Here is a 117,470-nt window from a genome sequence, read left to right as displayed (position 1 = left end):
TTTTTTGGAATTTTGCTTATCATTAACAATACTTACCTGAGACAAGAACACATATGTTTGTCTTTTTTTTAATCCATTCTGACTCATAAATAAATGCAAGCAAAAGTTAGCTAAAAATGGAGGTAATGGGATTTGCGCTATTCCGCCTATAAATCGCTCTAAAAACCTCCAAAAAACCTCCAACATTTTACATATACCTTGTACGTTTATATGTAACAGGCATATTCATAATAACATGTAATATTTACATATTTTGCTCATTTTGAGCAAATTAATTTTAATTTAATTTTTATTAATTTCACAGACGCATCACAACGTTTGCTTTTTCCTTTAAGAACAGTTCGTGAGAGACAACAAAGACTACTTCAGGACAAATGAAGATCTAGAATCTTATATTTTTGAGCCTGAATATAAAGAGGATGATCTACAAGTTTTAGAAAAGGTGTGCTGAACAGATCCAGGTTTAGTGAAACACTAAGCATCATGCAAAAGTAAAGCTAAGTTCTGAACAGGAAATACAAACTACGAACATAATAAAACAACCACTTACTGTACAATGTCTGCTCTCACTGGCATGCCGACTGATGAGATGTTGACATCTTCCTGTTTAGATGAAGAATTAATTATAATCTTCACGCGGGTTAAAAAAAAAAAAAAAAGGCAGCTGCAAACAAGCGTCTTAGTGTCTTTCTCGCCATCTCCGGGTCCAAGTTGGATGTCACATTTGACCAACTTGTCCGTTTATGGCCACAAACTTCTACTATACAAGCCAGAGGCATGATTTATAATCTAGAAATAACATTTCCCAACTCAAGGGCGATGCAGCAGCTTACCGGCTCAGTATGTCAATACAACAGCATAATGGGCTTTTAGCTCTCTGTGATCACGGCACCGCTAAAAATAGTTTGTCCGCGTTAGCATTGATAATAAGAATATCACTAATACTTGGTTAATATTCAGGTCACGAGGTGTAAATGGAGTATTGTTGGCAGTTTTTGGATGTTTTTTAGTGGGCTTCATACAATACCCGCTTATAGTGTCATATTGTTAGGCGGCCACCTTGTAGTTGTCGTATATTACAAATTAGTATAAAACAAAAAAACATACAGTATGTGTTCTTGACTTAGATAGGGATTGTAAATAATAGGTGAAATTTAAAAAAAGTTCAGGTTAAAAAGTGCAGTTTCCTTTTAAAAGTGTTTTGAGATAAGAGCTGTCTTGACTAATTGTTGTGCGTCTAAGGGGTCATATTATGATTTTTTTCTACATTAAAAACGCTTCCTTGTGGTCATGTAATGGTGGTTCTTTGGTCAAAATTTTGCATAGATTATATTTTACACATCATCTTCAAGCCGCTTTCTGACCGTCCCTTGCAAGATGCGCCGTTTTGTGAGTGGTCTTATTCACGTGCCTCCCCTTCGAATGCGTCTTCTCCCGATCTGCCATGTTGTAGTTTTTAGGCAAGGCAACTTTATTTGTATAGTGCTTTTCATACACAAGGCAGAATCAAAGTGCTTCACAGACAAGAAAGTGAAATGAAAGAAAATAAAAGCAAAATTAAAATGCAGACAATAAAAAAAAAAAAAATGCGGACGTTAAAAGTTAAAAGATTAAAAGATTTAGCTGAAAGCTGAGGTGAACATAAAAGTCTTCAGTCTAGTTTTAAAAGTAGTCAGAGTTGGGGAGAGTCTGACATCTTCAGGAAGTTTATTCCAGCTATTTTAGCACTTCCATAGAGAGTCTACTGACAGATATAAACTAGCTAATTCGCTATTTTATATTAGAAATGGCAACAGCGGAGGATGCATGTGCATGTACGAGCCAGTCCGCCTCACAACAAGAGGAACGAGAAAAAGAAGGACTTATTGACTACAATGGTGGACTACAATGGTGAACTTGTGTAAAGTTCTTCAGGTAAATCTCTACCATAAATGGAGATATCTGCTGATGTCACACTTGGGAAAATTTTCACAAATTGGGATGATTCCAAACGGCTCATTTGGAGGGAGTTTATAGGAAGGCAATATCAATCAATCAATCAATCAATGTTTATTTATATAGCCCTAAATCACAAGTGTCTCAAAGGGCTGTTGTTTTATAACTATCTCCACCATGCCTGTATGGTTTGATTTAAAATGTTCAGGACTTATGCAGATCCCAAATACAGAAAAACAGGTACCAATTAGTAGGAAAAGTTAATTTTGCATAGTAGGTCCCCTTTAAGTTACGAGCAAAAATTTGAGTTACAAGCATCCTTGTCATCCGTTGGCGTAGATGATTTTCTACCGTGCCATTGTAGAGAGCATCATTAGATACGGGATCACCTCATGGTTTGGCAACCTAACCGTTAAGCTAAAAAGCAAACTGGCCGGCATGCTTAAAACGGCAATGAAAATCATAGGGAGGAAAGAATATGAGCCTATACAGAGCATCTATGAGCAGGCAGTTAGGAAAAAAGCTAAGAAAATTATTTCCAACTCACAACACCCACTCTTCCCTGAATATAGAACCCTGCCATCAGGGAGAAGACTCTGGGTCCCATTATGCAAATCTAACCGCCTTAAATTATCATTTGTCCCAGCCTCCATTAAGCTGACCAACAAGGTGCAATAGAATGTTAATACATAGGTTAGCACTTTTTTTTAGCACATAGCACTTTAGAACTAAGCACTTTAGCACATAGAACTTTATCCATGAGCTCTAGTGCAATGCACACTGGCACTTTATCTTTATCTCCATACTGTAGATTTTATGCGTACATCAAAGTGCCACCTATGTCTATCAAGCTCCATGTTCTGATGTTTAAATGTTAGTTGTCTGGTTGTGGTTGTGTCTGTGCTTGTGTTTTTGTTCTGTTGTTTTTGTGTATGTTAAGAAAGCAATGATGCACTATGCCCAAGACAAATTTCCCCGCGGGGACAATAAAGTTGAACCTTGAACCTTGAACCTTGAAATGTCTCAGTAAAACCCGTAAGATGCGACCTAACTCACTAGCATTAGCTCACAGCTAGAAATTAACATACCTTTGTATTTTCAAACATGGGAAGAAAGAAAGTGAGTGTGAAGGACAGTGTTGAGAAGAAGGAGTGGATGATATTCATTGAAGTAAAGAAATAAATCATCAAAAAACATGACAGAGTACGTACCAGTCTTGGCCAAGCAGTTGGAGCGTATCACAGCAAGTCTGCACCACACTGAAGCAGCCAAAGACGGTAAAATAATATCTAAACGGCGGAAGTTTATTCATGAAAATATGGAAAAAGCTGCTGATGGTGTCTTTGACTGAAAGCAACTGAAAGGCGATACCATAGAAGATCATTCTTCAAAGTAAATGTTGTACATTATTATTACATTATGTCAAAAAAGGACTGTAGTTGTTTGTAATACATTTTATTGTTCTGTTTTTATACACAGTTTTTTATCTAAAAGTGTTTTATTGTGGTGTTTTGTGTGGGCCAAGCCTCACTTAAATTGATTTAAATTAATTTCAATGGGAGACGTTGATTTGAGATACAAGTGTTTTAAGTTAAGAGCTTCATCACAGAACCAAAAAAGCTTGTAAATTGAGGCATTACTGTTTAAAAATAAAATAAATCCAAGCACCCCTAAAATATGTCTAACAACACTAAGCCCCAGCTCGTATGTTCATTTATTCATTCATTCATTCATTCATTCATTCATTCATTCATTCACTCATTTATTCACAGGAAATCACAATTCTCCAAATAAAACTGCATATACATATATATAGCGTTGTTGCTTCTGCAGCCTTTTGAGACACTTGTGATTAAGGGCAATATAAATAAACGTTGATTGATTGATTGATTGATTGATTGATTGATTGATTGATTGATTGATTGATTGATTGATTGATTGATTGTTTGATTGATTGATTGATTGATTGATTGATTGATTGATTGACGAATCCAAGCATTTCTTAAGGGTTGATTTTTGTGTTTTGTTTTGTTTTCTTATGCAAAACGTTTGAAAAGTGGTTGCATTAGTGAAGACCACTCTTTAGTTTGAAAATATGTAACAGGACACATTCAAATAGGGGTAGGAATATTAAATTTGTCTTTGTAAGAAATAATGTAACAATACATTGATCCATTAGAGACACTCAAAAAATATTACCACATTTTATGGTGAATAGTTATAGTTTTACATGCAGAAAACAATGCAAAAAAATAATGAACATTTAATATCACTTTTACCTTTCATGACGTCATGATCCCTCGTGGCAGGTTGAAACTTGTTTTGGTTTTTAGTTTCCTGTCTATACTCTTATTTTCCGAGTTAATCTTCACGTTTCCTGTCTATACTCTTATTTTCCTAGTTCCTCTTCATGTTGTAATGCTTGTTAACTTTACCTCCTGTCAGAGCACTGGTCTTCTCCCCTGTTACCAAATGGTAATCACCTGTCAATTACTGTCAGAAGTTTCTTAACCTGACAATGCTGCTTCATTGTTTTATTAGGCCTGTTGCGTTGCCTGCATGCTTTGTGGGTTGCTTTACCGTCAACTACACGTTTTTGTGTCCCACCTATGTTTGCTTTGTATTTGCCCCTAATATAAGGACCATGTTACCTGCACATCGCCTTCCATCTCTGCATCTTGGGGTCACGCCAACAGCTGCCGTGCGGTTCCATTACAAATGAAGTTTTTGTTGGCGAAGACGGCGATGAGCCGAGACGTTAGGAGTGGAGAGCCACCTACAGTGTGTACTTTGCTTCAAGTTCTTTCTTGAATTCAACAGTGTTTCTCACCTTCTTTATTAAAGTGCTGGAAGTTGCAACTGTCTTTGGCCCCACGGTGGCTTATTTTGCAGTCGAGAGACTAAATTAGCCTATTTATTTTGTTAGCAAAAGGCAAAGCGCAGCATAAAGTTTTGAAAGGATGTTATGAGTAAGTATACTTACAGTACCAGTCAAAAGGAGACGCTGTCTCCTTTAATAGCATGAGAAAGTGTGTTCAAACTTTTGACAAAGTGGTGATTTATGGCACGCTGTTAACGATAAGTAGAGAGTACTAAATGTCTCTTTGAAATTATAGGGTGGTCCGTAGATGTTTGTGAACACAAATTGACCCTCACCAGTTAACAAATGTGGTAAATGATGCCAAGCGAAGATGTACCATTTCATAAAATGCCTTCTTAAATAAATTTCAATCTTTTACTGAGAGGTGATTAACAAAATTATCATTGGCAGCTTCCAAACATGTAACCTATTTCAGGGGTCTGTGCACATGAGGGTGGGTACATGTGTGCATACACGGGTGGAGCTTAACCAACAAAGTAGCAGTGGTGACAACTTTATGGGATGTCGGGTCTGCTTGGAAGGGCTGGACAGGTTGCAAAATAGCATCCTATTCATTATGAGCGGTTAGTGGTGGTGAGAAAGCAGAGCGATGTTTGTGTTTTATTGTAGCTGAAGCTTGGAAATGAGTCTATACATTTGTTAAATTAATGCACAAAACAACACTGAAATTCATTCGTATCCATAATAACTCCCATAATGACACTTGCATATATTCCAATGCAATGATTTGTTTATAAAGACCAGAAAACGGACTTGTACACTGCACAAATTGAAATTAAACAAGATTAAATAACTTAATTTTTTAACTGACTCACCAGTGACTATCAGTGTTACAGTAAGCTGTATTTTGAAGTGTCATGTTCATTTTAAAATACCATATAATTTACTGTACTCGGATAAGAAAAAAGACAGTATGGGGAAAAAAAGACCTTAATTATTTTTTCAACATGTAAAACATTTCCTCGTGGCCTTTTTATTAGTAGTGTCAACAGCGGAGGATGCATGTGCATGTACGAGCCAGTCCGCCTCACAACAAGAGGATAGTAAAAAAGGAGCTTGTTGCTTTGGCAGACTTGCGCAAAGCACTTAAATTCCTACTATGTATGGATATGTCCGCTGATGTCACACCTGAGAAAATGTCACAAATTGGGCAAATTCCAAACGGCTTGCTTGGAAGAAGTAGGAAGGAAAGCAAGATTGTTTTATAAGTACACTATTTTGCTAAAAGTATTTGGCCACCCATCCAAATGATCAGAATCAGGTGTCCTAATCACTTGGCCCGGCCACAGGTGTATACAATCAAGCACTTAGGCATGGAGACTGTTTCTACAAACATTTGTGAAAGAATGGGCCGCTCTCAGGAGTTCAGTGATTTCCAGCGTGGAACTGTCATAGGATGCCACCTGTGCAACAAATCCAGTCGGGAAATTTTCTCGCTCCTAAATATTTCAAAGTCAACTGTTGGCTTTATTATAAGAAAATGGAAGAGTTTGGGAACAACAGCAACTCAGCCACCAAGTGGTAGGCCACGTAAACTGACAGAAGGGTCAGCGGATGCTGAAGCGCATAGTGCAAAGAGGTCGCTGACTTTCTGCACAGTCAGTTGCTACTAAACTCCAAACTTCATGTGACCTTCCAATCAGCCCACTTACAGTACGCAGAGAGCTTCATGGAATGTGTTTCCATGGCCGAACAGCTGCATCTAAGCCATACATCACCAAGTCCAATGCAAAGCGTCGGATGCAGTGGTGTAAAGCACGTCACCACTGGACTCTAGAGCAGTGGAGACGCATTCTCTGGATTGATGAATCACGCTTTTCCATCTGGCAATCTGATGGACAAGTCTGGGTTTGGAGGTAGCCAGGAGAACGATACATTTCGGACTGCATTGTGCTGAGTGTGAAATTTGGTGGAGGAGGAATTACGGTGTGGGGTTGGTTTTTCAGGAGCTGGGTTAGGCCCCTTAGTTCCAGTGAGAGGAACTTTGAATGCTCCAGAATACCAAAACATTTTGGACAATTCCAGGCCTGGCCTGCACAGATTCCTGACCTGAACCCGATAGAACACCTTTGGGATGAATTAGAACGGAGACTGAGAGCCAGGCCTTCTCGACCAACATCAGTGTGTGAACTCACCAATGCACTTTTGGAAGAATGGTCGAAAATTCCTACAAACACACTCCGCAACCTTGTGGACAGCCTTCCCAAAAGAGTTGAAGCTGTAATAAATGCAAAAGGTGGACCAACATCAAAATGAACCCTATGGGTTAGGAATGGGATGGCACTTCAAGTTCATATGTGAGTCAAGGCAGGTGGCCAAATACTTTTGGCAATATAGTGTATGTCCGCAATGCCTACATGGTTTGATTTCAGATTTTTGGGACTTATGCAGATCAATAGTTAAGAAAACTAGGTCCCCTTTAAATGAAATTATTTTTTAATATATACCGTTTTTTTCGGAGTATAAGTCGCACCTGCCGAAAATGCATGATAAAGATGGAAAAAACATGCATAAGTTGCGCTGGAGTATAAGTCGCATTTTTTGGGGAAATTTATTTGATAAAACCCAACACCAAGAATAGACATTTGAAAGGCAATTTAAAATAAAGAAAGAATAGTGAACAACAGGCTGAATAAGTGTACGTTATATGACGCATAAATAACCAACTGAGAACGTGCCTGGTATGTTAACGTAACCTATTATGGTAAGAGTCATTCAAATAACTATAACATGTAGAACATGCTATACGTTTACCAAACAATCTGTCACTCCTAATCGCTAAATCCCATGAAATCTTATACGTCAAGTCTCTTACGTGAATGAGCTAAATAATATTATTTGATATTTTACGGTAATGTGTTAATAATTTCACACATAAGTCGCTCCTGAGTATAAGTCGCACCCCTGGCCAAACTATGAAAAAAACTGCGACTTATAGTCCAAAAAATACGGTAGCTTACTCAAATGTGCTATTAGGGGATTTTTTATTTATTTCAAAGATAATGGAATTATTAAAATGGAATTTAATTAAATGTAATGTAATTATCCATCCATCCATCCATCCATCCATTTTCTACCGCTTGTCCCTTTTGGGGTCGCGGGGTGTGCTGGAGCCTAGTCAGATTACTTCTAGACCTCCACCCCAGATCACACCTCACTCCTACCCACTTCTCCAAAGTGGGCTGGCTCACGGTGGAGGACAGAGTAAAACAACTTGCACTGAGCCTAGTCTATAAAATCCGCTACTCCTCCCTGATACCGAAGTACATGTCAAACTACTTCCTTAACGTAAATGACCGCCATAACCACAACACCAGGGGGAGCTCCACTAACCACGTTAAACCCAGATTCCGAACTAAACTCTTAACTCATTCTCTTTCTATGCCACATCTATATGGAATGCACTCCCAACAGGTGTAAAAGAAAGGGCATCTCTATCCTCCTTCAAAACCGCACTAAAAAAACACCTCCAGGCAACTACAACCCTAAACTAACACCCTCCCTTCCACATAATACCTCTTCGGATTGTAAATAATCAAATGTAGACACTTTGTCTTATACTTTCTGATCTCTCTCTCTATGTCCACTACTTGCTGTATATATCCTACCAAGTCAGTCCTACACTGTTCCAATGTCCATTTCTCTGATGATTCAATTGTTGATGCTGATTGTTGATGACTAAAGTGTTGATACCAACCAAACCTACCCCCCACCCCCATATCCCACACCCCGGATTGTAAATAATGTAAATAATTCAATGTATATACTCTGATGATTATCTTGTGTGATGACTGTATTATGATGTTAGTATATATTTGATAGTATTTATCTGTATCATGAATCAATTTAAGTGGACCCCGACTTAAACAAGTTGAAAAACTTATTCGGGTGTTACCATTTAGTGGTCAATTGTACGGAATATGTACTTCACTGTGCAATCTACTATTAAAAGTTTCAATCAATCAAACCTATCTCAGCTGCATTCGGGCGGAAGGCGGGGTACACCCTGGACAAGTCGCCACCTCATCACAGGGCCAACACAGATAGACAGACAACATTCACACTCACTTTCACACACTAGGGCCAATTTAGTGTTGCCAATCAACCTATCCCCAGGTGCATGTCTTTGGAGGTGGGAGGAAGCCGGAGTACCCGGAGGGAACCCACGCAGTCACAGGGAGAACATGCAAACTCCACACAGAAAGATCCCGAGCACAGGATCGAACCCAGGACTACTATGTAATGTAATGTAATTAAATTACATTAAATTCAATGTAATTAAATTTAATGACATGTAATTAAATTCAATGAAATTTGATTACATTAAATTTGATTTAATTTAATAGAACCCACTCAAGCAGTACAGAATGACCTCAAAAAAACTTGAAATGTGAAAATATTGATTTGAGTGGTAATGGTAAAAAAAATAGAAATTCAATGCCATATTTTTACAACACACCCAGCATGTTTACGCCCCTGACCTGCGCCCAGACCCCACTCCTATGCAGGGATCTCATCCCCAATCCACCGGGACAAAGGGAAAGAGCTGAGTGCAGAATATAAGGCTGCCACTGGCTGCCAGAGTGTGTCCAGCACAGTGCTTTCTGCAGATTGCAGCAGTTTGAGCTAAACCCCCCTCTGTCTGCTCTCTAAAGACTGGACCTGGAAGGGCGGGGTCATCGTTTGTGCGTGCAGCAACAAGGGTGGAGTCCGGGTGGGCAGGCATGCGTTTGGCAAAGTTGGTGTGACTGTGTTTTACACATGGTTGGACATGAGCTCTATTCTTATTTTCCACCATGTAGTCAGTGTGGGACTGATATTGGCAACCTTAAAGCTGAATCATATGACTCCAGTCAAGGCGGGGTAAAGGAGGGGGGCCGCCCTTTCATAAGGTTGGCTAGATGAATAATGTTAGGAGGAAATGATTACAGTCAGAAATGCCTAAAAGTTACACAATCTAGAATTAAATTGTCATGAGAATGAAAAATGCTTTAATAGTTAAATCAATGTTAAAGTTCAAACCATTATCAAGGGGAAAAGTGATGATAACCATAGAACCAGACATTCTACTTTCTTCACTTGTTTTTTTGCTTGTTGTTTGTTTTATTTTTTTGTCCATGGTCTGTGCTCATGGTATGCTTGTAATGTGTAATGTCTTGTGAGTCATGTATTATTTTGTATCATGACCTGTTTAATGTTTACTGTATTAACCTGCCTTAGGACAACGAATGAGAATGAGCTATTGTTCTAACTCCGGCATATTTACATTGTTACTCTATGTTGATAAATATGCATTGTCGTAATTCAAATTAATAAATAATAAATAAAAAGCTGCTGCTTGTTTTCCGTTTTTTTATTTAGGGGTTAGTGCGTCTGCCTCACAATACGAAAGTCCTGGGTTCGATCCTGCGCTCTGGATATTTCTGTGTGGAGTTTGCATGTTCTCCCCACCTCCAAAGACAAGCACCTGGGGGATAGGTTGATTGGCAACACTAAATTGGCCCTATTGTGTGAACGTGAGTGTGAATGTTGGCGACTTGTCCAGGGTGTACCCCACTTTCCGCCCGAATGCAGCTGAGATAGGCTCCAGCACCCCCCACGACTCCGAACGGGACAAGTGGTAGAAAATGGATGGATGGAGGGCTCACAATCATTATGAGAGACAAGAACACATAAAAGATCAAAGATTACAGTTGGTACAAAATTTGGCTGCTAGACTTTTGACAAGAACAAGACAGTTTGATCATCCATCCATCCATTTTCTACCGCGTGTCCCTTTTGGGGTGGCGGGGGGTACTGGAGCCTCTCAGCTGCATTCGGGCGTATAAGGCGGGGTACACCCTGGACAAGTTGCCACCTCATCGCAGGGCCAACACAGACAACATTCACACTCACATTCACACACTAGGGCCAATTTAGTGTTGATCATCCATCCATCCATTTTCTACCGCTTATTCCCATATTACGTCTATACTGGCTCACCTGCACTGGCTGTCTGTGCACTTAAGATGCGACTTTAAGGTTTTACTACTTACGTATAAAATACTATACGGTCTAGCTCCATCCTATCTTGCTGATTGTACTGTAGCATATGTCCCGGCAAGAAATCTGCGTTCAAAAAACTCAGGCTAATTAGAATAGAATAATATAGAAAGTACTTTATTGATCCCTGGGGGAAATTCAGCACCACAGTTCGCCCACAATAAACAATAAACACTTAGGTATTTTTTACATGTGAATAATATAAATACAGTTTATTATACAGCATTATTCACATGTGAATAATATAAATACAGTCTATTATACAGCATTATTCACATGTGAATAATATAAATACAGTCTATTATACAGCATTATTCACATGTGAATAATATAAATAAAGTCTATTCACATGTGAATAATATAAATACAGTCTATTATACATTCAAATACAGTCAAAAAGGAACATATGCATTATACAGTCTGATGGCTGTCGGTATGAAGGACTTCCTGTGTCGTTCTGTGTTGCATTTTGGGAGTCTGAGCCTTCCACTGAATGTGCTCATTCTCCCCGCAAGGTCCGAGTGTAGTGGGTGGGAGGTGTTGTCCATAATGGCTAGGAGTTTTGCTAGACTTCTCCTCTCTGACACCACCGCCAGAGATTCTAGCTCCACTCCCACCACGTTACTGGCCTTCCTTACCGGCTTGTCCAGCCTGTTTGCGTCCCTCGCTCTCAGCCCGCTGCCCCAGCAGGCCACGGCGTACAAGAAGGCGCCCGCCACCACCGACTCGTAGAACATCTTCAACATCTTTGTACAGACGTTGAAGGATCCTAGCCTCCTGAGGAAGTAGAGGCGGCTCTGTCCCTTCTTGTAGAGTGCCTCAGTGTGTTTTGACCCATTCAGCTTGTTGTCGATGTGTACTCCCAAGTATTTATAATCCTCAACCATGTCCACATCGACCCCCCTGATGGAAACAGGGGTCACCGGAGTACTCCTCCTCCTTCCCAGGTCCACAACCAGCTCCTTGGTCTTTGTCACATTAAGCTGGATGTGGTTCTTTCCAAACCATGTGACAAAGTCCTCCACCAGTGCCCTGTATTCCTCATCGTCACCATCTTTAATACACCCGACCATCGCAGAGTCATCAGAAAACTTCTGATGACTTATTAGTGATTCCCAGAGCCCCAAAAAAGTCTGCGGGCTATAGAGCGTTTTGTATTCTGGTTCCAGTACTCTGGAATGCCCTCCCGGTAACAGTTAGAGATGCTACCTCAGTAGAAGCATTTAAGTCCCATCTTAAAAGTCATTTGTATACGCTAGCCTTTAAATAGACCCCCCTTTTAGACCAGTTGATCTGCCGTTTCTTTTGTGCTCTGCCCCCCTCTCCTGTGTGGAGAGGTTAGTAGGTGACCATTGATGACGCGCTAGCTGTTCAAAGTCGGGACCCGGGGTGGAACCACTCATCTTTGCATCAGTTGGGGACGTCTCTGCACTGCTGACTTGTCTCCACTCATGATGATCCTCTGCTGGCCCCACTATGGACTGGACCCTCACACTATTAACAAGATCCACTCGACGTCCATTGCACCGGTCGCCCAGGGGGGGGGCCCCCACATCTGTGGTCCCCTCCAATGTTTCTCATTGTATCCCATTGGGTTGAGTTTTTTCTTGCCCTGATGTGGGATCTGAGCTGAGGATGTCGTTGTGGCTTGTGCAGCCCTTTGAGACACTCCTGATTTAGGGCTATATAAGTATACTTTGATTGATCGATTTTTATTTTTATATTTTTTTTACGATTTTCAAGGTGATAAAAAACGCTTGAAAGATGTGGCTAATGGGAGTCACCGTTGTAGCCTTCAAAGCCCTCTAAAACAACTTCAAAACCCTCCATCAACGTTTTGTATACATACTGCAAGTCTACATATATTGTAGTAACAGACACCTTCATAACAATATGTTATATGTTTAATATTTACCATATTTTGTTCATTTTAAATCATTTCCGTGACTGATTTATTCCGCACATTGATTTCGGTTTCCATAGCAGCACTTCTGGCAACATGTGTTCCTACTTCCGGAATCAAACACGAGTGTGTATTCTAATTATGGCAGACTTGGTAACAGACAACATAGATGACAATTTTTGGACAAATGAGGATTTACAACTTTATACTTTTAAAACTAAATATACTGCTGCTTGTAGAAGCGATCACAAAGGAAGAGTGAGACGTTGGAGCAGACTGAAGCTGGGAGAGGGGAATGAAAGCGAATTTGACGCTAAAAATATGGAACTTGGAGACAAGCTATTTCAACATAAATGGATTGCTTACCCAAAATCAACAGGAAACGTCCTCGGCCAGCTGGACCAGACAAACTGTCCATCGAGTGAGTCACTTTAATGTTGATCATGATACGCGCAGTACGTCATGTGTGTTAGTGCAACTACAGTAAATATGCTGTCTGGCTAGCTGTGAACAAACAAAACATGAAATATGGGCTAATACTTTACAGATACTGTAATATGATTGTTTATGTTTTTCAGTCAGTACAAAGTGGTGTTCTATCGCAGTGTTGTGTATTACAAACTCAAACACATTTAGTGTTGTTGTAGAAGCTAGCTTATCGCTTGCCATAGTTAGCTTTTATGGCTACTACGAAGTACGTCGATGTGTTACTACGATAGAAAAAGAGTTCCTCAGTGTTTGCTCTTACAATAACAATGTGGGAAGGTTATTATTACCTTCCCACGTAATAACAGCTTGGTTATTATACAGGTTACGGAACGTAAACGAAGTATTGATGATGGTTTTTGAATGCATTTGTAAAGTGATTTAGAGGTAGAATTGATTGCTTTAATAGCTGCATTGTTAGCCACCTAGAACGGGACGATTTTTACATGTTAGAAAGCAAAAAAAAAAAGAAGACGAAACTTTTGTCTTCTTGTCTCTGATAATGATTGCGAACGATAGGTGAAATTCCCCCCAAAAAGTACAGTTCCCCTTTAAGGTTGCAAAGAACATAAAAAAAAATCAGAACTAATTCATAAAATCAGAAGATGATTCAATGTTTAAAAAAAAAGGAAAAACAAAGACTCAAAACATTGCAACTTTTGCAGAAACTTGCAGAAAAAGATGCATAGAATTCAGGCAATTACAAAAAAAGCTAGCAGAATCCAAAAGAGGCTGACGACCTATGATTTTTACACTGCTACCCAGCAGATGCTAACCAAAATAAAAAATAGCAGAGCGTTTTTATTATAAAATATTTCACTGCCATGTTTGTTTATATTAATTGGGAGCCAAATTCAACACCTTTCAAATGTAATTCCTAACTACCGGTACACGTTTTTTCGAAATAGGCTTTTAGGAATAAATGACTTCTGCCTTCAACAGCACATGGATGCATTTGCAAAAGTGCAATATATTTATCTGTACAGTAATCTATTTATATCTGCACCTTCTTTTGTAAATGCAAACACTCTGCACCTTATTGCTCCTTTATCCTGCACTACCACAAGCTAATGCAACAAAATGTCGTTCTTATCTGTACTGTAAAGTTCAAATTTGAACGACAATAAAGGTAGTCTAAGTCTAAAAATAAGTTTGTGCTTTACCCACAAGACGGAGAGAAAGAGGAGTCATTTTGCAATGTCATGTTTGTCCCCCTCGCTTCCACAAAATCTGCAGAACACTGACCTAAGTTGAGCAGATGCAGAATGGAGGTTACTCTCCGGGCAGCGTGACCCACTAAAATGTATTTATAGCCTCTCAGCACCTTTGGAGTCATCTCAAAAGGCCACCTATCTGCTATTTCCGTTGTAATTGTTGCTCAACCATTTTTTTCTCTCTCACGCTGTCTTTCTTATCTACCTAAACTGGTTGCCCAAAGTCACCCTTCCGCGCTAGATCTAAATGACATCATGCTTAGACAGAATGAAAGCAGGACATGGAGGGGCTACGGCGCCACAGTGACTCTCTGCGCTCACAGGATGAGGAACATCTTCATGTGTGGGCAGTAAACATGTCAAGTATGGATCGCAACTGGACTGTTTGCTTTGTCTTAGAAGACGTTTCGCCTCTCATCCGAGTAGGCGTCATCAGTTCATGCTCATAGACTTAGATTGCTCAGATCTAGTCTCGCGGCTGGTGCCAGAACCCCAAATATTTATACTACAAAAGTCAGAAGCCATCAACCGGGCATTGTATTAACGATTACACCCACAAGAAACCCATCCATCCATTTTCTACCGCTTGTCCCTTTCGGGGTCACGGGGGGAGCTGGAGCCTATCTCAGCTGCATTCGGGCGGTAGGCGGGGTACACCCGGGACAACAGCAGGGCCAACACAGATAGACAACATTCACACTCACATTCACACACTACGGCCAATTCAGTGTTGCCAATCAACCTATCCCCACCATCCCTGGCATTTATGGCCTTCCAAAATTACACAAAGATGGGGCTCCCCTCAGACCCATTGTCAGCAGCATTAACTCTGTGACATACAATATTGTTATATATTGTGGCCAACATCTTAGCACCTTTGGGTGGCAAAACTCCACATCATGTCCAGAACTCAATTGACTTTGTAGCAAAGATCAGAGATCTAAAACTGGACAAAAATGTATCTAATTTTTACCTTATTTATTCATTTATTTATCGTTAATATATTTTGTTAGATTGAATCTATGTTTGCATATATTCATGTGTGTCTACATCTATTATGGACACTAGGGGACAATTACCTTGGGAACTGAGTGGGTGGGTACTGTAAGGGTTGGGTTTATTATGTTACATATTGTAAAATGTGCAGATGCCTTAACTTGTTGTTGCCATGATTCACCTTGCTGTATTGTCTGCAAAATTCAATAAAAATATTTTGAAAAAAAAAAAAAGTTTTGTTTGACGTCACCTCCAGTTCACATGTATTCAAACCCACGATGCAGTAGAGAGAGTGAGGCAACGTCTACGAGGTGATCACACCTTACAGCAGGGGTCACCAACGTGGTGCCCGCGGGCACCAGGTAGCCCGTAAGGACCAGATGAGTAGCCCGCTGGCCTGTTCTAAAAATAGCTCAAATAGCAGCACTCAGTGAGTTGCCTCTATTTTTTAAATTTGATTTATTTACTAGCAAGCTGGTCTCGCTTTGCCCGACACTTTAATTCTAAGAGAGACAAAACTCAAATAGAATTTGAAAATCCAAGAAAATATTTTAAAGACTTGGTCTTCACTTGTTTAAATAATTTCATAAATTTTTTTACTTTGCTTCTTATAACTTTCAGAAAGATAATTTTAGAAAAAAAATACAACCTTAAAAATGATTTTAGGATTTTTAAACACATATACCTTTTAAATTCCTTCCTCTTCTTTCCTGACAATTTAAATCAATGTTGAAGTAAATGTATTTGTTTTATTGTAAAGAATAATAAATACATTTTAATTTAATTCTTCATTTTAGCTTCTGTTTTTTCGACGAAGAATATTTGTGAAATATTTCTTCAAACTTATTATGATTAAAATTCAAAAAAAATATTCTGGCAAATCTAGAAAATCTGTAGAATCAAATTTAAATCTTATTTCAAAGTCTTTTGAATTTCTTTTAAAATTTATGTTCTGGAAAATCTAGAAGAAATAATGATTTGTCTTTGTTAGAAATATAGCTTGGTCCAATTTGTTATATATTCTAACAAAGTGCAGATTGGATTTTAACCTATTTAAAACATGTCATCAAAATTCTAAAATTAATCTTAATCAGGAAAAATTACTAATGATGTTCCATGAATTATTTTTTTAATTTTTTCAAAAACATTCGAATTAGCTAGTTTTTCTCTTCTTTTTTTCGGTTGAATTTTGAATTTTAAAGAGTCGAAATTGAAGATAAACTATGCTTCAAAATGTAATTGTCATTTTTTTCGTGTTTTCTCCTCTTTTAAACCGTTCAATTAAGTGTAAATATCATTAATTATTAATAATTACATAGAGTTAAAGGTACATTGAGCAAATTGGCTATTTCTGGCAATTTATTTAAGTGTGTATCAAACTGGTAGCCCTTCGCATTAATCAGTACCCAAGAAGTAGCTCTTGGTTTCAAAAAGGTTGGTGACCCCTGCGTTATAGGATGGATCCACACTAAACCCAATACAGACTTGCCTTTTGCTGGAACTTTGCTTTAACACTACATACTTTCAATTCATGGGAACGTTTCCCCACAAAAACGCCAGAAATTGCAAGATATATATATATATATATATATATATATATATATATATATATATATATATATATATATATATATATATATATATATATACACAGTACAGGCCAAAAATTTGGACACACCTTTTCCTCATTCAATGCGTTTTCTTTATTTTCATGACTATTTACATTGTAGATTGTCACTGAAGGCATCAAAACTATGAATGAACACATGTGGAGTTATGTACTTAACAAAAAAAGGTGAAATAACTGAAAACATGTTTTATATTCTAGTTTCTTCAAAATATGCTCTGATTACTGCGTTGCACACTGTTGGCATTATCTCGATGAGCTTCAAGCACACCTGTGAAGTGAAAATCATTTCAGGTGACTACCTCTTGAAGCTCATCGAGAGAATGCCAAGAGTGTGCAAAAAAGTAATCAGAGCAAAAGGTGGCTATTTTGAAGACCCAAGAATATAAAATATGTTCAGTTATTTCACCTTTTTTTGTTAAGTACACAACTCCACATGTGTTCATTCATATTTTGATGCCTTCAGTGACAATCTACAATGTAAAAAGTCATGAAAATAAAGAAAACGCATTGAATGAGAAGGTGTGTCCAAACTTTTGGCCTGTACTGTATATATACTTGTATGTATAACATAATTTCTGGACTTCCATCTCCTCTTTCATAGACGCCGTAGCCTGTTTCCTCATGCTCTTTCAGCATTTCCTCAAGAATCTTGAGGAAAACATCAGTAGAAGAGGACGCAAAATAGAATACTAGTGTCTTGCCTTTTTTCTCTCTAGTTTTTGAGCGCCGGAGTCTCCCCTTGAGTCCTCCTGATTTTTTGGCATGGCATTTGACTTGTTCCATCCAAACTTCAATGAAAACCCTTCTTCTTTGAAGTCAGAACCATTAAAATGATCGCTGAAAATTACACTCCTCTCAATTGGTCCGTCCCATTTTGTGTGAGTCAATTAGACTGGAGAGGTCCATACTGTCCTCATATTCCCATTATTTGGAAATGTATGCAGGTTTCTTTAGTTGTATTGTTGCAACCTGAAACAATCAATCTGGCAGACATATGATCATTACTTCAAGTTCTGTGTGAAAATAACAAGTTCGGATGAAGATGCTACTCAAACACATTCTACAAAATATGAAATTGCCTCCAGTCTTCTGTGGGTGACATCAGCAGGCAATTTTATCATTTTAGGTCCAGAACTATAAAACAAGAGTCAATGTTGTCAACATTAGAGGGGGCCTTTAATCACATGGTTGCGGTGGATTATTTGTGATTAATCATGACTAAATATCATAATTTTTTTATCTATATTTATGTTTTTTTGCAAGAGCAAAATGACTGTATAGATAGATTAATAATGATGGTCAATCCACATTAACACGTTAATTTTGACAGCCCAAGTTATTTCAAGATTCTCCAAACTATAATTTTTTTTTAAGGAAAATCCATCTTTTAAACTTGGTACTTAAAAAAGAGGCAGACTCTGTTCAAGTCTCATAAGATTGATGAAAAAGTTGCCAGCAGACTGCAGTTTTAATAAATACATCAGTGATCTAAATGCCCAAGCATATCCTCAAATTTAAACACATACTGTACAAAGTAAATACACAAACAGGTTGAAATGTTTTTTATTATTAAAATTCTTATCCTAACAAGTTGTCAAAATGGTCTGATGCAGCAAAACATTCTTGGCGTACCAAAGTCGGCTATAGTTGGCAAACATTCCCATTCATGGCTAAGTGCATGGTCTTTTTTTTTTTCTAGGTGCACATGTCAAATTATACACAAACTTCAGGTCTCTCATATTTTACATAAACAAAAAAAATGGACAGCAACTCTCAATCCACAAACTGTACAATAACACAAAATCAACAATCTGCGTTTGAATAACACAATTCAAAAGAGGGCAATTTAGACTTAAATATAATGAATGTGGACGAAGATTTAAAGAAGCGTTTGGCCTCCTTACAATGTACAAATCTCAAATGGGCTAAGCAAAAATGAGCAAGTTTGAAATAATTACTTACAAAAACATTTAATTTACATTTATCATTAAACAAAAAGTAAAATAAGGCACAGGGGAGGAGCTTACATCTTGTTTGCTATGACATGGCTCCTCCCAAGTTGACTGTGGGTACACAGTTCTGCGTTGTCATTTCAAAGACAGGCGTATGTACAGCATGTGCACAGTTCTTGAGTGTGTGTTGCATACAAATGGATAAATAAGAGAAACGTGCCAAGGGTTATTGGGTTCTGCGGCGGACACATATGTTTGGCCTGCGCGTGGCCACAAAGCCGTGTTTGCAAGAGCACTTGTATGAGCCCACGGTGTTCACACAGCGAGCGTTCTTGCATGGATTCATGCGAATTCCTTGTTCTGTACACTCGTCAACGTCTGGAGGGGAGAAAACACAGAAACAAACATTGAAGCTCTGTTGTAATTAAATGAAAAGTTTCAAAGCATGATTGACATTTAGAGCGACTGATGTTAGCATAGAAGGTGAGACAACTGACCAAGTAATGGCACGTTTGCAATATGTAATCACTACTGCAGCACGTTGTGACCAATGTTCCCTCTAATCTTTCATGTGTGTGAGCAAATGCAAAAACTCCCTGAGCATTCAGTGGAACCCATGTGAGCAACATCAGACGTGCACACTGTGGCTACACCAGCAGCACACCTGTCCCAAACCTGACTAAATAACAAGATACATCTCCATCCATCCATCCATTTTCTACCGCTTGTCCCTTTCGGGGTCGCGGGGGGTGCTGGAGCCTATCCCAGCTACATTCGGGCGGAAGGCGGGGTACACCCTGGACAAGTCCCCACCTCATCGCAGGGCCAACACAGATAGACAGACAACATTCTCTTATTATTATAATCAAATGACAGCAGTCATTTCCATTTCTAATATAAGTGTTTAGGCCCACTTACAATGACAATAACAAAAAATATTGTTTTTCATGAACTGTGTACTTGTATTGTTTGTCTGGGTGGAGGTCCTGCTTTGGACATAATTTGTACCCCTTTCAGACATTGCATTTAGTTCCCATTAAAACATTCACATGTTGCACAATGAGATGTAAGCAGGGGATCATGTGTACATTCCTGCAACTTCCCGTTTGTAAAAAATATTTTTTTATTAGTATTTATTTAATATACTAACAGCATTTATAAATTAAGATTCCTATTAAATGACACTAGAATAAGCACACATTTGATTGGTAAATCATAGTGTAACGACCTGTAATGACACTTTATGTGTGGTGTTGGAGTTATCCGACTTTTTGTGTGTCTGTAAACGCATCACTGGCTAAGTGCCATATGTGCATGTGTTGGTGCAAGTGAGAAAGAGCGAGCGGCTGCTGTTGATATGACAAAGTTGCTTTTGGTCTGGTTTGTACTGCAGAAAATGACCACTTTTGCTAGATATCATTTTTTTTACTAATGTTTTGGTGATGTGTTTATGGCCGACAATAAAGAGTTTTGCTCAGTAAAGTGATCGATGGAATTCATGTCCTCAAAGCGTCTCGACAGACGTTACAATATCTGAACAATGATGACGAAAACTGTTTTCTCTGTCGTGTCCGTGTGTCGAAAATTGTTATGCGCTTATTTTTTAATTAGATTTTGTGCGTGGCATAGATTTGCCGTGCGTAGAGGACGCTTGAGCAGTGCGCAATTGCACAGGCGCGCACCATAGAGGGAACGTAAAAGTGACGTAATATGACTGACCACACAATGGTGCTGCATATATGACTAATAAATACACTGACCAATAGACACATTACAATAACATTACATGACTGAACAAATCACAGGTGTTGCTATAGGTAAGGAATGACATAAAGACCGACTGATGTTCGCAATATAAAATAGATCAGGGGTGTCAAACTCGTTTTCAGTGAGGGCCACATCGCAATTACTTACTACTTCCACTTTAACAACATCCCCCCACCAGACCGTGACGACAATGCAATATGAAGTATAAACGATAAAACATTGAATATGAGGAGTATGTGAAAGTTCGAATCCTACCTTATTAATTCTCTGATGACTTCTTTAAAGTTTTGTAATCAGAAATATCAGGCAGCTAAAATGCTCCAAACATGGGGAAGTGTGGAGACAGTGTTTTGCATAAATTACCCATCATGCACGGTAATGGATATATATATATATATATATATATATATATATATATATATATATATATATATATATATATATATATATATATATATATATATATGCGTAATTTTAAATCATATATACGTGTTTTATAATGTCCACAAAGTCCAATGAGCAGGATGTGTGTAATGTGTTATGTGTTATGTGTGTTGACTTTATTTGTTGGTTATAGTTCATTTATACCATGAGTGGGGAAAGTTGTTTGGATTGGGTCATACAGTTTATATTGATGCTGTGCTGGAGGTTCTTGAAAACAAACTTCTGGTAGTTAACTAGTGATTCCATCGACGTCTACATGACTGTGTGTGCAGAAAAACATCGCACAGGGCGATGTGATGCGTCTAGTGCAGTAGCCTTGGAGTAGTAGTACCTGTAGTTAGTGCATGCTGCATGCCGCTTTTGCTTGCTATGCTGCATGCTGCTTCTGCCTGATACTCATTGCTTTCAGCTAGTGCCGCCGGCTAGCCCTCTGTCTCAGAGGGCGAAAAGAGGAGCCGAGTGCATAAGCCTCCTCAGCCGGTACATAGCCTCTCCATTGTCAAGACTCGTACATGCCTCCTCGTGGCCACACACGGTAACTGGAACCTCGCGGTTCCAGGCTAAGTTGTACGGGATCTCGGAGCAGCAGGGGGCCCCAGAGACGGGGCATGCAGGCCCACCGGTGTGTGGACATGCCCTGGTGCCCAGTCAACCCCTGTCCCAGCTATGGGTAAATAACCCCAGCTATGGGCGAATAGTGAAAACCGCCTCAACGGTGGACCAGGCGGAAGATGGCGGCAGCGGAATGCACCACAACGGCTGGGAAGGCGGATGAAGGCTGCAGCAAAGACGGGTCCCCAGTCGTCTTGGTTTCCATGCCACTGGACCCTGGCCCGCTCAATGCCAAGGACTGTGTGGTGGCTGACCGTGCACCAGTCTCCCCACATTAAAAGATTCCACGCACAGGCGTCCTCCATATAGGGAATCCACCCTAACATCCCTTGGAGGACAGTCATACTCGTTTCGAGTGACCGCCGACGACGACGACATGAGTGCTGCCAAAACTTCCCAATTCAAACTAACTTGCAGAGGAAACAATTTTGGGTAAAATACACCGCGGGCCCATTTTCTTGTTTAACTTGTGACGCCTCACGGGCAGCCATGAAGACTTTGGCGGGTCGCACTTGGCCTGCGGGCCGTAGTTTGATAGAGCGACCGATGTTTCCATAGAAAGGGAAGCAATATGACTGACCAACCATTGGTACTGCATGCATCTATGTACTTTCTAAGTAAAAAACCCAAAACCGGCACGTTGTGTAAATCGTAAATAAAAACAGAATACAATGATTTGCAAATCCTTTTCAACCTATATTCAATTGAATAGACTGCAAAGACAAGGTACTTAACGTTCGAATTGGTAAACTTTGTTATTTTTTGCAAATATTAGCTCATTTGGAATTTGATGCCTGCAACATGTTTCAAAAAGCTGGCACAAGTGGCAAAAAAGACTGAGAAAGTTGAGGAATGCTCATCAAACACTTATTTGGAACATCCCACAGGTGAACAGGCTAATTGGGAACAGGTGGGTGCCATGATTGGGTATAAAAGCAGCTCCCATGAAATGCTCAGTCATTCACAAACAAGGATGGGGTGAGGGTCACCACTTTGCGAACAAATGCGTAAGCAAATTGTCGAACAGTTTAAGAACAACATTTCTCAACGAGCTATTGCAAGGAGTTTAGGGATTTCACCATCTAAGGTCTGTAATATCATCAAAAGGTTCAGAGAATTTGGAGAAATCACTGCACGACAAGGCCGAAAACCAACATTGAATGCCTGTGACCTTGGATCCCTCAGGCGGTACTGCATCAAAAAGCGACATAAGTGTGTAAAGGATATCACCACATGGGCTCAGGAACACTTCAGAAAACCACTGTCAGTAACAGTTTGTCGCTACATCTGTAAGTGCAAGTTAAAACTCTACTATGCAAAGCGAAAGCCATTTATCAACAACACCCAGAAAAGCCACCGGCTTCGCTGAGTCCGTGCTCATCTAAGATGGACTGATACAAAGTGGAAAAGTGTTCTGTGGTCTGATAAGTCCACATTTCAAATTGTTTTTCGAAACTGTGGATGTCGTGTCCTCCAGAACAAAGAGGAAAAGAACCATCATGACTGCTATAGTCGCAAAGTTCAAAAGCCAGCATTTGTGATGGTATGGGGGTGTATTAGTGCCCAAGTCATGGGTAATTTACACATCTATGAAGGCACCATTAATGCTGAAAGGTACATACAAGTTTTGGAGCAACATATGTTGCCATACAAGTAACGTCTTTTTCATGGACGCCCCTGCTTATTTCAGCAAGACAATGCCAAGCCACATTCTGCACGTGTTACAACAGAGTGGCTTCATGGTAAAAGAGTGCGGGTACTAGACTGGCCTGCCTGTAGTCCAGACCTGTCTCCCATTGAAAATGTGTGGCGCATTATGAAGCGTAAAATACGACAACAGAGACCCCGGACTGTTGAACAACTTAAGCTGTACATCAAGCAAGAATGGGAAAGAATTCCCCACCTGAAGAGCATCAAAAACTTGTTTGCAATGTATTGCTGCCATTAAATTGTAAGTTAATGATTATTTGCAAAAAATACGTTTCTCAGTTCGAACATTAAATATCTTGTCTTTGTGAATATAAGTTGAAAAGGATTTGCAAATCATTGTATTCTGTTTTTATTTACGATTTACACAACGTGCCAACTTCACTGGTTTTGTATAAATATAAGACAATAACAAATACAAACCTATACAGCGGGTGTGGGAGTGGTCCAACCTGAATCCTTGGTTACATTCACACATGGTGCTCAGATAGGAGCGCACACAGTGACCATTTGTACAGCTGCATTCTTCTGAGTCCTCCTCTGAACTGTCACCTATGAGAGATCGTTTTAACAAGGTGAGACAGAGAGGAGAAAAAAATACATGGGTGGCGAGTGTATGCTTCAACCTGGATTATAATTCGCGAAAGCTGCCAGGAAATCTTGCTCTCCATCAGACTCTGTCTCCAGGTGCATCTCACACAAATGGTTGAACATCTCTGCTTGGAAAAAGCAGTCGTCTTTAGGGAAACCGACGGGAGAAGCAGACTTGATTATTAATGCAGGGTCGCTCACCTGAATTTCTCGGTGGACAGGTGTTGCACTCGGGCCCCCAGCCGCGGCCGTAGTGGCAGCAGCACTCGGAGTAGGTCACCAACATGACGCTTCTGGGCTCGGTGCAGATCAAGCCCTCGTCCACCTGCAAAAAACACACATCCTTGTAGGCTGCCGTGCGATCTGGTGAAAACAAGGAGGAAAAGAAGAAACAGCGGTTCAATCAGAACTGTATCCTGGGAAGGAAAGAGAAAAATATAATAGAAACCTTTTCATTATTGCATCTGCCATTTCCTAATGTATTAACATTATGCATTTGACTTAAAATGACTTTTAATCGCAACAACTTACATACTGTCACATGCATCTTTACATAGACAGTCTTTGACCTTTCAATAAGACACTAACTGAAATAATTGATCACCATAACTGCATATAAAAAGTTAAAGTACCAATGATTGTCACACACACACGAGGTGTGGCGAAATTATTCTCTGCATTTGACCCATCACCCTTGATCACCCCCTGGGAGGTGAGGGGAGCAGTGGGCAGCAGCGGTGGCCGCGCCCAGGAATCATTTTTGGTGATTTAACCCCCAATTTGCAACCATTGATGCTGAGTGCCAAGCAGGGAGGTAATGGGTCCCATTTTTATAGTCTTTGGTATGACTCGGCTGGGGTTTGAACTCACAACCTACCGATCTCAGGGTGGACACTCTAACCACTAGGCCACTGAGTACACTCATTGGACACTTCATTAGGCACACTATTCACTCAAATAATGCCTTTACAAAAATAACAATGTTCAGGTTTGTAGGGTATTGCTTTAATAGTAGTTTATTATTGTGTACACAACACACTTCAAATATTGCAGCTTCAGCACATTTTCTATTAATATAATAATTATTTTTATGAATTATTATTTTTGTATAACTTATTTTTTTAAAGCATATTCTACAATTTGTTAGCCCTAAATTAAGAATAAATTAAATTAAGGCAAAAAATATTGATACTACATTATTATAGGCCACTAGAGGAGACCAAACCAATCAGTGCACGTTGTTAAGTATCGTGGCCACTGATTGGCTCAGCCTCAGACAGCATTACTAGATTAGATTAAAAGAGTGTGGAGGTAACTAAACTGTGTTTTTTCATGTCTAAAGGGCTCCCAAAACGTTGAAAAACTGATTAAAAGGTCGTAGACAGTTTTTTTTATACTCCAGGTTATGAAAATATTAGATTCCAATTAACATAAAAGAGGGACGAATGTACTGTTACCATTTATAAAATCCTCTAATCTTGCATATAAAAGAAATTGAATGAGTGCCAGTGACTATATAGCACAACTAAATATGATCTCTTATTTGTTCAATAAGAAGGTATTTAACAGTCCAGATAAATTAAGCAAATCCCGAATCTCACAAAGCCATCAAAATTGGGAGGAATTGGAACACAATTGGAAAGAAGCACCAGGTGTCTACGGGGACTTGAAACAGGCGGATGCTGAATTTACCCACCGTCATAGACGCACTGTTTCAGCTCCGCACTGAAGGTGCGAGGAGGGTCACAAAAACAGTGAAAGGAGCCGGGCGTGTTCTCACACCTCCCATTCCTACAGTAGGAGGGATCCTGGCACTCATTCACATCTGCAAAGGGCACCACAGACACTGGTTACAGTACGAACATCTGTTTGGGGCCCGCTTTTATTGGCAGGTGGATCACAAATGCTGATTCAGTAAAATCAACAAAAGCTTTCATGAAACATTCCTTGGACACTTCATTAGGTTCATTTCATATCATATCAATCCACTCACCTAAAACTTTGCAAAGGCATGATGTGTTTTTTAAAGTCACTTCTTTTATTGGATTTGATTTGGTTGTACTTGTGTGTCTAATTAAGTGTCCAGGGAGTGAATGTCCACCCCCTGCCTGCGTGTATACGCCATGCAAGTCATGCCCTGATTCTTGATTAGAAGACAGTTGCAACAACAATAAACAATAATGCCATGAAGATTGTGTAAGGTTTGGAAAGCAACAGCATGCCCCAAACATAGAAATAGTGTGTGAGCGTGCAGCCAATAAAACAACAGGGGTACTCCTTTAGCAGCACTTTGTCATCACCAACATGTCAGTCGTTACTGAATGATAGTCAATTCAAACGTTCCAGGTGTTCATGGGAAGCAGCACCATATTAAAATCAGTCACAGCTGGAATGTATTGTCACAAAGGCTTTTGGGTTATATGGCAGCGGACTCAAAATTAAACAAATTATAACCACAAAGCTTCACTTTCACAACTGTAAGTTTGAACTTTACAACTTATGCTCAGCTTTAGTCCACTTTCATTGTGCTAGACCACAGGTGTCAAACTCAACACACAGCATTTTATATGGCCTGCAAAAGCCTGGACATAATGTGCATCAATACAGCACTTAATTTTTCTTATTAAATGTACTAAATTACTAAGTAAAATGACTGTACTTCCGTATTTTCCTAATTTGTTGCACTGTATACCACTTTTTCTCCCTCAGTCCTTCTTTCGTAAATTAGATTTTAGATTTCATCTGGAATAAAAAGACTCACAGATTCCGTAAACAATATTTACAAAGACCCAAATCTTTGGGAGGATAAGCACTACCAAACTTTAGGTTTTACTACTCAGCCACCAACATTAGAATTCTTAAATATTGGCTGCAGTATGAAGCATTTCATCCCCCTTCGTTATGGCTGGTTATGATGGCTAACTCAACTAAACCCGTATCTCTTAGGGCTCTGGTTCACTCTCCCATCCACTCTTCTACTTCTGCTTTTACTTAAAACCCAATCATAAAAACCTCATTCAGAACTTGAGTTCAGTTCAAGCGCTATTTTGGTTTACAGACAATTTGTAGTCTTGTGCCCATCACTGCTAACCATGCTTTCCCTCCCTCTCTTGTCGATAGTGCCTTTTTAAGATTGTCAAGTCTGAGGATCAACAGCATTAAAGATGTATACATACATTGACACCATTTTTGCCTCTTTCCAGCAACTTTATGATACATTTTCACTCACTAAACACTTTTTTAGATATTTACAGATGCGCAGTTTTGTTCGTAATACTTTTCCCAAGTTCCCAAACTGCCTGACTGACACAGTTGCAGATGTTTTTTTGACACCACATCTGACTTTAAAAGGATCAATTACACATATTTACAATAACATTTTTCTTTTACGCCCTGAGTCTCTGAATTCCATTAGGTCACTTTGAGAGGGTGACGTAGGAGTGACCCTATCTGAGGAGAGCTGAATATAGATTTTAAGTAGAGTTCATGAGACTTTTTGTGCTAGACACAACTTTATTCAATGCAAGCTAATACATCGTAGCTATTATACCAAGGTCAGGTCAGTATGACGGAATATCCAACTATGTCAATACATATGTTTTGGCTTTGCCCCTCCCTGTGCAATTTTTGGACTGAAATTTTGAACACTCCGAGTGTACTATTTGGGTAACATCTCAGTCATCTGCCCTTTATTGGAAGGTAACAGCGCCTCCATGCCAAACCTGCTGGATTAAAGATTTTCTGGATTTTCTGGATTAGGCTGACATTCAATGGTTGTTCTGTGAAGTTTCAGGAAATATTGGGTGGTTTCTTAAAATATGTAAAAGAGACTGATCTCAAATTTAAGCTTACTTGAAAAGTAATTGAAAGGCAGATAATTGATGAGCCTTTTGTCTGCTTTTGTGTATTGTTGCACCATGTTGGAGACATTCAGGAGTGCCGTTGTCTGTCAATATTTGCCTGTACTTATTTGACAGATGCATGTGGTTTTTTCTTCTAGTTTATTTTTTTCATTATATTTTGTATGCAATTTTTGTGGGTTACGTGTTTGGGGGAGGGAAAAAAAGAACATTTTACATGTGTATAATTGTATTTCTGGACTGTATATGTCAAATATCTGATAAAAAATGTATTCGTTCTTTCAATTTTGACAGAAAAATTGCATATAGTGCATGTAACTGTATATCTTTAAAATGTTATTATTATACTGTTGTATATTCCAAAACATGCTTTTGTTAAAATAAAAACAGAAAAAATAAAAACACCCTTGATCTAAACGTTATAATTATCTGAAAATGCAAACAATATATTTCAAAAAATGTTTTGCTATCAAAAAATAAATACCGAATGCCTAGATTAGGGGTGTCCCGATTCAACTTTTTCACTTCCGATACAATACCAATTTTGGCCAATATTAATCTGATACAATATCAGCCGGAATCATTTTGTAATGTAGAAAGTTAGAATAGGTTTTATCAAGTAAAATTACTCAAACAGTGAACAATGGTAGGCATGAAATACATTAACCTATTTATCATAAGCCTTATGACGGACTTAAGCTGTCTTTAAGGTTCAGTGGTAATTATTTTTTTGGCAACACATGGTGGCCACAATAATTCATTAAATTAAGCTCATGATGCAGTAAGGTGAATGATGCAAACAAATTTGTTTTTGGTTACTTTCAAATACACTTCTGCCTTGGAGACATATGTGTAAATATTATACAACTAGAATTATATGATACCTGTTTGTATTGACGCCAATATTTTCAATTAAAGACAGTTATTCCGTATGTTTAGCTTGTGTGCTATAGCAGTGGTCCCCAACCACCGGTCCGTGACGCATTTGCTACCAGGCTGCACAGAAACACTAATTAATTTATAAACTACCCCATTTTCTCCACCTTAACTTTCACCTGTCCCACCAATAAGCTTGTTAATAGATGTATATTACAACTCCTTTGTTATAGTACATGGGATAATACACATTAATGGACATATAAAATGTTAATGTGCCAGATTGTAGCCTAATTTTTTGCTGTTTTTATCTGCCACACATAGAAAGCCGGTACGAGAAAATAATGCATACATTAAACCGGTCCTGAGTAGAAAAAAGTTGGGGAACCTGTCTTATAGTACGATTAGCTGTTGTGTAGCTGCTAGTTCCTATAGCCTACTATGTTTACCTTTTGTAAATGATTGACTAAAATACAAGAAAAGACCAATTTTTTTATTGATATTGGACCAATATCAATATCGAATCGGGGCACGCCTAACCTAAACATCTGCTTATCACCTCTACTTAAGGCTATCCATTAGTAAAGAATATGATAAATATAATGCGGTTATTTATTTACGTTCATATACAGTACATTTACTGTTACAAGCAGCCCTAAGGGCAGCCATAACTGTGACATGGCCCTCAATCAAAAATAGTTTGACACCTCTGTTAGAGGAAGGCACTTTGTAGCAACACAAAGTATGACGTGACGGCAATGCAACGTCACACAAAAAATATTTCAGCTAAAGAATTTGACAACAGAGCAATTGTTTTATTTGGCCATGTCAGGCTCCGGCTTTATTGTGGATGTATCAGCCAGGAGCAACTCTGCCAAACCAGATGGTGTTGTTGTCTTTCTAATATGTATTTTCTATCTATTATAAAGCTGCTACTTTAAATTAATGTGGAAGAACAAAATCCTTATACAGTGTAACCTCAGTGTTTGTACACACCACTTTTAGTAAAATATTTTTTTTGCCAAAAGCTTACCCCGATTATTGTTATCATACAGTGAAACATTGCACCTAAAAAACAGTCTGTTACAACTTATGCTCAGCCTTCCATGGAATTGAGTGCCTAAACAAAGAATCCCATGCAGGGGTCTGTAACAAATACCAAGTACACAGAACAACATAGCAGTAACAGAACCAATGTTGTAATAGAACTAAGGAGCAAATTGTTATCCAGCATTAACACTGCTGTTAAGTTTATTGTAAACACGAGTACAGCGAATGAAACATGCACAAGTATCACACCAACATTGTGTCCAGTGCTGCTGGACTAAATGCAGCAACTGCCATCAAGTGGAGTTCATTAAAAAACAACTTTGAGAGGTTGCCTACAGCCGCAGTTGTTCATGCTAATGTTTATTTTCAGAATTAGCGATATACTGTAGATGACTCTGCAGTTAATTTGAGAATAGGCTTTAACATTTATGATAACTCCATTGGTGTGTCACGTGGGGGGGTCGCAGCTGGCTGCGGGGTTGTTCTTCCAATGCAAAAACGGCTCCGGACGACAGCGTGAAGGTGAGCTTGGATTTATTCAACATAAATCACTCAAACTATCACAAACGCAAACAATAAACAAAAAAGGCAAGCGTGCCTAAAACACAAAAGAAGCTGCTAGTTAGCATAAGCTAGGACATGGACTATGAAAACTTACTTGGTCAACAAGGGACATGAACCGGTGTGACAAAGACAATGAACGCAGAACGAGTGAACAGAAAGAAAGACTTAAATAACACAGACATGATTAACAACAGGTGCGTGACTCAAAACGTGAAACAGGTGCGTGACATGACAGGTGCAAACTAATGGGTGACCATGGAAACCAAACCAAACAAGGAAGTGAAACCAGGAACTAAAAAAAGAGTCCAAAAAACAAACAGCACATGGCCAAACAAAAACATGATCAACAGACATGACATGGTGGACTTTAAAGCTGCAGCACCTTGTAGGGATGTTTTCTAATTAATTGTGAATATTGTTATTTACTGTAAAGGGAGAAAGTAGCTGAGACCAACACAGGCAGGAAGAATGCAAAATGACAATGTAAGGTGTACTATTAGGTATACTCCTTATACTAGAATGAAAAAATAAAAATATTGGGGATAGAAATGCATGCAATTTTAACCATCACACGTACATGGCTAAATTCTTTATTTAGTTTACTTGACTATAAACTCTCATGTAAGGGACAGATAAAGCAGTGTAAATGTGGCACATTGACTGAAGCGATTGTCAAGGGTATATAGTACCTGTTCTTAACAGGTTTTTTTACACATATTTCTTACCTCTTGCAGTGATTTTGAAGAATGCACCACACCAGAAAGCCAATACTGTATTATGTGATTTATATGTTGTGCGGTATTTTGGAGACAGATCTCTTTCTAACCACTGAGATGACGGTTTCTAAAATGAAGTTCTGGACTCACCGGCCTGCTCCTCGGGAGTCACACATCTGTTCCGGTCAATGGCGAGGGTCAGTGGCGGGGAACAGATGCAGTAGTAAGACCCCGGTGTGTCCACACAGAGACCGTTCTTACAATTGGCAGGGTCTTCACACTCATTCACATCTGCACAATAAAGATATTATGAAATAAACATTGCGGATTCGGGTAGATGAATGACTATAAGGTGCGAAAAGATTCTAGCTCACTCACCAATGACTGCTGCTAGCACACATTTCTTCTTGTTAGAGTCTGGAGTCCAGGGTTGCTTACAGTTGCAGTAGAAGGATCCTTCAGTGTTGATGCAACGACCATTTGTGCATAGAGACTCGTCGTGGCATTCGTTCACATCTGAGGCAGAAGAGGCGAGAACAGATTAATATGTTAGGGGTCCCAAACTTGCCACCCGCAGGCACATATTTTCCTGTAGGCAAGTTACACAGTAAAAAAATAAGATATTACGGTTACAAAATGGCTGGTCAATCGCCAGAATTACTGTTTGAATATAAAAAAATAAAAGTGCTACCGTTTTTCCATTCATAGTAACAATTACATTAATGACTAAATATTTTACAGTAAAAAAAGCAGGCAGCTCAGTTGCGATAATTTTACTGTAAAAATAATAGTGGTAGTGTTTTTCCATTTAAAGTTAAACAAACAAAAATAAAACAACAACACTGTAACTGTTACGATAAAATTCTGGCGACTGAGCTGCCCAATTTTTTAGCATAAAATCGACAGAGGCTTTTTTACAGATAATTCCATCCACCATTTTCTACTGCTTGTCCTCTTGAGGTGGAGGAGGTGCTGGAGCCTATCCCAGTTGCACTTAGGCGGAATGCGGGGTACACCCTGGACAAGTCACCACCTCATCACAGGGCCAACACAGATAGACAGACAACATTCACACTCACATTCACACACTAGGGCCAATTTAGTGTTGCCAATCAACCTATCCCAAGGTGCATGTCTTTGGAGGTGGGAGGAAGGCGGAGTACCCGGAGGGAACCCACGCAGTCACGGGGGAGAACACGCAAACTCCACACAGAAAGACCATATTGTGAGGCACACACACTAACCCCCTGTTTCACCGTGTTGCCCTACAGAGAATACAACAGTGTCAAAATATGTTTTTTTTTCTTTTTACATTTAATTTCACATTTGCAACAACCATAGCTCAAGGTCACTACAGTTGCTGGTAGAAGTAGTTAACAAATTTAGTCATGTGGTTAAAAATGTGATTTTGAAGGAAATACTTAGTGCGGCCCAGCCTCACCCAGACTACCTCCACCCAATTATACAAATATATATATAATTTATTTAAAGTTCCCACTTACTCGAACATACATTTTCTATTTATCATTAACAATTTATTATTACTTTGTTACACTTTTATTTAAGTTTTATAGTGTCGTTTTGTTAACTAAAAAAACATGTCATCTTACATTCAGGGTCTATTGTTTACACAAGCAAACCAGTATGTGGCGTCAAGTAAATAAACAACAGAGCAAAATTATGAACCCAATTTATTTTTTGTTGAATTCACTGTCATGTGTTATACTGATATGACACAAAGCTATGAACATAGAATAGTAGCACTGCAGCACTTCAGACACCTACCAATGCACTCCAGAAGGTTGCTGTCATAGTAGAAGCCCTGTTGACAGTAGCACTCATAACCTGGCTGCGTGTTCTGACAGCGGCCCTTCTTACAGATTTCATCAGCGAACAAGGAACACTCGTCAATATCTGTAAAAAGAAGAAGGCGATGACAACTGAAATAATTATGCAAGTGTCACAAACAGGGCATAAACACTATGGTTGTGTAAGGTGACAAACTAAATATTCTTTAGGGCACTGGTCTTCGGGGACAGTTTAAAACAGGCGAGGCAGAAAAGGTGCAACAGAGACGACACAAAACTTACCCTGGTACGCAGGCCGGCTATACATGAGTCCTTCGTCATAGTAGAGACCCTGCCCGTTTGGACACAGGAAGTGGAACTCCGCTGGACAACAAAACAGATTTAATAGAGACATTACATGATCATAAGCAATTTGTGTGAAACCTTTACCAAAAAGCAATATGGGGCTGGAAATTCATGGTCATGTGTATCCTACCACGCATTCTTTAAATATTCATTTAACGACCATGTATACGTACTGCAAACAAAACAATCAGTGTGGACTAATGAGGTCATCTCAGATTAAGTGACTTTTGAATGACAATAAATCTATAAAAAGAGAAAATACAGTAGCTGTCAAACATTCTTTGGTTGTACCTGAGTGAGAAACGGGGCATGGGTAGATCTCACAGTGGTCCCCCCACCCCACCCCAATGGAGCAGCAGCACTCCTGCTTGGTGACGTTGGTGGCCAGGACGCTGTCGCAGAACACGGTGTCATCTAAGTTCAGGTAGCACTCCTTCTTCTCATCCATTAGCATTTCAACTGCTGGAAGACCAAATATAGGCAATCACATGACTAGACTTCGAACAACACGGTTACACGTAATGTAATATATTGGTATGCTAGGCTGTGTTATAAACGCAAAGTTTAATTCCTTTCCTGCGTCAGCATTGACATTTCCTTGCATTTCACACTTGAGCTGAACATCTCAATTCACATTCAGGCATAATTTATTCATCATTATTATGCATCTATTGTTTTCCTCCTACTTGTTCTGTTATCTGTTTACGCTGTGTGCGGTGCTGCTATTCCCACTGTCCTGTAAACTGTATATCAGGGGTGTCAAATGTACAGCTGATCCGGTTTTACCCGGCCTGTGAGATGCGTTTGCTAAGTATAAAAATGAGCTGAACTTTTTGAATGAACGAAACTGTTGTCCTAAATGTGTCCACTGGATGTCATGTCTTGATTGTCAAAGATGTTGTTGGTAATGTAACCTGTGATATTTTACCCAAATAAATGGATTTGACAATGTGTAAATTTTGTGTTGTACTTATGAGTACTTGGGACACATTTTCTAGGCGCATATGAACATGCTAAGATAAAATGTATCCCCTTCTAACTTCATGTGTGATTAAGAGTCCAAACTCACAAGTTTTCTTTCGGCACTCGGACAAATTGTTTAAGCCCAAAGCCCCCCAGTCAAAAAGTTTGGACACCCCTGGTTTGACTTTGAGTCTGCGACTTAACAAATTTGGGTATTATTAAAAGCTCTATTGTCGGCCAAATGTATATAATTTATATCGTAAAAAATTGTGCGTGTGAAAAAAAAAATGGTCCAAAGAATCACATTCTGAATTCTAAGCTAAAGAAATAATGATTCACATTTTTTGCAGCCTTGATTCACACACAATTTCTTTGGGGAATTGCTATTTTCAGTGCTTTAAACGTATACAAGCCTACAGATTTGGTTTGATCCGAGTCTGGGATAGGGAGGAATCTGATGTCCCGGTCTGGTTAAAGCTCCGGGATGAACGCGGGCCTTAAGAAATGCTGTGGGGAATAAGCGGAAGCTTACCCTCGCAGCTGTGTTTGTCATCCGAGAGGACATAGCCGTGATTGCAGACACACACATACGAGCCCGGCCTGTTCTCACAGGAGCCATACGGCTGGCAAAGACCTCTGTCGGCGGCACATTCGTCTATGTCTGAAAGGGAAACAACACCAGATCTCAGTTTGTGATTCCTGTCCAAACACCATCTGAGTTGATAAAGAATGTTTTTTTTTGCAGATTACAGTAGGAAAACATTGGGTTATTGTTGTATTTGCTCAGACAATTTAAATATAGACCTCAATGACAAATAATAGTTATGCAACACAAGAGGAAATGCTCTTTCCTATAGAGAAACAAAGCTTTACACTGCATTACAATCCTAGGTTCTATTAATGAATAATCATTAGCAATAAACTGGGAAGCATCACGCAGGTCACTTAGGATTTAAGACGATCGACCTTGGCAGCGCCGGCCTCCAATCAGAGTGTGACCCTTCTGGCACTCGCAGCTGTACGAGCCCATATTGTTGATACATCGTCCCCTTTGACAGTTTGATGGCCTTTCGCATTCATTGATATCTGGAGGGACAACAATGGGACATAATGCAAGTTGCTAGAAATGGAGATGGCCGAAGTAAATGATTGACTTTTATGCGAACTATAAAGTAGAGGTGAATAATTCATGCCTTCACAGTGACTGCCTTCCTGCGTGCGCTGGTAACCCGGGTAGCACTGACACTGGAAGGATCCCTCAGTATTGATGCAGTGACCGTACGCACAGAGTCTGACATCCTCACACTCGTCGATGTCTGCGCACCGCAAAAGTCAGGTACAATTATTTTGATAGCATTATTAATGAAACAAAACTAGAACGTGTTCAAGAAAAAAAAAATGCTGTGCTGCAAAATATGAAGTAGACATATGTCACTATGGCAACCTGTGTGTGTTGCGTTCCACTCATCAATTTACTAACCACTGCAGCCCTTGCTGTCAACAGATGGTAGGAATCCCTCATTACATAAGCAGCGGTACGTTCCAGAAAGGTTCTCACATCTGCCGTTAGAACAGATACCAGGTTTTTGGCACTCGTTTATGTCTGGTGGAAAAACACATAAAGATTTGTTGTTAATTTATGTCTGGTTATTTTCTGAACTCCGAGTGGATGCGAGATCATCACATAGAAACGTAATGCCTCTATGCGGGTATTACAAGAATGTTTTGAATTGAATAATAAATCAAATATATAAATGAGTCTGTGGCTTGGCAGAGCACGTGCAATCAAACAACTCCTACCCAAGCGAGTCAGAGCTGTTCTTTCAGTCACTCACAACCATGTGTATGTACAAACGACCTTGACAGATGCATCCATGACAAAAATATCTGCTGGAAAAAAGTGTTTCTTTATCAAGGCTTTTTTCCAGTCGCGCATACACACATACACACGCACACACAGACATACACACGCACAGACACGCACAGTGACCTGGAGAGATAAACTAATTACACCAACACCCGCTTAAAAAAATAAAGAGATTTTCTTTCGTTCATTCACTCGCACACACACAAGTGACCTGGAGAAATTAATTAATTACGCAAGAGACCTTCTGGGGGAAAGAAATAATAATTTTAAAGCTTTTCTTCCATGTGCCAGTGACTTGGAAAGATGCATCCATGACACAGCGATTAGCTTGGGAAAAAAAAAACGTTTTTCAGAGCCTTTCTTACGGTCACTCACATACACAGACAGCAGTGACCTGGAGAGGTGCACCCATGGCACTAAGACCCACTGCAAAAAAGGAGCTTTTAATTTTTCAGAGATTTTCTTCCGTTCACTCACTTGCACACATACACAGTCGACCTGGAGAGATTAATCCATTACACAAAAAACATGTTGGGGGACGAAAGGGATTTTCTTTTTTAGAGCTTTTCCTTTATTTGCTCTCTTACAAACACATTAGCATGCACACACACAGACCCACAAGTGACCTGGAGAGATTAGTCTATTACACAAAAACCTGCTGGGGAACAAGATAGCTTTTCTTTTTCACAAAAACAGACATTAGTGACCTGGAGAGAGGCACTCATGACACTAAAACCTGCTTGAAAAATGAGCTCTTCTTCCGTTCACTCACTCACACTCACTCACTCAAGTGACTTGGAGACATTAAACCTTTACACAAAAGACCTACTGGGGGAAAAAAATTGCTTTTGTTTTTCATAGCTTTTTTTCAGTTCGCACGCACACATACACACACAAGTGACCTGGAGAGATTATTCCATTACACTAAAGACCTGCTGGGGAATTTTTTTTTTCTATTTTTCAAAGATTTTCTCCCAGTCACTCACACACACCAGTGACTTGGAAAGATGCATCCTTGACACAGAGTCCCGCTGGACAAAAGTATATCAAAGTTTGTGCAAGTTACCAAACAATCGCTGAGAAGTTACGATGCTAATATTAAGATAATGTTGATCTCTGAGCCATTAAATTGTCAAGCAGCTTAGAAATATGATATACTTTAATATTGTAATTTTGTACCACTTGCTAATTGTGTTAAAAAAAAATAGTTTTCTATAAATTGAAAAGTAGTCATCCTATTTTCAGGGTGTCTAATATTCCGGTTAACATGGTGTTTATTCAATGCAGTCTCTACTTACCGTAGCAGATTCCAGCGCGGACCTCATGACCAGGCAAACAGGGAACACACTCAAAGGAGCCCGGCGTGTTCTCACATTGCTCATTCGGACAAGTGTCTGGACTCAAACACTCATTTATATCTAAAAGAAGTCCATTCCCCAAAATGTTAAGACCGGCGTACATGTTGAATGTTTTGCTGTGTTTAGAGTGGTTTTACCTTCACAAACTGGGTGACGGTGTGACTTGCTCCTAAAGCCACTGTGACAGTCACATTTATAAGAACCTGGCAAGTTGACACACTGGCCTCCAGCGCCGCATATGTCGTGCTTGGAGCACTCATTCACATCTGCAAAACGGACAAGACACATCGTAAATGCATGATTTGACTCCCCCAAAAAATTGAGTCATCAGCCGGACTTACCGACGCACTTAAGCCTCCCATGCTGCACCATGTGTTTATAACCTTGGCGACAGTGACATTTGTAGCCGCCCTCGGTGTTCACGCAAAGGCCTCTGCCTTGACCGCAAGGCTCCGACTCACATTCATTATCATCTGGAAAGGAAATAAATCATCAAAACTTAAGACAGTATGTAAAATATATTGATCCTGTATCCTGTTTATTATTGTGATGCATTAATAATGTACAATTGTATTGCAGTTGCTGAAATAAGAAACATAGCACTGAGCATTATCTTTTTAGGCAACACTGTTGTTGTATTAGATCTGATGAGACTGTGCGGTGCATGTTATGTACAGTAGGAAAGGGATTCATGGGGCCCCATTTGTCGCGGTTTACCTTACACATGAAAGGTGACAAACCGGGAGGGTGAGAGGTGGATAAATAGAGTAGCCGAGTGATGAATATCTTCAAATGTGTTTCGTCACAGTTCCAACTTTGACTGCAGCGTCAGTTGTTATGTAGAGTGGCGCTTCCCATCATTTTCAGCAAACTGCATTGCAAAATGAGTAACCCCCCCACCTTCCTCTTACGTGAGTTCCACCTAGGAATGGAGCCATATGAATCCCTTCCCTACTGTAACACACATTAATCAGCTACCAAATGTGATGGGAAAATGCAGCTTGAATAAAACAGTAACAGGATGCAAAAGGCATGCATGCACGTGTCCTGGCACTACTATTCCACCCTAAAATATTTTTTAGGTGTGCACATCCTCGCTCTAGCAACCGGGGTCTCTTACCCTCACAGATGTTCCTCTGCGGGTTGAGACGGTAGCCGGGGTGACAGTGACAGATGTGGCCGTTCACGGTGTTCTCACATTCTCCATGACCACAAATGTTCCTGCTTAGCCTACATTCATCTGTCTCTGCTTCAGGGAGGGAACACAACATTCTACTAGCGTCTAATGGCAGATACACTTACAGTTAAGCCCAAAACTATTTATAGCCTGGACCAAATGTGTTGAGTTGAAGCAGTTGTTTTACTTGGTGAGTGAGTGTCTTTTAGCAGGAAAGTGGCAAAAGGCTAAGATTTTTTCACATTTATTTCACTTATCTTATTGAACCGTTTTAAAGGATTCTGGTGACTTATGGCCTTAAAGTGGAACTATACTTTTTGGGGAATTTTGCCAATCTTTTACAATCATTATGAGACAAGAACACACGTCTTTTTTTAACGATTTTAACGATGATAAAAAACGCTTGAAAGATGCGGCTAATGGTCGTCGTCGTCGTAGCCTTCAAAGCCCTCTAAAATAACTTTAAAACGCTCCAGCAAGGTTTATATACACACTGCAAGTCTATATATAATGTAGTAACAGACACCTTCATAACAATATGTAATATGTTCAATATTTATCGTATTTTGATCATTTTAATCATTTCCCGCATTGATTTCTGTTTCCATAGCAGCAAACGTCTGACTTCTGGCCACATGTGTGTTCCTACTTCCGGAATTACACACACGTGTGTGTTCTAATCATGGCAGACTTGGTAACAGACAACAAAAGACGACTATTTCTGGACAAATTAGGATTTACAACATTATACTTTTGAAGCTAAATATACTGCTACTTATAGAATGGTAAATGGGTTATACTTGTATAGCGCTTTTCTACCTTAAAGGTACTCAAAGCGCTTTGACACTATTTCCGCATTCACCCATTCACGCACTGATGGCGGGAGCTGCCATGCAAGGCGCTAACTGCGACCCATCAGGAGCAAGGGTGAAGTGACCCAAGGACACAACGGATGTGACAAGGTTGGTAGAAGGTGGGGATCGAACCAGGAACCCTCAGGTTGCTGGCATGGCCACTCTCCCAACCGCGCCAGGCCGTCCCCATAGAAGCGAGCACAAAGGAAGAGTGAGACGTTGGAGCAGACTGAAGCCAGGAGAGGGGGATGAAAGCGAATTTGACGCTATAAATATGGAACTCAGAGCAGGCTATTTTGACATAAATGGATTGCTTACCCAAAATCAACAGGAAACGTACCTGGCCAGCTGGACCAGACAAACTGTCCATCGAGTGAGTCACTTTAATATCGATAATGATACATGCAGCACGTCATGTGTGTTAGTACAACTATAGTACATACACTGTCTGGCTAGCTGTGTACAAACAAAACATGAAATGTGGGCTAATACTTTACAGATACAGTAATATGATTGTTCATGTTTTTCAGTCAGTACAAATTGGTGTCGTATCACAGTGTAGTGCATTACAAACTCAAACGTGTTTCGTGTTGACGTAGAAGCAAGCTTATCTCTTGCCGTAGCTAGCTTTTACGGCTAATACCAAAGCATGCCAATGTGTTACTACGATAGAGTTCCTCAGTGTTTGCTCTTACAATAACAGTGTCGCTACAGCTAGGTTATTATACATATTACGGAACGTAAATTAAGTATCGTTGACAGTTTTTGAATGCATTTTTAAAGTGATTTAGAGGTAGAATTGATTGCTCCCATTATCTACATTGCTGGCCACCTAAAACAAGCTGATTTTTATATGTTAGAAAACGCAAAAAACTAAAACCTTTTGTCTTCTTGTCTCTCACAATGATTGTGAACAATAGGCAAAATTCCCCAAAAAAGTCAATTTGCCCTTTAAGCCGAAAACGCTGTGCAATAGTGTGGATTCTGGCTGCGCGCCTTCAGCCAAGATGGTTGGAGCTACCTTTAAACGTGGGCGTTCCCTGTGATAATTCAATGACGACAACCTTCTTCTTTGTATAAGTATATTTTACTGAGTTTAAATTCAGGGAACACCATAACAAACTGGCCACTGCCGTTCACATAATAGACTGACTGCAGGAGCCCGCGCATAGAGCAATGCATGCAGGGAGGTACCGTAAATACACTAAAAGAGTGGCTGAACCGTAAGTACCATAATAATGCGCAATGCAAAAACAGAACATTTACACCCTGTTAAATCTGGCCTTCCGCGTATTCTCCCATCGACTTGAGTACTTTCGCTCCTCCTGCTTCTGAGGCCGCAATAAGTCCAGCACCCCTAAAAGGTGAAACATTATATTGCACTTGAAGTTTGGATGCAGTGTACACCACACATAGTAAAATGACTAAAGAAAACTTCCAGAAAACTATCAAATATTTTCTAATTGTTTCAACTGATACACATGGAAACAGGACAACAGGAACATAGTACCACTCTGAATTAACATTCAAAAGTGAAAATGCAGATCATTTACCTGCTTTGTTTCTGCGCAAGTGGAAGAAATGAAGGACGTACAGCGCAAGACAGCAGAGTATAGCATTTGGACATCCTGGGTCGTTCAATGCATACAACGATTTCGGCTGGACAGTGATTAGGAATACAACAATTACTGGTATTAATGATAAACCGCTGTAAAAACCCCGGCAGTTAGTATTACCGTTTAAAATGAAAATGATTGTGAAATCGTGATTAATAACCGCACTTAAATAAACTCAAAGACCGGTGATACTGCTGATCTCCTGCAGACGCAAGCTAATCGCTAAGTAGCTTACATGCTAACATGAATACACAACACACATGACAAAATACAAATATCTAAACACTTAAGTAACAATAATCCCAGCAGACACAAGGATGATACATATATGATTTTTAAAACGGACTTCTAAACAACGTTGCAAAATAGTTGTATTAGTAAATTGAGACAACGTTGATGTCTAACGTTGGACACACACAATATATAGCACGGCCTGCATGGATTCAGCCTTTTAAAATTTAAACTGTTACATTTTTCATGGATTTTAATGATATTCACAAATGTTAGTAAAATTCCATGTTCAATGATTTTCACACAACAAAGAAAAAAAGGTGTCATGCCAGAAGATCACCTCATTAGTAATGAGCTTGCCCTTAATTCAGGACTTAAGCACTTATTCGGAGTGGGAGAATAGGGATAAGAGAAACGTGCATAGCTTCAAGCGCATAAAAAAAACCACGTAAGCGCAAACTGTAGAATAGCGCCTTAATAGTGTAACCTAGAGAATACGTTTTCAAAATCTGAGGCAGTCCTCCCCTGGGAGAGACGCCAGAAGACTTCAGGGGAGGCGCAGCGGCATTAAAAAAAAAAAAAAAAATTTTTCCCTGTGAATATTGACATTCATCCAGAGAATTGAATCGATCAGATTATGGTAGAGCTTTTGCTTCTTGATCCATTTGCGCTCAAACCTAGATAGGACAACCCATTCATCACCAACAAATTCTCTTTACTCAACATCAAGCCAGGCTATATATAAATATAACTTTAGGTTTAACTGTAAACTCACTGGGCGCCTTATGGGGTACACTTTGTTAGTACTCTGGGAGGACAGTTTGATTAATGTGCAGCTTCATAATGACGATACACTTGCCATAAAACATATTTTTTACTGATCGTTATTGAGCTGTCATGCTCGTAGAAGCCATTAAAATCAACCAGTGAGTTTATACTGTATGTTCAATGTTTAAACTCCCTCTGTGAGTTTCCTACTATAGCAGCAACAAGAGCACACGTGGGACAAATAAAGCATAGAAAGCAAAAAAGACTAAAGAAGAATTTGTTTGGCAACATGCTGCACAAGTTTGCAATGATCAGGCAACACTTTTCTTCTATGAAACGTAACAATATGAAATGTATTTGAAAACGTGTTCAAATACCTTTAAACCTAGAGCAGACAAAATTACACATTTGCTTGCTAATACAAATTAAATGTATCATATTTCCTCATATAGTGGCCGGGGGTGCTGTTGCGCTGAGTCTGTTCCTGTTTCTGGTCGTTAGGGTCATTAGGGATAATATTTCATAAAAAGATCCACTTTGCTTTTGTTTTGATGCTTGAGTTTGAAAACAAGGTGTGCCAAAGAGAAATTGATTACATTTACACTTATTCATGTCATACAAATTTATTAAACACATTATTATTATTAGCATTATTAGTAGGGGTGTTGGAAAAAATCGATTTGAATTCGAATCGCGATTCTCACGGTGTGCGATTCAGAATCGATTCTCATTTTTAAAAAATCTATTTTTTTAATTTTTTTTTAAATTTATTTTAAAAAAAATAAAAAAAATATTTTTATTTTTTTTTAAATTAATCAAACCAACAAAACAATACACAGCAATACCATAACAATGCAATCCAATTCCAAAACCAAACCCGACCCAGCAACACTCAGAACTGCAATAAACAGAGCAATTGAGAGGAGACACAAACACGACACAGAACAAACCAAAAGTAGTGAAACAAAAATGAATATTTTTAACAACAGTATCAATATTAGTTACAATTTCAACATAGCAGTGATTAAACGTCCCTCATTGACATTATCATTAGACATTTATAAAAATAAAAAAAACAACAATAGTGTCACAGTGGCTTACACTTGCATCGCATCTCATAAGCTTGACAACACATTGTGTCCAATATTTTCACAAAGATAAAATAAGTCATATTTTTGGTTCATTTAATAGTTAAAACAAATTTACATTATTGCAATCAGTTGATAAAACATTGTCCTTTACAATTATAAAAGCTTTTTACAAAAATCTACTACTCTGCTTGCATGTCAGCAGACTCGGGTAGATCCTGCTGAAATTCTATGTATTAAATGAATAGAGAATCGTTCTGAATCGGGAAAAAAAATCGTTTTTGAATCGAGAATCGTGTTGAATTGAAAAAAAAAATCGATTTTGAATCGAATCCTGACCCCAAGAATCGATATTGAATCGAATCGTGGGACACCCAAAGATTCACAGCCCTAATTATTAGTATAGGTTAGTGTTTTGAAATAAAACCTATCTCTCGACTAATTGTTTTGCTGTATGTGTAGCGGCTCTGCGTTGTGTATTGATCTTCCCCTACTGCCACCACTGCGAGCAGGTCGCGAACCCACGTCGCCCGATTGAGAGGTACAGTAAGTGTGCTAGCCACTAGGCTAAAAGCCCGAGCGGCCAGCACACTCTTTTGAAGTTGTCAGGGAGTGAGGTTTACCAAGGTACACATGGTCCAGCCAGCCTGACTGGCACTTAGTTACATAAGCAAAAATTACAAGCATCCCCGCCGTTTTGGTGGGGTAGTAAACAAAGTGAACCCCTATAAGATCCGACCAAATCATCCGGTTTTACTTGCAAGCTTACAGCTAGAAAAGGACATAACTTTGTTTTCCAACCACGGGAAGGAAAAAAGTGAGTGTGAAGGACAGTGCTGAGAAGAAAAAGTGGATGACAATCCTTGAATTAAAGAAATAAATCATTAAAAACATGTAGCAGACATGACAAAGCAGTTGGAGTGTATCACTGCTAGTCTGCACCATGAGTCAGAATGAGTTTAACGCCAGCCAAGACTTTTAAAATATTATCTAAACTGCAGACATGTATTCATAAAAAAATGGAGAAGCTCTCTGTTGAATTGATGGTGTGTTTGACAGAGAAGCATCTGGAAGGAGATAACATACAAATCCGCTTTCTAAGGTAAATGCTGTACAGTATTATTAAATTACTTCATAAAACTACAGTAGTTGTTTGTAGTACATTCTATTGAGTTCTTTACGTACAATATTTCTTATGTAAAAGTTTTTTGTTTTTTTTAAAGCATTTTAAAGTTGTGCTGTTTTGGGGACCAAGCACCTATTAATTTGATTTTAATTCATTTCAATGAGCAATGCTGATTTGTGTGTTTTGAATCAAGAGCTATGTCACAGAACCAATCTTAATTGCTTACTCTTAAGTTGAGGTACTACTGTATTAGCATTTCAACTTTTCCCATTGCATTACACCGTTTTGCTGTAATTTCTAAACTCTTGCTGTTGTTTTTCTTAGTTTTCTTGTACTTTTAAAATGTAGGTTGATTAAAAAAACTGCGGGCCGCAAAAGTCCCGCCCGGTTGCACTTGGAGTATTTCCGGGCTATCCGTTAACTCCAACTAAAGTTACTAGTATTTTTTAAATAAAGGAAAATGGTCTTGGAATTATAATGCACCTGGCGACTAATAGCATCCAATCAAGTAGGGCCCACTATTAGAGGAAATAAGGTAATACATACTGTAAGAACAGTTAGCTTGACATTTATGAGGGCTTAACCCAATTCTATATTTTTACATTTAAAGACTACATTTAAGTCCCTTAAAGGATGGTGGAGAGGTTTGCAGGGAACTCACGTGAAACTTTCGTTTGGGTCTCTAAGGGGTCATTGCCATGGGTCATTCTGATGATGGTGGGAGGGGTGGGTTTGACAACTGCAGACCCCAAAAAAAGTAGAAATGTACTGTACTTTCATTGAAGTAACAACATTGAATACACTTTGATTTGTGCTGAGATTTGTCCAAGGCCATAGTGCAATTTACATACATACTGTATCTGCATGGAGACATTAGATGAATATGTTTTGAGTATGTAAAACTGAGCAATTTACCAGGAACACGAGGACTTTGGGAACTGGTTGGAGCCTGCTGCACAGCGGTTGTTGTCTCTGGTGGCCTCTGCTGGTTTAAAAAGACCATCAGAAATTGTAAATTTGCTCTAAGCCCAAGTCACATTATAAAAGCAGGAATAATCTTACCGGCCGCTTTGTTTCTGGAAGGAGAGGGAGGAAAAGTACATTTTATCATTGAGAGTTTGCAATGAGATTGCTGACAAAGTGCAGTGGGGTAGTCACCTTCTTTGTCTGGCTTCCAGGGGAAAGGCAAAGGAGGGATGGCCACAGTTTCTGTTATATTTTGGAGAACACAGCCTTTGCCCGCAGGGCAGATCTTACTAAAGGCAACTGTGTGTCACATAGAGAGAAATGTATTGGTGATTTATATGTTACAATCTTAACATTATGCAAATGAAATGCAGCAAGAAATGAACAAGATCCATTGATTCACAAAAAAATACAAACCAATAAGTCACAATTTCTGTATGATATTATGTAAAAAAAAAAAGCAACGTGTCAACATGCACTATTAATTATTAATCTGCTCTTAAAATAACTGAACTAACTGAATCATTAATTAGTTACAGCTTTCTGTTTCCACAATTGCCCACAACATATATATATATATATATGTGGGGCGGTATGGCGTAGTGGGTAGAGCAACCGTGCCAGAAACCTGAGGGTTGCAGGTTCGCTCCCCGCCTCTTACCATCCAAAATCGCTGCCGTTGTGTCCTTGGGCAGGACACTTCACCCTTGCCCCCGGTGCCGCTCACACCGGAGAATGAATGATGAATGAATGAGTTGTAAATATGAATGATGGGTTCTCACTTCTCTGTGAAGCGCTTTGAGTGTCTAGAAAAGCGCTATATAAATCTAATCCATTATTATTATTATTATAAAGAACATAATGAGAAAATATACAAAAAGTCTACACTATTGAGAATAGCTTTATTAGTTTGCAGTTGCACATGAAGAGGCGTTTACAATATGTTGCACCTCACATGTGGCTAAATGCGGTAAGGTAAATGTTCCGAGTATGATGCAGTACAGTTGTACCCTACAACAAAATGGCATCATAAACACGTTATGTGTACATATTCTGTATAATGTACTGTATATTACAGACCTGTACCCTCCTGTGGACACCGTTCGCAGTTACGCCCCCAAGCTTTGCCCACAGTGCAGCAGCACATCTCCTTGGTGAGGTGAGTGGGCAGGGCATGCTCGCACCCTCTGACATCGGACGCCATCAAGAAGCATTGGGCCGACTCGGCTGGAGACTCTGACAAAGAACACAACACTTTCACTCCCAGGACCAATTTCAGAATGTTCTATCAGTAATGTCCACTCACCGACGCATCGATTCCTCTCCAGGACAAAGCCAGCCTTGCAGGAACATTTGAAGCTTCCCAGTGTGTTCAAACAGTCTCCATTCTGACAGATACCCTGCATGGAGCACTCATTGATGTCTGTAGCGGGCGGGCAAAAACATGGAAAGGTTATTTTGAAACAATGTAGGGTGTGTTTTGTAGTCAGTCTATTGAAACTGTGGATTCAGTAGGCACAGTAGAGTGCAGTACAGTGAAACCTTTATGCCTCTGATTGGTTGGGATTTTCCATAGGAAATAATGAAATACAAATAATCAAATCATGTAATAATCACAGTATTTTCTCATTTTAAGCATTACCGGAACTTTCTTCCTGGGTGCATTGATTTCACAAAGCGGTCAAATGCATGTTTTTGGAATGTGGGAGGAAGCTTAACATGCAAACTCCACACCGGAATAACCCCCAAAAATATTTGAACCCTCGATCTCCTGACTGTGAGGCCAACATTCTAACCATTCATCCATCAAGCAGCCATCATATTCACTTTAAACAACCATTCAAGGACAGACACAATTATAAGAATTGCATAAACACGACAATTAAAAGAGATGTTGAACGAGGAAGTGCAGTACACCCATAGCTCCAGCTGTGGCCAGCTCAAAGTTGGTGGTCACGTGAGTGACTTTTGACCAATAATTTAGGAGATGGTCTGAAACCGAGTTGGCCCTATTCTCTTTATACACGACCCTGGACTATGGTGTGTTGCCTTAGTCAGGAAGTAATCTTTACCATCAAGTTTAATGTGCCAGTCTTTTATTTTGTTGAGTCCTACAAAGTGTTTACATTGTTAGTTTTATATGTATTACACACTAGCTGTTTGATTGTAATGTGCATTATCTTGTTTGTAGCATTGGTTACCGAATGATGATTTTTAGCATGTCTATGACAAATGCAATGTAAATTAGCATCAAACTAACGCATATTGAACACTGTGGAGCCTTACGATACTTTTGAGCGCCATCTTATTGCTTTTTTGGCATGGAAAATTGTAACATTACCCAGAGGCAGTCGGGCTGAGTCCGCACTGAATGCTGCTTGACAGCTTGTCTCCCGGCCAAGTGCTAGAGCCGATGCCTAGTTTGCAACCGAAGGTAACGTCACGTGCAACCAATGGCATCAAAACACAGCTCAGTTTTATTTTACGTGACTCGGTACCTGGTAATAGACTGACTTCGGTCGGTACCTTTCAAAGTATCGAATTCAGTACTCATCCCTATGCAGAAGACGGTGAGGTAGTGCATGACGGTGGTTTGAGTCTCGTGCAACTTTTTATTTGAATTCCACACAGTACAACCTCAGGGGTGTTCTACTTTAAAAGGTTCCACAGTTACAAATCATATAAATGAGCATGCAATGGAACTGACAGCAATGACTTGTCCATAAAATCATCTAAATCCAGCTTGTTACCTTGACAGTGCGTGCTGTTGAATCGTTTATAACCTTGTGGGCAGGTTGAGCCAAAATCTTCTACAATGGTCTGCTTGACTGAAGCATCTGTGGAAACAGCGAAGCACACAAGGATAAGTTAGCATCAACACCTCTAAACTGACTAATTAGCACCTTTCAGTTTAGTCTGTATACTTACAGAGCATAAAAAAACGTATTGCTTTGCACCAAGGAACCAAGTAAGTCTATTTCCCAAAATAATCAAATTGCAGCAATAAAAAGTTAGCTTCTGATTACATTTTAAGGCTCATTTTAGTGCCGAGGTGTATTTTTGGCAGTACTGTCTGAGAAATTGCAGCTGTTAAAGCTAGTGAGGGATTTTTGGGCAGATTTTACAGCTAAACAAATGACTTTTTTCCCCTTCTTAGATTTTTATGAGGCCTTCTGTGGAGTAAATCCAGTCTCACAATGCTGTGAACACATCTTTATTGTGAATAAAACAATGTAATTGTCTTGTTCTTATTCCAAATTGTTTGATTTGTTTCCAACACATAGCAGTAAAAACATAAAGAGTGGTTTTATAAAAGACCAAAATATTGATAATACAAATTGGGAGGAAAATAGCCGATATTGTCAATTTAAGTGTACATATAAAATCGAAATGGATATGGATGAAACAAAGCGTTCAGCAATCAGAATGGGAGTCTAAATTCCAACCAGACATACAGTATTGGGTTTTGTCAAAGGGGTGCATTGTGTGACTCAGAGCTGAGAGCTGGAATAATAGTCCAGTGGAAAAAATGTAAGGAGCCAAGAGTTTGTTGAAAATCAACCTCACTGGCGATGTGATGACAGTCCTGCATCGGGGCAGCCAATAGGAACATACTGATGCAGAAAAGGCATATTTTCCACATTCTCCTCCTCTGTCTCACTGTCTGAGTGTAATTCCTGTAATTGCTTCCGCTTTCTCTTCCCGTACTTTCATGTACAGACGTATCAAGTAGCTAGTTTTAATCTAGGTCCATATTTTTTAAGTTGTGGAAGGTGTAAATCGACCGGGGATGAATTTGTTGCAAGGAACACACAAGATGCAGATAAGTATGACTTTAGGTGATGGGGTTGATATAAATATTGCATAAGGGTATGAAAATAGTGCTCAACATCAAAAAACTCAATCATACACCGAGTATTTATTCATGTAGTTTACTGGACTCTTGGATGCTTTTATCATACCTTTTAAGCTGTTATCACACACATTAGTTTAACCATTAAGATTGACTTTCAGTGAGAAATGTTTATTATTATTACTGTACTGTACCCTATAGGTAGTGGTATACAACTACAATCCATGAGAGGTGCTTCTATTCTATAGTACTATAAAGAAGGGTAAACAATTACCACAATGAAAAATATAGAGTTAAATGCAGGTTTTGTGATACACAATGAATAGACTGTGCAGGTTAATGTCAGCGACTGTATATTCTAGTTTACCTTTAACGTCACTGACATTCATAGTCAAATGTGTGTTTTCATTAACTGCCAAAAATGAAAAATGTCTACCAAATTGACTCGTATATAAGACAACATTTTAAAAAAAGATTAACAAAGAAAAAATGTCTCATGTTCAGGGTTGAGAGATTTATTGCGTGCAAACCAGCAGGTGGCACCAAACAACTCTTCACCAAAATAGTGAGAGCTTTTCTTCCTCTCACTTCCACAAGTACTGGACTTCAATTAGTATCCTCCAAAAGGCTTGCGCTTAAAACCACACTTACTTTATATTTTCAAGACCTTTATTGAAAAACTGAATATAATCATTCATTCATTGTCAAGGATGAGCTGGAGCCTATCCCAGGCGGAGTATACTCTGAACTAGAGATGCGGCCATTAGTATTCGCCAATTTCCGCAAAAAAGGTGTTTGAACGGCCAATGCCAATGAATGTTTTTCAATGTTGATTACAAAAAAACGTTGTCCGGCTGATACTTAATTATATCTTGGTCCGTCAGCTGACATGAGGTGGTTAGCAGCTAACTGTGTATGTCCATACACAGTGTGGAGCCATCACTTCTTTTGTGGCAAATAAACTACATTTCTTATAAGTAGAAAAGTTGTTTTTTTAAAAAAAGGTGAATATCGGCCCAAGACCCTATCCCATAATGGAGACATCTCTAGTTAATCCATGTGATTGGTATCGGACCGATCTCACTAACTAATAATTGGTATCTGCATCATAAAACCAGACAGGCCCTACCTAGTCGCCAGTTAATTACAGAGGTATTCTTACCAATACTTACTTGGCAGTTTGGGGCACTGATAACACTTGTTTTGTCCCCACGAGTTCCCCACGCTGCCGCAGCAATCCTCTTGATTGGTCAGAACAGGAAGCGGGGTGCTGTTGCACTACAGTGATGAAACATAACATGAGGAAGCACTTGGAGGTGAGACGTGGCATCGTCAGCTCTGTGACTTATAAACTCACAGCTTGTTTGGGGGTGGTCTCCTGGAAGCATCGCCCCTTGGGCTTGTGTCGCGTGGGCGTGGGGCGCGGACTCGTCTTCTGAAGAGGCTTGTTGTCCGCTTGGCTGACAGGTTGGATGACCACAGATGTGTCTGGTGTGTGGTGAACACGTACGTTTATTTGCACTGTAAACACACATGGAGGGCATTAAAGGAGCTATAATTAACACTCATTGACCACAACATTAGGTACACCTGCAGCTCTAGTTTTAGATTGAACACAGGCACATGAGCGGTACCTTCAGAGGAGTGGTGGCCCGGCTGTGCCAACGGTATGGAGAAAACAGAGTGGGTCTGAGTCAACTGGGTGCGTCCCACGCTCGCTTGCTCCAGAAGTTTCTGGCTGTCGGGTTTTAAAGAAACAGGGTAGACAGGCTGCTTGTTGCCTCGCGCCGCCTGAACCCGCTGCGTGTGCCGCAGAGAAAATTGGCAAAGTCTGCCTGTGAAACCTGGCAGGCACAGGCAGTGTTTCCTGGAGCTGCACATGCCGCCATTCATGCAGGTGAGGGGACACACAACTGTGGAAACACAGAAAGAGGAGACGTTTTGGTCATGTGTAGTCACCATTTTCAGTAGACATTGAACAGGCATAAAGGAATCTAAAAAAACAGTAGACCCTTCCCTCAAGGCAGAGGAAACAGGTGATGTCATTGATGTGTTTAACAGTCATAATCTGGGAATCCTCTCCCAGTCTATGTATGGGAAAGAGAAACTTGGCCAGCATTTGCTATTATATAAAGTTAAATCTCGATTTTGTACAAATGCACCATTGTCTCAAGTGAGACAGAACATGGAATTTGTACTCAATGTGACCCAAACACACGTGTACTAAACTAATTGCATTTAAACAACAAAAAGACAAGAGAGAGAGAGAGCGTCCACATGGAAGCGATTAGGGGCGGATTGCCAGCGAGTCTGGGTTGGGGCAAAATTACCGGCCTGAATCACTTTAAACCCAGCAGGGACATCCTTACAGAGTAAAAGACAAAAGGCAAACGCGATAAAGGTCCTTAATAAAAACCGCAAGCAAGCACATTGAAAATGTTCATGCTCAGGCATACTGAATCACTGGTGACTTTGCATTAGTGGGTAGTACCCAAGTAGATCCAGCAGATGGCGTTGTTGTTTCTTTCTTTCGAAATTAATTGTGTGGGTTTATTTTCATTCGGGTAAAACAAATATAATAATAATAATAACAATATTTTTGTATTAAGTACAGATCAGTTAGACAGTTGTCAAATTAATTTACAAATGTCTGCCTGTCCATTCACATTCACACACAGTGTCAATATTCACTTCCATAACAGAAACATTGGTATGTTCATTCACAAATATGCCCAATGCAAACGAAGGTATGTCCATTCACAAAAAGAAATCATGTAAACCTCAATCTGTCCATTCACATACACACATACTACAAACAATAGTACCGGTATATCCATGCACATATGCCGTATACAGAATACAAACATCGGTATGTCTATTCACATGGAAACTATTATGTAAACCTCAGTCTGTCCATTCACATACACAATATACAAACAATTGTATGTCCTTGCACAAAGTGCACATATGTACATACTGTAATGCAAACGTCAGTATTTCCATTCACAGACAACTATCATGTGAAGCCCAGTCTGTACACTCACATACAAACATCACGTGAACCCCAGTCTGTCCATTCATATACAAACATCATGTGAACCCAGTCGGTCCATTCACAAACACCTTATACAAATAATAGTAAGGTCATACACATTTAAACACAACACAAGCGTTGGTATGTTCATTCACATAAAACTATAAGGCCAACCTCAGTCTGTCCATTTACATACAACGATCATGTGAAACCCAGTCGGTCCAGGCACATATTTACATATTTACTTAAAACAAATATCGGTACGTCCAGTCACAAAAATATATAATGTAAACCTCAGACTGTCCATTCACATAAACACACAATACAATCAATAGTATGCCCATGCACATACCTATATATATATATATATATATATATATATATATATATATATATATATATATATATATATATATATATATATATATATAAATAATCCAAATACCGCTGCCATTCACATACAAACATAAAGTAAGCCTCCGTGTGTCATTAGAAAAATCTCTATACCATATGTCCATTCACATTTACACAATTTAATGGTCAAACAAGTGGCCATGCAAAAGTGCAACGTGACTACAAAGTCGTATTTTCCCGTTGTCATAATGAATCCTAAAGGATTTGTGTAATCTGTACAGTTAAAATAAATACAACAATAAGTGAAAGTACTGCAGTTTTCCTTGGTACATTTTGTTGCCTACCAAATGTTTTCATTTAAAAACACCGTTGCACTGGATGTTTGACAAGCAACCTCGCTAACGCAATGTGACCGTGCTTAACCTCCATGCAGGCAACAACTTGCAGCATGGACGAGCTTGGCCCTGGCAGGAAGTAGGTAAGCAGAACACACGCAATAGTGTTTACCAGACCGCCCCTGACATTAGAGCTCCACAGTTGGACTGTGGCTTCACTTTCATCAGAATCGGGAATAGGAGGAAACTGGGAAAGATGCGGGGGATGAAAATGACGATAACAGGCGTAGCCGTGCAAGCCAAAGAGGCTCTCTTTTTTTCTGTCTTTCTGCAAACGTTACACAATGACACACAATCCCACACAAAGCCACAGAGGCTGGATCAGGAAGAGTGATGAATGACTGGGGAGCACAACAAGAAGGAGTATTCTAAAGTCGCACAGTCTGGGTCAACGCCACACTAATGCAACCCAAAGCGAGTTTGGGAGTTATATTGCAGTTTTGGGCTAGTATTTCTGAAGTCTAAGTAGGAGGGGGAGTGGTTTATGTGAATGGACCTACAGTATTTGATGTTGTCACCCGTGAAGAAGGGAAATTTCCATTTTTGTTTCGCTCACTCAGACTGAGCTCAATTCAACATCACACACATAATGTACGCCTGCAGCTGTCCATTCATGTATAGTACACACATCATATGAACTTCAGTCTGTCCATTCCCATACAAAATATCAACATAAATGTCACATTTGAGGACAGGCATATGTTTAAGTGTATACGTTTCAGGCACTGTCGATTAGAGGCCATTAATTAATTGAGTATGGTGAAACATCATATGGACCTACCATGATTCTCCTTTTCACCAACATCGGTATGTCCATTCAATTACAAACATCATGTGAACCTTAGTCTGTCCATTCAAACGCATGCATCCACGCACACACAAACACACAACTTTAGCATCATTCAGTACATTTATATACTGTACCCATATTATGTTCGCCTCCATCCGTGCATAACATTTAAACATCATACAAACGTCAGTCTGTCCATTCACATACCAAATGTATACATTAGTAAGTCAATTTGCAAACTACAACTTGAATGATACGCATATTTGAGGAGAGGCTGACTCAATTTCCCATGATTCTCCTTTTCATCATTATAGGTATGTCCATTCACATGTAAACATTATGTGAAACTCAGTCTGTCCATTCACATATTAAATATATACATTGGTCAGTCAATTTGGAAAATACAACAAAAATGATAATCATATTTGAGGAGAGACTTAACTCAATTTCCCATGATCCTACTTTTCATCAATATAGGTACAGTATGTCCACTCAGTCTGTCCATTTACAAATATACAATGTAAACATCGGGCAGTCCATTCACATTCACAATAGGCCAGCAACAATGAATCAATTAAATTAATTAATTAAAGTAGAATAAAGCTTAGATTTATACTCTGTTGCTTCAAAAAATCGTTTGGGTGTAACTAATAAAAATGTATAGTATATGGTAGGGATGATGTTTGATAAGAAATGATCGAGTTTGAGCCTATTATCGAATCCTCTTATCGAACCGATTCCTTATCGAGTCCAGATAGGTTGTTGTAAATGGAAAAAAACACACAATATTTGGTTTAACAAATCACTTCACATTCTCTACTGCTCGCTACTATAGTATTACCATATCTGAGTTATTGTGCAGAAATGTGGGGAAATAACTACAAATGTGCGCTACATTCGTTAACCGTGTTACAAAAAAAATTAATTAGACTGACACATAATGTTGGATATAGAGAACATACAAACACTTTATTTATTGAGTCAAAAATATTAAAGTTCGATAATTTGGTAAAATTGCAAACAGCTAAAATGATGTGGAATTAAATGATGGAATGGATTAAGTAAAGAAGTTAAACATTGTACTGATATGATCCAGTTTAAGAGGTTGTTCAAATGAATAGTGCTTACAAAGTACAAAGAAGAAGAATTATGAGAAATACTTTTAACCTTATTGAAAATAAGATATTCTTCATCTCAGTATATTAATGATAACTTAATTAATTAATTACATATTACAAAACTGTTGTATATACTAATTCACAGATATTTTATTATAAAAAGGTCAGTAAATGATGTATATATTTGTAAACGCTATGAAGTGGGAAAGGGGTAGGATTAAAAAAGCTTTACTTCTTCCTACTCCTGTAAAGTGAAATGATATGAAACTGTGATGTATTATACTGTAAGTGTGTTCATGTTCCAAATCAACTAAAGAAATAAAGATAGCACTAGTTTATTAGACAGACTTGCAAACTTTGTCGTGGTGTAGGCTACAAGATAACGTTAACGTTATCAGACACATATTAAAGGCTCACGTTACCGTTAGCCACTGACTATGCTTAGATAACGTTAGTCTAGCTAACATTACTGCAGTCCTGGTTGACATAAGAGGTAACGTTACTACAAGTGAGCAGATATGGAAATTAACCGGCAACAGTTAACGTTAGTTACTCACCGGCGTCACCGCCACTGTAGCTGGGACTTGGGCAGCTGGCAGAAGAAGAGGGGCGTTCTTCGTCGTCTCTGCTGCTGCTTCAACACGTGTTGAAGACACGACACGCTTGTTGTGCTTCCCCCCCTTAAACGAGAGCGAAGCCTGGCAATAATTGCATATTGCCGCTTCCTTGTTTTTTTTGGTGAAATGAAGCCATGCCTTAGAGCGCTTTTTCCGGTCCATTTTTTTCCTGCTTTCCCCATCTGCGCCTAATGACTGAGCTACAGTACGTGACGTCATTTCTTGTGATGTCCCACGGGGCATTTCTTGGGCGGGATTCGAATAAAGAACCAACTCTTTTTCTTTACGATAGTGGTCTCGATAACGGGTACCTTTCGAGTCCGAGGACTCGGTTCTTTTCTTATCGAACAACCGGGAAAACCGGTTTCGAGCATCATCCCTAGTATATGGACAGTATGGAGTGCCCGGGCCTTTAAATATTAGGGCTGTGAATCTTTGGGTACCACACGATTCAATTCCATTCCATTCGATTTTTGGGGGTAATGATTCGATTCAGAATCGATTCTTGATTCCAAAGGATACTCGATTCAAAATCAATACTTTTTTAATAACATTGGGTGCCAGTTCTATGGTTAACTACATCCCTCCATAAAATAGATAACAGCTCTGATAAATGTCTATATTACTTACAAGAAAACTGGTGTTGTTTGATAAAATCCTACCCAATCATTTACTATAGTGACAGGACAGATTTTTTGGGAAAAAAAACGTTTATTTCAACTATCTACCCAAATACGCACTGAGACTATAAAGTTTGTTTTATCCCAGTAGTCAACAAACTAATCAATACAATACTCTAAAATAATTGATAGCTGCCCCCCACTGTTTCTATTCGAGGTGAGATCACTATTTGGGAGAAAATGGTACAACAGTGCCTCAATTTCCCATGATCCTTTTTTTCATCAAAGCAGCCAATTTTTCTACAGTAGCAACCGCTTGAGGTTTTTAATGCAATAAATCTCTTGAATTCAGTTTAGTGTCGGCATCTTTATTAAAGAGAGAAGTTTCCAAGTTGCACATCTTGCTTGTATTACACTGATAATTGCATTCCGTCTTGTTTGTCCTCAGGGCTTCAGAAGTGAAGCATTTTTGATTTGTATCTTGTGAAAATCAAAGTGACGTTTCTCCTTACAAAGTGGTGATACAGAGCCCAAAACCTTTTTTTATATAGATGAATTGGCGTGTCAGTCAATGAAATAAAAGGTGGGAGCACCGAATTACCTACGAACAACCAACAACTAATCAAAGTTGGACGACTCTACACAGGACTCTTCATCACCACAGAATTCAAGATCCTCACATGCTCATTAACTCATAACTTGGGAGTCTGCAAAACAGGAGTCTTGTGTATGAACCACGCCTTTGTCTTTACCGATCCAACACATTCCTGAGACGGGGTGTTATTACAATTCAAATGTTGGAGGCGTGAACTTGAGGCATCAAGGGAGCTGTGTGCATGGCGTGATAGTGGGATGATGAAGCAATTATTTTAGTTTTCTTTCACCATGGAACTGGGAACTGTACTCCAAACGTTCTCTACTCTTATATACTGTATCTGTAGCGTTATGAAGCATGTGGTTTTAGCAAGCCAGCAGCTAATGTCCCTACACAGTACAGCTTGTAAATCACTATTCAATGTTGTCAAGTGAACCTAATTTCTTGCAAGTAGCGTTATCACTGGAGGACAAAAGGACAAGGAATAGCTAAACATGCTACACTACACACCGTAGGACCAGAGGTGGGTCGAGTACCCAAAAATTGTACTCAAGTAAGAGTGTCGTTACTTTAGAATAATATGATTCAAGTAAAAGTGAAAAGTAGTCATCAAAATAACTACTTGAGTAAGAATAAGTAAGTGTTCTGTGAAAAAAACTAACAATGTAACTATGTAACAAACTCAGTATTGAGTAACTCGCGAGTAACTTCTGATTTATTTAGTAGCTAATTTTTAATAGTTCTTGGACTACAGTTGTAGTTGGTGTGAGCGTGTGTGTGTGTGTGTGTGTGTGTGTGTGTGTGTGTGTGTGTGTGTGTGTGCGTGTGTGTGTGTTAAAACATATAATTAATTTACAATATACTTCAACATGTTTTCTCTAGCTGGAGGTACAATTCCTGTAAGCTGAAATGTGAACATTTCTACTGACACACATGACAGCACATGATATAATGTTATGTTTACTAGTTTTAAAAGTAATCATTGAGGATTTGTTTTACTTGTCTGACATCATGTCACTCTTTACAGTCAGTGCGTTTCTATGTACTAAATTAGTCTGATTTGTCAAATAATTCAGTTTCTTTTATTTTCACAGCTAAATGTGAAGTTCTAGTTTCCATGCTCTTATCTCTAATGTGACTGATGGCCACACGCAGGGTGCCTCTCGTACACTAGGGGGCGATTGTGGTCATTTCAGCTTGTTTAGCTATGCTAGACGTAAATACAGTAGAAGAAGATAATGCTACATGTTAATAAGCTAGCACTAGTACCTTTAAAGCTACGGATCTAACAGATAAGTACAACTTTCCACTGCTTTTTGATGTTGTTGGTAATGTTTTAATGTGTTTAAATGATATGTTTTAGAATCATCAGCGACATACAAAAAGATCGCCTTTTTAGTCAACTGTTTAAGGAGGTTTCTGTTCAGCAGTTCTCTCAAACCGGGATGTGCTTGGGTCATGTCATGTAATTAAAGTATCTTCTTTGGAAAAATTCTGATACTTATTGAACAAGTTAGTGGGTCTGTATTTTATCATATACTTAAAAATACTGACCTATTTCAGCTTATTATAGCTGTACTGTGTGCTTGTTTGATTGGTGAAATGGAATCAAACGTCACTACTGCTTGTGTTGGATTGGCGAAACAAAGTCACGTGACAGTGCCTGCCGGAAGCAGGATCGCTGACATAAGAATACGTCTATGCAAGCCTTAGTCGATAATTGTAAATAATCTTGATATAAATAAATGTACCGATCGGAATTAAACTCAATGTAACGGAGTAAAATTAGTGTTTCTTCTTCTCAAAAATACTCAAGTAAAAGTAAAAGGTATGTTAAATTAAAACTACTCCGACAAGTACAATTTATCCAAAAATTTACTTAAGTAAATGTAACGGAGTAAATGTAGCGCATTACTACCCACCACTGTGTAGGACAGGGGCCTCAAACTCAATTTACCTGGAGCCGCTGGAGGCAGAGTCTGGGTGAAGCTCGGCCGCAATAGATGTTCCACAAGAAAAGCTTTGTTAAAAAAATGTCAATCTTCTTAAATGTCTTTATTTGTATTTTTAACACAAACTAAGATGAAAAATAAACAAACAAATTAAGGATTAATAAGAAAATAAGTATATAGATGTTTGGGGCTGTGGAAAATATTTTATTTCTACTTGATGTTACTGTTGTGTTTTGCCGACGCACGGAGAACGACATTTACGCAATGTGCGTCATATGTCAATGTGCGGTTCTTTTTCCTGTAATAGCAGCACGGCGATCAGCAGATAATAGCTAGTCTTTTTGCGCTTGATGTTCATGTGATGTTCATGACATGACATGACATGAACACCATGGCATTTATAGATAGTACAAAGTACCGGGATGGTGAGTGCAAAAAGGTGACTGCTCCCGGACTGTTATCCGCCAGGCTGTTGTTACAGGAAAAAGAAGCGGCAATGACACTGTGCCGTTGTAAACGTAGTCATAGAAACAAAAAAAAACTAATGATATGAAATAGAAATATATGTAGTGTTCATTGTGTGAGACAATGTAATTATAGCAATGCAAATAAAAAATAATGACCGACAAATAAGGGTGTGGCCCTATGATTGGTCGGGGTTATCGGGACTGTTATTGCTGACGGACAGGTGTCGTCGCTATGTGACTGCAGACCTTATTAAGCTACATTGAGTTCCTTACTTTTCTTTTACCCCGCTGCGTATACATCACTTTGACAAAATATCATCTCGGTTGCCGTAATTGGCCCGTGAGTTTGAGACACCTGTTGTAGGAGGATTCAAAAAAGCATGGATCAGTGCTAATCGGATCGTAAACAGAGGTGGGCGGATCAATACAAATATTTACATTAACAATACCAAGAATAGTATCAATATATGATTGTTACTACCATGATTAGGTCAATGTTTTGTTTTTTTGTTATTGCTAACAAACTCAGAAAATAAAAGCCAATAGTAGTTTTTGCTTTTGTTTAATTTTTTTGTACTGTTGACTTTACTATAAAATGTATGTTTGTATTAGTGTTGTCCCGATACCAATATTTTGGTACCAGTATCAAAATGTATTGCGATACTTTTCTAAATAAAGGGGACCACAAAAAATTGCATTTTTGGCTTTATTTTAACAAAACATCTGACGATATATTAAACATATGTTTCTTATTGCAAGTTTGTCCTTAAATAAAATAGTGAACATACTAGACAACACCTAACATCCACTGTAATGATACCAAGTACAGGAGCGTATTTAGTCGATACTACTATGATTACATCGATATTTTTGGGCATCACAACATCTTCTCTCGTTTAAAAAAATGTTATATTATGTTTATAAACTCAGGAAATATGTCCCTGTACACATTAAGACTTTGAATATGACCAATGTATGATGCTGTAACTACTTGGTATCAGGTTAAAACCCAAATTTGTGGTATCATCCAAAACTAATGTAAAGTATCAAACAACAGAAGAATAAGTGATTATTACATTTTAACAGAGTGTAGATAGAACATGTTAAAAGAAAAAGTAAGCAGATATTAACAGTAAATGAACAAGTAGATTAATAATTAATTTTATACCACTTGTCCTTAATAATGTTGACAAAATAATAGAATGAAAATGACACAGTATGTTACCGCATACATCAGCAGACTAATTAGGAGCCTTTGTTTCCTTACTTACTACTAAATGACAAGTTGTCTAGTATGTTCAATATTTTATTTAAGGACACACTTGCAATAAGAAACATATGTTTAATGTACTCTTAAGATTTTTTGTTAAAATAAAGCCAATAATGCAATTTTGTATGTATCGAAAAGTATGGAAATAATTTTAGTACCGGTACCAAAATATTGGTATCGGGACAACACTAATATATACACACACCCATCCATACATTTTTTACCGCTTTTCCCTTCCGGGGTCGCGGGGGGTGCTGGAGCCTATCTCAGCAGCATTCGGGCAGAAGGTGGGGTACACCCTGGACAATTCGCCACCTCATCGCAGGGCCAATACAGATAGACAACATTGATACACTAGGGCCAATTTAGTGTTGCTAATCAACCTATCCCCAGGTGCATGTCATGCATGTCATACATACATACATAAATAAATACATGTATGTATGTGTATGCGTATATATATATATATATATATATATATATATATATATATATATATATATATATATATATATATATATATATATATATATATATATATATATATGTGATCCTGAAAATTGGAAGTTTGAACATTGGTGTGACCAATACTGCCCCTGTAACTACTTGGCATTGATTGGATCAATGCCAAATTTGTAGTATTGGCCAAAACTAATGTAAAGTATCCAAACAATGGAAAAATAAATGCCTAGTATTACATTTTAACAGAAGTGTAGATAGAACCATGCTGCAAAAGAATGTAACTACTACCGGTAGCTATTATTATGTAAGGAGCCTTTGAAACCTGTCATCCCATTATCATTTATATGCCAAATTATATCGTGATATATATCGTCATCGCAAGAGGTGACAATATATATCGTCAATTCTTAGTAAGAAGTATAAGCTGGAGCCTAGTCCAGCAGTCCATTACAGAACACGTGAACACAAACTAATAGGTTATGATGCATGTGTTGTATTTCCTTGAAAATAACAGTGGGGTGCATACTTAGAAAAAAAGTTAACTGAGTGTCAGCGCTAAAAGAGTTATCTGACTCATAAATATGTGGTGTCCTAATTTCTCTCCATGTATACAGAAAATGAAAAAAAATATTTCTTTACAACATGTTGATATTCTAAAAAGAAAAATGGCTCCACAGCAGATGACGTTGTCATGATCCTTTGTGACGGTTTTGGTTTTGTTGCATTTTACTTGGGTTTGGTGTTTGTTTCTGAGTCGGTGCTCCTTCCTCCCTTGTTGTTGACATCATGATTGGAATGAATGAAAAATAATAAAAGAAAGAATGAAAAAGAAGGGAGGCCAGGGATGGGCTAAAGAAAGAGCTTGAAGAAGGGATGTAGGGTAGAGAAGAAGTAAAGAAAGAGACCAAGGCAGTGAAAAACAACAAATAAAAGGAAAGCAAAGACAGAAAGAAAAAATGAAAAAATGAAGGGAAGAACAATAAGTTTGCCCTTACAGTGCCCTGTGACTCCATAGTGTCTATGGAGACAACGCGTCACCATAACAACCGCCTCCAGCCCTCCACAGCGTTGCTGCCACCACAGCCGCACCCTTCCCACACAAAAACAACACATTACAAGCCATAAAAACAAGGAGCGAGTGAAAAATCTGCACAAAATACACACACAACTGATGTGACCCCTGTGCACTGACTGTGCAACACATTAACCACACCTCCCCAGCCCCCCAATCAAGGGATTGAGACACTAGCAAAAATGACGACGCCAGTTGAGTCACATTCTCTGTGATTCACAGGCCTGTCTGAACCAACCCACACACAGATTAAATATAGAAGCTGTTTCTCTTTCTGGTCTACTACTCTGCACACTTCTACTCACACACACTTACTCTCACACACACACTTACTCTCTCACACACACACACACACACACACACACACACACACACACACACACACACACACACACACACACACACACACACACACACACACACACACACACACACACACACACACACACACACACACACACACTATGTCTCCAAGTTGAGTTGTGCAAGTTTCCAGTGGTGTTCTTTTGATATTGTTGTAACATTTAAGCACTGTGCCCATGCTGACTAAAACACACTGATTCAGCCAAACATCACACTACAAATACCGCAAAATGGCGTCAATGCATGTGTTGCGTTGAGAATTTAATCATGAACTAGAAGCACAACTATTACAACTATTAAATATCTGTCTGTCCATTTCTTTACACACCCGACATAAAGATCGGTATGTCCATTCACATACACTCACATTGCAAACTTCTCTACGACCATGCGCATATGTAAACACATGTTCGTTTACATGTAAACATGCACATTCACATACATAATGTAAACATCTGTCCATTCATATGTTGAATAACTTCAGCATTTGTTATTTAAGTCATTTAAATATCTGATCACATACAGCTGTCTTTCCGATAGCATACACTCCCAAGTTAAAAATATGTGTGGCCATTTATATACACAGACAATGTGAACATCTGTCTATTCAAAAGTGCAAAAATAGGGATGGGTAACTCTTACATTTGAGCTGATGCATTACCAATTCTAGGGAATAAATGCCGGTACTCAAGGCTTTTTGTGTGGTAATGTGGTAATAAATGTTTAACTGTTCTGTCAAGTTGTTATATCTTGTTTTATTACACTTCTCAGTCGTATTTGTGAGTATGCATTCAATTTAGTTTGTCCTCTATATGTTGCCGTACTGAGGAAGTAGTCTTTGCAATTAAGTTGAATGTGACGGTATTGCCTTTTGTTTAGAATGTTTGTTTATAATGTTCCAGTTTTGCACACATTTCCATTAATTTAATACATGTGGGAATTAATTTAACTGATTCTTGTTGCAAATGCTGTTTTTTAAAGTTGCAAGTGATCAAAGCTTATTTAGTGAAATGAAATGAAATGTAAAACTGCATCAGTATACATAAATTAAAGATTATTAAACGAATCGTAGCTCCTGTATCGTAATCGAATAGTGAGATGCCCAAACATTCCAACAACTACCCAGCTGTTTGATTGCAATGTGCACATTTGTTGTAGTTTTGATTGCCAAGTTTGGAGATGTTGAAATCACCATGTAAAATTGTTAATGCTAATCAGTAGCATGTATATGGCATATCTAAGGTAAATTAGCATCAAGCTAAAGCATTTTGAAAAAAGGATATTTTGCTTTCAATTGCTTTCTATCAGGCATAATGATCTGATGGCATTATCCATGATTGGCATGGATAATTGCAAAGCTACAAATACGCCTGTTTGCTCGACAAGTGTTTGAGCCTGTGCCAAGTCTGAAACCTGAGGTGACGTCACATGTAACAAAAGTATTGAAGTACAGTGAAACTTCGACTTACCTCATTGTACAAACTTTTTAATTTTCGAACCACAGAGGTATTAAATATATTCTTAGGTGTACAAACCTTGTCTTATCCACTCATTGTGTGCCTGCAGTGCAGCCTTTTTGTGCCCGGTAGCACATTCATTGTGGGTGGGCTGATCGATCTCCAGTGCTCATTCAGTCAGCAGAGTGCTGCTGTTAGCTACAGTGATACTTTGTGTGTTTTGTAAGGTTTTTTTTTTAACCTTTTTACATAAATTTTCTAGTTTTGCTAGCTCAATATGAGTCCAAATAAAGCAATGGACAAGCGATGTGTGGTTTGAAACATTCAGGAAGTATCCACAGCGTTGAATACGCTGCTTCCCCCCACCCTTTCGCTGCAAGCAAAGAAGATTACTGTAAATTCCGGACTTTAAACCGATACTTTTTTCCTCAGTAAATTCACCGAGACATCACCGTGGAGTAATTGAGTCTGTTCAGCTGATTGGAGAGCTAGCTTCCGCAACAAGTGGGTCCATGACGATGACATGTTTTATTTGATCAGCTGTTTAACTGCCGTGTTGCTGGCAGCGTTTGGAAACAATTAAGGCAAGTAAATAAAGATTTACCAAATATTTCCGTGTAAATAACTAATTTCGTAACACACACACATATATATATATATATATATATATATATATATATATATATATATATATAGCTACGACTTATAGTCCAGTGTGGCGAATACGTGGGGAAAAAAATGTTGTTCTAAAATTTTGTGGGATTCAGCACAGTTTGCAATGTACCTACAAAAGTACACAATTTGGTATCCATCTCTGTGTACAGGTGACAACGTTTTTCTAATCTGAAACTTTCAGAAGTACTGGATATAAATTGTTGCGCTTACAGAATTTTAAATCCTGCCATCACAGGCTCGGACAAACCCGGGAAAACATGATACTGATAACAGTTGTCTTAACTGTTCTTAGGGTCAAACAATGACAGTAGAAACAGCTGGCTATTTTTGCACACACACACACACACACACACACACACACACACACACACACACATGCGCACGCGCACACACATACAGTGGAATGTAACTGTCTCTTCGAAATAAATAGTTTGGCACAAACCCAACAAGAGCATGTAGAGTTGACTAATGAGCTTTTAAAGTCGGGGATTTTTCCACAGAACCAGGCAAAGCTAAGATAACTGTCCTTATTGGACATATATGAAACAGCAATCCGTACTCTCATAAGCCTCGAAGTCAGAGACACACGAGCATCTGTCCAAAGGCGTCAAACTATCATTTTTACTTTGGAAACACTTGTCAGCATCTCGTTGCTCCGCAGTCCTTAGTTGGCTTGCAGCCTCTTGTCGCGCTCTGTAATCGCTCTGCTTTATCTCCGCCTGGCTTTGGATGGGACTACTTTCAGATTACTGGGTGCATAAAAAGCACAAAACAATTTAGCTTCCTGTGTCTTTAGCTTACTAAGGTCTTTTGTATGCCTGCATGAAATGTATGAAGTAGGTGTCCCAATACTTTCATCCATATAGCACATGGTCTCCTTGCACAAAACCACTTGGTGTAAGTCAGACTGGCACAGCTCAGCCATGACATAATCACCGTCTAAAGAGCGTTCATATCCCTCCTCACACCGCAGGCCTCTCTGGGCTTCATCAAGTCCCAGAAACTCTGAGTGACCTCAGCCTACGCTATCCAAACACCAACACTTTTCCAGAGTGGACCACTGTCACCAGCAGCGTTCATTACTACGAATGCTCACCAAGTACGCAAATATTACTCAGTTGGCAGCTTCTCTTCCGGAACATGTGCCAGGAAGGGTTTGTAATTATCCAATTATACATGTCGCGTTCACATGTCACAGAAACATTTTGTTTTTGTAGCCCTCAGCTGGGTAAACTCCCAACAGTTCCTCTGACATGACTTTGACATTTTTAAGGATGTCCTAAAAATGCAGAGTAAGCATCAGAAGGCAGACAAACAAGTAGAGCAGTGTAATTATAAGATAAGTGAAAGCTCTCTAATGGCTGCATGGTCTAAAGGGCACGGGGGCCCAAATCCAGAATGGGAATGACCAAGTTCAGTTCAAAATGTGACAAACACATTTTTGCAGCAAATTCCTAAAAACACTAGAGTGCTCCTGTTGTACAGGTAAGGAGGAACTTGGACCACTGTAAACACATTAGCACATGGGTGTCAAACTCTGGCCAGCGGGCCAAATTTGGCCCGCCGTGTAATTTCACTTGGCCCTTGAGGCGATATCAAATCAACACTAGAGCTGGCCCGCCGATTATATACAGCGGCGGTGCCGCGGTACCACCGCATTCACCGCTAATTCTCATACTTGCCAACCCTCCGGGGAAACTCCCATATTTCAGTGCCCCTACCTACAATCGTCACGTCGGCATTTAACCTAGACCAACGAGTGCTGGCCCAGTCACATAATATGTGCGGCTTCTGCACGCACACACAAGTAAATGCAACGCATACTTGATCAACAGCGATACAGGTTACACTGATGGTGGCCATATAAATAACTTTAACACTGTTAGAAATATGCGCCACACTGTGAACCCACACCAAACAAGAATGACAAACACATTTCGGGAGAACATCTGCACTGTAACACAACAGAACAAATACCCAGAATCCCATGCAGCCCTAACTCTTCCGGGCTGCAATACATACCCCTGCTCCCACCAATCCCGCCCACCTCAACCGACGCACGGGGAATAGAGTTAGGGCTGCATGGGATTCTGGGTATTTGTTCTGTTGTGTTATGTTGTGTTACGGTGCAGATGTTCTCCCGAAATGTGTTTGACATTCTTGTTTGGTGTGGGTTCACAGTGTGGCGCATATTTCTAACAGTGTTAAAGTTATTTATATGGGGACCATCAGTGTAACGTGTATCGCTGTTGATCAAGTATGCGTTGCAATCACGTGTATGTGCCTACAGAAGCCGCACATATCTTGTGGCTGGGCCGGCACGTTGTTAGAATGGATGAAAAGCGGACGTGACGACAGCTCGTAGAGAACATTAAAGGCCTTTAAGGCACGCCCCCAAGACTGTGGTCCGGTTGGACTACGAGATATAATGACTGATGAACACCTTCGTTCGATAATGAAGGTTGCCTCAGCTCAAAGCCTGATCCCCGACATTAATGAACTAGCATCCAAGAAAAGATGCCAGGTATCTGACTTGAGCGCATCAGATTAGATCAGTGTGTTGCAAACTGAGCAATTTAAAGTCCTGAATGGTTGGTTTATTCATTGTTATTTTATTTTCAAATGTATTAGCCTGTGGAAAAAGTTAATGTTGATATTTACCTCCGAAGGCTGCAAATAGAAAAGAGGCATTGCATTTTTATTTAAATTGTATTTGATATGCCATTGATATTTTTTTATTATTATTATTATTATTTGAAACTCGATTTTGCATGTCACTATAAAGTTATATAAGCCTTGCTTGTTCAATATTCAATGCAAAACTTGTTTGGGTCCCTATTAAAAGGTTAATTTGTTCAACGTTGGCCCGCGGTTTGGTCAGTTTTAAATTTTGGCCCACTCTGTATTTGAGTTTGACAGCCCTGCATTAGCAGATCTTTGCATTCAATCAATCAATCAATGTTTATTTATATAGCCCTAAATCACAAGTGTCTCAAAGGGCTGTACAAGCCACAACGACATCCTCTGTACAGAGCCCACATACGGGCAAGGAAAACTCACCCCAGTGGGACGTCAATGTGAATGACTATGAGAAACCTTGGAGAGGACCGCATATGTGGGTAACCCCCCCTCTAGGGGAGACCGAAAGCAATGGATGTCGAGTGGGTCTAACATAATATTGTGAAAGTCCAACACATCAGCGAAAGTCCAGTCCATGGTGGGGCCAGCAGGAACCATCCCGAGCGGAGACGGGTCAGCAACGTAGAGATGTCCCCATCCGATGAACAGGCTAGCGGTCCACCCCGGAGCAGAGTAGAAAAGAAAAGAAAAGAAACGGCAGATCAACTGGTCTAAAAAGGGAGTCTATTTAAAGGCTAGACTATACAAATGAGTTTTAAGATGAGACTTAAATGCTTCTACTGAGGTAGCATCTTTAACTTTTACCGGGAGGGCATTCCATAGTATTGGAGCCCGAATAGAAAACGCTCTATAGCCCGTAGACTTTTTTGGGCTCTGGGAATCACTAATAAGCCGGAGTTCTTTGAACGCAGATTTCTTGTCGGGACATATGGTACAATACAATCGGCAAGATAGGCAGGAGCTTGACCGTGTAGTATTTTATACGTAAGTAGTAAAACCTTAAAGTCGCATCTTAGGTGCACAGGAAGCCAGTGCAAGTGAGCCAGTATAGGCGTAATATGATCAAACTTTCTTGTTTTTGTCAAAAGTCTAGCAGCCGCATTTTGTACCATCTGTAATCTTTTAATGCTAGACATAGGGAGGCCCGAAAATAAAACGTTACAGTAATCGAGACGAGATGTAACGAACGCATGGATAATGATCTCAGCATCGTTTGTGGACAAAATGGAACGAATTTTAGCGATATTACGGAGATGAAAGAAGGCCGTTTTAGTAACGCTCTTAATGTGTGACTCAAGAGTTCAAATCCCAGCCGAGTCATACCAAAGACTATAAAAATGGGACCCATAACCTCCCTGCTTGGCACTCAGCAACAAGGGGTTGGAGTTGGGGGTTAAATCACCAAAATGATTCCCGGGCGCGGCGCCGCTGCTGCCCACTGCTCCCCAAGGGGATGGGACAAATGCAGAGGACAAATTTCACCACATCTAGTGTGTGTGTGACAATCATTGGTACTTTAATCTTTAATCTTAAACGAGAGAGTTGGGTCGAAGATAATACCTAGATTCTTTACCGAGTCGCCTTGTATAATTGTTTGGTTGTCAAATGTTAAGGTGGTATTATTAAATAGATGTCGGTGTTGAGCAGGACCGATAATCAGCATTTCCGTTTTCTTAGCGTTGAGTTGCAAAAAGTTAGCGGACATCCATTGTTTAATTTCATTAAGACACGCCTCCAGCTGACTACAATCCGGCGTGTTGGTCAGCTTTAGGGGCATGTAGAGTTGGGTGTCATCCGCATAACAGTGAAAGCTAACACCGTATTTGCGTATGATGTCACCTAGCGGCAGCATGTAAATACTAAAGAGTGCAGGGCCAAGAACCGAACCCTGGGGAACTCCGCACGTTACCTTAACATAGTCCGAGGTCACATTGTTAAGGGAGACACACTGCATCCTGTCAGTAAGATAAGTGTTAAACCAAGACAAGGCTAAGTCTGACATCCCAATACGCGTTTTGATACGCTTTAATAAAATATTATGATCAACAGTATCGAAAGCGGCGCTAAGATCAAGAAGCAGCAACATAGATGACGCATCAGAATCCATCGTTAGCAATAGATCATTAGTCATTTTTGCGAGGGCTGTCTCCGTAGAGTGATTTGCCCTGAAACCGGATTGAAAAGGTTCACAGAGATTGTTAGACGCTAAGTGTTCATTTAGCTGCTGTGCGACAATTTTTTCGAGGATTTTCGAGATAAACGGAAGGTGGGACACCGGCCGGTAGTTCCCCATGAGGTCAGGATCGAGGTTAGGTCTTTTGAGCAGAGGATGAATAACCGCTTTTTTGAATGCAAGGGGAACAGTACCAGAGGAAAGTGATAAGTTTATAATATTTAACACCTATGGACCTAATAAAACAAAAAGCTCCTTGATAAGTTTCCCAGGAATTGGGTCAAGTAAACATGTTGTTTGTTTTGTCCCATTTACACATTTTAACAATTCCTCCAATGTTATTTCATCAAAGAGAGAGAAACTATTTTGGAGGGCAGTGTCCGTCATATATACAGTCGTATCTGTGTTAATAGAACCCAGTTGTAGCTGAGATGCATTGTCTTTAATCTCTTTTCTAATGACTTCAATTTTCTTATTAAAGAAATTCATAAAGTCATCTGCTGAGTGGGTGGAGCTACTGGGAGGAGTCCCTTGTTGGGTTAGCGATGCTACTGTACTAAACAAAAATTTAGAATCATTTTTGTTGAGGTGGATGAGATTTGAGTAATATTTAGCTTTAGCTGAGGTAAGCATGCGTTTATAAGTTATTAAACTATCCCTCCATGCTTGATGGAAAACCTCAAGTTTAGTCGCACGCCATTTGCGTTCCAGCTTTCTACATGATAATTTCTGGGCTTTAGTTTCTTCTGTAAACCATGGGGTATGCCTTTTAGGGGCCCTTTTTAGCTTTAGCGGTGCTACACTATCAATGGTGTCGCGCAGGGCGTCGTTAAAGTTGTTAGTGAGGTTATCAATAGAGCCCACATAATTTGGGAATGGTGCCATTACCGAAGGCAGTAGGTCAGTAAGAGTCGTCGTTGTGGCAGCATTAATGTTGCGGCTGCTATAGTAGTTATTATTATTATTATTGGTTTGTTGACAATGAGTCAGAACTTCGAATTTTATAAGGTAATGATTGGACATTACTTTAGTGTACGGGAGTATCGTAACTTTGGAGGTGGTGACACCCCTGACGAGCACTAGATCTATCGTATTACCGTTGCGATGCGTGGGTTCATTTATTATTTGTGTAAGACCACAGCTATCAATTATAGTCTGGAGCGCCACGCATGGAGGGTCCGATGGGGTATTCATATGGATGTTAAAGTCTCCCATTATGATTATATTGTCGGCGTGCGTCACTAGATCAGCAACGAACTCTGAAAATTCATTGATAAAGTCCGAATAGGGCCCTGGGGGGCGGTAGATGACAGCCAGGTGTAGAGGCAGCCGTGTGACAAACCTCACAGTAAGCACCTCAAACGAGTTATATTTATTATTTAGGTCCGAGGTAAGGCTAAAGTTTTTGTTGTATAATAGTGCAACACCCCCACCCCTTTTAATGGGACGGGCAATATGCGTTCCCGTATAGCCAGGAGGAGACGCCTCACCCAGCGCAAAAAATGTGTCTGGTTTGAGCCAGGTCTCGGCTAGACCAACTACATCAAGATTGTTGTCTCTAATGACTTCATTTACTAATAACGTTTTGGAAGACAATGACCTTATGTTTAAAAAGCCCATATTATAGGTAGTGGGCTGTTTTGAGGAGTTTTTGTTGAAAGTATCCGTAGTAGCAATATTAATAATGTTACGTTTATTATGCGTAGTGCACTTTAAATAATTTCGACCATATCTAGGAAATGATATGACAGGAATTTTTAGATTGTTTGCCACCTCAGTAAAATGCATGTCCACCTCTGACGCACAAAAAAACATTATGTGAGTTGTATATTATTCTAAGAGAATTGCTATGTGTGCAGGGATTATCCAGCCTGGCGCTGGCTAGTTCTAGCTTAACAGACTCCTTATTAGCGCTTCTTTGTGGATTAGCATTTAACTTTTTCGTTAGCCCTGCTAACAACAACGCCTTTAGCTTTGTTGTTAGCCCCGCCCGACACCCCCGCTTCTGCTTCCGAGCGCACCGCTTACGTCTCTTTCGTTGACGGTCTCCACTGGTAGTGGACGCCGCTGCTTCAAAGGCCACTGCTGGATGTAGCTCGCGAAGAATTCCCAAGCTAGCGAGTAGGTCCACCGTACACGCATCTTTCAGCCCAAAATGGCCCGATCTCTCCACATCCAGAATCGTAAGTCGGTCGTAAGTGATCACGGAGTGAACACGCTGTGAGCCAGCCATGAAATTGACTGAATTGAGGGGTATTTTTGCCAAATCGCTCTACACTTCCAAGAGCGCTCGCAAGAAGCTGCCGCCATGAAGCGCCGCCATCTTGGACATGTTAACCTTGCTAGCAAACATAGAACCTATACGGTCCAAAAATGTTCATTTACATAACAGAGGCGTTCCTCAAGGCACCCCCTTAAGTCTTCTCTTTTGTGGCAGTTACACATTTTTTTCTTAATGTGATTTGTGTACTGTAACTAAGGTGTTGTAGCTGGTTTACAGTTCGTAGTCATTTCTTCAACTTCTTTAGTTATACTAGTGGTGTTCCTCAAGGTTCCATTTTAGGTCCTCTCTTTTTCATCATTTGGGCTTTTCAACTGGTGGCCCATGAGTTCAGTTAAAAACATTTGTGAGAAACTCACTTTTTTGCAAGAGATTCTTAAAAAACACCAGACTGTTGTCATAGAGATGATCTTTGACAAACGTTTTTTGCAGAATGTTCTTAAAAACAGCAGCGCGCTCCTGTAACTCTGACAAAATAAAGAGACCAAAATCAAATGTCTACTGTAGAGGACACTGGCTCTCTGGGATGTATAAAATAAAACTAACAGTGAAGTGCGAAGTCCAGCCCCACAGTCCTTAGCTTTCAGGAAATATGGCCTCCAAAACAATATGGTTGAATATCTCTGGGCTAAGGCCATGGCAGCAGCTCAGGCACCAGCCGTGTTAGTCTGTTTACCCTGGCTAATCGCTACAGCTACAGGGTCCCGTGCGCTGTGGCAGCAGTCCCAGGAACACGCATTCCTCCGAGTGGCTTTAAATAACTCCTCCCAATACCCCCCACCCCCCACCTCTAAATGGGAGGAGAGTGTTAAAGATGGTAAAGAAGGCCGTTTGTTTGAGTTGCAAGTTGCTAAACTGCTCCTGAACACCAAGCACACACTCACACGTGCAAACATGCACACTGTTCACTTGTGACGTTCCCAAAAAACAAACCTAATTGCTGCTTTGTTTTCCAACCATTATTTTACTGCGATGCTTTTCCTTGCAGCTAGTGCAACTGACTGTTTTTTTTATTTTATTTTTTATTTTTTTGCAGAAAGCGATGACAAGGAGGAATTTGATTTGACTTGCAGTGGTGGCCTCACAACTTGATTATTACCTTGTGTGGACGCTTTTAACCTCTAATAGGCCGCCTCAGGGAACATTCTATTTACACCCTGATTAAATGTACGTACTGTACACTTAATTAGGGTGTAAATAGAATGAGATGTACAGTATGTAAACACATGGCCTACGGTACACATAGAGGGTGAATTGGGAAAAAGGAAGAGCATCTCTTCAAAAATCTGTCAGGACTCGGTTCTTGGGTTTTGTTTCTCCAGAAGGCAACGGAAAATTGGCGCGGGCAAGACGTGAATTTAAATACATGGTTTTAATTTTAACACTCAAAAGGGTATAAACAAAAAGCGCTCCCAACGGAGGTAAAAACTTGACTATGAAAACAAAACTTGCACAAAGGCAGAAACTATGAACAATGAAACAAAAACACTAACTGTGGCATTAATAAACAAAACTTACTTGACAAGGAACTGTGAACATGACATGAAGTAGAGGGATGAAAAAGTGTGAGGTCGCCAGGACGAACAACAGAAACACAGATTTAAATAGTGACATGATCCGTGAAAACAGGTGCGTGACTCAAACGTGAAACAGGTGCGTGACAGGACAGGTGAAAACTAATGAGTTGCTATGGAAACAAACAAACAAGGAAGTGCAACCAGGAACTAAAAAGAGTCCAAAAAACAAACACATGGCCAAAACAAAACATGATAAACAGACATGACAAAATCAGTCTAAACTTCTACAGTACATTTCCTGGCTTCTGTTATTTGCCCATACAGGGTCTTGAACATACCAAGCAACCAAAGCACTACAACTATTTATCAGCTGAAAAGTAGGTATGGGTATTAAAAACAAACATTAGGTTCTGTAGTCAGGCACAATGGCAGACACTATTTAATAAGAACCATCAGAGGAGACTGTTAATCAGACTAAAACTCTTTTTTGTAGATTGCATCAACGCCAGCACTATTACTAGAGTAGTATTCACATCTGCTCAGCATAAAAAGTAACCAAACAGCAACCAAAATACTAATTAGGAACATTTTTAAATTGAAACACACACTTGTGGAGAGGTCATTTATGTCTCAACAAAAATGAAATTATTCACAGCGCTTCACTTTTTCCACATATTGGTATGTTACAGCTTTATTCCAAATTGTATTAAAATCATTTTTGTCCTCAAAGTTCTGCACAGTTTTTTTTGACATTGTTGAATTTTTTATTTGTTTTTAAACTAAGAAATCACATGTACATACGTATTGGCAACCTTTGTTTAATACTTTGTTGATGCACCTTTGGAAGCAATTACATCCTCAAGTCTTTTTTAATACCACAAGCTTGGCACACCTATATTTAGGCAGTTTCGCTTATTCCTATTTTCCCATTCCTCTTTGCAGCACCTCTCAAGCTCCATCAAGTTGGATGAAAGCATCGGTGCGCAGCAGATTTGGCGGGCCACTCAAGGACAATTAGAGTTGTCGTGAAGCCATTTCTTTGACATCCTGGCTGTGAATTTAGGGTTGTTGTCCTGCGGAAAGATGAACTGTCGTCCCAGTCTGAGTTCAACAGCGCTCTGGAGCACGTTTTCATTCAGGATGTTTCTGTACATTGCTGCATTCATCTTTCCCTCTATCCTGACTCGTCTCCAAGTTCCTGCCTCTGAATAAAACATCCCCACAGATCACCCTGCTTCACTGTAGGGGTGGTATTGGCCTGGTGATGAGCGGTGCCTGGTTTCCTCCAAACACGACGCCTGGCACTCACGCCAAAAAGTTCAATCTTCGTCTAATCAGACCAGAGAATTTTGTTTCTCATTTGCATGTTCTCCCCGTGACTGCGTGGGTTCCCTCCGGGTACTCCGGCTTCCTCCCACCTCCAAAATCATGCACCTGGGGATAGGTTGATTGGCAATACTAAATTAGCCCTAGTGTGTGAATGAGAGTGTGAATGTTGTCTGTCTATCTGTGTTGGCCCTGTGATGAAGTGGCGACTTGTCCAGGGTGTGCCCCGCCTTCCGCCCGAATGCAGCTGAGATAGGCTCCAGCACCCCCCGCGACCCCAAAAGGGACAAGCGGTAGAAAATGGATGGATAATCCGAGGATTTTTCAGGTGCATTTTAGCAAACTTTTACAAAGTAAAGGCTTCCGTCTGGCCACTATACAATACAGACTTAATTTGTGGATTGTTGCAGGGATAGTTGTCCTTCTGGAAGGTTCTCCTCTCTCCACAGAGGAGTGCAGTAGCTCTGACAGAGTGACAATCGTGTTCTTGGTCAACTCCCTGACAAGGGCGCTTCTCCCCCGATCGCTCAGTTTAGATGGCTGGCCATCTTTAGGAAGATTCCTGGTGGCTCCAAACTTCTTCCATTAACGGATGATGGAGGCCACTGTGCTCATTGGGAACTTCAAGGTAGCAGATGTTTTTCTGTGTCCTTCCCCAGATTTGTGCCTCGAGACAATCCTGTCTCGGAGGTCAATTCCTACGACTTCATTTTTGGTTGGTGCTCTTGCCATATACTGTCAAGTGTGGCACCTTATATATAGACAAGTGTGTGCCTTTCCAAATCACATCCAACCAACTGAATTTTCTACAAGGGGACTCCAATTAAACTGTAGAAACATCTCAAGGATGATCGGTGGAAACAGGATGCACCTGAACTCACCTTTGAGCTTCATGGCAAATGCTGTGCATTCTTACAGTATGTACATGTGATTTCTTAGTTTTTAATTTTTAATAAAAATGCTGAAATTTCTAAAAAAAAAAACAAAAAAAAACTTTCTCACATTTTCATTTATTATGGTGTATTGTGTGTAGAATCTTGAGGACTAAAATGAATGTATTCCATTTTGGAATGAGGCTGTAACATAACAAAATGAGGAAAAAGTGAAGAGCTGTGAATACTTTCCGGATGCACTGTATTTTATGTAATTTGGCTTGATTTAATTATATCAAAATTAATCTATTTAAATACAACTTTAATTGGTTCTGTGGCAGAGCTTGTAACCTAAAATACTGAAAACATCACAATTCAACATACTTTTGAACAAGAACAACTAATTTTGGGATAGCAACTATTGTATCAAAAACAATACAATAGAATGTACTGCAAACTACTACACTAGTTTCATGAAGTAACATAATAATGTACTGCATCTACCTTGAAGAGTGGACATCTACAGTATCTCCTTCAAGCTGCTTCTCCGTCAAACAGCTTTTCCATATTTTCATGGATAAATGTCCACCATTTAGATATTCTTTTAACATTCTTATCTGGCATTATGGACTCTTTCTGCTTCAGTATATATGGCTCAGACGAGCAGTGATACACTCGAATTGCTACGCCAAGTCGGCTACACGCCCGGTCATGATTTTGATGATTTATTTCTTTAATTCAATGAATGTGATCCGCTTCTTCTTCTCAGCACTCTCCTTGAAAAAAGTTGTGTCAATGTTAGTGAGTCGAACCTGGATATTTCGGTCAAATTTTACGGTGTTCATTGCGGCATTCCCTACACCAAAAGGCGGTGGGGAGGTTTGTAACCCAAAACATAATTATCCGAGAGAGAGCTCGTATCCCAAAAAGCGCGCGAGTTGGGACATTCGTAAACTGAGGTACCATTGTACAAACCCCGTTTCCATATGAGTTTGGAAATTGTGTTAGATGTAAATATAAACGGAATACAATGATTTGTAAATCCTTGTCAACCCATATTCAATTGAATGCACTACAAAGACAAGATATTTGATGTTCAAACTCATAAACTTTATTTATTTTTTTCAAATAATAATTAACTTAGAATTTCATGGCTGCAACACGTGCCAAAGTAGTTGGGAAAGGGCATGTTCACCACTGTGTTACATGGCCTTTCCTCTTAACAACACTCAGTATATGTTTGGGAACTGAGGAGACACATTTTTTAAGCTTTTCAGGTGGAATTCTTTCCCATTCTTGCTTGATGTACAGCTTAAGTTGTGGTATTTTAGGCTTCATAATGCGCCACACATTTTCAATGGGAGACAGGTCTGGACTACAGGCAGGCCAGTCTAGTACCCGCACTCTTTCACTATGAAGCCACGTTGATGTAACACGTGGCTTGGCATTGTCTAGCTGAAATAAGCAGGGGCGTCCATGGTAACGTTGCTTGGATGGCAACATATGTTGCTCCAAAACCGGTATGTACCTTTCAGCATTAATGGCGCCTTCACAGATGTGTAAATTACCCATGTCTTGGGCACTAATACACCCCCATACCATCACAGATGCTGGCTTTTCAACTTTGCGCCTATAACAATCCGGATGGTTCTTTTCCTCTTTGGTCCGGAGGACACGACGTCCACAGTTTCCAAAAACAATTTGAAATGTGGACTCGTCAGACCACAGAACACTTTTCCACTTTGTATCAGTCCATCTTAGATGAGCTCAGGCCCAGCAAAGCCGACTGCGTTTCTGGGTGTTGTTGATAAACGGTTTTCGCCTTGCATAGGAGAGTTTTAACTTGCACTTACAGATGTAGCGACCAACTGTAGTTACTGACAGTGGGTTTCTGAAGTGTTCCTGAGCCCATGTGGTGATATCCTTTACACACTGATATCGCTTGTTGGTGCAGTACAGCCTGAGGGATCGAAGGTCACGGGCTTAGCTGCTTACAGTGATTTCTCCAGTTTCTCTGAACCCTTTGATGATATTATGGACCATAGATGGTGAAATCCCTAAATTCCTTGCAATAGCTTGTTGAGAAAGGTTTTTCTTAAACTGTTCAACAATTTGCTCACGCATTTGTTGACAAAGTGGTGACCCTCGCCCCATCCTTATTTGTGAATGACTGAGCATTTCATGGAATCTACTTTTATACCCAATCATGGCACCCACCTGATCCCAATTTGCCTGTTCACCTGTGGGATGTTCCAAATAAGTCTTTGATGAGCATTCCTCAACTTTATTAGTATTTATTGTCACCTTTCCCAACTTCTTTGTCACGTGTTGCTGGCATCAAATTCTAAAGTTAATGATTATTTGCAAAAAAAAATGTTTATCAGTTTGAACATCAAATATGTTGTCTTTGTAGCGTATTCAACTGAATATGGGTTGAAAATTATTTGCAAATCATTGTATTCCGTTTATATTTACATCTAACACAATTTCCCGACTCATATGGAAACGGGGTTTGTACATGCTAAACAAATGGCAACTGCTTCTTCCTACTCCTTTTCGAACAGAGAAACTGGAAATTTTGATGTATCATGTTGTATGCATGCATGTTCGAAATAAACTCAAACTTCTCAAGTGAGTCACAGCTTTTCTTCCTGTCATTCACAGACACACCAGTGGCCTGGGGAAATGCATTTATAATGCAAATGCTGTAATCGTAGAGAAGTTAAGAAATATTATATCCTGTTTTATTGTAATCTACAAGTTGGTATTTCAATGGTATTGAAAAAAATATTTTAAAAAGAGAGCTTGAGAGTGTTAGCGTCTTTTCCAAACCAAAAACACGAGTGGAGTATGTGTGTGGGGTGGCTTTAAGGTAAAATAAACAAATCCTCTAAATAGGCACGGCGCAAAACCAAACTGTATTTAACAGACTTGTCTTCGTTTTCAGACTCCCATGGACCTCTGACCTGTGCCGGGGGAAGGCAAAACAAACCGCATGGTTACTACTATCATTCACTCCAACTACTGGAGAGAACCACATGAGAAATCCCAGAATAGACCTATATGCTAATGATAATGAGGTCCATTTTCAGCGAGCCCAGACCTGACATATCAGGTCAACAGAAACACAGATTGCAGAGCAACAGGATATATATTTTAAAAAAAAGGTGTTGGAAAATGATGATGGATGGGATGCCTCTGGGGTAACAAAAACATTTGGGAACATTTGACAAAAATAACTGTTCAACTATGCGGGAAATGTATAAAATTCATCATATTAAAAAAGGTTTCTCTCAAATGTTCTAAATCCCACAGCTGACATTAGGGGATTTTTTTGTATTGCATCATAGCTGCTTGCAATCCAGTAGATCCCAAGTGAGTGAGTGGCCACTGTGTGAGTGGTTTACTCTTTCATTTTACAAATGAACATGACAGATTTTGCAACTGTATTACTAGATAAAATTTTAGCTATATAATTAAATGATTGCCACCCCCACTAGTTAGCTTTCTGACAGAATCTTAACGTTTTTAATAATAACATGCACTTGTAATCCACCTTTTTTAATTTGATCGTCATTTGATTGCGTATGTGAGTATTAAGACGCTATACATCCGGTTTAACTACATTTACAAAATAAAAATGTCTTACACTACGATCATGCTTTGTCAAAAAGGATTGACACCGGATCTGGTAGTTTTTTGGCACCAACCAAAACCAGCCCATCCTACTAGGCACCGATTCACGTAAGAACCAGCGGTGCCATGTTTCAGTGCCTGGGTTGCGCCTGACGTCACGTCTGTTTGAATCAGCACCAGCGAGTGGCGAGTACTTGCTGAGAGAAAAACAGGCGATTCCGAAGCGGACATGCTCTTAGTAATCTTGCAACTCATCAATGTTTCATGACAAAAACCCAACCATGCCAAATAGAAAACACTCTAAAGTGGGGCTCGTCTTTCCCAAATGCGATGGCGACGTAGATTATGCTTGTTGCTTTTTTGACGCCAAAATCACGGCAAGTGGCGGCCAATGTGAGGAAGCACCTGGTTAAACACAGGATTTTTCTCATGGCTGAAGAGTGCAACCAAATTAGATGTACAGCTGCAACTCCTGCATTTGGCACCTCTAGCGACTCTGCTGCAGCCAACAACACGGGGAAGAGATGGCGTTAATTTGGTGACGATAACAGCGACATCATCATCCTCCACATCTGCTCCAGGTAAAAAGTCTATTGTATTAGAATACGTTAGCTTTGCATTTTAACTTGCAATACTTATAATCAGTTCCGTTCCTTGTACTGTACTTTGTAATGTTAATGTAAAGTTTTTGCATCACTTTATTTGTAGTTTAATACTTTTGAAAAACGAAAAAAAATTGGTCTTTATTTTTCTCCATCCTATTTTGCTTATTTGTTTTTAACTTAATTGCCTTAATTGCCTCCATGGACCCCATCACATATTTTCCAGATGGAAAAAAAAAGGAGTACATAGATCCAGGTTTTATTTTGGGCAATACTAAGAAAATAACACTGCATTGTTGTAGTTAAGTGTTTTTATGTTGAAGAAATTTGCAAAACAATTGCAAACATGTTACTATACAAATAATTGGATATTTTTTTTGATATATTTGATGGTCAATCGATAAAGAAAAATAAATATGTTACATTTAAACATTTTAAGATTTAATAAATATTTTGAACATGAACATGAACACACACAAAAGTACCAAAAATTGGTACCGTTGAGTACCGGTATTGATTCCCAGGTACCGGGAGTACCGTAGGATTTAAATGTGATAAGGTACCCATCCCTATTTGTAAGATATGTTTTGTAATGTTATTCTGTGATATTTGCACCTGAAGAAATGCTACTACATTAGTTGAGGAATATGTGTAAATTATTGTATTACATGTTCTGGTCGAGTCCTCAATTACAGAATGATGAGCAGCCTGAATATGACATTTTATTACTTGATAGGGAAGGTTCTAACATTGCCATGCAGAAATATGAAGACCATTATCTTGTACAACATGTAATGTACAGAATATCAGAAGCATTTATTCAGGTAGAAATACCACAGGTTACAGCTGGGATAGGCTCCTTTGACTGTATTTGCTTTATATGTGCAATTTAGCCTAGAAAGTCACAGTTTAATAGGGTTCTACATTGAGGATTCTAAAAACACATTCAAAAACAACATGGATCCCAGCATTGGAAGTTCTGCACTAAATAAAATAATAAATAAAGCAAGGATGTTGACTCTTAAGACACATTTTATCAAATTTTGGCCATGAGGTGATATTTATCTGCTGGCAGAGCTCCAAAAAGGAAAGAAATTAACAAAATAATATTTTGGTCCTTCTCGGCATGAATTAGCCCAAATGGTCTTTGTACACGCTGCATGCTATTTCTGCACACTCAAGCAGGTCAGGCTCATCTCACGTCACAAATATGGAAAACTCTTCATATTGTTGCTTCTATAACCGCCACCGATTTAACACAAGGGAGAGAAATTTCCACTCGTCCACTCACGCACACATTCCAGCCCCTCGCACAAAACTACACACATCTCATGTGCCGAGTGACGACAAAACCTTCCTTCGGCTGTAGCCACAACTCAGCAAAGGAGACGTTTCTTTTTCTTTTGTTGGATGACAAAAGCAAGGCGGAGGTGCTTTCTACAGGAGCACTTTCCACCTTGCAATGACCAAGCGTATTCCAGGAATTTAAAATGTGACTCTCGAATTATTTGACACAGCAGCTGCAAAATGTGACACTAACACATCAACAGGAGTAGAGCCGGCAGGATATGAATGAAATAATAATTCTTGTCTGCGAGTTGAACGCCACGTCAGGCTAGTAAATCTTAGCTCCTTGGAATAACATTAAAAGGGACTGCAGTGTTTTATTTTCCTGAGCTGATGGTGAACCCTCTTTCTTCTATATTTATACTTGGAAACAACACCATGAACTCTGCACATGATGTCATTAAATACAGTACAGTGTGCCTGTAAAGCAGAATCCAAATTTACAACTACAGCATGCAACTTCTCACTTAAAGCAACTTAAAAAGGAGAATACACTGATACAATTATGCAAATCCTTAGATAATTGTCATTGGATTAATTGTTGAGGATTCATGGTGATAAGTTTTAACAGTCACCATTTTGTGGTGGTCAAGTGTTTAGTGTATCAGAACAAAAACATTTAGTGTTAAGGTTCGCGCCTCAGTTGAGGTAGATTTTTATTTATTTAAAGAATGTGTTCAATGATTTTTTACAATATTACATTGTAGGTATAACGTACAGTGGTACATCAACTTAAAAGTGTACTGAGATAAGAGTTGGCCTCTGATTATTGCTTAAAGGTGAAAGCAAAAATGTTATAATCGCTGTGAATTGGCGTAGGACATGTCACAGATCTGCAAAAAAAAACATCTGGTCCTTACTCGCTAGCATTAGCTTATAGCTAGAGATCAACTTAACTTTGTTTTTACAACCCTAGACAGGAGAAAGGACAGTGCTGAGGAGAAAAAGCGGAAAATATTGATTGATTTAGAGAAATAAGTCATCAAAAACATGACCCAGCGTGTTACTCAACTTGGCAAAGCAATTTGAGTGCATCACTGCTAGTCTGCATCATACTGAAGCAGAATGTTAAAATAATATCTGAACGGCATTTATCCATGACAATATAGAGAAGCTGCTGACGGAGAAACAGCTGGAAGGAGACACAGTAGAAGTCTACTCTCCAATGCTGTCCATTTTTTATTACATTACTTCATGAAACTACCGTACGTGTTAGTAATATATTCTGTTGTCTTGTTTTTAATAAATGTATTAATATTGATTTAAATTAATTTCAATGTGAGGCGTTCATTTGAGATTTAAATGTTTCGCAAGCTCTGTTACAGAACCACATTTATTCGTAAGTTGAGGAACTACTGTAGCAGCTTTTAGCTAACCTGAATATTTACAAGAGTCTTCTTGATACACTGACAACACACTGAATTACCCTCTTTGAAAAGCTCTATTTTGATGTGTTGTGAAAGCAGACATATATTATCCAATTTATTTAATTTCTTGAAAGTTTAATGAAAATGTACACATAACTTTTTGAGCGATCTACAGTGGAATAAAGGAAACTGAGTGAACCCTGTTGTCAGTCATCCACTATCTTTGTCTCTATGGGAGTAGGTGGGACCACACACAGAAGTTGAAGCTCGTAAAACATAAGGTAACAGAGCTAGAAATAATCCGGATCAACCCCGTAATGTAAAGACTTGTTCCCTATCCCATTTTTGACATTTCCTGAAAGTTTCATGAAAATCCACCAATAGTCTTTTGAGCTATTTTACTAATTATCTAAATAACTGACAAACCCAAGCAATCACATAAGATAAAAAGAATGAACATTAAGGACCTAATTTACTAAAGGTTTGTGTGTACTAAAGCACGTGCAAACTTGATAGCACACACAAAGCTGATCTACTAATCGTGGGCAAAGTGGATTGTGTCTGTTAAGTGAGCGGAAAATGGCGTGCAATCCATTTGGCTTCGCTGATCATCAAAATACCCACAACACTGGGAGGAGAAGATGCAAATATAATTATTTAGTGCACGCAATGTGATTTATCAACACTCATCACTGTTTGCATTTTATTTGACACATGTAAGAGGGATGTGCAAACTGACAGTTACACACATGGCTGCAGAATCAGTGCTCGCTCTGCAAAAGACAGACGATGGACAGACGAGAATCATCCGTCCTACTAGTGTGTCAGAAATAATATTTTTTTGACAAATCCATTTAGCAACACCATTTTATAATTGTATAGTTGCTAGAGGGTGCTAACTTTCCAATGTATTTTACACAGTATATCCTGCCTTCTTATTACGGCTTCTCGTATTTAATGACGTAATTACGTACGTACGCATGCACAATGGCGCTAGGTGTTGTTAGCTAATAATAGCAATTTGGATAACTAGCCCCTGTCATTGAATGTATATTCTATCATAACAACATGCCTGCAAATTGTTCTTTGCTTCACTTGGACTGCTTTTGTATGTGAGCATGCACTCCCTGCGCGTACATGTTGACAAGACCAGTTGAGTGACCGCCGTAACATCATTTGATTTGGGCTGGTAAAAAATGTCATTACATAAACTTTATAATTGTGAAAAATATAGACAATTGTCAAACAAATGTGTTCTGTTAAACCACTGATGGTAAAATAAGGTTTGAAAATTTAAACTGTGAGGAAGTTGCGAACAGCACATTTAAAGGGCTAATTAAAACAAATTCAATTGATGCATTTTGGTGTCCAATTGTATTTTTCACCATTTGTTTTTTTTCCACACAAAATAAATATTATTAAAATATGTATTTTATGAAAATACTTCTTTAAGTATTAATTTTTTTGCGTCTTGAGGAGTCAGTGCAGCCTCTCTCCGATGAGCGCACCTTCGGCGGAAAAAAAGAAAGAAAGAGTGGTTTCATTGTAAATGCACTGCAGGACTGCTTCTATAATACCCATAAAAAGTGGTACATGTCTCCTGCATTCTTGATAACATTGCAAAACGTCGAAGGTAGGAGCATGATAATATGAATGTGCAGTAAATGAGTGTTGCCGAGGTGATGCCCCATATAGCACATGCAAAATGCTCATTAAAATAAGGCAGTCTGCACCAGCTTCCAATTGCACACACAGTCTTAGTAAATCACACGCAACACGCCCACTAATAGTACACACTATTTCATAGATTGCACACGCCATTTACCGCGTGGTATTTAGATTTGGGGGGGGGGGGGGGGGGGGGGGGGTCAAAAATGTGAGCGGGGCATCATGTGTACATGCTGCTCCAGCAAGTTTTTTCTGTTATAATAAGTAGTAACATTGCCTTCTTCATATAATTTGGTTGTTAGCTTCAGTAAGTGCCTGATTCACTAAGATCCAAATACCACGCGCTAAACAGCGCGTGCAATCCATAAAATAGCATGTACTATTAGTGGATGTGTTGTGTGTGATTTACTAAGACTATGTGTGTAATTGAAAAGTGGTGCAGACTGCCTTATTTAAATGAGAATTTTGCCTGTACTACACGAGCCGTCACCACGGAGACACTCTCATTTACTGCACATTCATGTTATCATGCACCTACCTGTGACGTTTTGTTATGTTTTCAAACATGCAGGAGACATCTACCACTTTTTATGGGCATTTTAGAAGCAGTCGTGCGCTGCATCTGCACCATTTCTTTCTTCTTTCTTTTTTTTTTTACCGCTGAATGTGCATGGGAGAGGCTGAGTCTGCTCAATACGCATAAATGCATACTTCAAGAAGTTGTTTTTCATACAAACCCCGTTTCCTTATGAGTTGGGAAATTGTGTTAGATGTAAATATAAATGGAATACAATGATTTGCAAATCATTTTCAACCCATATTCAGTTGAACATATTTGATGTTCAAACTGATAAACATTTTTTTTTTGCAAATAATCATTAAAGGCCTACTGAAACTCACTACTACAGACCACGCAGTCTGATAGTTTATATATCAATGATGAAATCTTAACATTGCAACACATGCCAATACGGCCGGGTTAACTTATAAAGTGCAATTTTAAATTTCCCGCTAAACTTCCAGTTGAAAACGTCTATGTGTGATGACGTATGTGCGTGACGTCAATCGTTGAAACGGAAGTATTCGGACACATTGTATCCAATACAAAAAGCTCTGTTTTCATCTCAAAATTCCACAGTATTCTGGACATCTGTGTTGGTGAATCTTCTGCAATTTGTTTAATGAACAATGAAGACTGCAAAGAAGAAAGTTGTAGGTGGAATCGGTGTATTAGCGGCGGACTACAGCAACACAACCAGGAGGACTTTGAGATGGATAGCAGACGCGCAAGCCGCCGACCTCACCTTGACTTCCTCCGTCTCCGGGCCGCCGACCGCATCTATGATCGTCGCTCCGTCAATCGCTGGAACGCAGGTGAGCAAGGGTGGTGTTGAGCAGATGAGGGCTGGCGTAGGTGGATAGCTAATGTTTTTAGCATAGCTCTGTGAGGTCCCGTTGCTAAGTTAGCTTCAATGGCGTCGTTAGCAACAGCATTGTTAACCTTCGCCAGCCTGGAAAGCATTAACCGTGTAGTTACAGGTACATGGTTTAATAGTATTGTTGATTTGCTGTCTATCCTTCCAGTCAGGGGTTTATTTATTTTGTTTCTATCTGCATTTAAGCCCGATTTGCTATTACGTTAGTTCCGTAGCTAAAGAGCTTCGCCGATGTATTGTCGTGGAGATAAAAGTCACTGTGAATGTCCATTTCGCGTTCTCGACTCTCATTTTCAAGAGGATATAGTATCCAAGGTGGTTTAAAATACAAATCCGTGATCCACAATAGAAAAAGGAGAAAGTGTGGAATCCAATGAACCCTTGTACCTAAGTTACGGTCAGAGCGAAAAAAGATACGTCCTGCACTGCACTCTAGTCCTTCACTCTTACGTTCCTCATCCACGAATCTTTCATCCTCGTTTAAATTAATGGGGTAATCGTCGCTTTCTCTGTCCGAATCGCTCTCGCTGCTGGTGTAAACAATGGGAAAATGTGAGGAGCCTTTCAACCTGTGACGTCACGCTACTTCCGGTACAGGCAAGGCTTTTTTTAATCAGTGACCAAAAGTTGCGAACTTTATCGTCAATGTTCTCTACTAAATCCTTTCAGCAAAAATATGGCAATATCGCGGAATGATCAAGTATGACACATAGAATGGATCTGCTATCCCCGTTTAAATAAAAACAATTCATTTCAGTAGGCCTTTAACTTTAGAATTTGATGAAAGCAACACGTGACAAAGAAGTTGGGAAAGGTGGCAATAAATACTGATAAAGTTGAGGAATGCTCATCAAACACTTATTTGGAACATCCCACAGGTGAACAGGCAAATTGGAAACAGGTGGGTGCCATGATTGGGTATAAAAGTAGATTCCATGAAATGCTCAGTCATTCACAAACAAGGATGGGGCGAGGGTCACCACTTTGCCAACAAATGCGTGAGCAAATTGTTGAACAGTTTAAGAAAAACCTTTCTCAACAAGCTATTGCAAGGAATTTAGGGATTTCACCATCTACGGTCCGTAATATCATCAAAGGGTTCAGAGAATCTGGAGAAATCACTGCACGTAAGCAGCTAAGCCTGTGACCTTCGATCCCTCAGGCTGTACTGCATCAACAAGCGACATCAGTGTGTAAAAGATATCACCACATGGGCTCAGGAACACTTCAGAAACCCACTGTCAGTAACTACAGTTGGTCGCTACATTTGTAAGTGCAAGTTAAAACTCTCCTATGCAAGGCGAAAACCGTTTATCAACAACACCCAGAAACGCAGTCGGCTTCGCTGGGCCTGAACTCATCTAAGATGGACTGATACAAAGTAGAAAAGTGTTCTGTGGTCTGACGAGTCCACATTTCAAATTGTTTTTGGAAACTGTGGACGTCGTGTCCTCCGGACCAAAGAGGAAAAGAACCATCCGGATTGTTATAGGCGCAAAGTTGAAAAGCCAGCATCTGTGATGGTATGGGGGTGTATTAGTGCCCAAGACATGGGTAACTTACACATCTGTGAAGGCGCCATTAATGCTGAAAAGTACATACAACGTTACCATGGTTGCCCCTGCTTATTTCAGCAAGACAATGCCAAGCCACGTGTTACATCAACTTGGCTTCATAGTAAAATAGTGTGGGTACTAGACTGGCCTGCCTGTAGTCCAGACCTGTCTCCCATTGAAAATGTGTGGCGCATTATGAAGCCTAAAATACCACAACGGAGACCCCCGGACTGTTGAACAACTTAAGCTGTACATCAAGCAAGAATGGGAAAGAATTCCACCTGAGAAGCTTAAAAAATGTGTCTCCTCAGTTCCCAAAAGTTTACTGAGTGTTGTTAAAAGGAAAGGCCATGTAACACAGTGGTGAACATGCCCTTTCCCAACTACTTTGGCACGTGTTGCAGCCATGGAATTCTAAGTTAATTATAATTTGCAAAAAAAAATAAAGTTTATGAGTTTGAACATCAAATATCTTGTCTTTGTAGTGCATTCAATTGAATATGGGTTGAAAAGGATTTGCAAATCATTGTATTCCATTTATATTTACATCTAACACAATTTCCCAACTCATATGGAAAAGGGGTTTGTATAAGAAACATTTTGATGTTGAATGTTTTAATGGGGATTATGTGTCTGTGCAGCACAAGTACTGATCCTGCAGCTGTGTTTGCACATTTACCAAATAAAACTCAAAATAGTGCTTGCAAAATAGTGAGGAGGGTTGCGAAATCACATTGCTCGTGATAAATAATTAGATTTGAATTTTCTTCTCCCAGTATTGTGGGCGTTTTGATAATCAGCATATTTTTCATATTAATGAAGACAGGGATGCAAAATGGATTGGACGCCTGCTCCATTTAGCACACGTTTCGTAGATTAGCTTTTCGTGTGCTATCAAGTTTGCACGCGTTTTAGTACACGCAAACCTTTAGTAAATCATGACCTGTGTGTCCAACTCTAACCTGGGGAAGAGGATTGCCCTTTGTCAGGCCTCTACCATCACACCTGTACAACTTGGGCGTGCTACCTGAAGACTAGTTTAACCACAACAAAGTAGCAATCTCTCAGGAGGGACACTAAAAAATGAAAGTAAAATAAATCAAATAAAGTATTCTTCATCCACATTTTATCAACCACCGCAACATTATCTTAACATGATGGCCTACTTCTTAAAATGTATTTAACCTTTAGTAGGACTTCACACACAATAGTTAATATTTACAAAATTGAAAGGTACAGTAGTCTTATGAATAATACAAACCATTTCAAACTAGTTTATCATCAGGTCAGCTGCATCATGTCTCAAACTTTCTGCATTATTCTTATTTAGGCATGGAAACCTAACAACACTGCCACTGCCTACACTCTTGACATGGTAATGTTTTTTTTTTCCAAGATGTGTTTTACTGTACCAACTACAAAGGTGGGTAGTAACGCGCTACATTTACTCCGTTATCTACTTGAGTAACTTTTGGGATAAATTGTACTTCTAAGAGTGTTTTAATGCAACATACTTTTACTTTTACTTGAGTATATTTATAGAGAAGAAACGCTACTTTTACTCCGCTCCATTTATCTACATTCAGCTCGCTACTGGCTACTGATTTTTAGCGATCTGTTAATGCACGCTTTGTTTGTTTTGGTTTGTCAGACAGACCTTCAAAGTAGGATCTATGCATGCCTGCGTTTCACCAATCAGATGCAGTCACTGGTGACGTTTGACTCCGTTTCACCAATCACATGCAGTCACTGGTGACGTTAGACTCCGTTTTACCAATCAGATGCAGTCACTGGTGACGTTTGACTCCGTTTCACCAATCAGATGCAGTCACTGGTGACGTTGGACCAATCAAACAGAGCCAGGCGGTCACATGACCGTCACACGTGGACCCCGACTTAAACAAGTTGAAAAACTTATTCGGGTGTTACCATTTAGTGGTCAATTGTACGGAATATGTACTGTACTGTACAATCTACTAATAAAAGTTTCAATCAATCAATCAAAAGTGTGAAGGAAAAAAGACACTTTTTTATTTCAACCGTACTTCCCGTCAAAAGCCTAAAGACTGACCGCACAGTTCCTGTCTTCACAATAAAAGTGCCGCTCCATCGCACCTGCGCTAACAAAATAAGAGTCTCCGAAAGCCAGCGCAAACAAGCTAGCAAGCTACAGAGTTTGCCGCCAATGTATTTCTTGTAAAGTGTATTAAAACGAATATGGAAGCTGGACAAATAAGATGCCAAAAACCAACCACTTTCATGTGGTATTAGACAGCAAGGAGGAAATTTTTTTCTCCTCCATTTGAAAACGTGGACGTTATCAGCACTACTGTCTGATTCCAATCAATGCAAGTAATCAGAATCAGGTAATATAACAACTTATATTCTTGTCTTCATGAAAGAAAGGAATATATATGTTAAACATGCATGTATATTCATTAAAACACCTTTAACATGTGAACAAAAACGGCAAAATAAATAAATATAAATTATATACTGTATATATATATATATATATATATATATATATATATATATATATATATATATATATATATATATATATATATATATGTGTGTGTGTGTGTATGTATATGTATATATGAGGTAGATCACCTCGACTTGGTCATTTATTAAGTAATTGATTATTGTTGAAAAACTTATTGGGGTGTTACCATTTAGTGGTCAATTGTACGGAATATGTACTGTACTGTGCAATCTACTAATACAAGTTTCAATCAATCAATCAATGAATGCCTACTGAGCCTATGGTGCTGTTAAGTTATTGTGGCTCAATTTGCCTTCATTTTTTTATTTGTATATATTATTAAATATATATTATTGTTTTAGTTGCTTAAGAGGTATTCCTGGCTCTGAATTTGCTCATTGCTATTTTTATGTTTTTGTGCATTATTTGTTACCGTCATCAGTTACTCAGTACTTGAGTAGTTTTTTTCATAACATACTTTTTACTTTTTACAAAAGGGGCTACCTAAATCACTTAAAATGTTTTTAACAAGGATATCAATTCAAGGGCTTTCGTACTCTTAATCATTCTCCAAGATTTGATTGATAATTGTAACCCATTAAGCCAAATAGAAAATGTAGGCCTTACTTTCATAAATCGACATTTATGTAGAAATGTTTTTGCCTTGAGCATAATAATGACAAACATTTCTATGTTACAGTCGTTTACAAAAATACCAAATTTGATCTTTTCTACAGAGAATACAAAAATACAAAAATGGCGGCGCATGGGTTTGCTGCGGCTATGCTAACGCTCTTGGGAGTGTAGAGCGATTTGGCAAAAAACACCCGTCATTTCTGTCAATTTCATGGCTGGCTCAAAGCGTGAACACTCTGTGATCACATACGACCGACAGACAATTCTGGATGTGGATGGATCGGGTCGTTATAGACTGAAAGATGCATGTACGGTGGACCTCCTCGCTAGCATGGGAATACTTCGTGGGCTACATCGAGCGGCCTTTGTAGCAGCGGAGTCAAGTGCTAGCGGTGACCGCCAATGAAGACGACATAAGCGGTGCGAGCGGAAGCAGAAAATCTAACCAAAGAAGCGTGGAGTCTCCGGGTAAGAAGCCATTTAAACTAGAACTAGCCGGCGTCAGGCTGGATAATCCCTGCACACATAGCAATTCTCTTAGAATAAAACACAACTCACATAATGTTTTTTCTTTTGTGACCGTGTCAGAGGCAGACATACATTGTACTGAGGTAGCTAACTATAATGCGTTCAGTTTGTCGCAACATCAAGCAAACAATCTGAATATCCCCGTCGTATCAATTCCTAGATATGGTCGAAACTATTTAAAGTGCAAATACGCATAATAAACACAACATTATTAATATTGCTACTTCGGATAATTTCAACAAACAATCCTCAAAACAGCCCACTACCTAAAATATGGGCTTTTTAAACATAAGATCATTATCTTCCAAAACGTTATTAGTTAATGAAGTCATCAGAGATAACAAACTTGACGTCGTTGGTCTCGTCGAGACCTGGCTCAAACCAGACGATTTTTTTGCGCTAAATGAGACATCTCCTCCTGGCTATACCAATACACATGTTGCCCGACCTCTTAAAAGGGGAAGGGGTGTCGCACTAATATACAATGAAAACTATAATCTTACACCTAACCTAAATAATAAATATAACTCGTTTGAGGTGCTCACTTTGAGGTTTGTCACACCGCTGCCTCTCCACCTGGCTGTTATCTACCGCCCCCCTGGGCCTTATTCGGACTTCATCAGTGAATTCTCAGAGTTTGTTGCTGACCTAGTGACGCACGCCGACAATATAATCATAATGGGGGACTTTAATATCCATATGAATACCCCATCGGACCCTCCATGCGTGGCGCTCCAGACTATAATTGATAGCTGTGGTCTTACACAAATAATAAATGAACCCACGCATCGCAACGGCAATACGATAGATCTAGTGCTTGTCAGGGGTGTCACCATCTCTAAAGTTACGATACTCCCGTACACTAAAGTAATGTCCGATCATTACCTTATAAAATTCGAAGTTCTGACTCATTGTCAACAAACTAATAATAATAATAATAACTACTATAGCAGCCGCAACATTAATGCTGCCACAACGACGACTCCTACTGACCTACTGCCTTCGGTAATGGCACCATTCCCAAATTATGTGGGCTCTATTGATAACCTCACTAACAACTTTAATGACGCCCTGCGCGACACCATTGATATTGTAGCATCGCTAAAGCTAAAAAGGGCCCCTAAAAGGCGTACCCCATGGTTTACAGAAGGAACTAAAGCCCAGAAATTATCATGTAGAAAGCTGGATCGCAAATGGCGTGCGACTAAACTTGAGGTTTTCCATCAAGCGTGGTGTGATAGTTTAATAACTTATAAACGCATGCTTACCTCAGCTAAAGCTAAATATTACTCAAATCTCATCCACCTCAACAAAAATGATCCTAAATTTCTGTTTAGTACAGTAGCATCGCTAACCCAACAAGGGACTCCTCCCAGTAGCTCCACCCACTCAGCAGATGACTTTATGAATTTCTTTAATAAGAAAATTGAAGTCATTAGAAAAGAGATTAAAGACAATGCATCTCAGCTACAACTGGGTTCTATTAACACAGATACGACTGTATATACGACGGATACCGCCCTCCAAAATAGTTTCTCTCTCTTTGATGAAATAACATTGGAGGAATTGTCAAAATGTGTAAATGGGACAAAACAAACAACATGTTTACTTGACCCAATTCCTGGGAAACTTATCAAGGAGCTTTTTGTATTATTAGGTCCATCAGTGTTAAATATTATAAACGTATCACTTTCCTCTGGCACTGTTCCCCTAGCATTCAAAAAAGCGGTTATTCATCATCTACTCAAAAGACCTAACCTCGATCCTGATCTCCTGGTAAACTACCGGCCGGTGTCCCACCTTCCGTTTATCCCGAAAATCCTCGAAAAAATTGTAGCACAGCAGCTAAATGAACACTTAGTGACTAACAATCTCTGTGAACCTTTTCAGTCCGGTTTCAGGGCAAATCACTCTACGGAGACAGCCCTCGCAAAAATGACTAATGATCTATTGCTAACGATGGATTCTGATGCGTCATCTATGTTGCTGCTTCTTGATCTTAGCGCCGCTTTCGATACTGTTGATCATAATATTTTATTAGAGCGTATCAAAACGCGTATTGGGATGTCAGACTTAGCCTTGTCTTGGTTTAACTCTTATCTTACTGACAGGATGCAGTGTGTCTCCCATAACAATGTGACCTCGGACTATGTTAAGGTAACGTGCAGAGTTCCCCAGGGTTCGGTTCTTGGCCCTGCACTCTTTAGTCTTTAGTATTTACATGCTGCCGCTAGGTGACATCATACGCAAATACGGTGTTAGCTTTCACTGTTATGCTGATGACACCCAACTCTACATGCCCCTAAAGCTGACCAACACGCCGGATTGTAGTCAGCTGGAGGCGTGTCTTAATGAAATTAAACAATGGATGTCCGCTAACTTTTTTCAACTCAACGCTAAGAAAACGGAAATGCTGATTATCGGTCCTGCTCAACACCGACATCTATTTAATAATACCACCTTAACATTTGACAACCAAACAATTAAACAAGGCGACTCGGTAAAGAATCTGGGTATTATCTTCGACCCAACTCTCTCGTTTGAGTCGCACATTAAGAGTGTTACTAAAACGGCCTTCTTTCATCTCCGTAATATCGCTAAAATTCGTCCCATTTTGTCCACAAGCGATGCTGAGATCATTATCCATGCGTTCGTTACATCTCGTCTCGATTACTGTAACGTTTTATTTTCGGGCCTCCCTATGTCTAGCATTAAAAGATTACAGATGGTACAAAATGCGGCTGCTAGACTTTTGACAAAAACAAGAAAGTTTGATCATATTACGCCTATACTGGCTCACTTGCACTGGCTTCCTGTGCACCTAAGATGCGACTTTAAGGTTTTACTACTTACGTATAAAATACTACACGGTCAAGCTCCTGCCTATCTTGCCGATTGTATTGTACCATATGTCCCGGCAAGAAATCTGCGTTCAAAGAACTCCGGCTTATTAGTGATTCCCAGAGCCCAAAAAAAGTCTGCGGGCTATAGAGCGTTTTCTATTCGGGCTCCAATACTATGGAATGCCCTCCCGGTAAAAGTTAGAGATGCTACCTCAGTAGAAGCATTTAAGTCTCATCTTAAAACTCATTTGTATACTCTAGCCTTTAAATAGACTCCCTTTTCAGACCAGTTGATCTGCCGTTTCTTTTCTTTTCTTTTCTACTCTGCTCCCAACCCGGGGTGGACCGCTAGCCTGTCCATCAGATGGGGACATCTCTACGCTGCTGACCCGTCTCCACTCGGGATGGTTCCTGCTGGCCCCACTATGGACTGGACTTTCGCTGATGTGTTGGACTTTCACAATATTATGTCAGACCCACTCGACATCCATTGCTTTCGGTCTCCCCTAGAGGGAGGGGGGTTACCCACATATGCGGTCCTCTCCAAGGTTTCTCATAGTCATCCACATTGACGTCCCACTGGGGTGAGTTTTCCTTGCCCGTATGTGGGCTCTGTACCGAGGATGTCGTTGTGGCTTGTACAGCCCTTTGAGACACTTGTGATTTAGGGCTATATAAATAAACATTGATTGATTGATTGATTGAGAATGGGGACATCTCCACACCCTTGTTTCTCAGCCAATCTCTGATCTCCTCCCAAAACACATGTACAGTCTCAGCTCTGTGCCTTGTTCAGACAGTGGCAGCACTTCCGTGTTATTAGCGATGTCAACGATTATAAATATTATGTATCCCCTACTAACTTTTTTTGTGATTAATAACATGAGTCCAAATTCACAAGTTTTGTTGTTGATGATGCTAAGTATCTACAGAATAAAACACATGATGTTAGTACATCAATTTAGGAAAATAGAGGGGGGAAACATTTTATGGCGGCACAGAAATATGCTGGAATATTATGCATAAGCTACTAACTTTTTTGGTCATTAATACATTCACAAGTTTTGTACAATGCCAAGTCTGTACATATAATCCACATGATGTTAGTACATAGACTAGATTAGACTAGACAAGACTTCCTTTTTATTGTCATTCAAATTTGAACTTTACAGCACAGATAAGAACGAAATTTCGTTACATAAGCTCATGGTAGTGCAGGAGAAAAAAAGCAATAAGGTGCATATATAAATAAATAAATACATATAAATATATATATAAAATAAATAAATACACTACCGTTCAAAAGTTTGGGGTCACATTGAAATGTCCTTATTTTTTAAGGAAAAGCACTGTACTTTTCAATGAAGATAACTTTAAACTAGTCTTAACTTTAAAGAAATACACTCTATACATTGCTAATGTGGTAAATGACTATTCTAGCTGCAAATGTCTGGTTTTTGGTGCAATATCTACATAGGTGTATAGAGGCCCATTTCCAGCAACTATCACTCCAGTGTTCTAATGGTACAATGTGTTTGCTCATTGGCTCAGAAGGCTAATTGATGATTAGAAAACCCTTGTGCAATCATGTTCACACATCTGAAAACAGTTTAGCTCGTTACAGAAGCTACAAAACTGACCTTCCTTTGAGCAGATTGAGTTTCTGGAGCATCACATTTGTGGGGTCAATTAAATGCTCAAAATGGCCAGAAAAAGAGAACTTTCATCTGAAACTCGACAGTCTATTCTTGTTCTTAGAAATGAAGGCTATTCCACAAAATTGTTTGGGTGACCCCAAACTTTTGAACGGTAGTGTATATATAAATAAATGATAAATGGGTTATACTTGTATAGCGCTTTTCTACCTTCAAGGTACTCAAAGCGCTTTGACAGTATTTCCACATTCACCCATTCACACACACATTCACACACTGATGGCGGGAGCTGCCATGCAAGGCGCTAACCAGCAGCCATCAGGAGCAAGGGTGAAGTGTCTTGCCCAAGGACACAACGAACGTGACTAGGATGGTAGAAGGTGGGGATTGAACCCCAGTAACCAGCAACCCTCCGATTGATGGCACGGCCACTCTACCAACTTCGCCACGCCATATATATATATATATATATATATATATATATATATATATATATATATATATATATATATATATATATTTATAAATAAATAAATAGATTACTGTACAGATAAATATATTGCACTTTCTCACATGCGTCCACGTTTATGGATGTAGGTTATATTGTCTTTTTTATTCCAGCTAGTTAATCCATTTTGGGGGGAGTTGAGGGGATAATTTAATTATGATGCGTTCAAGAGTCTTACGGCCTGAGGGAAGAAGCTGTTACAGAACCTGGAGGTTCTGCTTCGGAGGCTGCGGAACCTCTTTCTAGAGTCCAGCAGTGAAAACAGTCCTTGGTGGGGGTGGGAGGAGTCTTTGCAGATTTTCTGAGCCCTGGTCAGGCAGCGGCTTTTTGCGATCTCCTGGATAGAAGGAAGAGGAGTCCTGATGATCTTTTCCGCCGTCCTCACCACTCTCTGGAGAGACTTCCAGTCTGAGGCATAGCAGGCTCCAGTCCAGACAGAGATGCTGTTGGTCAGCAGGCTCTCTATAGTGCCTCTGTAGAATGTGGTGAGAATGGGGGGAGGGAGCTGTGCTCTTTTCATCCGACGCAAAAAGTGCATGCGCTGCTGAGTTCTTTTTACAATAGCTCTGGTGTGTAGGGACCAGGTTATATTGTCAGTTATCTGCACCCCCATAGCTTGAGAGACATACGTGGGACACATTTTCTGGCATAAAATATGTGGGGTTTTATTGTTTTTGGGTTTTTTTTAACATGGAATTGAGTCTACTCTGTAGTAGGGTTGTACGGTATACCGCGATACTAATGAATCATATTCGGTACTATACGTCTCTGAAAAGTATACCTGTCCGCCCGAGCGTGGCCACCACTGCTGCTCACTGCTCCCCTCACCTCCCAGGGGGTGGAACAAGGGGATGGGTCAAATGCAGAGGGTAATTTCACCACACCTAGTGTGTGTATGACTATCAGTGGTACTTTAACTTTAAATTTGTATTCGGGTAGGAATGTCGCATGTTACGCCAAGAACATTTTTGACAATCAAAGCATGATCGTAATAATCCACATTTTGTATTATTGACATCGCTAACAACACGGAAGTGCTGCCGCTGTCTGAATAAGGCACAGCGTAAGGGGATACAAAATATTTCAGGGATACAGAATTTCGCACAACACCGTAAAAGAATCACCTCCCAGGCATGTGTAGTCATGCCTGACCTCCACATCAGTTAATGCTGGTTAGTACAGAGTTAGTTTCTTCTCTTTTATTCATTTGTGTGATAGCTATGAACGGTTAGATGCTACTTAAAACATGTCCTGTATAGTTATATAAAGGTGTTACGATGACCACAGCGTGACCCTGGAACAGACTCTTTTAGTTAACAATGTATGTTTTTGACATGTGAAGCATTCCACCGTCTAGAAACATTCTTGCTAAATGTAATAAACGTTTTGATGCTTATCTGAAAAAAAGCTTTGATATATTTCCAGTGTAAGCAGCATGTTATTGTTACAGCAGCTGCACAGAAATAAATACAAGGGCGAGTGACATGATTCTTCGGAAGGGGGGTAAAGGGAGAATGCAAAAATGGATAATTTTGGTCTTTTTCCCTGAAACTTCTGAAGGAAATGAAAGCGACTTGAAGAGGGGAAAATGATGTCTCAAATATCTGAAACACGACCCTGAACACACACTGCTTGTCAGAGATGCTAACAATCTTCATCATGGAAAAATTGTAGTAAGGTAGGTTCACTCCCTAATGGCTTCCACAGGCGGAGAGAGAGTATATGCATAGAGACATACACTCAGGGTCGTTTGTCATCCGATATGTCAGACTAGTATTTGTTTTACTACGATATTAGACTATATTTTATTACCATGACGGAATAAAGGAACACACTGACTAATGGTTAACAGCTGCTTACCTGGACCATGTTTATCATTTATGGCTCACTCTTCCACTATTAAGACTTTTTTTCCCTTTTTTGTGATCTAGTTGGGACATATAGTACATGTAGTATTTACAATAAGTGAGGAGTGCAGTCCCTTGAGGGCAGGGCAAGTACAAGTAGACAGCTAGGCTCCGTGCCCGGCCACAGTTGATTTGATAGAGTGGAGAAAGGCTCCACTCACGCCAAGCAGACGCTGCTCCCTCACTGGAGGGAAAAGTATAGATCTAAGAGTGCATTTATGTGCTATGTAATGAGCCCTGGCTGCGCAATTAAAGGGCGATACGGGAACATTTTGTCACAGTGCAGAGAACTCAAGCTTATTTTATCATTCATTGGGTGTTCATGGCTGTGTGTGTGAGCTTTCAACAAAATAAGCGAGTGGTTTCAGCTAAAATAAATACAGTTTGCTTTCGCCCCACTTGTGGTATGATTCGGTTTTTAATAAAAAATGTTTGCCCCGTTTTTGTTTTTTTGCCAAACACTGCGCCTAACAAACTATTCCGTTTTCATATGATTTCAAAAACATTACATTTAATTTTATTCCCTCTTGACACAAACATACTTAGTTGTGGTAACAATCTAGAAACATCAATAGATACAGTAGAACAAGAACTATTATTGTTAAAGAACATCCGGGTACTCCGGCTTCCTCCCACCTCCAAAGACATGCACCTGGGGATAGGTTGATTGGCAACACTAAATTGGCCCTAGTGTGTGAATGTGAGTGTGAATGTTGTCTGTCTATCTGTGTTGGCTCTGTGATGAGGTGGTGACTTGTCCAGGGTGTACCCCGCATTCCGCCCGAATGCAGCTGAGATAGGCTCCAGCACCCCCGCGACCCCAAACGGGACAAGCGGTAGAAAATGGATGGATGTTAAAGAAGTGGTTTGATACAAATAAGTTAACAAAACTAAATGTATAGTGTTTGGAAATTGTGCCATTGATGTATGTAGAAATGTAAAAATAAATGATGCTACGATAGAAAGAGTGATTGAAATAAAATTCATTCGAGTACTTTAATATAATAAGTTTAGTTGGAAGCGCCATTTCAACTATATCAAGGAAAAGCTATGTAAATCTCTTGCAATAATATCTAAAGTCAAATAACTGTTAAATGAAAAAACTATATATTGTATACTGTTCCCTGGATCTCCCTTAAATGACCTATGGCCTAAAAGTGTGGGGAAACACTTATAAAACCAATCTTAATCCAATTAGTATCATTCAAAAAAGAGTGATCCGCATTGTTAATAAAGTGGCTTACAGGGCAGAAACAAAAGAGCTTTTCATAAATTGAAAGCACTAAAATTAAAGGATTTGGTCGACTTTAAGACAGCACAATTTATGTATAACATAAACGATAACAAGTTACCAGTGTTTATTCAGGGATTGTTTCGAAAATGAGACTGTGTTTACAATTTCCAAAAGAAAGAAATGTTTTAAAAAAAAACATACGTGAGAACGAGTGCAAAGCAGCATTGTGTGTCTTTTGTTGGGATTCATGTATGGAATAAGTTGGACCAAGAGCAAAAAGACTGTAAAACTTTAGTTCAATTTACAAATATTTTGAAAAAATCCATTATTAAAAAGTATGTTGAGAATGGATGCTAAGGATATAAAATGAATATAATGGAGCTTTTTCCACAGCTTTTTTTGTGATGCCTATTCCATTCCAGACTTTATGTATAAAAAAATAAATGTATTCTTTTTATCTGTCAAATGTTTAAATGTCTGGAAAAATAAATAAATAAAGTTTATATTCAGCATCAAGGGTTGGAATTGGGGGTTAAATCACCCAAAATGATTCCCGGGCGCGGCCACCGCTGCTGCCCACTGCTCCTCTCACCTCCCAGGGGGTGAACAGGGGATGGGTCAACTAGCAGAGGACAAATTTCACCACACCTAGTGTGTGTGACAATCATTTGTACTTTAACTTTATACATTACAATCAGGGATCATATCATGATTTGTTCTACATTAAAAACACTTTCTTGTGTTCTACATAACATGTAATGGTGGTTCTTTGGTCAACATTTTGCACAGATTATGTTTTATAGACCGTTTTTAAAGCGCTTTCTGACCTTCTCTTCAAGATGCGCCGTTTTGTGGGTGGTCTTATTTACACTATGTGCCTCTACTTTGACTGTGTCTTCTGCCCGTCAGCCATGTTGTAGTTTTTAGCGCCTCCATAGCGATTCTACTGACAGATATAAGTTCAAACTATATGCTACTTTGTGTTAGAAATGGCAACAGCAAAGGATGCATGTGACTGTATGAGCCAGTCTGCCCCACAACAGGAGGATAGAGAAAAATAAGGAGCTTATTGATCAAAGCAAGGACTACAATGGCGATCGCACGCAAGGCACTCTGGGTTTATAACATATATTGATAATCCGGTGACGTTTTTTCCTAACCAGTGACATCAGAAGACGGGCAAATTAGGAAGGCAAGATTGTTTTATAAATATCTCCTCCATCCCTCCATGGTTTGAAATTAAATTTCCGGAACTTATGCAGATCTCAAAAACACAACAGCAGGTACCAATAGGTAAGAAAACCTGGTTTTGCATAGTAGGGCCCCTTTAATACAGCAGTAAGAGCCCAACCTTCCAAAAAATTTTAGCAACCCATCCGTCCATCTGCAATTTATTTTTGTTGTAAATTGCGATTAAAAATTACGAGTTAGTTACAGATTTCTCTCATCATTGTATGCCATAACGAATGCCACAGTGAAGCCTGTAAAATTCGAACAACATTCAGTGTCTCACTCGCTAGTATTAGCTAATAGCTGGACAAATCTTTGTTATTCCAAGCATGGGTCAGAAAAAAGTATGTGTGAAGGAGAGTGCTCTGCTTCTTCATGTTAAACAATGAATTGTAAATAATTTAGATTTTGATTTAACTTTGTCAGCATGTTCATAATAAGCTACTACTACTACTAAATGGTAAATGGGTTATACTTGTATAGCACTTTTCTACCTTCAAGGTACTCAAAGCGCTTTGACACTATTTCCACATTCACCCATTCACACACACATTCACACACTGATGGCGGGAGCTGCCATGCAAGGCCCTAAACACGACCCATCAGGAGCAAGGGTGAAGTGTCTTGCTGAAGGACACAACGGACGTGACGAGGTTGGTAGAAGGTGGGGATTGACCCAGGAACCCTCAGGTTGCTGCCACGGCTACTCTCCCAACCGCTGTCCCCATACTACTACTACTACTACTACTACAACTATTATTACTACTACTACTACTACTACTAATACTCCTACAGAAGGCATACAGTATATTTAATGATGTTAAATAATGTATGTATGTAGAAGGTTGTAAATAGTATTTATCCTCCAACTATGAAAATATTAAATTTATGAATAATATTTGTATTTCGCGGAAATGTGTTTACCCTGGTAAGGCCTGGAACCAAATGGCCGCAATAAACAAGACCCGACTGTAGTATATGTCTTAATATTTTCATATATTATGCAGCTACTTACAACTTAAAGGGTACATATAATGATTGAACTAGGGTTGTACGGTATACCGGTATTAGTATACTAGATAGTATATTAGATACTAATGAATCATTTTGGTATGATACCGTCTCTGAAACGTATCGGTCCCGCACCCCCCCCCCCTCCACCCCCACCCACCAATAATGCAATTTTTTTTGTGGTCCCCTTTATTTAGAAAAGTACCCAAATAGTTTTAGTACCGGTACTGGTACCAAAATATTGGTATCGTTACAACACGAGATTGTACTCTCCATTTTTGTGGTCTAAATCAGTGGTCCCCAACCTTTTTGTAGCTGCGGACCGGTCAACGCTTGAAAATTTGGGGGGGGGGGGGGTTAAAAAAAATTATATATTGTGTTTTTTATGTTGATTTCAAAAAATATATATATATATATATTTATTTTTTTTTAATTTCTTGTGCGGCCCGGTACCAATCGGTCCGCGGACCGGTACCGGGCCGCGGCCCGGTGGTTGGGGACCACTGGTCTAGATAATATGTTTTGGATATGCTTTGGTGTAGAGTTCGGGTAAACTTTACTCTACAGTTACATTTATAACCATTTTTTTTAATCTGTCTACAGTTTGTGTGTGGAGGCGTTCCTAGATTGCAAATAAAACCACGCCACACCTTCTCCAAAAGTATCAGAATTTATCTTTTGAAAATGTACACTTTTTAAGTATGTATCTTGAAGATGAACATCACAGCTATTTATTTTTCAATCACATCATAAGTCATCATATTCCCTGCAAGCTTTCACCATCCAAGTCATAGAGATGATCTGCTTCAGACTTAAAACACAGTATATCGGAGTGTGGGCTTTTATTCTGTAGAAGTTCTTTTGGTAATGATATACTGTACTGTATTAATTACGGTGGGCGACAGAGGCAAAAAGATCAAACATTTAAAAACACTGTTTAACACATGCAACGTGAAAATGCAGAAAATAAAATGTAATGCAATCTGCAATCACATAAACACTGCAGGATTAATGCTGCAGATGGCAAAAACACACGCCCACCCCCAAAACTGCATGAGTGAAATGCTGAGAGTTCACGAAAATAAAAGTGTTTTCTGCACGTTGGCCGCTGTCGCCCACCGTAGTTAATATATAATTATCAAAATAACTCCTACACAGTAAAAGACCACAAATTCAAACTAGGACAGTGGTTCTTAACTTGGGTTCGATCGAACCCTAGGGGTTCCGTGAGTCGGCCTCAGGGGTTCGGTGGAGCCTCTGCCGCGGAGGTCAAGACACACCCAACTCATCGTGAAAATAAAAACTTCTCTCTATCGGCATATTATGGATACCCCCAAACAATGTTCCCTCTAATTTCCATCTGATTTGCAGGTGTGTAATTTGTTGTGAGTTCATGCACCGTGTTGGTTTTGTTCTTTGAACAAGGTGATGCTCATGCACGGTTCATTTTGTGCACCAGTAAAAAAACATATAACTTTGTCTTGAATTTGAAAAAAAACAACTTTTATTTTTCACTAAAGAAGGGTTCGGTGAATGCGCATTTGAAACTGGTGGGGTTCGGTACCTCCAACAAGGTTAAGAACCACTGAAATAGGATATATTGTAGAAGTGTGTTAGTGAGTTTTATTGTGACTATGAAGCAGATATCCTCTTTGACTTGGCTAGAGAAGCGTGCAGGGAAATGTCCTGAGTTAAACTGTTGACTTAAAGGGGAACTGCACTTTTTTTTGGAATGTTGCCTATCGTTCACAATCATTATGAAAGACATGACGACGGATGGCATTTTTTCAGTGCATTTTAACGTAAACAAAAGTCCAATGGGAGCACCTCTATTCCTCCCATAAAATCAAATAAATAACCATTCAAAACCCGCCAACAATACCCCATTTACATTTTGTGATTGAGTATTATCAAATTACATAAATATTAAGTGTTGTGATAAATGTGCCTGTTACTACATTACATACTTACATAATGTATATAAAATCCTAATGGAGGTGTTTGGTTGTTTTTTAAGGGCTTTATAGGCGAAGTACAGCGGCTCCCATAGCCTCTCTTGTAAGCGGACTTTTGATCGGATTTATTTAATATTTACAATGCAAAAAAATTAAATAACATCCAACGTCATGTCTCTCATAATGATTGTGAACGATAGGCTAAATTCCAGTTCCCCTTTAAGCAGTCCCTATAAGGTTTCACTGGCTTTTTTGTGATTGTTGCGGCCTAACACGTATAGATTCGAGGCAGCTTTTTCTGAAAATTGTTCAATAACATTGAAACAACTTGTGATTTTATGAATTTGTAACCTCAACAAGCAAAGGATTTAAAAAAAAAATTGAAAAAAACTACTGTATTGATATTTTACTTGTTTTATACTACATAAACATAGACACTAGATGGCAGTAAAAGTACATACTCAAAACCTATTGTCCAATTACTGTACTTTCTTCATCTTAAACATGAATTTATGTTCCAACATATTTACCCCTGCCTGCTGCACGTTAAGAACATTTATGGACTGTTGAGAGAGAAATAGTAATTTTTGTTGATGAATGAGAGATAATGAGTAATTATAATCACACTTAAACATCTCTAACAGGCAAATGTTGCCTCTTTGCTAGGGCAGCATTGCAACTGAGAATATGTTCTTAGTTACCTCTCCCTGGATAAATAAAGATTAAATGAATATATAAATACATGTGAACTAGTAAGTGAGGATGGCGGTGTGTTGCTAAATGTTTCAATTTAATAATAATACAAATTGATTAGATTTATATAGCGCTTTTCTAGACACTGAGAAGCACTTCACAGAAAACTGAGAACCCATAATTCATAAATACTACATTACCCAGAAGAAACAGTAGTAGAGCTAAGCGATGCAGAGCTACGACTTTCGTGTCGATTGACCAATAAAGAGTAGATCAATTGTTACACGTTGATGTTCCTGCTTTGTCTACACAAGAAACAAACGTAAGTGTTGGTTAGACAGTTGACACATTTTGACGCTGATTGGCCAAAGTGGCTCATGAACCTGGAAAAAGTCCATAAATTATCTACAGCATTGTATAAAGTGCAAGATTCAAAGTGTTGGGGGAAAAGTAGCGGCTTATAGTCCTGAAATTACCATACTACAAACAACTACAGTAGTTTTATGAAGTAATGTAATAATAAAGTACAGTGTCTACATTGGAGAGTTGTAGAATATCTTCTTCATATTTTTTCATGGATACATTTCATTCATAAAATCATACTTGGCTGGCGTTTGACTCACTCTGCTTAAGTATGGTGCAGACTAGCAGTGACACGCTCATATTACTTTACCAAGTTGGCGACACGTTCGGTCATGTTATGATGTATTTCTTTAATTCAATGAGTATCATCCATTTCTTCTTCACACTCACTTTTTTCTTTCCCGAAGTTATGTCAATCTCTAGCTACAGTATAAACTAATGCTAGTAAGACCAGATGTTTTGGACTAATCTTACGGGTGTCACTGTCACATTCGCTATACCAACTAACGCTGGGGATGCTTGTAACTCTAGTTTTTGCTCACAACTTAGAGCAGTGTTTTTCAACCACTTTACCGCGGCACACTAGTGTGCCGTGAGATACAGTCTGGTGTGCCGTGGGAGATTATCTAATTTCACCTATTTGGGTTAAAAATATTTTTTCCAAACCAGTAATTATAGTCTGCAAATGATGTGTTGTTGTTGAGTGTTGGTGCTGTCTAGAGCTCGGCAGAGTAACCGTGTAATACTCTTCCATATCAGTCGGTAGCTAATTGCTGTGTAGATGTGGGAAACAGTGGGAGGCAGTGTGCAGGTAAAAAGGTGTCTAATGCTTAAACCAAAAATAAACAAAAGGTGAGTGCCCCTAAGAAAAGGCATTGAAGCTTAGGGAAGGCTATGCAGAACAAAACTAAAACTGAACTGGCTACAAAGTAAACAAAAACAGAATGCTGCACGACAGCAAAGACTTACTGTGGAGCAAAGACGGCGTCCACAAAGTACATCCGAACATGACATGACAATCAACAATGTCCACACAAAGAAGGATAAAAACAATGGAAATATTCTTAATCGCTAAAACAAAGTAGATGTGGGAAATATCCCTCAAAGGAAGACATGAAACTGCTACAGGAAAAAAACAAAAAAAGCGGAAAATCCACCAAAATAACAGCGCAAGACAAGAACTAAAACACTACACAGGAAAACAGCAAAAAAGTCCAAATAAGTCAGGGTGTGATGTGACAGGTGGTGACAGTACACCTACTTTGAGACAAGAGCTATAGTGATGCATGCTTGGTTATGCTTTAAAGTCATATCCAACAATTGCGATGACTTTTTTTACTGTCAACTGAGTTTCGTTTTTTATGATTTCTGTTGGTGGTGTGCCTCCGCATTTTTTCAACGCAAAAAATGTGCCTTGGCTCAAAAAAGGTTGAAAAACACTGACTTAGAGCATAACAATTAGCTGAGAGAGACAGCTCTCATCTTAAACATTCTTAAGTGGAGCTACCTCTGTATATTCTTATCACAACATGCTGCCATACATATTGCCATATACTGTAGATTTTAGGCCATATTGCCCATCCCTACTCTCAGTATGTTGAGCATTTCTCTCCAGCATTTGTTTTGGAGTTTGGAGCATTTTATTTTGCATTTTTTTATCTTGCAGCATTTATGTGATGGCAACATTTTTTCAAATAGGAAAGTTGCATAAGTTTTATGGTGTTTTTGGTTTCGGCTCTCTCACCATATATAACCGATAAATGCCCCTTCCTAAACACGGAACACGCGCTGTGAGTATAGGGCACCGTTTTGCGTGAATAAGCGCATGTAAATTGTCAGTTAATGAATGACAGGGCACTTCATATGAAAAGGGTATTCTTCAAATGTATTCCTAGCCCCTCCCTGCTCACTTATGAGTGTATAATGGCAAATTTCTCTCAACATTGCCACTGTGTCGCATAGTTAGTGCTTGTCTTGCACGGCAGCTCTACCAAGTTCAAGCCCCGGAAGGAGCTCAGTCAAGAAGGTTTACAAATTGATGTTTTAATTATGTTATATTGGCATTATTGTTTTAATTGTAGTGTAAGAAAGATCATTGTTAATACTTTATTATCACTGCTTACCAGTACTTGACTATTAATTTTTTTAATGAATACTGGTCAATATATTTGTATATATTGTATCTGCTGACGGCTTGTCCAGGGTGTACCCCGCCTTCCGCCTGAGTGCAGCTGGGATAGGCTACAGCACCCCCGTGACCCGGAAAGGGGCAAGCGGTAGAAAATGGATGGATGGATGTACTGTAGTTCTGTTGTTGTGTTTTTGTTGTTGTCTCTCCCTGACTTTTTTCTTCTTTCTATCCCCTCCTGATCCATTTAAACACACATAAGGCAACAAGACAAATATCCTACACTTCTCTTTTGTAAAGTACTGTACATCTGTACAGCGGATACATCTACTGTAGATTCCACAATATTGTTTGCCCATGTGGCTGGACAGGACAGGTTTAAAAATGTATTAATAAAAAATTGTTGAACAATTGAATTTCCATGTACAAAACATTAGGGGTGCTGCAAAAAAGTGCATCATATCTGAATTTATTATGACTCTTAATCGATTCATAATTTTAAATATAAAAATAAAACAAAAAATAAAAACAGATGCTATACATATTTAACAATACAAGTTGGTGTCAGCATATGATTATCGTATGGTTAGTAATTATTAGTAACACAATTTCGAAATTAGTGTTTTTTTTTCCGTACATTTTTATTTCTTTTTCCCCATTTTGCACCGGGCCAACAAAACAAAAAATTGCCCCAAAAAAGTGCATCATATCTGAATTTATTCTGACTCTTAATCGATTCATAATTTTCAAAAAATTATCTTTCACGAAAAAAATATACATATATTTTTTAAATAATCAATTCTTAAAAATTCGTATTCAGGCCATCTCCACACTTATTCACCGCGCGTACGTATAAGGCAGGGGTATCCAAACTTTTTCCACCAAGGGCCACGTACTGAAATGTTAAACATGCAGAGGCCATTATATATTTTGTAAAAATATATATAGAATATGCTATACATATTTAACAATAAAAAAATATTATTAATTATTAGTAACATCATTTCGGATTGTTTCAATACATCAGAATTTTTCCTTACATTTTTTTTTTTTCGACAATATGCAGCGGGCCAACAAAACAAAAAATGTTGTTTTTCAACCACTGTGCCGCGGCACACCAGTGTGCCGTGAGATACAGTCTGGTGTGCCGTTGGATATTATCTAATTTCACCTATTTGGATTAAAAATATTTTTTGCAAACCAGTAATTATAGTCTGCAAATTATGTGTTGTTGTTGAGTGTCGGTGCTGTCTTCAGCTCGGCAGAGTAACTATGTTATACTCTTTCATATCAATAGGTGGAAGCAGGTAGCTAATTGCTTTGTAGATGTCGTAACAGCGGGAGGCAGTGTGCAGGTAAAAAGGCCTCTAATGCTTAAACCAAAAATAAACAAAAGGTGAGTGCCCCTAAGAAAAGGCATTGATTGAAGTTTAGGGAAGGCTATGCAGAACGAAACAAAAACTGAACTGGCTACTAAGCAGTGTTGGGATTAACGCCATACAAAGTAACGCATTACTGTAACGCCGTTATTTTCGGCGGTAACTAGTAGTCTAACGCAGTGGTCCCCAACCACCGGGCCCGGTACCGGGCCGCGGACCGATTGGTACCGGGCCGCACAAGAAATTAAAAAATAAATAAATAAATAAAATAAAAAATTTTTTTATTTTTTTATTAAATCAACATAAAAAAACACAATATATATATATTATATATCAATATAGATCAATACAGTATGCAGGTATACAGTCCGTAAGCCCACATGATTGTATTTCTTTATGGGAAAAAAAGCTTATTTAGCGGAGTTCAGTGATGCAAATGCATGTCAAGTTGATCAACAGACTGTATTATTCTCCAGTGCAATAACAGTACTGAAATGAAGGCTAAAAGGGCATTAATGGGAGTCTTAAAAAAAAAGTAGTAACTAAATAGTTACTTTTCCTAGTAACGCGTTACTTTTTGGTGTAAGTAACTGAGTTAGTAACTGAGTTACTTTTGAAATAAGGTAACTAGTAACTGTAAGTAGTTACTGGTTTTCAGTAATTAACCCAACACTGCTACTAAGTAAACAAAAACAGAAAGCTGGACGACAGCAAAGACTTACTGTGGAGCAAAGACGGCGTCACAATGTACATCCGAACATGACATGACGATCAACAATGTCCCCACAAAGAATGATAAAAACAACTGACATATTCTTGATTGCTAAAACAAAGTAGATGTGGGACATATCGCTCAAAGGAAGACATGAAACTGCTACAGGAAAATACCAAAAAAAGAGAAAAAAACACCAAAATAGGAGCGCAAGACAAGAACTAAAACACTACACACAGGAAAACAGCAAAAAACTCAAAATAAGAGCTATAGTGATGCATGGTTGGTTATGGTTTAAAGTCATATCCAACAATTGTGACAAGGACGTTTTACTGTCAACTGAGTTTTGTTTTTTAATGATTTCTGTTGGTGCTGTGCCTCCGGATTTTTTCAACGGAAAAAATGCGCCTTGGCTCAAAAAAGGTTGAAAAACACATGCTTTAGACCAGTGTTTTTCAACCTTTTTTGAGCCAAGGCACATTTTTTGCGTTGAAAAAATCCGGAGGCACACCACCAGCAGAAATCGTTAAAAAACGAAACTCAGTTGACAGTAAAAAGTTGTTGTCGCAATCGTTGGATATGAATTCAAACCATAACCAAGCATGCATCAATATAGCTCTTGTCTCAAAGTAGGACCTTGACTTATATTGAGTTTTTCTGTGTTTTTCTGTGTGTGGTGTTTTAGTTTTTGTCTTGCGCTCCTATTTTGGTGTTGATTGTCATGTCATGTACGGCTGTATTTTGTGGACGCCATCTGCTCCACACGCTGTAAGTTTTTGCTGTCGTCCAGCATTCTGTTTTTGTTTACTTTGTAGCCAGTTCAGTTTTAGTTTCGTTCTGCATAGCCATCCCTAAGCTTCAATGCCTTTTCTTAGGGGCACTCACCTTTTGTTTACTTTTGGTTTAAGCATTTTTACCTGCACACTGCCTCCCGCTGTTTCCGACATCTACAAAGCAATTAGCTACCGGCTGCCACCTACTGATATGGAAGAGTATTACACGGCTAGGCAGCACCGACACTCAACAACAACACATCATTTGCAGATTATAATTACTGCTTTGCAAAAAATATTTTTAACCCAAATAGGTGAAATTAGATAATCTCCCACGGCACACCACTGTATCGTGGCACAGTGGTTGAAAAACACTGCTTTAGACACCCCTGGTATAAGGCAAGAGAAGCGTTTGTAACCTGTATTGTGTACGAAAAGGTTGTATTCATTACAAGTTTTATACATATCGCGAGAATCGTTTGAATCTAGTATCGTCCCCCATGAATCGCAGTCAGTTATTCAAAGATTCACATGCTACAAAATAAGTTTGATTAGAAAAGTGTGAAAATGGTCACAAATAGCCAATTGAAGTAGTAGCCTATGTTGACGGGGTGAAAGGGCAAGAAAGCCAACGTCCTATTTCTATACATACATCAAGAAGTGATCATAAAAGCTGGTGTTGTTCACTCACCGACCCTGAAGCCCGGCCCAATGAGCGTGTCCGCCCCCTGGCCGTTCTCCGCTATCAGCGTGGTGTTGTTGCCCTGCTCGCAGCGGTCCTGGCACTGACCCTTCAGGCAGATCCGCTTGCAGATGACCGGCGCGATGACCACCTTGAAGCGCTCGCGCGTGGACACGCGCTCCGTGCACCGCGCCAGCCTCTGCACGCTGAGCCACAGGAGAAGCACGCGGCAGATCAACGAGGGCATCGTGGCATCCTCCGGTGCCCCTCTCGGAGTCCCCTCACGCAGCCGGACGCATGAAACCCACCAGCCGAGGGGGGGCGATCCGCGTCAAAGCTCCGGGTGCGCCCGCTTCTACAGCCGAGTGGAACGTCACATACGACGGGGAGCGGGGGCGGGAAAACTTGGTGGAATTTCCTCAAGGTGGAATAAAAAATCACTCCTCAGGTGCGCTGGCGTGGTCCGTCCGTAAAAGAAGAACGTGTGGCATGTTTGGAAGTTCCCGAAAAGTCCCTTCTTCCTCGCCTGTTGCTTCCCGGGAGTGCGTCTAAGCGGCGAGGAGAGGAGAGGAGAGAGGGAGAGAAGAAGGGAGGAGAGGAGAAGCGAGCCAACCCTCTGTGGAGAAAGTCTGGCTGCAGGCCAGGCAGGCAGGCGGTGCAGCAGAAGTGCTTTTCTTCTTGCTTACTTCTTTCCCCACCTCCACTGCGAGCCTTGAACGCACCACTGGCCTCTGCCGCGTTCCAGCTGCGCACGTCACTCTGGAGCGAAATAAAAAGATAAACTGTATCCTGTACTGTACTACTTACTGTATGTACATCCCACGTCAACATGTGTCCTGCACCCTCATGATAAATCACATGTGACTACTTTTTGGTCATAAAACTGTTCAACTTACTGTGTTTGTACATCCCAGTGCTGCAAGGAACATATACTTTATTTTTTTTTTAAATAATTCGGTAACACTTTAGTATAGGGAGCATATTCTAAGTAACAAAGACTTAATTTAGAGTTATTTGGACACTAGGGGAACATATTGTAAGTAACAAAGACTTAAGGGTTAGGGTTACGGATGTCCGATAATGGCTTTTTGCCGATATCCCAATATTGTCCAACTCTTTAATGACCAATACCGATATCAACCGATACCAATATATACTGTCGTGTAATTAACACATTATTATGCCTAATTTGGACAACCAGGTATGGTGAAGGTAAGGTCCTTTTTTAAAAAAATTAATAAAATAAAATAAGATAAAAAAACATTTTAAAAAAATTTATTGAATAAAAAAGGAAGTAAAACAATATGAAAACAGTTACATAGAAACTAGTAATTAATGAAATTGAGTAAAATTAACTGTTAAAGTTTAGTACTATTAGTGGACCAGCAGCATGCACAATCATGTGTGCTTACGGACTGTATCCCTTGCAGACTGTATTGATATATATTGATATATAATGTAGGAACCAGAATATTAATAACAGAAAGAAACAACCCTTTTGTGTGAATGAGTGTGAATGAGGGAGGGAGTTTTTTTTGGGTTGGTGCACTAATTGTAAGTGTATCTTGTGTTTTTTATGTTGATTTAATAAAATAAAATAAAAACTTTTTTTTTAAACGATACCGATAATTTAAAAAAACGATACCGATAATTTCCGATATTACATTTTAAAGCATTTATCGGCCGATGTTATCGGACATCTCTAGTTAGGGTTGTTGTAGTTTTGTGTGTAATGTAAGAACAGACCATATTCATTAAGTGGTATTAAAGGGAGACTCATATACAACAACTTCCTTACTTAGTACTAATAGGCAATAATTCTGATGTTATTTAGGGAAGACTCTTAGTTAATGGCTTACTGATTGTATAATAAGGCCATGCAGAATAAGGCATTAATAAGTACTTAATAATGACTAATTAAGAGCCAATATGTTACTAGTTTGCATGTTAATAAGCAACTAATTAATTTTCAATATGTTCCCCATACTAAAGTGTTACCATTAATTCCTTTGTCAGTTCTCTTTAATAAGTGTCACATCGAAATCGCAATTCTTATTTATTCCCATTCTAATTCTATTCATACATTTTCAAAAGAGATAAAGAAACACATTTTAAGAATACATTCTAAAAAAAGGCGTTTTTTTAGGCCATCTCTGCGCTTACTGGCTGAATCAAGAGCTTTAGTAACTGGTTTTGAACATATATTTTTTTCATTTTTATACTATATTGCAACAATCGATTTGATTCAAAAATCGATTCTAAATCAAACTGTCACACCAAAAATCTGAATAAAATTATTGGTTGTTGTAAAATTCACCTCCCCATCCACATTATTAAAGGCCTACTGAAACCCACTACTACCGACCACAAAGTCTGATAGTTTATATATCAATGATGAAATCTTAACATTGCAACACATGCCAATACGGCCGGGTTAACTTATAAAGTGCAATTTTAAATTTGCCGCTAAACTTCCGGTTTGAAACGCCTCTGAGGATGACGTATGCGCGTGACGTAGCCCGGGGAACACGGGTACATTGAAGCCATAGCTGTTTTCATCTCATTCTGGATGTATTCTGGACATCTGTGTTGGTGAATCTGTTGCAATTATGTTCATTGCATTATGGAAAAAGAAGCTGAGCAAGCAAAGAAGAAAGTTCTCGGTGCAAAGCGGACATATTTTGCGAAGGAAGTCAGCAGCAACACAACACAGCCGGCGGTGTTTCTTTGTTTACATTCCCGAAATATGCAGTCAAGATCGAAGAACTTGGATAACAGAGACTCTAACCAGGAGGACTTTTGACTTCGATACACAGACGCCTGTAGAGAACTGGGACAACACAGACTCTTACCAGGATTACTTTGATTTGGATGACAAAGACGCAGACGTGCTACCATGAGTATGAAGCTTTGGCTTCCAAACATTTGATCGCTTGACCGTACGTGCGCGTCACGTACGTAACTTTGTTTAAATATATAACCTTTATGAACCTTGGGTTAGGTGAATGGTCTTTTGGACTGAGTGATTGTGTGTGTTGATCAGGTGTTTGAATTGTATTGGCGTGTTCTATGGAGCTAGGAGCTAGCAGAGGAGCTAGGAGCTAGCATAACAAAAACGTAGGTGTTTTTATGCAGGATTAATTTGTGGCATAATAAATATAAGTCTGGTTGTGTTGTGGCTAATAGAGTATATATATATGTCTTGTGTTTATTTACTGTTTTAGTCATTCCCAGCTGAATATCAGGTACCGTGAGTAGCAGCTGCGCTTCCAAACATTTGATCGCTTGCCAGTACGTGCGCATCACGCACGTAACTTTGTTTAAATATATAAGCTTTATGAACCTTGGGTTAGGGGAACGGTCTTTTGGGCTGAGTGATTGTTTGTGTTGTGCAGGTGTTTGAATTGGATTGGCGGCTTATATGGAGCTAGGAGCTAGCATAGGAGCTAGGAGCTAGCATAACAAACACTGAGGTGTTTTTATGCAGGATTAATTTGTGGCATATTAAATATAAGCCTGGTTGTGTTGTGGCTAATAGAGTATATATATGTCTTGTGTTTATTTACTGTTGTAGTCATTCGCAGCTAAATATCAGGTCACCCCCGGCTCTCACAGCATCTTCCCTATCTGAATCGCATCCACTCCCCACTAGTCCTTCACTTGCACTTTACTCATCCACAAATCTTTCATCCTCGCTCAAATTAATGGGGAAATTGTCGCTTTCTCGGTCCAAATCTCTCTCACTTCATGCGGCCATCATTGTAAACAATAGGGAACTTTGCGTATATGTTCAATTGACTACATCACGCTACTTCCGGTAGGGGCGAGCCTTTTTTTTATCAGATACCAAAAGTTGCGATCTTTATCGTCATTGTTCTATACTAAATCCTTTCAGCAAAATTATGGCAATATCGCGAAATGATCAAGTATGACACATAGAATAGATCTGCTATCCCCGTTTAAATTTAAAAAAAATTCATTTCAGTAGGCCTTTAAGTGTATACATGGACACTAAAACATAGTAAAATAAACAACAACTCTGTTAGTTATCAACAATAGCCTAACTAGTGCAACAAATCCCTATAAAACACCATAACATGTAAAAATATACTACTTACACTACTGGTGTTAATATCTAACACTATTCAAAGTGTGCATTGAACTCAAAGTCCATGAGAATCATATCAACTGAGAAAAAGTGTTTTAACAAGTTGAACTAAATCCAACAGTTTGTACTTTTCGATAATAATTAGGGCTGTCAAAATTAACCAGTTAACTGATGTGATTCATCACAAACAATATTGCATAATTATGAACACACTTAGATTATTCATGAAATGTATTTTGACCAAACATGCTCTTTTATCTTAACCGCCATACGGTCAGTAATCAGATCAATGCATGCTTACACTCCAAAGCAGTGGTTCTCAAATGGGGGTACGCGTACCCCTGGGGGTACTTGAAGGTATGCCAAGGGGTACGTGAGATTTTTTTTAAATGTCTGTCAAAAAGAACTGTGAAAAGAAATGCAACAATGCAATATTCAGTGTTGCCATGTTCCATAAATATTGATGTTAAAGATTTCTTTTTTGTGAAGAAATGTTTAGAATTAAGTTCATGAATCCAGATGGATTTCTATTACAATCCCCAAAGAGGGCACTTTAAGTTGATGATTACTTCTATGTGTAGAAATCTTTATTTATAATTGAATCACTTGTTTATTTTTCAACAAGTTTTTAGTTATTTGTATATCTTTTTTTCCAAATAGTTCAAGAAAGACCACAACAAATGAGCAATATTTTGCACTGTTATACAACTTGATAAATCAGAAACTGATGACATAGTGCTGTATTTTACTTCTTTATCTCCTTTTTTCAACCAAAAATGCTTTTCTCTGATTAGGGGGTACATGAATTAAAAACATTTTCACAGGGGGTACATCACTGAAAAAAGGTTGAGAACCACTGCTCCAAAGTACAGCTTAAAAAGAACTTTAGATAAAACGGTTACCAAGTTTTATTTAGATAAATGACAGTCATTTAAGTAAAATGTGTAAAATTGTTCCTGGATGACATTCTGACAATACAATTGCATATGTGTACAAATATTCGGGTCTTTTCTTAAGATAATTTTAATTCTGACAGCAAGTAATTATCTGTGATTAATCATGGTTAATCCAAATTCCAAAATGAGATTAATCTAAATTTAATTTTTTTTTATAATTTGACACCTCTAATAATAATAATACATTAATGCATTTGTAGTTTGCAGTTTTCTTTTGTTTCTTTATTTATTTAAAGGGACATTGATGAACACAATAACACATACAAATGTTGTGGATTATAGCAAGGAGGCTCATTTCCATCCGCATTCCGTCAACATATAAACAGATTGACACAACAGCACACTACAATAAAAATAGATTACACAAGCATAGAGCAAGTTTGGAAATAGATGTGGTTTGCTTGTAACCATGCTTTTACTTTTATGGTTTTGTGTCTCTTTAATGGCTAACTATGTGTTGAAATGGTGAAGTGCAAACATTACTAAATGCACTGCGGTAATTAATGATAGACGTACCGATTGTATGGTATACCTATGTAGCAGCAACTCTAACCTTACAATGAGCACACGTGGCCTGACAACAAGAGCTGCAGCTGTGCACTGCAAATAGAAAAGACCTCAAGAGAGTAAGTTAGTGCGATGATGTAACACCCAGTCTAGAGCCCCCCCCTGAAAGTGACATTATCTAATTGTGATTCTTGTGCCTGGGAAAAGTTAAGTGTGTCTGGTACAGCCGTCCACTGCCGTCCCCGGGGAGGAAGGCGGTATTTGGTGAGGGTCACGTTGTCAAGAGGGAAAGTCAGACAATGAGGAGAGTTAAGTGACAACCCCCCCACACCCCCCCACACCCCAAAAAAAGTGTTTACTTTCCAGGCGCTGAGGAAATGACTGCATGGAGTTCACAGGCTGCTCTCACATTTCTCTTTGTCGTCATTGACTGCCAACACACAGGGACACAAATCAAATATAATGTGGTAGACACAGAAAGCATACATTTGTCAAGTTTACAGTAGTTACATCTACCATAGTATTATTATACATGTTTCTCGCGTCATTAAGAAAGTTGTTTTGGACTATAGCAGGATATAAAACAGTACAGAAGCATTTTACTGAGGCTTGCATAAACCTTTTGTGCCACACACAGTACAGTAGTAACTCTGTTCAGGCCAAATTGGGGCCCTAAGCAGAATTTTATTTTGAGAAATCAATTGGCCCTGCGATGAGCTGGGAACTTGTCCAGGGTGTACCCCGCCTACCGCCCGAATGCAGCTGAGATAGGCTCCAGCACCCCGCAACCCCAAAAGGGACAAGCGGTAGAAAATGGATGGAATTGTTCATCTTTTTTTTTTTAAATATGTGCAAAATAAACAAAAAAGTGAATATCTTCCTGACACATCACTGACCAGGGTTTCGGCTCCAGTGCAATAATTCACTAGTCCAGGGCAAAATGCTACATGTCAGCAATGATAATATCTAGGGAAATTTGCCACTATATTTTTATCAGGAGGAGACTAGGAATACGTTTGAATGAAATCTCATATAAGGCTCCCTGTTATTGACATTTTACAGGCGATTATTTACACAAAATGGGCCCCGTGCGGAACAGGAAGCGCGCCCTTGCCTAAGTTTTTGTTAGTAGTTCTTTCCACTAGGTCAGGAAACAGCGTGTTCATACTACCCAGAAGAGCACGTTCATTACACAGCGTGGTGTTGACCTGTGGAATGAACTTGAAGAGTACCTAAAAAGTATCACTACATTTCCTAACTTTAAAAGATTGTATAAATTAAGTGTACTTAGAAAATATGCCAATGAAGAGGGATCACAATTAACAATCTCTGCAATGTATGAACTTAGACAACATTTTGTATGTTACGCTCTGCTGCGCGCGCGCACACACACACACACACACACACACACACACACACACACACACATTATTGTATTTGTTACCTTTTGAGACCTCCAAAAACAATGCCTACCTCTTTGGGGCCACCCTTTCTATTTAGAACAAAATGTATATTTACAACATTAATGATATATACATCCATCCATCCCATCCATTTTCTACCGCTTGTCCCTGCAAATATAAAAAAGGTAAGCTTTTAGTTTTTTGTTTTTTTAATGTTTTGTGTGTAATTGGTTTTTAATCTTCATTATTTACTTCAAGTTATTACAGTATGTCTCTATATACATATTTATTTTATTTTTTTAATTAACTTTGGCCAAAGGGGGCGCATTTCAATATCTTACATACACTTGTTATTACATATGTTGGCCAGAGGGTGAGCACTTCAAATTTTTACACACACTTGTTATTTCATATGTTGACCAGAGGGGGAGCACTTTTAAAACCGACACACAGTCAATTTGAAAAATCCCTCATTTTTGGGACCACCCTAATTTTGATAGATTTCACCACCAGGGGTGCAAATGAGACATTCTCTATTAGATGCAACGGTTTTCCATATTGGGAACATGATTTCAGTCCTAATTTGTTCACCGGTCCTCATATGGAAGGTACTTTTCCTTGTTGATGTCTCAAGAAGGAGAGAAAAACAAGAAAAACCACTCACACACACACGCAGGATCCATGCGCATGCACGCGCACTGGAGGTGTATGAGCATGAGCATGGATGTACATGACACAATCACAGTTATTGAGAATTTGATATTGATTTCTGTAAAAAATAGTGATATTCATTGTATATGCAAGCAATCAACAGCTAAAATGAAATGTGACCATATAAAAAAGGGGTAGGCGGTCATAAGTAG

At 39.2% G+C, this 117,470-nt stretch overlaps 1 protein-coding gene across 7 annotated transcripts; it reads right to left on the bottom strand.

Annotated features, from left to right (window-relative positions):
- Positions 1–18,640: 18,640 nt before the first annotated feature.
- On the bottom strand, positions 18,641–115,634 carry ltbp3 (latent transforming growth factor beta binding protein 3). Of its 7 annotated transcripts, none has more exons than XM_062047738.1 (31): positions 115,564–115,634; positions 110,320–110,392; positions 109,643–110,181; positions 50,881–51,159; positions 50,604–50,767; positions 50,419–50,524; positions 48,144–48,230; positions 46,700–46,816; positions 46,474–46,629; positions 45,586–45,693; positions 45,490–45,503; positions 45,343–45,412; positions 45,089–45,166; positions 38,688–38,816; positions 37,909–38,040; positions 37,705–37,833; positions 37,508–37,627; positions 35,823–35,945; positions 35,536–35,658; positions 35,309–35,428; positions 34,875–35,003; positions 33,671–33,841; positions 33,317–33,397; positions 33,012–33,140; positions 31,605–31,742; positions 31,377–31,517; positions 25,857–25,985; positions 24,362–24,523; positions 24,196–24,285; positions 23,993–24,121; positions 18,641–19,417 (listed from the first exon to the last, which is right to left on the bottom strand). In XM_062047738.1, exons 3-31 carry the CDS (start codon positions 109,878–109,880, stop codon positions 19,266–19,268), a joined length of 3,744 nt encoding a protein of 1,247 aa, XP_061903722.1. In that variant the 5' UTR covers positions 109,881–110,181; positions 110,320–110,392; positions 115,564–115,634; the 3' UTR covers positions 18,641–19,265. The 7 variants fall into 7 exon arrangements, with proteins under 7 accessions (XP_061903722.1, XP_061903725.1, XP_061903727.1 ...); XM_062047741.1 differs by having other exon boundaries at positions 33,671–33,838; XM_062047743.1 differs by having other exon boundaries at positions 38,688–38,813.
- Positions 115,635–117,470: the final 1,836 nt, after the last annotated feature.

This window comes from Entelurus aequoreus, linkage group LG05 (assembly GCF_033978785.1).
Source record: "Entelurus aequoreus isolate RoL-2023_Sb linkage group LG05, RoL_Eaeq_v1.1, whole genome shotgun sequence".
NCBI classification, from domain to species: Eukaryota; Metazoa; Chordata; class Actinopteri; order Syngnathiformes; family Syngnathidae; genus Entelurus; species Entelurus aequoreus.
Note: the sequence above shows the minus strand (reverse complement) of the source record. Positions and strands in the feature narration are given on the sequence as shown.

Excerpts from the sequence above, each read along its gene's own strand:
- ltbp3 (XM_062047738.1), bottom strand. The coding sequence starts at position 109,880 with ATGCCCTCGTTGATCTGCCGCGTGCTTCTCCTGTGGCTCAGCGTGCAG. Across the intron at positions 38,817-45,088 it reads GACCCAAACGAAAGTTTCAC|CAGAGACAGATGAATGTAGG; the intron begins GTGAGTTCCCTG and ends CCCTCCCTGAAG. Across the intron at positions 35,429-35,535 it reads GGAAGGCAGTCACTGTGAAG|ATATCAATGAATGCGAAAGG; the intron begins GCATGAATTATT and ends TTGTCCCTCCAG.